The 142,536-nt window shown below is 27.5% G+C and overlaps 4 protein-coding genes across 6 annotated transcripts; 2 read left to right on the top strand and 2 right to left on the bottom strand.

Moving 5' to 3' along the window:
• Window positions 1–7,081: 7,081 nt before the first annotated feature.
• LOC135926957 (CCHC-type zinc finger nucleic acid binding protein-like) lies at window positions 7,082–7,723 on the top strand. The gene has a single exon (XM_065462890.1). It carries the CDS (start codon window positions 7,082–7,084, stop codon window positions 7,721–7,723), a length of 642 nt encoding a protein of 213 aa, XP_065318962.1.
• A 33,872-nt stretch (window positions 7,724–41,595) lies between these two features.
• On the top strand, window positions 41,596–68,123 carry LOC135926555 (neuropeptide Y receptor type 2-like). Of its 3 annotated transcripts, none has more exons than XM_065462473.1 (3): window positions 41,596–41,686; window positions 50,382–52,346; window positions 67,751–68,123. In XM_065462473.1, exons 2-3 carry the CDS (start codon window positions 50,630–50,632, stop codon window positions 67,921–67,923), a joined length of 1,890 nt encoding a protein of 629 aa, XP_065318545.1. In that variant the 5' UTR covers window positions 41,596–41,686; window positions 50,382–50,629; the 3' UTR covers window positions 67,924–68,123. The 3 variants fall into 3 exon arrangements, with proteins under 3 accessions (XP_065318545.1, XP_065318547.1, XP_065318546.1); XM_065462475.1 differs by lacking the exon at window positions 67,751–68,123 and adding an exon at window positions 52,719–52,998; XM_065462474.1 differs by having other exon boundaries at window positions 41,604–41,686; window positions 50,444–52,346.
• An 11,547-nt stretch (window positions 68,124–79,670) lies between these two features.
• LOC135925904 (MYG1 protein-like) lies at window positions 79,671–101,834 on the bottom strand. Its single transcript, XM_065461467.1, has 7 exons — window positions 101,641–101,834; window positions 101,463–101,558; window positions 97,132–97,395; window positions 96,970–97,048; window positions 93,204–93,326; window positions 89,405–89,610; window positions 79,671–80,491 (listed from the first exon to the last, which is right to left on the bottom strand). Exons 1-7 carry the CDS (start codon window positions 101,754–101,756, stop codon window positions 80,320–80,322), a joined length of 1,056 nt encoding a protein of 351 aa, XP_065317539.1. The 5' UTR covers window positions 101,757–101,834; the 3' UTR covers window positions 79,671–80,319.
• Window positions 101,835–120,460: 18,626 nt separating this feature from the next.
• Window positions 120,461–136,278, bottom strand: LOC135927348 (cGMP-dependent protein kinase 1-like). The gene is made up of 16 exons (XM_065463317.1): window positions 136,135–136,278; window positions 132,079–133,161; window positions 131,848–132,014; window positions 131,686–131,799; window positions 131,527–131,632; window positions 131,418–131,481; window positions 131,284–131,361; window positions 126,745–126,908; window positions 126,603–126,680; window positions 126,434–126,554; window positions 125,650–125,789; window positions 125,019–125,108; window positions 124,377–124,518; window positions 123,493–123,656; window positions 123,230–123,415; window positions 120,461–120,748 (listed from the first exon to the last, which is right to left on the bottom strand). Exons 2-16 carry the CDS (start codon window positions 133,050–133,052, stop codon window positions 120,583–120,585), a joined length of 2,754 nt encoding a protein of 917 aa, XP_065319389.1. The 5' UTR covers window positions 133,053–133,161; window positions 136,135–136,278; the 3' UTR covers window positions 120,461–120,582.
• Window positions 136,279–142,536: the final 6,258 nt, after the last annotated feature.

Raw genomic sequence — 142,536 nt, 5'->3', positions numbered from 1 at the left:
TGGAACTCTTTCTATAACTTCATAAAATTAATATGGTCTTATTAAAGAGAATGGCCACAAATTTGACGATCATGTGATAAATTAAAATTACAGAGATTTTCAGAAAATGAATCGTTAATAAATAAATTTTGTATGGTTATATATATAATTTACCTGTTCCTACTGCTCTTTCGATTTTAGAGAGAAAAAAAAATGCATTTGGGAAATCTCAACCACAATAACTATTATAATATTTAAAAAATGGCTTTAAATAATTACATTTTGTAAGCCTCTTATTAAGGCAATTCTGCAAGACTAAGGTAAAAGGAAAGATATACAGTTGAAGTAATGTTCACAATTTATATTTTTATTTTATTTCAATTTTATATATATTATCAGCAATAATTCACCTGCTATTTAAATCAAATTGACCCTCGTAAAGCTAGATGTCAGCTAAGGAAGGAAGCTTGAACTGATCTCTTGTTTGAGAAAAAATTTTAACAAAGAAAAGGCAGACTTGATTCTTATAAAAACAACACACGTATATAAAAAAGAACTGTTAATAAAAATAAAAATGTAATCTTTTTTATTAATTTAATAATCGAAATTATATAAAATAATTAGAATAACATGTAAACTGCTTATATTATAACATATTTTAAAAAAAATAATTAAATTTTGTTATAAATAGTCATCCCCTGAAGAAGGCCATTTAAATATTTTATTATAATGTAATATTTCGAAGAGATTGTTGTTTTACGGCTCTTATGACTAATTAATTTGATTAAGGATTTAGCCTTTTTCTCAAATGAGCAGTTTGATGAAACTACAATGGGTAAAAATATATTGTTGTCGGCAAGATGTAAATATTTTTGGCCTTTTTTTGAACCTAATGGATCGTAATTATTAATTGATGGGGCAAAAAAGGTCTATACTTATGAAGTCCCAATGCATGTGTTTCCCTAAATCCCAGGAGATTAATATATATCCATCAGGCCGCTAGTCATTAATAACAGTATCCTGTGGTTCGAGATGTGAAGGAACATCGGCTTGGAATAATGAATCTTGAATTATATTAGTTCTTTTGTGCCTTACATATTTGTATAGGTTCACGAGACATAAAGTATATTAGATCCATATTATATACAAAATATTTTGAGCACAGTTAAATTTTTTATATTACAAAATAGTAATAAGAACTTTGAGTGGCTAGGAGTTGGTGCTCCTACTATCATATTAAATTTCAGAATAAAGCGGAAAGTTTTAAAAAATATATAATTTTTTACCAACCCTCTTTTGAAACGAATTATTAATTTCTGTTATTAGAAAGGACTTCTAGTAGTGTTGCTAAATGGCCTGATTTGGATCGATTTCAAAAAATGGCCCGATTAAGATTTTAGCCAAAATAATATTATATAAGTATGGGGAGATTTTGCTCAAAGATAGCAAAAAGGTTTGAACTTCTAGTTGTCCAATCTCAAGGTTTACATAATATTATTTTGGCTAAAATTTTAATCGGACAGTTTTTAAAAATCTACTCAAATCTTTGAAAACATTCAGCGCCTTCATGAACGGGGAGGGGGGGGGGATAGGAACAGTTTTCTTCCAATTTTTTTGAAGGGGTAGGAGGTCTGCATTTAAAGGGGGTAAGATAAATTTGTTTGGGCGTTACTATTAAATTTTTAGATAAAATAAAGCAAATGCATTGCTGTATAAATTAATACTTTTATTATAGACGTATTTTTAATTCAATCATATTGCTAATAATCGACCAAATCTATATATTACACATAATGATAGACATTATTTTCCAAAAGAAACTATTTCTGAATAATTTTAAGCTCTCCTCTTAAATTAGGCATTCTATCAGTACTCATATTCATGTCAAACGATATAATAATATATTTATTGTAAATGAGGGGGTTATTAATTAAATTTAAGTTCCAAAAAGTGACACTTTTAGATTCACAATAGTTGGTAGTAGAGCATTAATATTTTAAGTTATTCTTTAAAGATTTATAAAAAAAGCACCATTCCAGTAAAAAACTTTTATATAGACGCTGACAATATTAAATTTTAAATACAAAAGTAAGAAGTCTTATGTTTTAATCCATGTGAAAAAAACTTGTTGACCCTACTCCATAAAGACACCCTTCTTTCAGTTAACAAGTGAGAATTTCCTTATAGTGAGAACCTCCTCATAATCACTAATTCTTCCAAAGAGTTTAAGATCATTAATGTTTTTAAAGTATATTTTCTCTTTTATATTTTAAAATACAATTATCATTTTTATAATGTAGATTACTAAGAAACGCTTAGAATAAATAAAATCGTAATTATTTTTAGCATAAATTTAAAGGTTGCAAATATTCCTGATTATGCTCATATTTATAAACATGATTACCTGTATAAATTGTTGCAAACTATTTACTTACCTTAAGAATGAAGTAGTCAACGTGTCTATAAATATAAATATATTATTAATGGATAGTACATTTTACTCTAGAAATAACATCAAAATAACATTCCTTGAGAAAAGATACTTTTTTTATAAAAATAATTTATTATTACAATAAATTTATAAATTTTACTTAAATTTGGCATAATATTTCAATAAATGTAAAAGTTTTGCCGAAAAAAATTAATTATATTAGAGTGGCTTATTTTATATAGAGAGCAATTGAATTGCAACTTAACTCTATTATTTTTAAAATATTTATTCTAAACTGATACCATAATATTTTTTATTATTATACATAAAAAGTTCATGATTTCTCATGTATTTATGTATTGTATAGTTATTTATACACTTGCGCAGCTAGAATTTTCTAAAACAAAATTTAAGTTAATTTACATAAATGACGTAACAAGAGTCTTTTTAAAAAATGTTATTTAAACCAAAAAGCGAAGATTATCATGTGATAACGCGAATCGCTTCTTATTTACATCATACAATCTAAACCATTTACAAATATTATTTTTCGAAATTTAACAGCAAATATCAGAAAAATCGATTGAATGGATAGCTCTCTTAATATACATAGAGATTATACTGTGCCAGGTATGAGGTAAAATTATTAGATTTTAGTTTGAACAGGTTTGATTGACACAACTTAGAGAGAATTTATTTAACTATATAATCGTTAGCTAAGCGCTTTGGATTCATAGACGATTTTGCTAATGGGAGGAAAAACCTAATAGATGAGGTTTCCCTCCATAAATTTTATTGGAGGTCTTTAGGACCACTTATTCTAGACCTTTGGCTAGGTTAGATATAAAATTTTGGGTTAGTTTAAATAAATTTTTAATGTTCCAAAAAAAATTATTTTTATATTTAAAAATACCCCCCCCCCCCCCCACCCCCCAGTAGAAAATTCTTAGCTATGTGCCTGTTAAACGTCATGTTTAATTAAATAATAGAAAGAAATTATGTTAAAAATTTAAATTTATTATGATGAAAAATCATATAATTTTTTAAAAAAATTTTAAACCATCATGTCAAAAAAAAAATTTAAATAAATATTTTATACATTGCAATTTGAGAGATGAAATTGGGAAATATTATTCAGCTCTTATATGGATTTCTTCCTTATGAATTTACTAATTTCTACAATCGCATGCAACAATATTTGAAATTGGGTTATCGCGGACAACTGATTAATTAAAATTATAAGAAATAATTTAAAAGGTACGAAATAGATAAATAACATTCAAAACCATGCTTTTTTATTTATCTCACCGATTAAATTCAAATTTGTAAAAATATATATTTCTAAACACGACCCAACCGAAATTTCTTTATTTGCGACCAACCCCGAAGATATAGATTAATAATTTCCCAACCTACGGGTCGGTAGATTAAATTTTGAAGATCCTATAATCTTCATGACTTAAAGTACTTATTAGAAATCTTAAAAGCTCGCCAGCCGAGCCTAGCAAATTTCAAAAAAAAAATTATACCAGGCCGGACCTGGTAAAAAATTTAATGGATGGGGCAACTTGTGCCAAAATTCTTAATGGGCCGAAGCCGGTAGGGCTTTGCTTTATATTCTAAAAGCCACTATGATATCGAGGTCGTGGGACACATGGAATGATTTGCTAAATTTTAATTATAATTTTATGTATTTATTACTTTATCGAAATTATTATAAAAGTTTATAGTATTTATCAAAATAAATGGATACATAATAGATTACATTTAAGAAATTCGAAAATTTTTCAAATATTAATAATTAAATAAGAAAAACATATGCAGATTGAAAAAAAATCTTTAAATTTCATCATGCTAAAATGCAAATTAGAGAAGCACCGAATATTTGGATAAAAATGTTTGATTTCATCATGAAAGATTTTTTATGCTTAAAAAACACAGTATACTTACAAAAATAATTGGAATTTTATATAAAATTCATTCAAAAATTATACTTGAGCATTCTCAGAAGATAAAAAAATTGTAATTTCTCATCATAATAAATTAAATTTCTAACATAATTTTATATTATTTAAACTTGACGTTTAAGCTTAATTAATTGTTTTCCCATTTTTGAGTTCATTACAGGGCCGTAACGAGAAATTTCTAGCTGGGGGGAGGGAGGGGAGGGGAGCAGCTGCTTACTTAGGGAGGTCACTATATTTTTTTAAATAAAACAAATAATTAAGCTTTTTTGCTATTTTTATTAAAATTTGTAAATGTAATATGAATACAAAATAATACTATAATATGAATATACAAAATAATACTAACACGACGATTTTTATTTTTAAATTTTAACATAAATGAATTAAAAGATAAATTTTGTGTTATTCCTTTTTCAAAAGCCATTAATACTAAATTTTGTTTACGTTGATCATTCATCGATTCTCTAGTGCTCGATAGCACTCCTTTGGTGTAGAGAATGAGCCTGACAAGAAGCCGTTGATACCCCAATGATGATGGCTGCTGAGTAGTATTTATACAATTTTTTAAATGCAAGATATTTTTTATACATAATATTTAAGATACTTTCAAAATTATGTGCTTCTTTAACTTCTGCAGCTAATAACCCTTTTGCTTCTTTTCATGATGTAATATTTCCACATTTACGTTTAATAATTCTAATGGGGTCTTTTATCTGATATAAAATAATCACGGTCAAGGGGGGGGGGGTCAATGTATTAAAACATGATAGAAGATTATAATCATCTCTAAAAAACGATTAATAAAGTAATCAATAATTTCATAATAATTCTTTTAGAACTCCAATTGGAGCATTTTCACAATCAAATTGTAATTTGGTCTCGACTAAAAATCTTGAAAATCTATAGGCGTTTTACGTACTCTTGATGATTTTTGATGGATGAGATTAAATTTTGCTAAAGGTTTTTCAGCTTAATTCTTATCAATTCAAAAGAATTATCGCTTCTTTCTTTTTTAATATATTGATGGTGGAATTTGTCCTATCGGGGAATGTTGACGCGAGGCATGTAGTGTTTATTTATAAGTAGTATAGTTATCGCTGTTATATCTTAGTGTCTCGCCGTCGTTTATTTATATAAAAATAGTTATTATTTTTTTTATAATATTATTTTGCAATGTTATTTTTTTTTAATATAATATTATTTTGCAATGTTATTTTTTTTTTAGAAAAAAATAATGTTTATTTTTTTTTTAGAAAAAAATAATTTTTTAATATAATATAAATAGTGTAGAAAATAATATAGATTATTATCTTTAATTCATTTGTTTTGAAAAAAAAAATAAATATTATTGAATATTATTGAGGTTTAATATTTTTTTTTATTGAGTTGATTTTTCTTTAAAAAAAAAAGAAAGAAAATTTGTTTAAAAAAAAAAATTAATTAATTACTTAATAAAGTTTGTTTTCCTCCTTGTGAGAAAAGTATATTTAAAAGAGAAAAAAAAATTCGATTAATCTTGGGAGGCACAAAGGAAAAAGAAATTAAAAATTTAAATTGATAAGATAGAGATTGTCGTTTTCGTTCCGAACCCCTATAAATTGTCCGGTTGTCAGTCTTTTTGATAAATTGGTGGCCAAGACGAGCGTATCGTAAAAAAACTTTTAATTTAAGAATATAGAATCCTTTGGTGAGAATTTAGGTTACCCGTGCGGCGGAAGTTTAAGAATATAAAATCCTTTGGTGAGAATTTAGGTTACCCGTGCGGCGGAAGTTTAAGAATATAAAATCCTTTGGTGAGAATTTAGGTTACCCGTGCGGCGGAAGTTTAAGAATATAAAATCCTTTGGTGAGAATTTAGGTTACCCGTGCGGCGGAAGTTTAAGAATATAAAATCCTTTGGTGAGAATTTAGGTTACCCGTGCGGCGGAAGTTTAAGAATATAAAATCCTTTGGTGAGAATTTAGGTTACCCGTGCGGCGGAAGTTTAAGAATATAAAATCCTTTGGTGAGAATTTAGGTTACCCGTGCGGCGGAAGTTTAAGAATATAAAATCCTTTGGTGAGAATTTAGGTTACCCGTGCGGCGGAAGTTTAAGAATAGAAAATCACAAATTATTCGCGAAGTTTAAATACACCGAAGTGCTGCCCAAATTATTCGCGAAGCTTAAACACACGGAAGTGCTGCCCAAATTATTCGCGAAGTTTAAATACACGGAAGTGCTGCCCAAATTATTCGCGAAGCTTGAATACACGGAAGTTCTGCCCAAATTATTCGTGAGGCTTAAATACACGGAAGTTCTGCCCAAATTTTTCGCAAATCATAATTGTACGGAAGTGCTGTCCAAATTTTTGAAGAAATAAATTACACAAAAGTGCTATCAGTTTGGGTTAAAGAAATCAAAATACACGGTAAATTCGCGGAGAGCAATTTACACAACATCCTATCAATAATAGGTATATTGATTATTTTGTTTGAGATTGTTGCATGTATATGTGCATTATTGGATTATTTACGTTAGTAATAATATCTTATCTATTAACTTTACAAATAACCAAGATTTTCATTTTAAAATTAATAATAAATTTTTTATAACGTTAGGATGAAAAGCTTAAAATTTGTTAAGTATTGGGAGGTTCAGTATAATATTTTTGGGGCGTTGGTGATATTAATTATATGGATTTGTAGTTTAATTTGGGGCAGGAGAATGAAGAGAAGTCGCAGTGTAAAAATCAAAGGACAAACTTTAACCATTGAGGGGCATAATGGAGAGGAAGATATGATGGGCAGAGTAACATGGTTGCCGGTTCAGGAGTTAATTAGGGGGTGGACGGATAGCGATATAAGCAGAAGTTTATATATAACTGACAAGCAGGATTGTAATGATAATCAGGCATTGAGACCTTATAGAGAACCAAAAGAGTACTCTAGGGGAAGGAGAATGGAAATAAGACAGGGTTTTGAGCCGCAAAGGAAAGGGGGAATGAATTGTTATAATTGTGGTAAACCAGGTCATATGCTTAGAGATTGTCGTGATACAAAGTGTTTTGGTTGTGGGAAATTTGGTCATATAGCCCCTTACTGTCCTGGCAAACAGGAAAGGTTGAGATGTGCGGGTTGTGGACGCTTTGGACATAATAAAGAGGATTGTAATGTAAGCAGTTACAGTAATAAGAATGGTTTTCCGGAGAGGGGGGTGGGTCCAAATGCTTCAAATGTAAGGACTATTAAGCGAGAGAAAGTGGAAGGGGTTCGTGCGATCAATGTCAAGGAAACGGGGAAGATGGATATGGAGTGTTTTAGGTGTCGAGGGGCGGGACATGTGGCGAGGGACTGTGAGAATGTGTGACTATATGATGGCGAAAAATCGACATTACGGATCGGGGCGTGGCGGTTAGGAAGAACAGAGGAGGGGTTTTTTCGGAAGATAACTAATAGGGAGGGGGTTTTAAATATGTTGCAAGATGGGATAATTAATGATCCTTGCCCGAGAGTAATGATTAATTTAGGGGGGAAAATTATTCCCATGTTATTTGATACGGGGGCAGCTATTTCAGTAATTGGATATAATAGATATCAAAGTATTTGGCCAGGAGAAATGATAGAGAATGAGGGGTTAAGGATAAGACAGTTTGATGGGACACTGATGGCGGTAATGGGTAGGGTGGAGATAATAGTAAAATTGGGGGAAAGAGTTGAAGTATTAGATTTATGGATTATCAATCATAATATAGAAGCTGTGTTGGGGTGGGATTGGATCACTAGGATTGGTCCCTGGTATGGTTTTTGGGGGGTATTTTCATGGTGGGGTGTATTTGTACCAAATACTAGTGAGGAGTATGCAGTTATGACATTTGAGGGTGAAAATGGAAGGTCGGGAGTCGAGACTGTATTGAAGCCTGACACCAGGGGAGACCATTCAAGGAGCGAAACAAAGGGGAACAACCCAAGAAGCGTAACAAGAGAGGATTCAAGGAGCGAAACAAAGGGGAACAACCCAAGAAGCGTAACAAGAGAGGATCCAAGGAGCGAAACAAAGGGGAACAACCCAAGAAGCGTAACAAGAGAGGATCCAAGGAGCGAAACAAAGGGGAACAACCCAAGAAGCGTAACAAGAGAGGATCCAAGGAGCGAAACAAAGGGGAACAACCCAAGAAGCGTAACAAGAGAGGATCCAAGGAGCGAAACAAAGGGGAACAACCCAAGGAGCGTAACAAGAGAGGATCCAAGGAGCGAAACAAAGGGGAACAACCCAAGGAGCGTAACAAGAGAGGATCCAAGGAGCGAAACAAAGGGGAACAACCCAAGGAGCGTAACAAGAGAGGATCCAAGGAGCGAAACAAAGGGGAACAACCCAAGGAGCGTAACAAGAGAGGATCCAAGGAGCGAAACAAAGGGGAACAACCCAAGGAGCGTAGCAAGAGAAGATGCGTGGAACGAAACCAAGGGGGATAGCTCAGGGAGCGTAGCAAGAGAAGATGCGTGGAACGAAACCAAGGGGGATAGCTCAGGGAGCGTAGCAAGAGAAGATGCGTGGAACGAAACCAAGGGGGATAGCTCAGGGAGCGTAATGAGAGAAGCCAATCTAAGGAGCGAAACCAGGGGGAGTAATTCAAGGGGCGCAACAAAGGGAAGTGATGTTAGGGGCAGAGTAGGAGAGTTGAATTATAAGAGAGAAATAAGGGGGAATACTTCTAGGGAAGAAACAAGAGACAACAATTATATAGATAAATCTAGGAAAATTTACCCGGGGCACGTTGGAGCTGTTAAGGAATATGGTGATATAAAGGAAAGGGAGGAGGAAGGAGATACGGGAAAAAGGGACGTAGGGATGCCTAAAGAAAGTGGAGATGTGAATAATGCGCAAACCCAAGAAAATCGAGATGTGAATAATGCTCAACCCCAAGCAAGCCGGGAAGTGATTAATGCTAAGACACAAGAAAATCGGGCTAAGATTCAAGGAAATCGGGAAGTGAGGAATACTCAAACTCAAGGAAATCGGGAGGTTATGAAGGCTAGGACGTTGCACGATGATGAAGCGTTGCTAAATGATGAGGATGGAAAGGCATTGGGAATGGCCAAAGTGCAAGAAGGAGCCCGAAGATTAGTACAAAATTATCAAGTGATTTTTAATGAGGATTTAGGTTGTCTCAAAGATTATGAAGTAGATATTAAGTTAAAGGATGGTTACGTTCCAAAGTATTGTGCGTTGCGAAGGATACCTTTTGAGTGGCGGAGAGAAGTAGAAAGGGAGTTGGAGCAATGGGTAAAGAAGGATATTGTATGTCCCATAGAGTACAGTGAATGGGCGACCCCGTTGGTACCAGTGAAGAAAGCTAATGGAAAACTCCGTCTATGTGCAGATTTCCGGGTTACGCTAAATCCATGGGTCGTGGAGGTCAAATATCCATTGCCGCGTATTGAGGAAATATTGGCCAGTTTAAAGGGAAGTGTATATTTTTCAAAGATTGATTTCTCTAATGCGTACCTACAGTTGCGGGTGAAACCGGAGGTGAGAAGGTTATTAACGATTACGACCCCAAAAGGGTTATTTGCGTTTTGTAGATTGCCCTTTGGACTTAGTGTATCAGCTCCTATTTTTCAGCGGACTATGGCAGCGGTTTTTCAAGGATTGGAAGGAGTTTACTACTATATGGATGATGTGCTAGTGACAGGAAGAACTCCCGAACAACATGAACAGAGATTGGAAGAGGTATTTCGGAGAATAAAAGAAAAAGGATTGCGGGCCAGTGCGGAGAAAAGCGTTTTGGGGGTCATGGAAGTGACGTATCTAGGACACAAAATTACAGGAAAGGAGGTGAGACCTTTGGATAAGAACATGACGGGAATTAGCAATATGAAGAGACCAAATAATAAAGCAGAAGTGCAGGCCTTTTTGGGAATGGTCAATTATTACCATCGTTTTGTGGAAGGATTTGCTCAGGTAGCCGCGCCGTTGTATCAATTGCTAAGGAAAGGAGAAAAGTTTGAATGGACAGAAGAACAAGAGGTGGCCTTTAAAGAGCTAAAAGGCAGAATTGGAAAGGAACCTATATTAGTGTGCTTCAACAGCGAATTGGAGGTATTTGTGGCGGTAGACGCGTCGAATAAAGGGGTAGGAGGGGCTTTATTACATTGTATTGATGGGTTGGAAAGACCGGTGTTATTTTTCTCAAGGATATTTAGAGAGGCAGAGACTAGGTATTCCGTGATTGAGCAAGAAGCACTCGCCGTTATTTTTGGATTGACGAAATGCCGGGAGTATTTAATTGGGCGCAGGTTTGTTATTTACACCGATCATAAGCCGCTTGTGCATCTATTCAAGAAAGATAACAAGGAGCTGATGCTGTCGCCCAGGTTGCAGAGGTGGCTATTGCTCGTGGGTAGCTTTGACGTACAAGTGAGGTATCGCAGAGGGAAAGAGAACTACCTACCGGACATTTTATCTCGATGTGGAGCTGGAGAGGATTGTGAGGGGAAGGAACAAGAGGGACAAGATGAGAAGGAGGAACGAATACTAATCAGAACGATGGCTGGGATATCCAGGGGTGGGCCAGTGACATGGGAGGCAATTAAAAGGGAAACATTAAAGGATCGGGAATTGACACGAGTCAAAGCGTGTCTCAAGGGACGGAAAACGTGGCAAGATGGGGACAAAACGTTCAAATATATAGAGAAGGAATTAGCGATTATAGATGAATGTCTAGTGCGAGGGAGTCGGAGTGTTATACCGTTCAAATTAAGGGAGGCCGTGATGGCAATGATTCATGCGGGACATCAAGGTATGGAGAGAATGAAACAGTGGGGACGGGAGTATGTATGGTGGCCGGGAATGAACAAAGACATTGAAAATATCAGTCGGGCCTGTGTCAGATGTAATTCTTGGGCTCCGATGCCTCGAAAAGATAGGGAAAGTGTATGGCCAAAAGCTACTCAGCCATGGGAGCGTATTCACTTGGACTTTTTCGACTTTGATAACAAGATGTATATGTTGGTAGTGGATGCATTTTCCAAGTGGGTTGAATATGAGGAAGTCAAAGGATTAACGACTCAAGTGGTTATAAGGATATTGAAGAATCTATGGGCTAAGTTTGGAGTGGCCACTATAATAGTATCGGATGGGGGGCCGGCTTTTATCAGTAAGCAGTTCAAAATCTTTTGTGGGGAAACGGGAGCCAAACACATTTTAGCACCGCCGTACCATCCGAGTTCGAATGGACAGGCGGAGAGGATGGTGGCGATAGTCAAGAATTGGTTGAAAAAATCAAAGGATGGCGGAGGGGAAATGTGGGTAGCTGTGGCGTATTATAATAATAGCCGAAAAGGGGAGGAGCCGTCGCCAGCGGAGAAATTTTTAGGGAGGAGGACCAGGATTGGGTTGGATTCGCTAAGACCGACAGAGCAGAGGCAGGAGCCAACCGAAACTGGGAAGGCCTCGGAGTTCATAGTTGGACAGGCAGTATGGGCCAGAATATTCAACAGTAATAGAAAATGGGAGGCGGGAGTAATTTTGGAGAACATGGGAAACAAAGTGACTAGAGTGGGATTCGCGGATGGGAGAGAGGGGGTGCGTCATCGGGATCAGTTGCGTAAAAGAATAGAACCGGAGAGGTTGAGAGGGGCGCTGCGGGTGGTGAGAAGTAAATGAGGGTATTAATTGGACTAGGCTTAAACAGAATTCAGGGTACGGGAATATATGTAGAAAAAAAAAAAATATATATAATTAGTGGGGTAGGTATTGTTTTTCCGAATGTCAGCGATTGTCCCTACGTACGAAAAAGAGAAAAATAATATAGATAATTAGTGGGGTAGGTATTGTCCTTCCGGATGTCAGCCATTACCCCTAAATAAATATAAAAAATTGTACCGTCCGGGGTAGGGATTGTCCTTCCGGATGTCAGCCATTACCCCTAAATAAATATAAAAAATTGTACCGTCCGAATGTGGAGATTATTCTGAAATGTGTGCAGGTAGGGAAAAATGGGACCGAATATCTGGAATGAACCATTCGATGTGTGGGATCTTAACCATGTATGCAAAATGCAATAATTAAATTAATGGGGCCCGGAGTTTATATTTTATCGGGGCGTTTTGGGCACCTTTTTGACCCAAATACCTCGGGTATATTCTTAATAAGAAGCAATTATTGTAATTGATGCCGAGGTGATTTCGTAAAGGTTTAGCTTAATAGGAACCCAAATGAGTGTTTAATAAAGTTAATATTTAATTGGTAATAATTGCCTCTCTCTTTGTTAAAAGGTTTTTACGAAATTAGGTTTAGTTAAATAAGTTGGATATGTGCGCGACAGGTGTAGGGATAGTTAAGTAAAATAAGAATGTTTGAAAAATAAAAAGGTTGACAAGCTAACTTCTCGATTTAAAAAAAAGAATGTCAAAATAAAAAGTTAAAAAAAAGAGAAAAAATAAGAAAGGCAATAAATCATCCTAAATTTTTGAGGAAAGAAAGGGAGAATTAAAGTTAGGGTAACACATAAAATGAGATAAAATTAAATTTAAAAAAAAAATATATATTTAATGATTTGGCAGAAGTTTGAGGTTTGGAAAAGGGAAAAAGTTTAGAAGATAATAAATCAAAATTAGGAATTGGGAGAATATTATGTCAAGATTTAGTTGGTGAGGAAAATCCTTTTAAAAAAAAGGGGAATCATAAATCTGAAAATAAAAAGTTAACAAGTTAAATTTAGATCGTGAGTATAAAAGGGGGAAGAAAAACTAATTTATTTCACACTTCTTAATTGATAGAAATTCTGTTTAAAATTCTTGTGGTTATATTCGTCATTCATTGTGAAGGTAAATAGAAAAATTTTATTATTAAGTTTAAATTAAAAGAGAAAGGAGAAAGAAAAGGTAAAGTTCTTTTTTGGGTTGGGAGTTTCCGTGGATTCGTAAAGGAAATGGAGGTTTACATTTTTTTTATTAAAAGAAAAATTAATTAGATGAGGGAAGAAGGGAATTATTAATTAAAGAAGAAAAATGTATATGTGTTAGTTAAGAAATAAACAGTAGAATAAATTATTTCTGTGAATTAGTAAGTGAAAGAAATTTTGTTTTAATCGTTTGATTTATTAGGAAGGAAAAGGAGAAGTTTGTTTTTTTTTTGAAATTGTTCCACTTGTGTCTGTAAATTAATTTGTAAGAAAAATTTTGGGGGTAGAATCGTTGGTTAAATTGTTGTGGTGAATTATTACGTTGGTAATTGTTTTGATGAATTGTTAAGTAAAAGGGAATTTTTTTTAAAAATTTGTTTTCATAGTGCCGTGGGGATCGTATGATTTATTAAAAGGAAAAGGGGTTTTTTTTAGCATTTGTTTCTGCAAATTGTTTCGTTCAAAATTTGTTTCTATAGCGCCTGGGAATCAAATTATTCTTGTTGATTTATAAAATAAAGGGGATAAAAATTGGGAAAGGTGGATAGGTGTATAAGTTTTAAATGTATACATATATATATTGAGTATATAGATTGTGAGTACCTGTAGATCGCCGGTCCAGAATGAATGTTAGCAGAAGTTGGATTTTTGAAGACGTCGAATTGTATTGGATAATGAGACAGCGACAGGTCCCGGGTTGGTGGGGACAGATGAGAGTTCCGAACTTCACGATGAGGCCAGTTGTGGGAGAGCAAAGACGATGTTTTAGATGTCACCAGATTGGGCATCTGCGCAGTCGATGTCCACAGAGGGGGCTGCGGAGGGAGAGCCGGAGGGAGAGAAGTCAACAGCAAGAGAACGAGGTGGCCCCGTGGCCAGTGGAGGAACCAGGGGACGCAGGAAGCCGTTGGAGGGACAGCGCGGAGGAGGGAGTGCAGGCGCCGGAGTCGGAATATACCATGGAAGAGCTTGAGGCAACTTACCTGACTCCTGAATTTATGGACTGGTTGGAGTATTCAATATCAGACGCCGACCGCGACTGGATTCTGGAGGGTGGGTAAGGTTTTTGAAGGGGATAGCTGTCCTATCGGGGAATGTTGACGCGAGGCATGTAGTGTTTATTTATAAGTAGTATAGTTATCGCTGTTATATCTTAGTGTCTCGCCGTCGTTTATTTATATAAAAATAGTTATTATTTTTTTTATAATATTATTTTGCAATGTTATTTTTTTTTAATATAATATTATTTTGCAATGTTATTTTTTTTTTAGAAAAAAATAATGTTTATTTTTTTTTTAGAAAAAAATAATTTTTTAATATAATATAAATAGTGTAGAAAATAATATAGATTATTATCTTTAATTCATTTGTTTTGAAAAAAAAAATAAATATTATTGAATATTATTGAGGTTTAATATTTTTTTTTATTGAGTTGATTTTTCTTTAAAAAAAAAAGAAAGAAAATTTGTTTAAAAAAAAAAATTAATTAATTACTTAATAAAGTTTGTTTTCCTCCTTGTGAGAAAAGTATATTTAAAAGAGAAAAAAAAATTCGATTAATCTTGGGAGGCACAAAGGAAAAAGAAATTAAAAATTTAAATTGATAAGATAGAGATTGTCGTTTTCGTTCCGAACCCCTATAAATTGTCCGGTTGTCAGTCTTTTTGATAGAATTCATACAAATTTTAGCACTAGATTAGTATCTATTGATTGTAAATACTTGTTTAGTAGATCTATTGTTATTAATAACTTATAAATTATAATGGCTAATATAACGTAATTTATATTAAGCATTGAGATAGAAGACCAGAGGCTTCGACTAAATCATGAGTGGAAACCTCTGAATTAAGAGTTCTATAGTAAAATAATACTTCACCAATGTCCTCAAAATTCGCATAAATGGTGCGAGATATTTCCAAATGATTAATCCACCTCTGGTCTAAAGGTCTCTTAAGAGTATGGACTGTATATTTACAGGATATGTTAAAACGCCTAAAAATATTATACAATGCATTGGATAAATTAAAAAAATTAGAATGATAATAATATTATTATACCATGAACCAGCAACTTGTTGTTGTATCAATTTATAAAAGGAACTTTTTTATTAATTTTTTTTGAAGTAGGGTTTGCACTCCTCCATTTCGGCTAGACATGACGTTTGCATTGCACCATCATATGCCTGGCTTATTATATTAGTTGAATTACTATTAATTCAATAAGTTGCGTTAAAATGCAATCAGTAATGCTTTCAGCAGAAAGACACTGTAAATTAATAATTCCTATCAATTTTCTCGGATTTCTCCAGAGAAAAATATAGCGAATAATTATGCTCAGGTTATCACAACTTGCTGCATCTTTTGTCTATCAACCTTAAGACAAAAAAAGGCATCTCACTTTTGTTATATTTATCTGAGATAGACTTACCTTGTTCAAGATGAGGTTTGTCTTTTTGACGAGGAATAAAAAATTTGGAAATAACTTCCTATTTTTCATAAAACGAGTGAATGGATATTTTATAACCAATTTTAGTGTGTTCTTGTTTATTAATTTGTATAAATTAAATAAATAATATTTTTCTAAAAAATATGTTGTATTTTCATTATGATTTAATTGATGGTAACTAAAAATAAATTACTAATAGTTTTTTTTAAATTTGGGGGGTCGTAAAATATTTTGGGGGCCAAAGATTTTTTATAGGGGGGCAGGTTTGGGGGCCAAAAATTTTTTTACCCCCCCCCTCCCACCTTCTTAGTTAAGGCCCTGGTTCAATAGGTTGTTAAATTATAATAAAATCTTTCTTGGTTTACCCCCTTTTGTTGTATATTTAATAATAATGCACATTTCACTGTACGATTAACCTTTTTTGTGATAATACAATTTCACAAGTTGGAAACAATAAAATTAATAAATACTCATTACCAAACAATGCTCACTTCGTTCCTGTGCTAACACTTGAAAAATTTGGACATGAGGCTCTCGCCTTTTTAAAATTTATAGAAAAGAAACTTCCGCGATCTCCGGTAATCCTTTAGAATACCTATGTACGCCATATATTGGCTTAGAAATTTGCAGAGATCAAATATTTTACCAATCCATGGTTCTATGCAGTTTTCATAGAAACAACCCCCACCCCCAAAATCATTTAGTTTTTGAAAATTATCGTTAATTAAAAAAAATTCTAGATTATCATACTCAAAAGGAATGTTTGAAGATGAAGCTGAATTATTGCTTAAAAATATTACTTACTTATAAAGAGGCAAACGAAATGATCAAAAAAATATAAAAAAACCTAATATTTTAAAAAATAAAGAAATAAATATAATTTAAAATTCTAATATCGACACCTGTAAATAAAGCATATTTCACAAATAAAAATAAAGATAACATCTTATTTGTTTTATAAATTAATTATATATTTTTATTCTTATTTTTCATACATAATTCTTATGATTTTGATGAATAAAAAATTTAAAAAAATTATTTGAGAATGGTTGAACGTAATCCTATTTTTTGCCAAATAAAGAATATAACAGATAGTATAATATATTTATTTTAAAATGTAAAAAGTCTTGATAAATTAACCAACTATCTAATTTGAGCAAAAATCTTGTTCCCAACGGCTCCCAAATTAAATTAGACAGGTTAGACTTTATTACAGTTTAAAATTTAAGCCCTATCCGACCCAAATATTTTTTAAAATATTAAGCCCGACCCAGCATGAACCAAATTTTTTTTTCTAAATATGCCAGGCCCGATGCATATTCGGGCTAAGCCGGATTCATGCTAGGCTTACTTTTTTTAAATCTAGAACCATCTCATTGCTCTTTCCAAGTTTTAATAACGAGCAGCTTTAATTGTTCAGGTTTCACCACATTCATACAATTTTAAATACATACACACCTTTGCTATTCGTTTCTCACATCTACTTTGATACTTAACTCCTACTATATTATTCTGATCACCTTCCCGAAATAAGTTCCAACGTTTACGCTCAATATCAATATCGATGGCTACATTTAGTGTCCAGACATTGTATGCCTCTATACCTTTACTGCTAAATCCTTCTACACTTAATTTTTAGCTTACATTAATTTGTTTTAATAATAAAGTTAAAAAATCAGTTAGACTATGTCCAGGTTCCACTTAATTTTGATACTTAATTGTTGTTTAACCTAGACGAAGCAGCTTTTAAACTAGGGCACGATATTTTGTTTTGTTTTAAGTATTTGGTGACATTGTTGCATTTTTTGATTTTTTTTTGTATATTTAATCTTGATTTTTTCTTTCTTTTCAGTTTTTTTTTGCTTTTTAGGCTATTTAATTGATTAAAAATAGTCGGCTGAGCCAGTTGTTTAATAAAAAGACGAACCAGGACCCACTCTTCAAACTTAATTTTTATAAATTATAAAGAGAAAATCGTCACCTTATGTATAGATACCTGTTTACTACACATTATATTCTTCTAAATGTTCCACATAGTTAATTTATTTTTCCTATTTTTTAAAATTATCAGTTTTCTGCTTTATTTTTAACAATTATATTAGTTAAGAAAATGGATTATAATTATTGTAATGATTTATAATGCCACGAGAAAGTATTAAATTATTAATATTATATTTTATAAAAATCGAAACAATTTTTTTTTTAAATATCCAAATAAAATATTTTATAGAATGCTAATTTTCAAAAAGAAAGGCCATACTTTTAAAATATTGGTTGCCAATACATTTTTAAAACTGTTGTTAATTTTTGAAAGGGTACTACAGACTTCAAAACATCTCTAACAACGTGCATTGTATTACACTTTTAGGATTTGTTGTCATTGGTGGTCATTCAATGGTTCTCCTCTTTCCGCTCAAATCCGAAAAAGGTAAACTATTAATATAATCAATAAGTTGGACACACATTTTTGATCATGTTTACCTGAGATCATTCATGATAAAATTCGTTTAGAAAGTCTCTTTCGTATGTTCATCAGTCTAATGTTCCTATTACATTTAGCTGAATTGCATGAGATATAATGAGTTAGTAAATGGGGTATAATCGTAATGACAAAGAGAATAGGGCCATTACCGACGGTTGAGGTCAAAGGCATGATTGAACTCAGAAGGGCGAGCAATTAGAAGTCAAGGTTGACTAGAGGACGAGCCACCTAGTCATGTAATTTTTTCAAACAGTATTAGATTATGCTCATTATTCAAATATTGACATACCTTCTCGAATATTTCAGATATATTTGGGAGAAGGAATTTTGAGTCAAGAAAGCTTTGTTTAATTGCTAACATAAGTTACCTAATAATTGAAATTAATAAAATAAAATTTAGTTAAATTTTTTAGAGCAATTATATATTTTATTTCAAATTATTACAGATCAAGAATTTTTAAAATATGGAAACTTAATTGAAAGATGAGATTTAATTAAATATAAAAAATTTAATTTTTTTTTAAAACTAAATAAAAAAACTAAAATTTCTTTTGAAGATAAAAGGCCATTTAATTTGAAAAAACAAATCCCTAAACACTTTGTGGAAAAAAGTTTATAGAATTTATAATTACTATAAATAATAGTATTTTAAGCGAAATTTAGAACAATACTGCCCCCCCCTCCCTCCCGAATTCATCTAATTTTTGAATCAGGCTCAATATTCATTTTGAAACAAATATTTACTTTTATCGCGAGTGTCGTTTATAACGAAGGAATTTTATAACGAAAGTAATATCGCAAAACCAACTTGAATTTTTTCCACCAAATAGCGAAGACAATATCGCAAACTCATCACCGGGAATTTATTTCGGCGAAACCTTAACCGTGAATTTATTAAAGCTAGACTTTTATTGCAAACCCGTCAGCGCAAATATTGCGAACCCTTTACGGTAAATTTTTTACCACGAATATGTTTGTGCGAAGTAGCTAGCGCATTCCCGCAAAACAATAAATTTATTGAGAATGCATTTATTTAAAGATATTAATTTACTCACAAAACGCGAAATGTTTTTTGTCTATTAAGTAAGCATGTAACTTTTATCTGATATGATAAAAATAAATTAACCAATATCTTTCTGGGCTCTTCCCAAACATAGTTGTAAGTACGGGGGGGGGGGATATTTGGTTCAGGATTTTACTCCAATAATTCCACCCCCCCCTCTTCCAACTTAAATTTTTACAATGTGCTTTATGCCATTAAAAGTAAATTTGAACAAATATTTTGAAATGCTCAGAAAATTTCCCAATCAAGATAAATAATACTAAAAGCTAAGAATTTTTGCTGATTTTATCAGAATATTTTTAAAAATCATAGAAGATTTGCTAAATAATTTTTTTTTAATTTTCTCAGAATTATTTTATTCCAATTTTCCAAGTTATTAATAAAAAAGACTTGAACCATTCGAACCAAATATATATCAATTTATTATCATTGTGTTGTAAATGTTAGATTTAATTTGCATAAAGATTTCGTTTGGATTTTGTTGTACTTTATATGTAATTTGCATAAAGAATTCTTGGATTTATTATTATAACGCGTGATAAAAATATTATATTTGAATACTTATGAATATTATTTATAAGAAGATTGAAAAGAGTATAAAAGGGGCCAATTTTTATCATACAAAGATCTTTTTTTTATTTTATTAATTTTTGTATTTTATTTTTATTTTATTTTTATTTTTCTTTTTTATGATTTTTAATGTTATAATTTTAAATAAAGGATTAAAGTTGATTTTATAATTTCGTGATTTCTAATTATTATTAATTTCCTTTTTATATATATATATTTGATTTCTATTTTTATATTTAGGTTTTGATTCACAATGACAAACCTGTCGTTGTGACAATGGTGTTGGAGAGCGAGGAGACCGGCCCTTTATAACCTTCAGTCTTATGCAAATCACGCATTGTGACCGGTGGGACAACAAGGAGAGGTGTCAAACTGTATTCTAATACAAAAAAAAAAAATTCCAGAAGAACGTAAGAAAAATATGTAAATAAAGGTGAAAAGGAAAAATTATGTTGTTAAGATTATGTTTATGTAGGAAAGGTGAAAAGGAAAAATTATGTTGTTAAGATTATGTTTATGTAGGAATATAAAATCTAAAATTAAAGACAAAGGTAACATTCATAGTAGATAAGATATAATTGTGTTTAGTTATTTAAAGGTGATATTAGGAATTTTATATTTAGAAGTTACTGGTAAACTAAAACCATTGGAATTTTGAAACTAATAAAGACTATGAGATTTTAGAATTTAACATAAATTGCGAAAGTTATATTAAACTAATAATTTGCTAAGATATAATAATTAAAAAATTCGGTGAATAAGATTAGAATATAACTTTATTGCTAGGAAATAGCTGATTAAATTCTTATTGAAGATTTACGTTTAACTTTTATTTTAAGGGCTGCGAGAGATGAAACAGCCTCAAGGATTAATGCGAATTAGTATATTAGGTTGTAGATTAACCAAAAAATCTTCATAGAGAGAATCGGCTTTTCGTCATTAGAAAATTTATGCCGCAATCGAGCTCAATTAGAGATCGGATTTTTATTTTTTTGAATCATAAATAACATTTGAGATCAATTATGCAACATTATTCTAATAATAACAGAAAGAAAAACATGCTTTAGAAATATACATATCAGTTTTCAACAACGGTTGTGAGAAAAATTATAATGATTAGAGTTCATAAGTTCTTCAAAGACGTGGGGTGAAAACCATAGTGATTAGAGTTAATAGGTTGTTCATAAACGTTAGTATGAAAACTTTTATGATTAGATGTCATGGATTTCTCGACAACGTATGTATGAAAAGAGATTTATATATTTCTGCAGTTTTTTTTTATTTGAGTGTCAAAGAGTACATGAGGAAATAAATACACAATGATAATTTTTTTTAAAAGATAGGTTTTGATATATATTTTAGAATAGGATTTTTAGATATAAATTTAGTATAGACATGGCTGAAAAGAAGATGAATAGCTGAGTACAAGTAAATTTTTCAATGAAAATATGGGTCTAGGCTTCATTAAGGGGAGAGGGGTGACAGAATTTGATATATTTATATAATTTATTATATTTTGCTACGTATTATAAATTTAAGATTTAGTATAATTTACGACATTTATTAAAGGCAGAATTAGTTTAGAGGAGATAAATGTAGACATTAGGATAAAGTTGGTATAATTATATATTTTATTAGTATAGTTGTATTAGGTAGTTTATATTTGAGAAAGTTATAAAATATTTCAGAAGTTATTTAAATAGATTATTTTAGGTAGAAGTAGATTAGATGTGATTACCCGATATCTCAGCAAGGACAAACTGTCGTAGAAGACCCGGAAGTCTAAAAGATAGATACGATTACAAGAATTAGAGGCAACAACCAATCGATTACAAGAGAATGATAGGAAACAAGCTACGATAAATTGTAAGATTAAGACAGACTAGCTAAAAACAAGAGAGGAAAAGAAACTGGATGTCATCGATAATTGTTCATCAATCGTGGATAGTGGAAAACAGGCGTGTATCAAGTTCGTCAGTGGCCTACAGAGATAAATAGCTGATCGTTTCACAGGGTGACAAGCGACAGAAGATAGAATCCAAAAATTTCAAGCGACAATCGGATACAAACGGTCGTGCGAAACTAAGAATACTAGACAAGAGTCAGCCTTCGTTAGAACTTAAGACAGCCAAGATTAAGAAGAATAAGTCTAGATCGAAAGAAGGTAGATCATTCGCAGAATGTTGGGTCTAATTTAAGTAGGGAGGTGTTGTAAATGTTAGATTTAATTTGCATAAAGATTTCGTTTGGATTTTGGTACTTTATATGTAATTTGCATAAAGAATTCTTGGATTTATTATTATAACGCGTGATAAAAATATTATATTTGAATACTTATGAATATTATTTATAAGAAGATTGAAAAGAGTATAAAAGGGGCCAATTTTTATCATACAAAGATCTTTTTTTTATTTTATTAATTTTTGTATTTTATTTTATTTTATTTTTATTTTATTTTTCTTTTTCTTTTTTATGATTTTTAATGTTATAATTTTAAATAAAGGATTAAAGTTGATTTTATGATTTCGTGATTCCTAATTATTATTAATTTCCTTTTTATATATATATTTGTTTTCTATTTTTATATTTAGGTTTTGATTCACAATGACAAACCTGTCGTTGTGACAGTTCATATTTATACAATCATAATTAAAAAAAATGTATAACATATTTACTCATATTTAAGTATTAATATACATATACAATCAACATACAAAAATCCATCAACAAAAGAACATCTGATCTTCTTCATACATTAATCCTCTAAAACCAAACTCCAGATCGAAAGATCCTTTTGATTGGCATTTCATATATATCATTATATATAATATATATAAATATATAACAAAAATACAAAACTACAACAATTAAGACACAGAATTTATTAATTTTGAAACTCAAAAGAAATCATACTTATGTAATGAGCAATATTATTATATTTTAAAGAAATTCAATTCTGAGAAAATTAAAATTTTTATTTATCAATCATTTGGAAATTCAGTAAAAATTACTTCTATGTAGTGTTAATTCTGAGTAATTAAAGGAAAAAAATAAATATGCTGTAGTACTACATGTATTGTAGATAAGCATTACATATTGGATTAAGCTACAGAATTAGTGTTATGAAAAGTTTGGCATACTTCATGCCTAAGAGTAAGACTGTATCTCAAATTAGATTCAAATTCCTATTAAATATTTTAAATTAATATTTTACAGAAAGATAAAAAAATATCTATAAAGATCGTAAAATCATAAGATTCAAAATATTTTGAATTAGAAAAATCCCTTATTACACTTAGATTTAATTTATTTTTGAATCACTATCAAAATTTGAAGAAGACAGTCTAATAGCTTTTAACTCTTGATTAGTGACTGGCAAAACTGATTAATGAATCTTTACACATTAAATACTTCAGACAATTATTGGTGCAACCCAAATATCAATTTCGCCAATAAGGATATAGGTTTATTTAATAAATTCAATGAATATATTAATAAAGCCGGTGTTCTTTTTGCGTGTTTTATGAAATAAGACTTTGAGGAAAAGCTTAGGGCAAGATAGCAAAAAAATATTTTATTCCAATAAATTTTATAAATTTATTAAGGCTAAAAGAAAATTAAAAACTCTATCATTGAATCAATCATGTACCTATTTTTAAAAATATTATTTAATTGAATATAAAAATAAATGTTTCAAAATATAATAGTCATTATTAGCTATTATTGTTGTAGTCGGTTAAAAGACGATTTACTAATAGCCATAGTCGAAAAATTCGAGTAAAAACTTGAGCGACTAAATTAGTCAATTAGTCGACTCACTAAGTTGATCCATAGCCGATCTAATTTTTAAGCTTAAATTGCATAACTGTATAGTCGGTGGAAAATATAAATTTTAAACTTGTTAAATTGGGATTTCAAAGAAGATCACAGAAAATGTGTCATAAAATCTTTATTTTTAAATTTTTTTGACGCAAATGGATAAAAAAATTAAATTGCAAACATGTTAAAGAGATTTTAGGGAAGATTAACCATAGAAAAGTAACAATTATCATGATCGTTATTTTAAACTTTTTTAAAAAATAAATTGTAGGCATGTAAAATTAAGATTTTAGAGAAGTTGAACCATAGAAAAGTGACAATTGTCATATTATCTTTATAAATTGAGATTTTAGGGATGATGAATCATGTAAAAGTGGCAATAATAATCGTTATTATTAAACTTTTTTAAAAAATATAAATTGTAAACATGTTGAATTTAGATTTTTGGGAAAGATGAATCATAGAAAAGTGACACTTGTCATAATTTCTATCTTAAAACTTTTTTGAAGCAAATGGGTAAAAATATATATTATAAACATGTTAATAAGACTTCAGTGAAGATATCATAGAAATGTGACAATTGTCAGAATAGTCATTTTTAAGCTTTTTTGAATTATTTTGCTGTAAAGAGAGGGTTCTTAGCCCCCGACATAAAGGGCGGGAAGAGTAATATAATTTTATAAAACGGACGAGCGGGCGGGTAAAATAATTTTTTAACTCGTCACATATCAAGTAAATTATAAACAGCAAAATAAATTTTCCCTATCTCTTCCTGCCCCTCAATTCCGCGATCTCATTTTTCATAACCTCCAATGACGATCTCTTAACCGTAGCAATCGAAAGATGGAATCTACTAACCCCAGGCGGTCAAACTTTCCCAACCGAAATTTCTAATAAATCAATCTTGGAACCCCTTATAAAGAAACTACAAAATAGTCTTAACCCTTCTGATATCAGCGATATACAACTTCTTCAACTAAACGATAAATACGGCGGGCATGAATGGCTCGAGGCACTTCCAAGCCTAACCCTTGATAATCTCTTAACCAATGACCAACTGAGAGTTACCATAGGATTTAGACTTGGATGCTCGCTTACACATTCACACACTTGCCACCTTTGCAACTTACCCGTTCAACCAAACGCAAGACACGGCCTAAACTGCTCCCGCAGCCAAGGTCGCTACCTCCGGCATAAAGCTATAAATAAAATCACCCATAACGCTCTTAATAAGGCTAAAATACCTAACATCCTAGAACCAACAAACCTCTCTTTACAAGATGGTTTCAGACCTGACGTTTAACCTGCACCCCATGCATGCAATTCTAGGGACTTCTTTTCTTTTCCAATTACCATAAATTTCATACCCCATAGTTTTTAATTTCACAAAATAGCAGAAAAGTATGCAGAGCACAGAAATATATTTTCAAAAATCGATGACTTTTGTGTAATTATTCTATAATATGTAGAGTTAAAATATTATCAATTGTTTCATCAATAATATCAGATTAATCTGAATAAACAAAACTGTCTAAATCCTCAAAATTTGGGCTAATTGAAATAGTTAATATATATTTTATAGAAACTATACTTTATTAATTTAAATTGAATTTTTTTTGTGAACGTTCACACTCTATACGCTGGTTCAACAATAGGTGATGATCCACAAAAGAAAATAAGGGAATAAATATATATTAAAATCTTTTATCTTGATATTGTTAAAATACTAGGAAACGATATTAATTTTTTGATATTATAATAATAAATACCGGTATAAATCCAAATCGATGAAGATAATTTAGTGATGAAGGCAGATTAGCGCTTGATATTCAATTGAAAAAGTTTGTATAAGCAGCGCCAGATGCAGAAAAGCTAAACCAGTCTAATTTCAAATGACTCAAGCTCCTCAAAAATCTTAAGTTATACGGGGTTATGAGGGGAAAAGTCAAGGTAGCCCATGTTTTACCGAAGGAATTATTTGTTCAATCAGAATATTTTATAGAGGCTCATTAATCAGACGAATGCATGGTTTTTGCAAGGGGATTTTGTTTATCAACAAGACAACGCCCTTGTCATAAATAAAAATAAACCAATTTTTTATCATGTAGCATTTTGGCTTTACTGGAACACATGGATTTAGCCCGGAAATAAATCTGATTGAAAATTTATGGGCTTTTTAACAAAAAACACAAGCAAATATTGACCTCAAATGCGATTGGTGAATAACATTTAGCATTTATGGGAAATTTTTATAAAGAAAGGTATGAAACCTTTATTCAAACTCAAAAGAATTAAGACATCCATTAGTCAGGCCATGAACCAAATAATAGAACTGGAATAACGGCTATTTTGATTTCACGAAAGTTAATGTCATTCATATTGATTTGAATACTACTTTTTTAATAATATCTCATATAATTTTTAATCAATATTTTAACATATAATTTTTAATCAATATTTAACTATTTTATAATAGTTAATTATAGCATATAAATATATATTATAAATAATATTAAATCAAAAAATTTGATAGATTTTGTTTTCAAAAATCAATTACGAAATTTTATTTACTCCGGCGTTCTAATATGATTTAGGGTAGTATATTACAGTATGTGTGTCTTTTATTTTAAGGCAAAAAATTTAGAAACAATGGTATTTTATAAAGTAAAATATCAAAAATAAAATAGCCTCTAGCTTCATAAAGATGTTTAATTCATATTTTATCGTTTGTTTGTATAAAAATATAATATATAATATATAATTTTCTCCTTAATACACTATTGGTTAATTATGGTTAAAGATATTAAAGAGGTGCATAGTATCGATAAATTTTTACAATTCTAATTTCTAATACTTAAATTCCAAGGAGTTTAGTATATATCGAATTCATGATATCTCTAAGAAATATTTGTCTGAAATTGTGAAAAAAATCTTCTCGATTTTTAGCTAAGCATTTGTAATTTATATTATTTTTTTAAAATTTTGTTAGATGATGTTATTTGGATAAATATCAATAACCATTCTCAAAATTATGTTAAGAACTTTTAACCTATAAAACTAATTTTATTATATCATCAATTACAAACATAAATATTTAAATTAAAATATAATTAAAAATTTAGAGACTCCGGAGGTATTATAAAATCGATATATTAAAAATATTGATATTACAACTCTGCAATAGTCTGTTCGCAGTTAAAAGTACTAAATCTGTTTCACAAAATATTTTATCAAAGTCATATTTCTGATTCATCCGTTATTTTTTGTGGGATTATTAGTATATATATACATATATAATATTTGCTATTCATATGATAGGGCTTTTTAAATCACTCTCCTTTAGTAAAATAATTATGCGGCATTTCTGTTGGTATAATTAATTTGCTTAGTATATACTTCTTTTTTTATACCTCAAACATTAAGGAAAATTATTAAATTAAATAGTTTCTTCTTTAACAAAAATATCTTAATTAAATTTTAAATGAAAATATAAATTATTTTTTTGAAATGATTAAATATTTATGAAAGGGGAATAGTGATATTAGATTTTATTTAGATGAAAAAAAATTGTAATAACATAATTTTCATTTTTAAAAGACTTTTTTAATTTTCTTCAATCATATAATAATAAACATACTTTTTCAAAAAAATAAATAAAAATAAATATTATATACAAAATTAATTATATTAAATAATATCAAAAAAAATAAACATTATTATAAGGGTCTGAAAATGATTAAGTATATTATGCAGCAGAGTTTATATATTTTAGAATAATATAGCTATAATGTCATATTGGGATAAGGAATCAATGAGGATCTAGAATTTCTCAATTTTAAATCACTTACTGAAGATGATTTTTAATGAAAAATCTGATTTCACGAAATGTATCAGCATGTTAAAGTACTACTTATTTTTTAAATTTATAGCTTTTTAGTCACATAGCGTCCTTTCTCAATATTTTAGATTATGAAAGGACCTTTTCAAAAAAAAGTCCTTATGTGCTTGAAAAAGGACAGGTGACTAAAAAAACTATATATGAAAAAAAATCTAGTTAAACATGAATATAAATTAAAAATATTTTAAAAGTTCATGTTAAAATTATCTGATATTTATAGGGTAGGTGGGGCTCTAAACATATTTAAATAGAGTTTTGGCCATATCAGTTTTTTTTCAAATTTAAAAGCTGCCCTCGATAAATGATTTAAAATTGATGTATGAATACCCATGGAATCTATATCCCAATACGGCATACAAAAAACAATATTTTTTAGTCGAAAGATTCTATAGAATAAAATAGAACCTTTACTTTTTTACACCTCATTTTTTCTCAAATTCTTTGAGCAAAATATTAATAAATAATTGTTTTTCTCAAAACACATTATTAAACCTTCGCGCGTTCAAGGGTTATTTAGGCACTGAAAAAGTGTTAATTTGTTCAATTGTCTTAATGTTGCTACATGAATTATTAAATATTTATTGATCTAGGGGGAGGGGGGGGGAGTATTTATATTAGAAATTAATTTAAATGTATACTAGTTTGCTATTCGTGTAGCAATTTGAATTATTATAATTAATGTGCATGTGTTTCCTTTTGGAATATTAATTATAACATAAAATAAAAGGGTGAAGAAATATTTTGCATTATTTAAAAAAATTAAACGTATATATAGTTTTGAAAATTTTATTTAAATTTTTTTTCCTTATGAAATCGATTATCCATATGAATAATAATATCATATTTTAGATTATTCTTTAAAAAACAAATGAAGTTAGTTAAAATTTAAGTCATTATTTTTTTGTTCAAGCAATAAAATTTGTAAAAAAAATATATATATTTATCGTTGCATAATAATGCAATGGTCATCCTGATAATCAAGGAGTTCTATAGCCTTCTAAGCAAGTGACGATATTACCCCTCCAATTTCAAGATCTTACATCATACCACACCTCCTCCGGAGTAGAAGTTCTAGAGCCAACCAAACGTTTAAAAAACACTTACTATCAGCATTAAGAAATAGTGCAATTGTGTTATTCCAACACCTATATGATATTTTAATTGATCTCCTGTTAAAAAAGTTATTTCATCACTTGAAAAAGTTACTAATGATACACTAGATAATAGTTTGGGATTTAAGGCTCAGATTATACTACACAAAAATATGAAGATATTTTGAAATGGTATTTATTTATTTAATAAAAAATAATTCCTTCTATCGAATATTTAATCTTTATAAAAAAAAATTTTTTCTTTTTTTTAACATTAAATTATATTAAAATATTTAACAACTTTATAAATATATACTACATGTACATTATATTACATTGAAGCTTAATTAGATATATAAAAAATATACTATATTATTAATTTAATTTATTTTAAATTATTAACCGTTCAATGGTTCTATGAAAAGATAAGATTGTTTTCAGGCCTAATTTTATTGAATTTTATTATATCGGCGTATATTTAAGGAGTTTTTAGACTAAGTAAGTTTTCTTATATAAATATCAGCCCTCTCTGAATTAAAGGAGTTTTATATGATTTATCGGCGGCATACCCAGAATATTATTTAGGAATCTAGTCAAAAATAGTTGGGAGCAGCGCCCCTAGACTTAGTGCGGACCGATATCGCATTTGGTTACCAATTATTGTTATAAGGGTGAATACGCGCTTTGTTTTGAGTTCACCTACTTCAGTCTTTTATTCTAACTGACTAGGATAAAAAAAATTGATAGTTTAATAAAATTTAATGCCACTTGCACTTGAAGGTAAAGTTTTAATGTAGCTTCCAATAATGCAATTATTCCTAATCAATAACCAGAGCGAAACTGAATTTTTTATTTTACTTATAATTTTTTTAACCTTTCTTTGAGGATTTTTACGATAAGATCCTAAATGGACAGTCTTATGAGTGAGTGACTTATTAAAATGTAATGTGAACTTACTTTATATATATATCAGATGAATTATACTAAAAAATTTAAGAGTTGGTGAGAGTAGAAAAGAGTTAAAGATGATGTTTAAACACATGAAACTGGAAATCACAAGATTAGTTCATTTTTCAACATTTACTTTATTTTTTGCTTTGGGACCCGTACCTATATAATAAGTTCAATAGGGGAGACTGGGGTTAGTCAAACCAATTTTTGCAAAATCGACTATAACTCTTGTTTTTTTTATAGATATCATAAAGAAAACTACATGAATCGATACCTATAAATATATTCTATAAAGTGCCTTATAAATATTTTTAAGAATATAATCATATTTTCGTAATTTTTGGGTTCGTAAAGTTAAAATTTTGTCCAACAAGCCTCAATAACGGGGTTAACCATTGCGAGGGGCTTCCTATACTATTAGTTTTTTTAGGCTATAATGAATTGAATGCATTTTTATTTATTAATAATATTCTTATACAATAATTTTATTATTTTATTGCTCAAAGTATCATTATACTTTTAAATTAAAGCTAATTATATATAAAATTTGAAACTTATTTTGGTTAATTTAATAAATATTTTGTACATGTAAAAATAAGGAAAGAGAATTATGATTTCTTAGCATAAATCCTAAATACTAATCTTACACACCCATGAAATTTTCTTTACAAGATTTGGAAATATTTTTTTTTCATATTTACTGCCATAATGACGTATGACGTGTATGGTTTAGCAAGCCCCGCTAGCTCTAAATTGACTAAACATGATTGAAGTATTATCTAGACAAATAAATATTCATAAAACTTTCATAAAAGAGGGTTAAAAAACCTTGCTATAAAATTTAATTTATATATAAATGATTATATAATTTAATAAAAATTAAAATTCTGTCATGTAAAAATGTTAGAATTTGACATCAAAATAAATTTTATATCTTAAATAAAATTTTTAATAATTAATTATTTCATTTTTTGCCTATAGACGCGTACTAATAAGAGTCTATTAGAATAAATGTACTTCTAGTCTATTTAATTTTAAAATAAGAATAAGTACATTGACAAGCCCCGAGGGTTTATTTAATCCCAGTTTCCCTTACTGTAATATTAACAGCATAGGGTTCCTTTCCTCGTAGATATTATGCTCCTCATTAGCACCCGTGATAATATGCATGATAAAAGTAATATTATATAATTATTGCTTCAAATAGTATGGGAGCAATTTTAAAATGATAAAATGTAAATTCTCATCATATAATTAATCCATTATAAAAGTAATATATTATATTCATGACTTCAAATAATTTAGGAGACATTTTAAAATTAATATCTGATAAGAATAATACTCTAAATTTAAATAATACCTATGATAAAAATTATAGTAACCACTGCAGGATGAAAAATTCAAGTAAATTTATTTGTCTTTTTTAACCAACTTTTTTTGAAGTATTTTTTTATAAATTTTATATTATATAATCCTCAATAATTAATCGATGCCCGGGGTTTGTAGATTTTCTAAAAAAATTACTCGAACCATTTAAGCCAACTAACTATCCCTGGGGCTATATGGCAAGGGATAAGTTGATGAAGCAAGAATTTCTCGGAACAACGACCACACAAAATATTTTAAATCGAATTTATGCTTATAGAATTTTAACAATAAAACTGATATTTTTTGATTGTATTTAATGATCGTTCAAAAGATGATACCATTTTAAATAACAAATTTATTGAGGTAGATAAAAAAAAAGAAGGGTGAGGGGATAAAAATATTGATATTCAGTAAAAGATGCTATAATTTGATATAATACACTAATTGTAGTGAATGGGAATCTTTTATTTGTATCATCAGGACCGGAATGATCTATTTTAAATGTGTTTATTATAAAAGAATATTTTTTAATTTAATTGTGTATTATTTATAGCAATAATAAAAACAATTAAGTTTAATGTGTTAAGCCTAAATTTGATATTTACCATCATACTCCGAAGGACTTGTCATTTTACCTCATGGCCAGAGTGATTGGTAAATAGTAAAAAGTAAGACTTCATTCTAAGTAACGTCCACGTTACAAAAGGTAGGAAGCATCAGTTTTTTAATTTTATAGTCTAATGATGAGGCTATACAATAATATAGCCTGCCATATAACCCCTCTGATCATGTTAAAAAATATTACTAATAAGAAAAATGCCCCATAAAATGGATAATTTTAGTCAGTTTAATGTTTGTGAAATAATTTATAGAGAGAATATAAAAGATTGATTGGTTTATTGGTTATTTTATAATAATGCCACCTAAGCAACGCTAATATTGGAACTATGTGTTTGTCTCGGTGCAAACCAAGGCTTGCCAATCTCAAAATCATATAACTTGGATATCGCATAACAATTATAGATCTTGTGATATTATTTATTTGGTGAATATTATTTCTTAATCATAATAAAATAATGTCAGAGATTCTCATGGTTTCTGACATATACATCACTTTTTGAAAATACTGCAAAAAGATAATAGATATAATCTTTTTAAAATAGGGATTGGCCATTCATGAGTATATTTCTTCAAAAATATATTATAAATAATTTTCATTTTTTGGTTATTGTCAAGGGGAGGGGGTCTGCCTTCCTATATTCCAGTAAACATTTTTTTTTCACTTATTAATCACGGACCCAATAAAATTGTTTGAATTTAGGTGGTTATTTTTGTATATATGAAAGTGTTTACTCATTGCCATTTATTAATTAGTTATTCTCAATATAGTATTGTCTGATTAAAAGTAAACCAAGGAAAAAATTATAAAGGTAGAAATGAAATATATTCGTATAACGTATGGCTGATTACCATTAAAAAAATATTGTAAATAAGGTCCTCGACGATGAAAGATTTTATTTAAAATAATCTATCTACTTCTACACAATAAATTATATTTGAATATTTATTATATGAAAACATAACGCATAAATAAATAATAATCACTCAATCTCTAACTTTTAGGGCGGCTTTTTAAACGCTACAAAAAATATTTATATGCTAAATTAAAAAATATTTAGATTTGGACTGAAATTTAACTAAACCTTCCTTCCCTCGGTTAAGGACAATGAAATAATTGAAAAAATATTTATATGGAACCGTATAAAATATAATCCGGAATGCGGTATTTATCAGAGACCTGCAGAGATACCATTTGTACAGCCCGGCCCGGATTTTTTTAATATATTTTTTCTGCCCGGCCCGATTTTTTTTTTTCGGCCTTGAATGATTTTTTTTTAAAAAAAAAATTTTCAGGCTTTGCCCGGACTTTTTTAAAATATATTTTATTTATTTTTGATTTTTATAGCTAATAATGGCTATTTCAAATATTTGGTTTTATAATATTGACCCGGCTCGGATATTTTTTTTGAAAAAATTTCAGGTCCACGGATTTTTTTAAAATATATTTTATTTATTTTCGATTTTTATAGCTAATAATGGCGATTTCAAATATTTAGTTTTAAAATATACGGCTCGGAATATTTTTTTAAAAAAAATTTCACGCCCGGCCCAGGTATATTTTAAAAAAAATTAAAATAAGGCCCGGCCCGTGTACAGGTTTTTGGTATTTATTCTTATTTGATATCGGTTGTTTTGAGAATTCACATTAAAAAAACTTTTAGGTAAACGAAATTAAAGCTAGTATATCTCCCCCTAATCCTATTTAAGTCATGCACCTATTCCGAGAGGTGTTCGTGTTGTTGTTATCTATATTATATACATTAATTTAAAGAAAATACCAACAGTATCTTTATTACACTATTATAGCAATCTTTAAACAGAACATTTTTGTTATTTCAAATTTAATGATCACCTTATAAGTTTATAATTTATATCTAAAATTATTATCGATTTTTAAAAAAAATCAGCATGTACACTTTTCTTCTTTTTTTAAACAATTATGATATAAAATACTTAACAACTCAAGTTTCATCAAACTATAAAATAGTCTATTCTTTCTCTTTTCTTATTTATTATCTTATAATTCAATTTTCTAATAAATTTATTTAGTAGATATTATAAAAGAAGTTCTATAGTGTAAAACTAATTAAATTAATTAAAGAAACATATTTTAGTGTTTGTTTGTTTTTTGGTTTATTTTATGGCATAAATTAATATATGACATAACGACAAGTGGCATCTGACAAGGATGCAATTAGCTAATTATACTCAGCCATTATCTAGTGAAATAAGCCATATATTGTATATTTATAACAGTCATTACTATATGCAAGGTTGAAAATTTTTAATAATCTCCTTAGATTTCTGGTTAATTCTAATTGTATGCTCTCTATTAATGAATGTTTGTTTCATTTCTAGATTTAAATGCTTTTTATTTCACTCTAAAAAATTTTAATAGAGAAAGGTAAATACTTTTTTAATGACCCTTTCATAAAAAAATTTTTTATTAATATAAATTTTAGTTAATGTTCATGATTCTCATAAATCATTTAATTTATTGATAACATTACAAAGTTCGTGAGTGTATAATAGATTTAGTTTGGATCAATAAAAGTTAAAATTTTACAAAATTTTGGCAGTTTTCTTTCAATTGTCATATATGTAAATCTAGAATTTAAAGAAATCTTTTATAAGTTATGAATTTTATAATATATATATTACAACTATTTTTAAGGATTTAACAAAATTAATCTAGAATCTTAATGATGTAATAACATAAATTATGATTATATCATAATATTATTATTTGATGTTAACCATTTATTTAAATCACAAAATATGAAAGAATATACATTTAAAACAAATATCATCAAGATACGAATATAATTACATATAATTACAATTTAAATATTATATTTTAATCATACATTATTTAAGAGCTACTTTACTTTACCAACGAGAGTCTAATGAACTTATAGTTGTTTAGAACTTTTTTATATAATAATAATGCAATAGTTATTTAATACTGTAATTATTTTAAAGAAATTTTTAACTTTAATAAATGTATATAATACACTGGCAATTCTAATCTTTTTTAAAAATGAACGTTAATAATGTTGATAATTTATCTTTAAAAAAGATCTATAAAGAACTCCATTTTGGTTAGGTGACATGAGTTGAAGTTAGTTTATATTTAAAAAATGGGTATTAAATTAAATTTGAGCGGTGTTTAGTAAGTTGGTTGTTATATGTTCAAAATTTAAATATTATACTCAATTAGAAAAACAACAAATTAAAACATTCCTGTCCCAGTTCAATCTTTAAAACATATGGAGATGGCATTTTGCAAAATGGACACTAATCAAAAGAAAATATAATTCTAATGTATTGTTAAGATTGGGAGAGGGGTGATTTTTTTGAAAAAGGACCATTCCTCAGTCCACCTATAAGTCAAGCTAATATTTAAATATAAATTTATATTCATTTATCGTGACTATAAATACTAGATACAAAAATATTTAACATTATTTTTTTATTATAACTATTTAAATGAATAAAAAATGAAATAATTCTGATTTTGAATTAATTATGATATTTACAATATTTTTTATCATTTGCTAGAAGAGTTTTCATATTCTTTTTGTATAAAATAACTCGTTTGGAGGTTATATGAGTTTTCATTAATTTATTTTGGTAGATATTTTTGACCATTTTTCATATTTTTATATTGTATACATGAAAGAGTGCGATTATAAATAACAATATTTAAAATAGTGATTGATGCCCTAAATGCATTAAAAGTTTCAATATACCGAGATATCGGCACGCGGAAGATTTTTTTCGGGGATAAGGAGGAGGGGATTTATGTTCTTTTTTAAATTATGGGTAGAGAGAGAAGAGATATTTGAATAAATATTAAAATAATATATTCAAAAACAGTCATATTTGAAAAACTAAGGGTAAACACCCCCATGCTTTCCTCTGGTTATTTTTTAAGATGATTTTTTGCATAAATTAGTAAAAAATTGTCAATTACCATGATGTCTTTAGAAAATTTTTTTATTTGTTATAAGAGTTGAGCAATAACACAAATATTTGTAGGGAAGATCAGACTATTTCGGGCATCTTTGATCTGTGCCATAAAATTGTGAAAATAAAACTATTTGCAAAAATAACTATATAAATGGGAATCCACTTCATCTTTAATTTCATTATGCTAGATAATTTTTGACCCTAGCATATTTTTTTCTACGAAAAAATTTAAGAGAATCATCTTTGTCCGGTACCCCATATTTTAAGCAGAAAAATATTGCCTAAGCCCCGGATTTCGCTAATAGATGTCCAAACCTCAGTTCCTTCTATAAACAAAATCTTCAGGCTTGCGTAATATTATTATGGATGAAATATTGAGTTAGCCGTTTTTAAAAATTGATAAAAACGAGCCGTTTAACAACACTATTTTAAACATCAAAATCTAAAGCAATTTTTTTTTAACTTTTAGTTATTAAGAGGTTTTTTACATTAAAATTTCCAAAGCGTCCGAAGTTGAATATCATTTCACTATATAAACCTGTTTTAGTTATAAATTTTAAGTCCTGAAGTCAAACAGTTTTTAAATACAAAAGCAGCCCGAATTTACCCCATGTGCGAAATAACCCCGGTCTCCCCTATCTAAGATTGAATCTAAAATAATTATTTTTAAAAGAATCTTGTATATTTTATTTTCTTGACATAAGATATAGATATAGATACTTTTTATATTTTTGTTTAAAAGAATTAATAATCATTTACTTTATTTTTTTGTGGGCTTTAGTATTAATTTCATATTTCTTTTTTTCAATTCATCATATTTTATCGGTAAATTTACAGTACCATAAAAATCAACTTGTCTACGATATACTTCAAGATTGATAAATAGCAACACCAAAACTAAGTGAGTAAAACATACATTTTATATGCTAATATTATTGAATAGATGCCATTATATGATATTTATTAATGTGTAGGATGATTAACACTCATGGAAATTATATTAAGCCCTCCTGGATTTGGATGTTTGAAAATTATTAAAGTAGAAGTTTATACGTCTAACTTTTGTTCTGATTGTTTGTTTGTTGCATTTATCTGAATTAATAGATCTATTTTTGGGAGTGATACAATTAGAAATAAGAATTATGTTTGGATCAAATTATATTAAGAAAAAATTTGTCTGTCTCCACTTATTTTAAAAGATTATATGAAAAACCCTTAAAGAAGGATTTAAGTAGTAGGAGAATGCCTCTAACACATCCTTGTGATAAAATAGCAGTTATTGAATAAAATCTTAAGAGAGTTAGGGATTACAGATAACCTAATTGCTACAGTTATAGATAACTCTATCAATTTTGTAAAGTACTGAATATGGTGATAAAATGCAAATTACAGCATTTTTTCAATTTTTAATTTTTACTTAAGATATGATGATCAAAAAAATCTTATCCAGGGAAATCAGTTGTGCCTGCTCACTTATTCTTAGTTGTTATTTAAGATTGTCTTCCTGCGATATCAAACTCAAAGTCTCTGATTAATGTTAATTACTTCCAAATGTAGTATTGAACGAATCGGTATTTTCATTTTTCTTTATTAAATCGTCATTGCCAACGTTTCTAAAATATTAATTTTTTACCGAAACAAATCAAAGACGAACTACTTGTTTATTACCAATCATCAGTAATTAAAATTAACCAAAGAATTTGGTGAATTTACTATATAATGATAATGATGGGAAGATATATATAACTATGGGAAGCATGTAGAAAGCCCAAATCTTCAGTAAAATTATAGGTGCCAGGTTATCAGTTGAAAGTTTCGTGCATAACATGAAATAGTCTATATGATTATATGACTTTAATACTTCTCAAATATAATTCGAATTCAAATTTTTTATTTTAAAAAATTATACTACCCGATAACAATTAGAAAAGACAAATTTCAAGAGTAGAATAATACATCTTATTGAAAATTAGTGCTTACGTTATTTATGGTTAAGAGGAACTTAGATAAACTTAATTATTTAGGTTTGCAACATTATCTATCTTTATCAAAAGCTTTAAACGATGGAATGAGCAAAAGAATTAGATTTTTTTTTCTATGATGATGAATATAATGAGACATTTTTGTCATCTTTATCACACCCATACTTTAAGAATTTATGGATTTAATCGAATGATAAAAAAAACTTCAAAGTATATTATTAAGAGAAACCTGAGGTTTAATTAGTAGTGCGGGGTAGGATGGGACACTTTTCGATCAAATCTGAATAAATTCAATATTAAATAATCTGAATAAATTAAACATCTTCCTAATCCTCAAAGTATGATATATTAAAATAGTTAGTAGATATCTTATACAGACTATACTTTTTTTTAATAGTTTGAAAAATTTTTTTTGGACTAATCTTGCCATACACTGGGAAGGGTCCATAGGCGATAGTTGGCCCCACTAAAGAAATGGGTGTTTAAATATGAAATTAAATTCTTTTTTTGATGTGTAATACTAGCTTAAAGTATAATAATTTATCGATTATAATCATAATACACAAATTAAATAGAATTTAAAGATTTAGGAATTTTAAGAGAAATTTTTATAAAATTAAAATAAGATATTATTTAAAATATATATTATAAAAAAATTAATATTTTTGATTGTTAAATATTCATTTGTTATTTGCATTTATTTTATTCAAAATAAAAAATAAACATGCAATAATTAATAGGGACAACATATCTCTGACCAACCATCCCCATGCCCTCCAATTTTACATGCTATTTAGAATCGTATTAATTCATGCTTAATCATTTTGAAAAATTATCAGATTAAAAAAATAGGGTATCTTTCTTAAAATCTTTTCATTAAGATTTTCGAAGCATTGTTTATAAATCTAAACGATAAAATTCAACTTATTTTTGTTTGGCATGTAAAACCTTTCCTCTGTAAAAATAAAATATTAAATATTATTCAAATAGCTAATAAAAAAATGATAATTATTCTTTTAGTAAAACAAAAATTTCTGAGTTTAATAATAAAAATAACATTGACCTAGAGGTTTTGAGTTATCCTAAAGAAAGATCGTAGAAATACGTTAAAAACAATTATTTTTAAAAAAATAGTCAGCTCCAGTTGGAAAGTTATTAAACGGCAAAGGCTTAATGATAAATTATTTAAAAAAATTAATTATTTAATAAAATATGCTATTAATTCATTCAAAATTTATTTAAATACTCTTTATTGTAAATTCAGTTCCAAAGTCTGTTGCTTTTCCAATGTTATGAATGGGTTAAAATTATTAATAAAATGTTTGATTATGTAATCCACCTCATCATTAAATATGATAATTTGAAATATTTAATTAATTATTGTAAATATTTTTTTTTTATAAAATGAGTTATATTACTAAAAATCTCAAATAAATGAATCTTTTCTCTAATTATATACTTTTGTTATTGTCTTCACATAATTATATTAATGTTATTTTATTCTTATACTTAACTATTCTTATTTAATAGGTAATGATCATTTGTGACAACTTTAGCAAAAGATACAAATATCTTATTCTTAAAATTTTTTTTATATATATACTAGTTCTTATGACTTAGGGATTAAATGGTTAATGAATAGCCAATGAAATAGTCATAGAAGGAACTATCTCCGAGGATTGGCAAAGAAGTTTAATTATCCCAAAGGGGAAAGGTAATCCTTTAGATTGCGGGTCTTACAGAGCTATTAAACTCTTGGAACATGCAATGAAGGTATTTGAGAGGTGTTAGAGAAGCGGATAAGGGAACAAACTAAAATTGATGAAATGCAGTTTGGTTTTACATCGGGGAAAGGCACGACAGATGCAATTTTTGTGAGACAAATACAGGAGTATCTTGCGAAGGAAAAGAAACTATACTATGCGTTTGTTGATTTGGAGAAAGCAGTTGACAGGGTGCCGCGCTAGGTTATTAGATGGGCCTTGAGAAAATTAGGCTTGGAAGAATGGTTGTTTATGGCAGTGATGGCAATGTATGTGGGAGCACAAACTGCGGTATGGCGGATGATGGAGAGAGTGAAAGCTTTGAAGTGAAAGTAGGACTTCATCAAGGATCCGTGCTGAGTCCATTATTATTTATCTTATTAGTGGATGTGGTGGCTAGAGAAATGCGTGAAGGACTTCCCTGAGAGCTATTAAGTGCAGATGACTTTGTATAGCAGTGAGGAAGAATGAGGGATAAAATTAGTAATGGCTATGGAAGCAAAGGGCTTGAAAATAAATGCAGCAAGAACAAAGGTGATGATTGATGGGGAAAATCTAAAGATGGAGGATGGTGTATGTGGAAAAGAAGTATAGACAGAAATTCAAACCAATACACCAGATGCCAGAGATGGGTGTATAAAGATGCCGCGGGGAAAAAAAGGTGTGATGTTAGCAAGAATGACCTTTATTTGTAGAAAGTGCATAAACATAATAATGATAACTAAGAAAATGGTGTTCTGGATATTGTCAATTGGTTAACCCTGGGAAAAGTGAATAAATTTGTTATTTGGGTGATATACTAAACGCAGATGGTAGTGTAGGTTCTTCCGTTGTGCAAGGGTCAGACAAGCATAGAAGAAGTTCAGAGTGATGTCGTCGATTTTAACGAATAAAAACGTCTATCTGAAGTTAAAGCGGAAAACTTAAGCTGTATGAGGAGTTGTATAGCTTATGGCGGTAAAACATGGGCAATGAAAGCGGCCCACGAAGCCAAATTGGAAAAAAGGAGATAAGGATGATTAGATGGATGTGCTAGATATCTCTGAGAGAGAAAGAAAATATCAAGGAATTGCGGGCAAGATTGGGAATAGAAATGATTTGAGTGATAGTGCGACGAAATGTCTAAGATGGTTAGGGCATGAGGAACGTATAACAGAAGATGACTGGGTAAAGAGATGCACCTTAATGGAAGTAGGAGGATCCGTGGACAAATGTGATAGCGGCGGATATGAAACATGAATCTTACAAATATTGATGAAAATCAGAGATAAAATTGACCTACGGGTAAACCTGGAAATAGCCATAAAACGGAGAAGAAGAAAAAGTATCTGCATCTAAGATACTTTTTTGCAAAGAATCTATATCTAGATTCTCTTTTTAAGGACCTGACAAACTTTATGTGCTATTAATTTAATAACTTTATAAGTATTAAAGGAGAGATATAAAGGATGAATTTATATTTATATCAATGGTCCGGATGTAAAATCAAACTTCCTTTAAAAAAAGTTTAAAAACTACAAGAAAGATAAAATTGTAAATACATACACAAGGCCTAAAAAATATTATATTTAATAAACCGGGCATGGACGGCCAAATAAAAATTGGATCGGGTATAAAAAATCGACCTTTCAGATTTCTTATTAAATATCAAAACTTAATAGTGAGATATAAATTTAATTATTTTTTTACAACCGAGTGTGGGGGGTATATCTTTCCTAGATCTCTATAAAATTAGTTTTTAAGGTCTAGGGGAGACTTGTCTTTTTTTAAATGAAATTATCTTTAAAATCATCCATAATCTGAAAATTTAGAAGTTAAAAAATATCATATCCTCAAAATTTTATTTAAAAAAAGATTGATTTTTCAAGAAATTTGATATTTAAATTTAGAATAATATATGTATATTCTAACTTTTTTGTGCTTTATCAATTTATATGAATAAATTATTATACAAAAAATTTCATGTAAAAACTTTACTTTCTAATTATTATTATTATTTTATTCTTAAAAGAATATCCCTCTCTAATATTCTGGCTAATTCCAAAAAAATTATAACTGTTTATTATTATAAATAATCGATTTTATTTGATCACTTATTATATTACCTGAAAATAGAACATTAAATGTATTCAATAATACCCGAGACAATTACAATATAAATATTATATAATTTTTTATATAAGAGATAATTTTTTATAAATTTATAAATATTTTATAATGTACCATCTATTGTAAGTTGTAAAAAATAAAAATTTTTACTATATAAATAACATTTTATTATTATTTATTTGATTTGATCAATAATGTAGTTTATTATAAATTTCTTAAAAAAAAGATATCTTTCCATATTTTTCTTAAAATTTATAAATTTTATAAAGACCTAATTCTGCATGTTTAAGGTAAAAAAAAATATTATATACAGTTCTTTTATTTTATTTTATGAGATATTATGCTTTTAACCAATACTTTAATGAAGAAATTGCTTATCCATTGAGAAGTAATTTATTGGTATAGTTTTAACATTTTTTATTTAGAAGCCTAAAATTTTGTGGAAATAGGCAGCTTTGCACTATTGAATAATCATATTAATAATGGAAAAATGACTTATTCCATAATGTCTAGCTACTCGTAAACAATTTTGCTAAGGCACATGCATGATTTATTTGACAAAAAAAGAGTATTTTCTCTGTTTGGTTTTCAGAGGTATAGCATTTCTTTACCATTTTTATGGGCTCTAGTTTTACACTGATTTAGATATCTTTAAATTATAAATTCCTGCTTGACACGCGCAATGTAGACTTTCACTTATTTTATCATCGTGTACATTGATTAGATACTGATTACTGTAAACTTAAAATATTTATAATGTCAAAAACAATTTCAAAAGAAGTAAAACAGAACATTAACTATGGATGAGAATTTGATGGCATTGTGCTTTCTAATACCCCCCCCCCCCCTCTATCCCAATGGAATGTGTAATAACTTTATAAATTTACCTTTTTAAAATTTTATAGTATTAGAAGTACAATTCTAATTGAAAAATAAGCAATTATGGCATAAGTTGGTTCCTTTTTATTTTTTTATGACAATTCATATATATAAATTTCTATTATGTTTATTTTATATTTATAATATTATTTGCTGAATATTATTGATATGATTTTTATGGGCTTGTCTAAAACATCGACTTACCAATAACTTAAGTTAAAATAATAATATTCGTTTTTTAAAATTAATTTTATTACATTTTTATTCAATTAAATATTTAATAAGTAAATTGGCAAAATATATCTTATATAATTTTAATATTAATACATTTAACATTACTTAGTATTCCAATTTTTTAGATTTTATTGATTCTCAAATATGCCGCATAGCATAGTAGCAAACATAAAATATAAACTCGAAAATAAAATTAGATTTATTATATGACTCATTCTCAAAAATAGCTTGGTTGGTTGTATAAATTTTGCCATATGGGAAAACAATTGCCATTTATATTACAAAAAAGTATTAAATTTATTTCCTTATCTTTTATAAAAAGAATGACAAAAAAAGAATAAATTACTATTGTTTTATTTTACTTAACACGGCGAATTACAGACATCTACTCCCTCTTGCCAAACAGAAAAAGTAGAATAATTTATTTGTGTCAAAACATTTAATAAGGTTAAGTAGGAACATAACATACAATTATAAGATATATAAAGAGATTAGTTATATAGTGTTCAGGATATCGAACAGATAAGCATAATAATTCAGCCCCATTCCGGTTTTCAGTTTAAAAATTTTAAACAGTTTAGTTCTATTCTCGTTATTTTTAAACAAATCATATAGGTTCATTTCGGTTTATAAATCCATCTGTTCTTTCGATTCCTATAAGTTTTTGACTTTTAAAATTAGTTATCATATCATAGGTCAGGATTTTGCTAGGCTTTTGCTATGTTAGATTTTTATTAATATAATTTAGGTTTTTTACTTTTTTTATAAAAAAAAATTTTCCTAAAAATTGAAAGTCGTTATTTTCATTAACTTATACTAATTTTTATTTCAAATTTTTGTTTATATCTAATGATATATTGTATAAATTTTTGTAGGAGAGGGAATGGGGTGGTAAGGAGGGGGGGTTATTAGCCTAAAACGATATTTGCGAGAACAGGCAAATTTTAGAAAGGAATTTCACTTTGCCCTTCCTCTGCTATGTATCATATTATTTATTCGCTTTTAGTAATCTAATAAAAAAATCTTAAAACTGCAACAAACAAAAGTTAAAGAAAATAAATTGAATTTCTTTAGTTTATTATGAAACATCCATAAGTAATAACAAATGTAAAATAACCATATATAAATTTGTCAGGCGCGTAGCCAGCGGGGGATATTATGATTGCTGAGTTCAAAATATAAGAAATTCCTATTAATTTTATATTTGCATACCTTGACTTGCAACCATCTCATCGTTCAGGTATTATAGGAGCAGTAGAAGAATATTATAAAATAATTCTCTTTATCCTATCTCTATTTTTTAGTGTTACTAAAAACTTCTATTTAGCCGATATTAAAAAGCACCTAGATTTAGTCAAAAATATTACTATTCCACGTTTCTAAGGAGAGTCAAAACCTTAGGCTAACTTTTACCGAAACTTTGAGGCTTATAGGTAATATTTTTGACTAAATTATTAAGTTATCAGTTTTTTAAAATCCGCGAAATTAAGATTTTTAACAATAATACCCTTTGGGGTAATTCTTAAAGTAAAATAAATGAAAAGATGTTGGTTCAATCAAAATTATCATATATCTTGACCACTATATGCAATAGCATATGCACAAGTGAAAGAACATTTTTTTCTTTAAGAAGAATCAAAAACTGACATTAAATATTGGTGTTGTTCTAGATTTCATCCAATTTACCTAATTTTCGAGATTCGGCAAAAAGAGGGCCAACTCTTTCTGCCATGATTTGGTGCGATCTTATAAATTTGTAAACATTTTAAATGCTCAAAAAATTTTCATTTTTGTTCAAAATATTTTCAGCAAATATTTATATTCAAGTGATTCATAGTATTATTCTCACTATTTTTAGCCCTTTCAGCAGATTCCAAAAATGGTGGAACCAAATTTTTAGAAAAAATTTCTCAGCGTCTGTGCATAAAATTGAATTTCGAATTAATTTACAGGATATTTAGGTATTAGTAATTGGAAATTATTTAGCCCCTAGCCCTTCATTTGCAAAATTTAAGATGCTCTAAAAATTTTTAAAAAATTTTTAAAAATTACACCCCCCCCCCCTCCTCTTCCCCATCCTACTCCCGATATTAAAAAAATTCCTGGCGATGCCCTTGATTTGTAAAAGAAAATTAATTTTAAAATACGAATCATTTAAAATAAATTTATAAATTTCAAAAATCATTATGAACTGGAACATGTACGAACATAATTGTTCTCTCTTTAAAAAATTTTCTATAATGGCCCATTTACGGGTATAGTTCAAAAAATTATAACGTTATACTTCGGTTTCGCGATTCGGTTCAAAATTCTGATTTATTTCGAATTAAGCCATATGTTCTTAATTTTATAAGCAAAAATCTTATATTTTAAATATAGTAAATATAATGATAAGCCTTATATTTAATTGGTTAATTTTTATTTATAATTTTAAATAATCTATATATTTCCTCCCATTAGCGCGAAGACTGAAGTAACATTTATCCTTCCTCCTCTTCTAATGGGAACATTTTTTTTATTAAAAAAAGGAAGATTATTAACATATAAGAGGCTTAAAAATAAATCGTATCCGCTATTCATTTATGAAATTTAAACGAGGTATGTTCTTTTTATATTAAAAAAATGAAGGTAACACTGGGGTGTCATTTTTTATTTTGTTATAAATTATCACTATAATTATGGATTTTTCTTTTCACAAAATTATTATACCATCATTTTTACAATTTTATATGGGCAGATAATTAATAAGAAGATATAGAAATATGTTACACAAAAATATTTGTTATATTTTATAATATACTCTTATATACAAAATTGTTAAAGCATCGCGATACTATATCTGATATGTGTTTTTTTGCATTCATCAAAGGAATATCGGCAATGTTTTAGAATGTATCGTAGTTTTATCACCATTTTTATATATCGATATTAAAACCAATACATTCCCAATACTTTTTTTTTATCTTGAATTAAACTCTATTCTTTTTTTATACAAATTTAGATATAAAAAATAATGGTTAATTTTGAGTAAATTAAAATTATCAAGATAGTATAAATCACATATATCAATATATAATATTTAGATTAAGTTATACAATAAAAAATATGATATTAAAGCTTTGTACTTATCAGTGTGTCAACCTGGTCTAAACATAAACTTATTTGTCATATTTTCAATGAATGGATATTTAAAATCTTAATTATATAAAAATAAATAAATCTCTTACATTATTAATAAAATTTAATCAATGCGTGGAAGTAAAATATTTTAGCGATTTATATAGTAAACTTTATTTAGCCATGGAATTTTGACATTAATGTTTTATAATCTTTCAATTTGAATCAGTTGAATCAAAGAGAAAAATCTCACAAATATGAAAATATATAGATCTACTAAAAGAAATTTAATGATAAGATATCAAATCAAACAAGTGACCCAAAGAAAAATAAATAAAATATTACAACTGGGTAATAAATCATAGACCTTAATATTTTACAAAATGCCATTTGGAGCGATAATTTAGGATTCGAATTATCTATCAGAAATCTCTCAAGTCTTTTGACTTTAAATAAAAAAGACATGCTTCAGTTAAAAAAAACCTTACTAATCAAGCTTTTAAAATTCACATAAGATTTTAATGCTATCATATTAAATTTTTATTGGCGTAAAATAACGAATCTGATTTAAAACCCAGATTGTATTTTTTATTTGAGTCTTCACTATGTAGATGACCCTCAAAAAGGTTGATTAATAATCTTAAAAAAGCCTCTGATAATTTTATCGATGATCCTGTGTTAACCCCCCCCCCCCCAACCTACTAATGATGGAAGCCTTTGAGAAAGGGTTCACAATGTGATTTTTTGATTTAATAATAATTTTCAGAATAAAAAATTTTTAAATCGAGTATTAAATTATTAATAAGAATTGATTTATGGTTCAAAATAAAAAACATTATAAGCTTGATTACAATCGCAATTAATTTTTTCTGATAAATTGTTATATATTAAATTTTTTCTGAATTGCATACTAACTAAGTAACTATTTTAACATTTTCAAAACATTGCTTAAATATTTAAAATTTAAAAAAAGGATAATTAATATTGTATAAATACAATAAGCGATAGTTTTGTGCACATAATGCTTATTTGAATTTTTCTTCAAAAATAAAATATCCTGATATTTTTTCTCAATTGTATTGATTTTATTCCTGACGTGCAATGAAAATATAAACCCCCTGGATTAAAAAAAGTAGCAGATACTCTCAATGCCATCAATTTTTAATAAAATAGATAATCCTTTTCTTGGTTTGAAGAAAATATGAAGGAATAAGATATATGTGTACTATTAATAAAATTTAATCATAATATTGAAATTAAAATATTTTCCCTAGAATCTTACAGAGTCCGGGACGGGCCGTAATATCATAAATTGAATATTAGCTCTTTGGACTGCCCGAAATTTTTTTTCATATCTATTCTTTCTTTCACCTTAATTGAATATCACAATTAAAAAATGAATTTTAAAAAAAAGCAAGAAAAGATTTTAAAAAGTGATCTGAATGGCAAGGAGTTGTCAAAAAATTAAATGCTATGCAGTGAAGTCTCGCTATAGAGAACTCTATCTAACTTTCGTTATTGTAAACCAAATCTCAAATAATATTCATCTTTCTATTTCATGATGTTTTGTTATAGGAAGCTTCAATTTTTCAAAAAAATACAATATATATAAAGAAAGTATCTTGATATTGCTTACAAATTGGGCAGAAACGTTTAGGCCGTGTCCCTGACTCATCTTATTTCTAAACAAAAATCTATGTAACCGTCTTTATAGATTCTTCTAACCAGAATAAAAAGGAAGAGGCTATTTAGATTCAGTACAGACTTAAAACAAAATAAGAATAGTATGTCCTTGTTCAAAATCTGAATAGGTTAATCTAAACAGAAATAAGTTTCAAAAATAAGAAAACCAGAACACGGCCTGCATTGTGTTAGAAAAAACGCTTGAAGTAATATATTATTTTAAATGTGAATGAAAAGTAATCAATTTTGTAATTTTTATATAAAAATAATAATATGAGTTTGATTATATTTGAATGAATTGAGAATAAAATGTTCATAGAAAATGGAAGTTTAAATATTGGCAATGGTTCAACCTTGGGAAAAGTGGAAAGTTTTGTTGTTAGGGTGACATGCTAAATGAGATGTAGATTTTTTACGTTTTTTATAAATTATGTTAAATATTTATATTTAGTATATATCTTTCAGTAAATATATTTAAATATAACTGCTTTTTAAATAAATATTGTTAATGAAATGTAACTAGAAATTAGTGTTGTTAAACTGCTCAATTTTAATCAATTATTAAAAATGGCTAATTCGATATTTCCCTTAGAAAGATATTAAGCAAGCCTGAAAATTTTGCTCATCGATAGTAGAAAAATTTGGACATTTAATCTCGAGGATTAGCAATATTTTTCGGGCTAAAGTATTGAATTAGACGTATGTTTTTAAAAATTGGCTCAAATCGAGCCGTTATACCAGAAATTGTAATTGTTTATATTTTTTGAAATGTATAATGACAAAAATAAATAGTTATATTTTAAAATTAAATATTTACATACTATTTCTCAATAGATCAGAATTGAATAACCGAAGCTCATTATTATCTTTTCTATATATAAAATTGAGTTTAACTTATCTAAAGCGTTTGTTGAATATCTGCTAGGGGAGCTTATTATAAAGGAATATTCATACTCCTTTTAGTCATAAATTTTGGAAATAGAATATTGTTAGGCTCTAACAAAAATGCAATATAAACAAATTTTTATGAAAAATAATTACGTTATACATTTTTTTCAGTCAAATTATTTCTTTATTTAAATTGTTTTTCATTAAAATTCTTTTGATTAAAATGTATAAATCTTTAAATTATTTTGTATACTAAATATAGTGAAAATGGTAAGTTATAATTCATTTATAAAATAATCTGTAATAAAAAATTTTGGGAAAATGTAACTATTAATTAACTATAATACATTCAAAAATAACAAAAAGTAACTTTTAGCAAATCTAAAATATACAAAATACTAATATTTTTTCAGATAGAATTAAATAATTTATCATTTAATTGGTTTTTTTTACTAACCTCAACCAACAAATACACACAATTAGTTAAAATTAAATTTGAAAAAACAAGAAAAAAATATTTTGTCATACCAAATATAGTTAATAAAACTATATTGGGAATAGTATAAAGTTAAATATATCGGTTATAATTAATTAAATTTACCTCATCGGTTCGGGAATAGTTAACGTTCGCTCATGTTAACTAAAATTTTCTGTTATCTTAAAGATCAACTTTACTCTACCGGCTTATTTAGCAAGCATTTAGCAAAACTGGCAGCCACATTTTTAGATAACGAAGAACGCGACTAAATCCTGATATAAATGGTTTGTTACTCTTTCTTAATTATAACTGGAAATTGGTTTAAATCAATTTAATTTATTAAATGTTTCGTAATTTTTTTCATATGATATTAAATAGAAAAAAATATATCATTAAATAATCAGAATTATTTCACAATATTTAAATTTATTTTAGTTTGAAATATATTTCTTTCCATTGATAAAATCAGGCCACGCCCCGACATGAGGAGAAATATTTTCGCAGGTAAAAAAAATAGTTATTTTCAGTATAAGTTGTTACTGAACTTATAATCCCCCTTCTTCCAACTTCTTGTCATATTTTGAGCTCTCAATAATTTGAGCGCTTTTCTGATTATGAGCATATTTTTGATCATTTTCTCAATAAAGATTATTTTTTTAAAATTAAATTTAAGCTCAGGGGATTACGATAATGCCTCAATTAGATAGAAAATTGATTGCCATGCATCATGTCCTGATTGGTATATTTTTTATTTAAGTCCCTATCTAGGTTGTTTCAAGTATTTATTGATTAGCAAAGTATATATAAAACAATATGTGCTAAAGTCGATAGACATGTTAATGGAGTATTATACTCATATTTAGATATTATAATATATTATAGATCTTATTAACCTATTACAAAGAATAAACAAAAAATTATAGATCTCTCTATTAATATTTCCTTTTTATGTAAAATTGACGTATACCCTACTGTTCCTACCTGCCAATGTTAAAGAGGGGTAAAGTTTAAACAAATATAGGAATCAGTTTTTATAAAAATCATCTAATTATTATTTTAATATTTCCTTTGATGCAAAATTGGCTTAATCGTTTGTTCAAATCATAGGCAACGATTGGGAAGAGGGGGGGGGGCGGTTCAATATGAAAGGATAATGAATCCCCTACCATTTCCAAAAAAAGACAAACAAGCAAAATAAGAAAATGTTTTAGTAATGATAGCAAATTAATGCATTCAGCATATTATGTACAAATGCATAAAATAGTTAAGAATGATAAAAACGAAAACCTTCGCTCCTAATAAATTTCTCTTATCATTATATTATGGATAATAACAACGCTTAGATAAAATATAAAACACTATAATTAATACTCTAATTATGAGCTTAAAAATATTATCCATTTTTTTAAAAAAAAATTGAAGTTTTAATAAAATCAATAATTTCAAAATTTTAATGATTGAATAATATTAGGCATAATTGTAAAGTTTAAAAATTTTTTTTTATAAATACTTGTATATATTTAATATTCAAATAATTTTTTTTAAGAATGAATGAGTTAGTCGATGTATATGCAAGACCTATTATAATAAAGATAATAATTATTTTTTTAAATGGAATGGTTTAAAAGTTATACCGAAATATTCGACTAAAACAAATTTGTATTATTATATAATATTAACAATTCATTTAAAATTAAACAATTTAGAATCAAGAATCTTAATGGAGATATGAAGCTTTATTTCAATTTACTTTTTTTATTGATTATAGAATAAGCGGATGTTGGTTCTGTCGCTCAAAAATTTGGATTTGATATTAAAAAAAATTCCATAATTACATGGAATAGAAAACTATTCGTTTTATCAGCCCACATATTATTCCTTGAACATAATTTCCCACATTCTTGAGAACACATTATATATAATCATTCCATTATCACCAAAGCGGTTCTAATCTATGTTACCTTCGAGTTTTAATTATTCCAGTGTATCAAAAAATATTCATTTTATTAATAAACTAGCATCGATATATTCGAAGAATTTACAAAAATATAACTTTAATGACTCTTATAGAGGATTACAAATATTGAACAATAATTTTACCCGAAATTCGGTAAATTTTGACCCATATTTATCAAATAGTGATAAAGCTATAGATTACCCGTATGCTCTCTCACAGAATCCCTTGATTCAAATTGCATTTTATTTCATATATTTCGCTATATTTATAGTAGCAGTCTCGGGAAACTCTTTGGTATTATATGTTGTTTCTCGGAACACTTTTATGCAAACGCCGACCAACATATTTATAACAAATTTAGCTGCGTCCGATTTAATCATGAATTTTATAGCGGTGCCATTTACACCGTTGTCGGCATTTTTGGATTCATGGATTTTTGGTAAGGCATTATGTCATCTTGTACCTATGGTTCAAGGCTGCGCGGTTTACATATCAACACTAACTTTAACAGCCATAGCTTTAGATAGATATCAAGTCATGTTTCACCCCTTTGCAACACGCAAAAGTAAGACTTTATGTTTTATCATAATTCTTGGTATATGGTGCTTATCTATAACGTTAGTTGCTCCTCTCGCTATATTTATGAAACTCAAACCCAGTGATAATGGCATATATTTACATTGCGAAGAAAATTGGCCATTTGATGGACTGGAAAGAATATACTCTTTTACCACATTGATGTTCCAATACTTTGTGCCATTGTGTGTTATAGCGTATTGTTATATCAAGGTATCGGCAAAAATTGGGGAAAGGGTTGAAACAAAATCGAGAGCACTTACAAGGAATCGAAAACGTGAAAAAGAAGAATTGAAAAGGAAAGATAGAACGAACCGAATGTTGATAGCTATGGTGGCCATATTCGCATTTTGTTGGCTTCCAATTAATTTAATTCACGTGGTCAGTGGATTACGGCTAAAAATAATTGAGTGGAAATATTTTGTGCTAATATTTTTTGTGTGCCATGTAATTGCGATGAGTTCTACCTGTTACAATCCCATGATATACGCATGGATGAATGAGAACTTTAGAAAAGAGTTTAAAGCAGTTTTACCTTGTTTTAACAGAGAAAACGTATTGTCTAAATCGGTTTCATTTTTTAAATCCAATCATGGGCATTCAAAGGTTTCGGGAAATAGAATACCTAAAAGTAAAGATAACCATGAAATAAGACCCTTTATCCATTCGTCTTCTCAAAACTCGGCAGGTATGATTAGTTTCGCTGGATTTCCCATCAAAAATAGATCTAAGCATAAAACTTTTAACAGTAATAGTAGATCTTCTTTCTTTCTAAAATCCTGGAAAAAATGGAAATTAAAACCAACTAAACAAATTTTAAGTAAAAATCTATCAACTCTATCAGCTGAGTCACCTAAAAGTAGGGAAACTAATCAATCCTTAAAATTTAATCCCGTTAAAATGCATGGTTCTAATAAATATCAACACAAGAAGGTGACTCTAAGACTTCTTAATGACCACTCGCAATGTTCCGAAAATTCTAAGATCAACTTCATTTACGATAGTTTGAATTCCAAGAAAAATTCCATTAATATTGTTGACACTAAAAAAAAGAATTGTTTTGAAAATGGCCAAGATACAAAGCAATTATATTTCTCAGATCAATTATATTACATCCAAACCAGCTCAGAATTGTCAAGTAAATGCTTATAAATAATATATAATTACACCTATTAATATAATATTTATGGTATATATTATTAATTTTTTAAAAATGTTTTAAGCAGGCCATCTTATATAAGAAAATCTTTTTTAAAATATTGAGTTGATTCGTTATAGACGTCAATAAAGGGATCATAGTAAAATATATAATATAAAATTTATAATTTAAATTTATGAATGGTTTGGATTGAGTGGTGGAGATTACAGAGGATCACGCGAACCCTAAGAGGCAAATTTCAATTAAATCTAAACTACTTGATAATCCTCATTTTGTTCCCCTTGTACTTGCATACTTTTACTTTGCATCATATAGTAAAGTTATAAAATATTTATTATAATTTTACCACAGAAAAATTTAGAGGAAGTATGAGCCATACCTAAGGAAGATTGTGTCACAATGCATGTGGTGAAGCCTATTATAATTTTTGCAAAGAAAAATTATTTATTAGTTATAAAATAGTTATTTATGTAAAAAAATATTATAAAAAAATTTAAAAATCAAAAATTTTGATCACATCTTAAATATTAAAATTGATTTTATATATTAGGAGGCGCGTACACAGGAATTTCATTGGGGAGATATTAATTCATAGATAAATTAGTTCAGTATTTATTTCTGCTGTTGAATGTGATAAATAAATGTAAATTAGATAAATAAAACTTCTATTATATATTTTTTGAAAAATTGCAGAATTTGGAATAGTTACTTTTAAGAGTTAAATTGTTATTATTATGACATTAAATCTTAATATGCAATGCAATATAAAAAATATTTATAGCCACATATACATATTATAGCTTTACATTTTTGACAAAAAAATTAACAATTAGAGTTTACTAATCTAGAAGATAATCTGAGTGTTTACATAACCCCTGCCCTGCTCATAATATTTTCTGGCTCTTCTATACATATTTATATAAATTTAATTATTTAGAGATGTGATTTTATCTAGATCAAAACCCTGATTGGTCTGAATATAGCCATAATTAAAGATAAAACTTAATAAACCACTAGCATAATATGATGGTCAATTTTATTTGAGTTATATGATATTAAGCCTAAATTTTACCTGTACGTGTGTCTCAGCATAGGTTATAAATTTTATTTCACCTAAGCAGAACTCCATATTTAATATCAACTTTATTTTATTAAAAATTTTTCGTGAATTAATAGCTGCCATCTTAGCCAATACCAATATGGCTTTATAAATATATTATCATAATAAAAAAATAGTAATTGTTTATCGAGTTTTACTTATCGTTATGGCGAAAGCGAATTTTAGACTAGTCAAGAATTGGTCAATTCGCTATAAATAATGCCAGAGAAATAATATAATAATAGAGAGATTTTTTTGCTATTTGCTTAATCTCAGGAAACTATAACGTTATATTTTTTTATAGATGTGATAAAGACCCTTTTGTTTCCAAAACGAAATTTTGTTGAATATTTTTTTTGATTTTTATGCCATATTATATAGTTAAAAGTGAATTGTAATTTAAAAAAGTGTTGTAGTTGTGAATTTAGAGAATACAAATAAATAGCATAAATAAATTAACAACTTATACTTTATTAATTAATATGAATTGTAATTAAATAAATCATAATAAAAAATAAAAAAATAAATTAATATAAGAAAAATTAAAAGATTAAAAATTATGTTCGCAAATTCATAACAAGTAAAATATCCTCGATTATATTTACTTTTCTACACTATTCATTTACATCGTCTGTACTCAAATAATATAATAATTCGTTTCGTTTCTCTGTTTAAAAGTCAATTTGAATATTACTTCCTTTTTCTCGATTTTATTTCAAAGTAAATTTACATATTGCAACAAAAAGTATTTATATAATATAAATTATGCTTAATTTGTGTTTATAACAAATTATTTATATTTCTGCAACCAGCCCTAATTTGCAAAAAAATTGATTTTCATGCCCGGCCCGAACTCCTTTTAGAAAACTGTTTTCCGATCCAGATTTCTTATTCTTGATTACTTATAGCCGTCTCGGAATTTCTGAAATTTGATTGATGTATTTTAAAAATAGTTTTATAGAAAATTAAAGAATTTTCTAAAAAATTTCTGGTCCTTAGGTCTCATATATTGCATAAATATCTGATTCATATTCTAAGCTGTTTATTCACAAATCCCTTAATAATGAAGAACCTAATATTAATATTATATGAGAAAAAGATTTCAGAATAAATAAGATCGAAGTAGGATATTTTAAAAAATGAGGTCCCATAGTGCCCCACCCTCCCTCCTAAATGGTTTAAACTCTCAATATTTATAAACTTTTTCAGGAATAAAAATTTCTTATTTTTACATGCAATCATTTATCTATTTTATAATACTAGTTGATAACTCGTCAAGAATGAAGGGAATAATAAAAATCTTTATGAAATTTTTTTTAAATACAATTTTTTATAAAAAAAAATGACAAGTGATTATTTATTCATTTTATTAAATTTAGCGTAAAATATATGAAATTATAATCAAAAATGTAGGGTAGATATTGATAAATTGGTATTGTATGTCATTTCCAGAGTTCAAATATTGTTGTTGAGATAAAATTTTTATACTGGCATATTTTGGGGTGGTAATATGAGATAAATGTTTATTTTTCAATTGGCTAAATATAATTTAAATTTATTTGTTAAATCTAAATTGTAATAAGTATTTAGGATTAGTGAGGGAGGTTCTGGCATGGGAAGATATTGATAAATAGGTATTTTATACTATTTGCAGAGATCCCATATTGTGGCTGAGATATTTTACTGCCATATGGGTGGTAAATAATTTAAATTTATTTGCTAAATCTAAATTGTAATATAAAAATAATTTTATAAAAATTAATAAATTTTACTTTGAATATAAACACTATAAGATCTAAATTATATAAATTAATTGAAAAAAATGTTAATAGCAAAATAATAACATATATAAGAAGATTATATTACAAAATTTAATATAAAAGGTGGTTGAGTGGAAGAACGTTTGCCGGTAAAACGTTAAGTCATAGGTTCGAATCCCGTGATGTACAAAAGAGATATATAGTCTCCATCGATTTATTTAACATTAAGAAGATAGGAAAGTTGATAGAAAAAATAAAAATTAACATTAAGATTATACGAAAACGTTCATTTCTTGATTACGGTGATTATATATATAGATAACAGAAAAACCCTGAAAATATAAAAGATATTTAAAAAAAACAAAAATATTAAATAAAAGGTTAGATTTCAAATGCAATTTTTACAAATAAAATTAAGGACTAAATTCACAGCAAAATAAATGAATGCTATTTCATCTATCTTGAATATAACTGTAATAATTATTCTCAAAGATAGTCCGACCATAAACCAGCGATTTTTACAATTGGGGGAAAAAAATCAAGACTTCTTATATTTAATCAATTTTTAACCCGTTAATTCAAAAGATATCTTAATCTAATTTAATTTGATTTACAGAATCAAAAAGAAACTTAAAAAATGGTATATTATAGATAAAACATTTTTATTATGAATTGTTTAAATGGGTAAATTAAAAACGAAGTTTTGAAAAAATTTATAGTATAACTGCTCCCCCCATTAAAGTTCTTGATCTATCCACAAAGTGAGCTATTCACTTTTGTATGGATCAAATACTTGTAGCAGGGGAGATTGAGGTTAGGTGATTGACTGGGCAACAATGTAAATGAGAATACCTTTTTAGCCTTCGAGCATAAAGACCTTAAATTTGGTGTAAAGGTGTATTTTTATAAATAATTTCTTTTCTATATTTATCTTTTAGAATCTCCCTGGTTTAATATATATAGTAAGAATATATCTTAATCTATAAATTATTAAATTACATTCTGGTATATTTTGCTTTTAGCAAAATCGATTTATTCGAATGATCTAAAATAATTTATTTTCTACAGATGTTCTATAAAGTCTTCGTTATAAAATAAAAATTATTGGACATTTATAGTTTAATAGATGTCAAGCAATAACTATATAATATATGATTAAAGATATTACATTGTTAATTGTTACAAGTAATTTAATTTTATACAATTAATTTGTCAATTATTGAATAACGATATTTTAATATAAATAATATGTTAGAGCAAAGCTGCAATGTGTAAAACGATTAAAATGTTTCGTCTGATTAAAGGTATTAAAAAAGAATTTTCAAATTAACCTATAATCTATATAAAAAATTCAAGCAAATGATCATTAATAAATAGTTTGTATTATATGTAATAAAAATTTTGGAAATAAAGATGAAGAAATGTGCTTAAAACCCTATCGGTGCTAATTTTAATTTCTTCATTGTATTAAGTTTTTTATAGTTAAAAGGAATAAATAAATACCAATTCTGTTTGATAAAACAATAAAGTTGTGTTCGATTTTATTTTAACCACTTTACTTAAGTACTTAGTCATCTTACCCTGGGTACTGGGTAAAATTGCAAAAATTTTACATTTCACAAAAATATTCATAGCTCCTAAAATATTGTAGGAGAGAGCCATTCTTTTTATTATTTTGTAGATGAGTGAACGAGCTGTGAATAAAGAATAATTTTACAATCAAAAGAAATTTTATATTAATATTCATATTCATATTCGATTTACATTTTTCAAAGCGAATATTTTGTTATTCTTATTCATTTATTTAGAATCAAATCAAATAACAAATCTAATCGAATAATAATTTAATCGAATAACAAATAACCGAATCGAATATTGAATAATTTTTGATTTCTTTCTCATTTAACCATTGTATCTATAAACCGAATAATTTGGTTTTAATTATAAAAAAAAAATTCCATTTGATTAACAAAAATTTGGCATATCAAAGTGGGGTTCACTCCAATAAATTAGCCTGTTTTCATAAATATCATATTAAGCCAACCTTTTTCCATTATAATCCTCCACCCCATGCGTTTCTTCCCAATAAGCCTAAGATTATCCAATAAATTTTATGGGATGAAATTTTTGATTTATGATTCTTAAATAAATTTAGGAGTTATTGATTGGGTTATGTGCGCAAAGATTTTTTTTAATCACAATGAATAGTATTACAACATTTAAAAAACTATTGATTATCGTTATATAGATCTCATAAAAAATGAAAACGTACAGTTAATTCACAACGCAATAGTATTAATTATTTAAAATATTTTAATGGAAGGTTGTATGAAAAATAATATAATATTTTTTTCGGAACTAACTCGTTACAGCTTACAAGGTAATAAAATGTTATTTGTTATCCTGTCTAATTCCTAAACATAAATTATTTAAATTATAGATCTTATGAATAATTTATAAAGTCGTTACTAGCAATTCGGAGTTAATTTATTATATTGATTTTGTCATTTATAGGATGAAAATTCCACACCATTTAGATTTTATTTGTATAATATAAATATTATACTCTAATAAAGTTGGAATTTATTTTGGGACATATTTAATTAATTTACAAACTACTACAAATAGGAAATTTTAGTGAACTCTAATTTCTTTTTAGGAATCGGATGATAAAAATATTTTAAGTATGTTTGTTCAATTGTTATAAATCTAATCATTGTAATTTTTTTTGTTAAATTAAACGTTTAAAAATATGTTCTCCTTTATTCCAATTAAATTTTGCAAATAACATTGGTTATTAGAGATGGGCGCTGGCCGTGAAACTACGCGTGACCCCGTGTCACGGCGTGAGTGTAAATAAATTTTAAATTATTAGGCGTGACTGGGCGTGTCGGGCCTTCCTAATTTTTTCCCGGGCGTTATCGGGCGTGAACATAAATTTTTGAATCACGAAAATTTTAATTTTTAAAATTGTTTTTTTATTTGCTATTTTATAATTATAATATATATTTTCTGATCTATTTGAGTTCTTTTTTAAAAAAGAATAATTTTTGAAAACAAAATATCTTCCGCATTTTATAAACAAATCCGGTATTATGCCTTAGTTCTATTTTTAGGTTTTTTATCGCTAGACTTTTTGCTAAATTTTCCTTAACCCTTTTACAGAAAAGTCAGTTATATTTTATTTTTAAAGATCGAAAGTGAAGGATTTTATAAGTTAGGTCAAGAGTTAATAAATGTTGGTGTTACATATGTACAAAAAAAAATAAAAGATATACTTGTGAGCCGGAAAACTCTCATAAATACTTAGCTCCAGAAATATACGATGAAATTAAAATTAAGATTAAAAGCATGATAAATAATAATTACTTGTCCATAACCACTAATTTTTGGACGGATGACTATAAAATTTTTAACCATTACATTACATATTATCATTAAGGATTTTGAATTAAAAATACTTATTTTGGCCACAAGGGAAATGAAAGCAGACGTCAATATTAAAAGTGTAGTCAATTCAATTTTAGAAGAATACACAGAAGTAGAAAATTATTTAAATAAATATATAGTTGTGTTACTGATAACGGAGCAAATCTTATAAGTGCATTCAAAGATGACGAAACTTAAGCATGTATATGCCATATGCTAAATAACATTATGCATATATTTTTGACAATTGTTTAATTGAAATAGCCTATAAATGGTGTAAAAAAAATAGTTCAATATTTCAAACAATCTACAGCTAATAACAAGCTAAGCCACACTCTTGAACAAGATGTAATAACGAGATTGTGATACATAATTTCTTAAAATTATATTCTAAAATACAGGGGCACATGTTTAGCAAGCAAGAATTTAATAGATTAGCCACAATTGATATTAACATCATAAACGAGTTAGATAAATTTTAATCAATATTTAAAGAATGCTGGGATAATCTGAGCGCAGATTCTCGTCCCACAATAAATGAAGCTTATTATGGAAACAAAAATTTGTAAAATTTTGTTAACCATCTGAACGTGATACAATAATAATCAAAACCTTAGAAAACAGAACTATGCAACCACTACATAAGGTAGGCTTAATTTTAGATCCGAATTTCAAAAGTCTAAAGTTTTTAATAGAAGAAGGATGATATATATAAAACAACCTTAAAAATACGAAATGATATAAAATTAGATGATATGTATAAGTCAATGCTAACTATCTTTAAAGCTTTTCTAATTTATCCTAAACTCATAAAAACCCTTAAATTCTAATTGGTCAATACCAACTATCATTTATAACTTTCCTAATTCATCCTACACTCATAAAAAATGGTATATTTTAAATAAAAAATTTAGAGAATTTTTAGATAATTCTGATGAAGCATCAATATCTACCGATGAAAGCGGTGAGGATAAACTTAAAAGATTCATCGCTCACAAGACAAATAACAAGACAATATTTTGAAGTTTTGGAAGCAGGAAAATTTATTTCCTTTTTGAGAAAATCAGCGAGCAATTTTTTGTTAGCCCCAGCAAGTTGGGCTTCTAGTGAAAAGTTATTTTCTATAGCCAATCGCTAATTAAAGGAAAGGCGTACACAATTGAAATAAAAAAGATGGGCATTCTTCTATAAAAATTTCGATTTCTAGATTGTATTTATTTTTTGTTATTAATATGGATTATGAAATTAGAGAAATAAATAGAATGAATTCAAAAAATTGTAAAATTATAGCAATAGTTTAAAAACGCCGTGAATTTTCGGGCGTGATGGGCGTAAATCAAAATAGCCTTTCGTGAGCGGGTGGGTCGGGTCGAAAATTTTTTAGTGGTAAGCGTGAATGGACGTGAATTTTTTTATTGCCACCGTGAGTGGGTGGGCCGTGAATAAAAATTAAGTCTGCGCCCACCTCTGTTATTATTCTTAATTTTTAAATTAGTGCAGCCAACATTTTTTTGAAAAAATTTCCAGGCCTGTCCGGTTTTTTTTAAGTTATATTATTTCTATTTTTAATTTTTATAGATAATAATGGCGATTTAAAATATTTGGTACTAAAATATTGGGTCCGACCAGGGTATGTTTTTAAAATTTTTTAGGGCCCAGCCCAAGAATATTTAAAATACCCGGGCTTAGGGCCGGGCCTGCATGATTTCAATAACTCATTTAAAAAATATCATACATTTATTATTATTTGAAAATATAATGAAAATAAAAAGCAAATTCTCCATTCGAATCTAATGTGTCATCTCAAATCGATATTAATATATTTTATCTACACCATTTATAGCATTATAAAACGAAACTAAGGTTTATTTTTAAAAGTTGGACATTTACAGTTTTTAGAATATAATAACTTTATTAAAGAAATCCTAAATTGTAAAATAATTTGAACATTGGTTTTTGGCATATAAATGAGAAATCGGTGTAGTATATTTCTAAAATTTTGAAATGAACTTTAAAAATTCATGGCATCTGAATACCCCCACCCTCCTCCATATCCTCTATTTTATATAGAAATTAATCAAAAGTATAAATCTTCATTATATATAATTAAAATAAACCTTTTGTTCTCTAAAATCATCTAATGTGTCAAAGAATATTTAGCAGGGTTGTAACTCAAATTCATATAATTAGATTAATTGCAAAAAAAGAACCATTTAATTAATCGTGGAAATAGTTTGTGTTTATATTTCACACTTCCTATGTATGGTTGATCATATTTTTTATAGTAACTCGATAATTTTCCCCAAATTTTGTAAAATGTTGAGATAATATGGACTATATATAATATGATATTTATCACAGTATTTTAGTATTCCCCTATATCTATCTTCTAGTGTAATATGTTTTGCCAATACCTTAGTGGAAAGCTTATTTCTTAATATTTGAAGGGGACTTATAATTTTATTTTATCTTATATCTATACACCATTCAAAGTTTAATGATGTTTTTAAGGGATGATGTAAGAATTGAGGTTGGCCCTCGTTTAGGATGATATATTATACGGATACATCACTGTGCTAGATGTTTCACACCAGTTGATTAAAGGTAGACATTGTTTATCTTGCTTGAATGCAGCTGATAGTATCCTGTGCCCTATAGCAAACAATCAAAACATTTATAGCTATAACACTGAATAACGCTAGCTTTCCAATTAATATCGAACACACAGGTCTTTCACTTCTTAAAAACTTACGTCCATATGGGACCACTATGACTTCTTGACATCGAAGAAGATTTTTCATGTGGGATTATTCATGCATTACCGAGTTTCTTTTCATATTAAATATAGATCTTGTTGAATTAACCAAGAACCTCAAGAGATATATAAATATTCAGACTTTTTATCAAGATTTATGTTCACACTGCTTATTTTTGATACATTAGGATATTTTTAACTTAAGATATTCCGAGTTAATTTCATATGTTTCGAATTTCTCTCCTTATTTAAAGACTTTTTATAAAAAAAAGATATTATCTTGTCATAAGAAATTATTTGGATAATTTTTGATGAATGATTTATTCTTAGAAATTGTAAAATATTTTATTATTTAAATAAATTGTAATTTAGTTACAATTATAAAATAAAAAAATATTTCATTTTATAAAAATTGAAAATCACATTTGAAACTTGGACTATAAAATTCCTGTTCTAAATATTTGAAATTTCAAATTATGTGTTTTGGTTCTCAAAATTTGACAATTATGTTAAATTTCAAAAAAAAATTAAACAATATGTAAACCCTACAAAATTAATAACACAACATCTATACATATATATTAATTATTTGCCATTTTGTTAGAACCGGTTTATGAAAATTTGAAAATTGGTTTATAAAAATTTTAAAAGTGGGTACTAGATTCTTATTTCGATTACTAAGTATGTCGCGTAGATTTTAACATATTTAATTATTTCCAATTATTAAATAATTATTTATAAAATATACACAAGCCTTTCCAGTTTTCGAACTATAGCCAAGTTCTAACTAATTTAAACTAGATATAGATAAGCCTCTAGTTAATTTTTTAATTAGATATAGATAAGCCTCTAGTTAATTTTTCAACTAGCTATATCCAAATATTTAGCTATTCTAGCTAGTTATTAACAATAAACAAGTCTCCAGATAGTTTTTAAACTAGTTATAACTAATCATTTAGTTAGTTTTAAGCCAGCTATATAACCAAGCTTCTAATAACTTTTAAACTAGTTGTTACAGTCAAGGTTTTTACAAATTTATAAAATAGCTGATTGAAAACAGGGGCGGACTGGCGACACTACGGCCTCGTGGGCATTTTTTATAGCGGCCTCATTTATATGGGGGCTTCGCCCATATGCCCCCTTTTTGCGGGCCTTCGGCCCGCTTTTGCCCAGTCTTCAACCTGGTTCCCTTAAATGGCTTCTTTGATTTACATGATTTTATAACTTCTTATTTTTTGAAAATAAGTTCAAACGTTTTACATTTTTAGTAAAAAAAAAAAAGAATAGTATTATACGATAATCATATATTTTATTTAAAAAAAAAGCATAAAAATCATATTCATTACCTATATAAAATAATATTCATCTAAAATATATATTTTATATTAGATTTACAACGATATTGCACTATAAAATCAAATCATCACATGTTAAATACAAAAAAAAATGCATACTCAATATATTAAATCAATTAATTATAAATATAAAATTATTGCAGTTATACAATATTACAGAGAATAAAATTGCTGCACTTTTATAAAATCAGGCACCGATCAATAATATTAATAAGATTTTAATAAAAGAATTAAGAAAATATATAATTTTACGTTAATAAATCTCTCATTAACTTTGAACCTTTGCGCAAATATACAGAAATATCTTCTAGTTCAATCTACGCTAATTAGTGTTGTTAAACGGCTCGTTTTGAGCCAATTTTTAAAAACGGCTAACTCAATACTTCATCCAGAAAAATATTACCCAAGCTGGAAGATTTTGCTCATAGAAGGAACAAGGGTCATACACATATATTATAGAAATCTTGAGGTTTAGGCAATATTTTTCTGGCTAAAATATTGAGTTAGCCGTTTTTAAAAATCGGCTCAAAACGAGCCGTTTAACAACACTAACGCTAATAGTTCTCGTTCAACTTTCATCATTAAAAACGCTTCTAATTTTTCTTGGTCAATATTAGCTCCCAGCTTATTTTTATAATTTTTAATTTACTAAATGCTTTCTCGCAATTATCCTGCGTAAATGATAAAGTTAAAATGTATTCATATGCCAAAAATAAATTAGTGTCACTTGTATGCATATTGTATATTTTAAGAATTATACACGCATATACATTTATTATTATACTCTGATTTATTTTCATATTGTAACATTCCATCTTCTTCATTTGACTCCTCACTTGTACATGTGATTACACTGGCAAATGAACATAATTAGTTATGAAATTCAACACTCAATATATATGCCAATTGTGCCAGTTTTTCCAAAGTCTTTTCAGAAATATCTTTACTATTGATTTCATCAAAATGTCTTGGACGCAAATATTGCACATTCAAGATAAGCTCTCAATTTGCAGAAAGTGGAATTTGATCAATTATAGGACGAAATAGTTCGAACCTATAAAGGTCAATCGATTCTTGAGGACGTTCATCTTGGCATTTCTCACTATATATTCTCTTCGCTCGTCCTATTTGATCTTTTTACAGAGCATTTTGTACTCAGATACTCTCCAGTAGCTAAAATATGAAAATGTTTCATTTAAATTAGCAGCCATTTTATTGCTTTATTTTGAATCGATGTAATAATCGATGATACAGAAGATTTAGCATCTTCTTTCATTTTCCATGCTGACAAAGTACCTAATTTTTTAGTTTGAAGATATGACAATGGCCTCATTATTTTAAAAATTTCGAAATATATTATAGCTGTACTTAGAGTCTTAAATTTACATACTCTCTATACCATATATCCAAGGACTTTTTCACGTGTCCACCACCTTAACTCACCTATTTTTTGCAGCCTTCTCAACTTATTTTGGCTAGATAAATTATTCTGTTTCATCCAAGCATCCATCCTTTTATCTGATTTATCGACCTGGATTTTATTTGATTTCAATGAATTAAGATCAAGAAATGTTTGCTATATTATTTCTACAATAAATGAATGTATAAGAATATAATATAATAAATTAATCAAAACTTAGCTTTCACTCTACTTAAACGAAAACGTTTACACTTCATTTAAAAAAAACAAAGAAAGAACGTGGTAATGAAGTGTAGTGTCAAGCGACGTTATTGATATATTAAGCATTAAAATATAGTAAACGACATGACAATTCTCAAGGAATGTGATATTCAAATCATAGAGATAATTAAAAATAAATAAATGATAAGAGAAAATAATGTGAACATAATAATAATTTTTTTCTAATCGCCTCTATTTTGATATTTTACTCTGATTGGCCTCAAAAATCGACATTTTCTTATGGCCTTGTGGGCAAAATGCCCACCGGGTCTTATGGCCAGTCCGCTCCTGTGTAAACTAACTTAAATATGCTTCAAACTAGTTTTTAACTTGCTTTAGCTACGCCTCTAGCTAGTTTGTAAACTAGTAGTTATACCTTTAGATAATTTAGCTATAAAGCATTTTCTATAAAACAAAATAAACTTTTATTGAGATGGTATTTTGTTTTTAATTTCAGAAACTTTTAGAATATAATGCATATACATTCATTTTAAAAAAAAAAATCAATAATTAAATTATCAAATGACGAATATGGATTGTACAGAATTTTTAGAAATCTTATGTTATAATTTTATTGCAAATTTATTAAGCTTTGTTACATTAAAAGAATATGTAATCATAATTATAAATCGCGGTTACAATATAAAATTGAGGTGTGAGTTTATGTCATTTATATTATATTCCACGTAAAAAATTAATTTATCAGGGAAAATAAATCAGATTTACGGATTTGTTACTAATAATTCAGCAACTTTGTTTTTAAGAATACACATGTGTAATGAAATATTCCCTATATTTCATACCCAATGTTTGAATAGATGCTTGAAAAAAAAACTATATACAATATATATTAGTAAATTAATATTCGGCAGTGGGTATTATAGTTCATAATAGGGAACAAATCTCAGCCTAGTTTCACAAGTTGCCCGACTCGTGAAAAATTTACCCATCCTGGCCTGTTAAAATTTTAGAAATACAGGACCTGCTCTTTAAAATTTTAGGAAAAATTCTCTCCGGTCTCTTAAATTTTTGTTCCTGCCATCACTATTTTAATATTCATATATATATTTAATTTTTTCGCAATGTCTATTACTTAGATCATATCTCAGAAATAATTTTTTTGATTTTTTGTGAATTTCCCATATTATTTATAGATTTAATATTTTAGTTGGACAGCTCTTAAAATATAAAGGATAAGCATTTTGTAATTTATTATCAAATATTAGTTTAAAATTCAATAAAATATAACAACATTTTAGTGCCCGGGCTGGCCTATTAAAATTTTGCTAAAAATCAGCGATTTGAGATGCCTTGCCTGATTTTTTTTGTACGGCCAGGCCCAAAAACATTTATAAACAAATTGTTTGGGCCGTTACACTTTTTCAAACATTTTCCCAGCCCTCGGGCCGTGCGTTACAGATCTCTAATACGTTACTAGCCTTTACAATCTCAGGGAGCTCAAAAAAAATTATTTAATTTATTTTCAAAATTACCTTTTTTTGCAAACATTATCAAAATTACATTTGGTATATAAAAAAAATCAAAATATTTCAGGGGGCTCGAGCCGCTATACCTCACCTCTAGTGACGCTATTGCTAATAAACACGTATTAAACATAAATGTGAATTAGATTGTGCTTGATTAATGTTAACAGATTTATGCACGTTTTCATTTTTTTGAAAATATTAAACACTACATTATTTCCCATTGATCAATTGATATATAGACCTTTTAGTTACTTAGTGTTTTTTTCAATATTAATTAGGTCCGGAGTAGTGCGATATTGCAAAAGGATATTATATAACAAAAAAATGCTATAATTTAATTTTTTTTAAATTAGCTTGGCCCGGATTTAAAAAAATTTTAAACCCATATATCTAATTATTAAGATCAGGCCATTTTTGGTCCATTTAGGGTCGGACTTGCAGGTCTTTGGGTTTTTTTAAATTTAATAATTTTACATTTAGGTTAAAATTTCGGAAGACCAATTTTATAATTCTCAGATAGGCATTTACCTTTTATATAAAATTACTCCTAGGGTCCCAAAATTATACAAACATATTGATTTAGAACTTTAAAACTTTACACCTTATCCAAATAAGATTCAAAAATTTATCTGAGGTTAAAGTTGTGTACACTTTTCTAATATAATAATCGTAAAATGACAATTATTTCTAATTTTACATTAAATAAATTACAAATTTTTGTTACCATTTATAAAAATATAAGGTAAATTTTTTTATAGAATTATAAAAGTATTAAAAATCGATAGTTCTAAGTTAATAAATTTAAAAAGCGGTTTTAATTTACTAATTATACCCTCATCTTCTAACTTCGTTTCTAACTATGATAAAATTCACCCTTACGCTTATATAGGAAAAACTTATCTCCACTCCCATTTGATTTTAGAAACTTTAATGAGTGGTCATTTTAATAAACTATTTATAAATTATTTTTAGGACTACAAATACGCGCGGTAAGGATTCTAAGTTTGAAAAAGCACCATTATGAGGTTTTTTGCCAATAAATTTTATTGGAGGACCTTAGGTCTATCCATTGCAGACCCTTGACCGAGTTACAAATTTTGAAAAAAATTGGGTTTACACTTTCATTTAATAAAATGTTTTTTTCTGAAAACGTTAAAAAAAACATTTTAAATAAACATCTATTAAATTATTCAAATATTTATTCGATTTAAAAAAATTATTTAGTCATTATTTAAAAGATTATTAACTTAATATATATATTTCATTTAATATTTTGTTTATCGTGAATATTGTATATGCTGTAGGTTTATGTGGAATAGGAACTAATCCTAAATTCATCCGTGGTGATAATTCGAAGTTTCTCAATTTTAAACCAATGGACGCCTTTTAAATTTAAAAATATGATTTTACCGGAATAGAATTCCCATAAAACTTTTGGAAAATTGTTATTTTTATGTTATTATTTTTTTTATAAAATAATAAATATATAGCGAAATCGCTTTAAATTAATAAGGTACATACTCTTTACATGCTGGAATTCAATTCCGATAAAATCACTATTTTCAATTTTAAAAATTGCACTCAGTGAATAGTATAAATCTGGGAGATTCATCTACACAGGATATTTACTTATTTTTCTTTATTCCAGATAAACTTACCCCATCTATTTTGGGAGAGGGGGCAGGGCGAGATTAGGGTGATATATCTTATTAGCATAAAATTCCTTGAAAATATAGATATATAAATACAATTAAACTTTTAGAGATATAGTATTTTAATAAAAAATTTATATTTATATATATTATATAATCATATAGATCCCATTACGCATGTTTCTTGTATAGATGAATCTAGAGACAATAATGATACTTTTAAGACTTCCAAATTATTTTCCTCGATCATCAAAAATATATCTCAACCAAAAAACCCAGAAGAGAATGTCGTTTGTATCCACAACCAAGTCAAATATAGCGACTTCGAAATCGTTTAAACGATATTTTTCAATATATATATTTTACCTTGTTTTTATACCCCTACATATATTTATCGCTATGATTATGATTAAAACAAATTCTTTTATTGTGTGACTATGAAATATATTATATCTATTTAATATCTTGAATATTATTAGACTGTGAAATAAAGCTTTGGATACCAAAATTTATAATAAAAAAAATATATCACATTTTATTAACATGTTCATTAAGGATTGTTAATAAGTGGCTTTCAGGTTGATTGTGATAATTATGAAAATCAAATCATTAAAAGTAGATATTTTGCATATAACATAGGGAAAGTTTAAAAATTTACTATTTTCTAAGGGAATTTGAAGTTATTCTATTTACAATATTTTTTTAGTGGGGTCCATTTCCATTCCTTCCAGGTGCCCTAAACATAAGCTATGGTTGCAAGTAAAAGTGCTAATTTTTAAAAATGTATAAGATAATTGATAAACATTTAAAGGATGATTTTTCATTTTACTTTATAATCTTTAAATTCGGGAAAATATGGAATCTAAATCATAGATTAGCATATATATGCCAGGTCATTCCACTTAAAATAATAATCAAAATCACACAATACAAATTAATTATCTATTTAAAACTCATAATTAAATATCTAGTTATCAAAATAAATATAAGAAATCGTATTCAAATGCTTGGGTGGGGTGGGAAGGGGGGGGGGGTGTTTATATAATATAAATTTCAATTCGATTAAAGAATTCTGATTGTTTATTAGTGAATGCTTGAATTTTGTAGCTTAATAATTTTATAAACTTTGCATGTTTCTAGTGAAGAATATCTATTTGTGAACCAAACGATAGGTTGAAGATGTCGTTATTAAGTTTATTTTATCAATTTTTTTACCAATTTTTGCATTATGAATGGATTGAGGGATATAAGTAATGTCCAAATAAGTAATTTATCTGACGAGATCTCAGACTGTTTTAATGATATTTTTTCTGTTAGAAATTTTTGGTAAAAGTTAGTCTCCTTATACAAGAGTTTCGTATAGGTAAAGTTTTAAAAAATCAGGAGATGGGGAATATTTCATATTCAAATCATATTTTGTAATGAACAGAAAAAAATAAAATAATCATCATTAAATTATCAGTGTTATTGCTAAATATTAATATTTAATAATCAATTAAAATAAATATTTGGAGTTTGAGATTTCTTGTCTATAAGTTTTATCAAGAATTCGGGCTAAGGTCTGGACCGACCTATGTTTGAAAAAGTACCATCGGGCCTAGGACGAGCTCGGGCTAATAAAACTGGTTTTATTGCATATATCTACCCTTTTATGTACGGGTAACTGAAGCCTGTCCAAAAATTGGGAAAGCCTCCTCTCATAAGATGCCCCCAAATTTTTAATTCAATTGAGAGAGTGTAAGCGTAAATCTGTTGTTTCGTACAACGAAAAAAGCGATGCGTATTATGATGTATGATATAACTAATGGAACTGATTTAAAGAAAAACGAATATTTAAATTTTTTTTTGTTATAACAAGAGTTATTAACTCTCCTTTTAAAAGAAGTTATCTCCTGCTTCTACCATTTGATCTCCTGCTCCAAATTTTTTAAAAAAAGGTGGGCCGCTACTTTGATTTTAATCCTTTTTTTGGGTAATAAGTATTCATTCAATCCATTTTATTCAATTTATATTTTGCGATGATAAAGTATCAAAACAATAATATTTTTTTATCTACCTATTTATTTCAAAGAAAATGGGCTTTAAAAAAAATTGTATTATTATTTTTTTACAGTAGCAAATCTAAATTTAAATCTGATAGAGAAAAAACAACGACTCTCCCCTAAAACCTGTTTAACAATGCTAAAGAAGCACTCAACAGAAACACAAAAGGGAAGAGGGTCATATTTTATATAAATATAAATATAATTTAAATCATTATCTTGGATGAAATAAGTTTAAAAATCCATTAACAAATCCCTGATTTATTGCTGGGTGGGATCTGGCAACTTTCTAGGTACCCTGGTCCTGTAACCCTTAATTGGAGATGCAGGTAAAGCAACATTTCATCGAGAGTACCTCTAAATATGTTGAACCACATGTGGCAGCATTTCTGAGAAGAATTTAGAGCTAAAATGGTCCTGGAATGTAGTTGAGAGGATATTAAGCTGCATGTGAATAAAACGATTGGGATTGAGATTTGTGATATTCTTCATTATGAATTTAGTTTCGATTTTATACGACCTCAATAAGTCACTGTAAATAAAATACCGTTGTTCATTTGAGTATGTAGAGGATCTGAAGAAATTCTTAAGAAGGAAAACAAAATGCTTTATGAAGCAGAGAACAGGTGATATAACCTTTAAAAATATCGTCAAAAAATACACCGACACAATATCTAAGATACGCTATTAGCTAAACTTTAGTAATCACTTAACTTTAACAATCATTTAGAGTTTGCAACACTAACACCTAACGAACATTATTATTAAAAATATCTATTAAGAAAGGTTATATTTAAAGATGTAGTTTCATTTTTGGAACCTTCAAATGAGTAGTGTTGTCAAAAATTACGTTAAAGTTACTAGTTACATTCCTAAAAAGATAACTAGTTACATACATTATAAGTTACTTTATTCATTTATATAACATACCTTTTTTTTAATTATAAATATATAAAAATTTACGATTTACAAATTTTAACCAAAGGGTTAAAAGAAAATATATAATTTATTTGTATAAAATAATAATTCCACTGAAAAAAAATACCGTAAATAAAATATGATTTTTCCCGAAATGTATTACGGCATGATGTATAGAGTATCTACCTTATTAATTTCAAACAATTTTACCATGTATTTGTTTGCATATTTTTAATTTATAAGAAAAAAAATACATATATAAATTTTAAATTAACATTCGTTTCAAAGTTCACCGCAAAATTGGATTAAATAGATACATTGCTACATATATGCTGGAATAAAAATCTACAGCGGACAATTTTTTTAATCTATCCATTGGCTGGCGGACAAAAAATATTTTTAAAATAACAGTTAGGCTGATTAAAATATTTCGCCGGAATGAGGTGTTTATGTGTATTAAAAATTAATTTATTTCTTAATATTGCATGTTTTATAAGAATAAGTAAAAATAATATTAAAATAAAAATAAAGAACCAAGCTAAACAGTCAAATAATTTGTAAGCATTGTGCTGGCGGGTGAATTTTAAAAAATAATAGATCTTTCTGAGGGGTTGAAAAATTAATAATTAATAGGCACATGGGTAGGAAAAAGCACACCTATTGCAGACATCTATACTGGGATTTATTTCGATAAAATCCAACTTTCAAATTTGGATAAGTTGTTCTCCAGAAAAACTTATCTGGGATGTATAATGATATTGGTTTCACATCTATATGAAATTAAATGTAATCATTTTAAAGCAAAATGATATAAATTAATAAGATTGATATTTCTTTAAAAACAAAGTAAAAATTGGTTTAAAGAAATTTTAATCTAATAAGAGCGAATTTTTTTAGTGAATTTAAATTGATATTTTCTTCTACATTTTCTATATCTTGATGAGAAAAAATATTTTATAGTTATTTATCTATGTAAATTAATTTTATACATTTTATTACAAATCAAATTGTAAATTCATGAGAAGTATTTTAAATTTTAATTTACATAACACATAAATATTGTATAACATTTAAGATTTTAGTATTCTATGATAATAATTTTAATAATTTTGTCAATATAATTAAAGATTTAAATGTTGAATTGCAACTCAATTTAGGGCCCTCTAGCACGTAAGGGGTACCATACCATGCAATTACGTTATTGCATATTGAAATGGGGAGGAGGTGGGGGTCTTTATTGCTCAATTCGAATTTCAGTATTCATATTGTGATTGAACCATTTTATCTATTATCAATGTTGTTTCAACATTATTAGCATAGGATGATCTAGAGAAAACTGGCTCACAGTTGAAGGATCTCTAAAATAAAGGCAATTTTTTTCAGTACTAATGAGATCTATAGAACTTTAAACATGTTAAAACTAATATTTCATGAAAATGGTTATCAAATCTACAGTACTTCATTAAATTTATTTTAAAATATTATATTTAAATTTTTTTTATTTGGGTACAATAGTTTTCAGATTATGTCATTTTTGAAAGACTTAGGTCTCCTAAACTCCGCAACTTACATAAGTTTTATTTAACCTTTTCATTTAGGGAAAAATTTTATCCTAATGAAAATATTAGTTATAATATCGAATACCATAAAATCTTAGCATAAGTTATAATTATCCACACATGTTTTTATCTAAGCATAATAAATTTAAAAAAATAAATGTTTTATAAAGTTAAAATACAAGAAAATTTAGTTCTAGGCCCAGCCCGGCACTTCTTATTAAGGCTGTGGCACGAATTTTAAAAAGTAGGAAAGAAATCTCAAACCTAGAATTTTTATTTTATTCAATATGTATTGAATTTAAATATTCAGAAATAATTTTGATATTTAATAAGGCTTTTCTATTTATTTCAAAATATGATAAAATGAATAGTCAATATTTTCCAACTCCTAATTTTTTCAAATTTACTTTATAATTGTGATATTCAATCAGGCAAAAAATGGAGAATAGGAAGGAAATATGACATATTGTATTTATTGATGCAGTTCAGCCCAGCCTTTTGGACATACAGGACTACACCATGAATTCCATAGCCTAATACGACATTCATATCTCATTAATTTTTTTTTGTATGATGATGGCCTAAATTTAAAATTTATGTTTATTAAATATAAAATATCATTTACATCAAGCGCACTTGTTAAACTTGTTTAATCTCAAAGCTCATTTTTGGAGAAAAATTAGCGCACCTTTTTGACATCAATGTGAAAGGATCTGCAAAGCTCGGCCCGTCCGAAAATCCCAAAGCCAGATCCCTGGGTCGAGCTGGACCGGTAATTTTTTTTTAAAAAAACTGTAACGAGCCGGGCCATTCACATATGCAAAAATTTTGAACTGGGCCGGATGGAAGAATTTATAGGACCTCACAAATAGGCCAGCCCGGGCAAAATTTTGATATATTTTTTGAATAAGTGAATATTTTGATTAATACTATGAAAATAAATTGCAATATGCTTATTTCTTTGTATTTTAAGCAATTACATATATAAATATCATAATCGATATATAAAACGGTTTTTGTAGAAAGAAATACCCACAGAGGAGAAATATAAGAGTTTTAATTGACATTGGGGAAAAATTAAAGATAAATATTAAAAATGCGATGGCTATAAAATTTAAAAATTTTTAAAGGGCCAGGGCGGACCAAAACCTTAAAGAACCGTGTCTGACATTTTATATAATTTTATAAAATTTTATAGGCCGAGCCCGGAGAATTTTTAAAAAATCATAACGGAGGGCCGGCCAAAGAATTTAACAGATCTGGCAGGGCAACTAGTACAATAACGGGCTGAAGAGAGCAAGGACTTCAGACCTCGAATGTACTGCAAATAAATAACATATTTGTCTTATTTTTCCGGTGCAATTATTTATTTTATTTAAATTGTATTAGTATTTATTTATAGCACATTTCAAGGAATGTTCATCTGAAGGAAATTGTTTAATTAGATTAATCTTAAAATAAATTAATTAAGGAAGAATATTTAGGGTTAAAAAAAATGTGGGTTAGAGTTAATTAGGTATGGGTTGAGGGTATATATTATGGCTTTTAATCAAAATTTGATCATTTTTATTAAATAACTTGTCAAATCTGATAAGTAACATGATAATAAATTAATTAACCAATAGAAATTATAAATCAGTTGTTGTAACAGTAATTTCCGTGAGTTGGATTTAAATCTTTTTATTTATAAATTCCATTAAATTTGAAATTTGTAAATCGCTAAATTATTTTGTATGATAATTTTTTTTTTCAAATGGTAGGTTAACTATATATATAATTTATATAGTAATTTGCAATAAAACTCGTTACATTTAAAACATAGCGGTAGCTGTCTATTTTAAAAAAACTATAATTAGTAACTATAACTAGTTATCTTTTTAAAATGTAGTAAAAACAACTTGTTAATTTTAAAAATATCCATTAACAACAATAGTAATAATAGCAAAGATATGGATGTTATCTAAACTTAAATCGTTCCTAACCAAAGTTCCTGCCTATGATGCTATATGTAAAACATAAATATAAATGCTATTAATTTAAAAAAATTATATTAATGCTAAGTTGTGATAATTTAATTTAAATAAATATTATATTAATGTATTATTAAAATAAAATATTTTTTCACTACGTTCCTAAAACTGGTATGAAACATAAATAACCATTTTTTTGATAGAAAGTAAACTATCGTCTTATCACATTACATCAGTTAATCTATTGCCAATATTTCGATTTTTAGTTTTTTTTTTAAACCTAATAAAAACTATCATTGGGTAAAATCTATAATTTTATGTTTAAAAAATTACAATAATCATGTAGATGTCTAAAACATTAATTACTTTAGTTTTTGTATATTTTGTTTCCTAATAAATTATGTTTGATAATTGGAAGAAACCAATAAATTATATTTGATTATTGGAAGAAATGAAGCAAATGGATGTAAAATGAAATGATTTAGAAAATAATTCATTTTTTTATTTTTTATTTAATACCATGAGTGTTAGTTAAGCAAGAATGACTCAGTTGTATTAATTAACTATGAAAAAAATATATTTGTAAATTAAGAAAATATTGTATATTTTCATGCGTCAGTTACAACTTTTGTTACTAATGATTAAAAAAAAAGTAAATATCCTATGGATATGACTCTAATAGTGAAGGTCACTGTTCGATTTGGAACCGATTACCGAACTGAGGAACCGATTTTAAAAACTAAACCGAACTGTGGATCGCTTATGGAGACCAAATTGAAGCGTAGTACGGGCCGATACTTTGGTTTTGAATATCTATATAACAAAATATAAAAATTTTTATTTAATTGCAAATTTAGGAATAATAAAATGTGAAAACATATAGTAGTAACAATAATATATAATCTTCAATAAGATTTGGCTAAAAAAAATTCTCAATAGATATTCCATTTTTGAGCCATGACCCACAATTAGTGTTGTGTTGTTAAACGGCTCGATTCGAGAAGATTTTTAAAAACTTATTATTTTATTCAAAAAAATATTACATAAACCGAAAGATTTTACTCATAGATGGCACAAATGTTTGGGCATCTATTAACAAAATCTTGGGCTTTGTCTAGCTAAAATATTGAGTAATCCGTTTTTAAAAATCGGCTCAAACTTAGCGGTTTAACGACACTACCCACGATATACATGGCTGATTGTATCATTTTGATTGATAATCTACTTATATTTTTTTGCTCTAAAAAATACATTTAACGGAATAACTGAAGTTGCTTAAATTTCAAATAATCTCTAGCTAGGGTAAAATTAATATGAATAACAAACACCTAATAAAGTAAAGAATTTCCTATTAAAAGACAAAACAGATATTATAAATGTAAACTCATATATATAATATATTAGAGATCTGCAAAGTTAGGCCCGGCCCGAGTCCGGCCCAGCCCGTTAAAATAATCGGGTACGGGCCGGGTCTAATATTTTTAAAAAAAATTTAAGCCGAGTCAGATCGGACACTGGAAATTTTTTTAAATATATCTAAATTTATCAATTTTATATTGAATTTTTTATGTAAAATAAAAATATTTTATTTTATTTATTGAAACTAAACGACATATAACATATGTCTTTTATTTTGAGTAATTATAAAAAAAATTCGGGTTCGGGCCGTGCCGGCAAAACTTTTTTAAAAAAATTTCGAGTTCGAGTCGGGTTAGCAAAACTTTTATAAAAAAAATTTCGGGCCGGGCTGGGCTTGAAAAATTAGGCCTGATGCAGATCACTAATATATATTATATAGTAAGCACATCTTTATTTCCTTTCAAAAATAATAATTTTAGCAAAGGATAAATATATCCGGCACATTTTGCCAGGTAAAATTTCGAAAAGATTTATGAATAAAACATGAATAGATTCTGAAACTTCTGGATATTATTTTAAAAATAAATTATTCAATTTTATTTACCCGTCCGAACCGAAGACCATTGCAATAACCGAACATGGAACCCATTTCAAAGATGAAACTGCCACGGTTTGATCCAAATCGAGAAACCCGAGCCACTATTCCTTATTCACTAATTTCTAATCTATGCTAATCGTTTTAATAAATAATGTGTAATAATTCTAATACATTATGCAAATGCCCTCAGTTAAAAAGCCAAACTTTGTTGATAATAATTTGTTAACAGTAAACTTTATAAAAAAACCTATTTATATTAATAAAGAAGGACACAAATTGCGTAAGTTATAAATTTAAAATCATATTCCTATGAGAAACTCTTTAATTTTTTTTAAAGGAAAGTTTATATGTAATAGGTCAAAAAGTGTCCAAAATTTAAAATAAATAAATATTTTTTAAAAACAATTAAGAAAAAGATTACATAATCTCCCTTGTGGAAACTAACGAAAACCATATTTCGTCTTTGGTAAAGTTTTATACGAGTTTTTGACAAAAAAAAAGAAGTTATTAAAATTTTTTTACAAAAATTATTCATTCGTAAGTTTCTGAATTTATTTTTTATGTCTTGTGTTTCCTGCCACCATGCAAACTTAGTTTATAAACATATATTTAATTTATTTATGTCATAAATTGCAATTTTTATATATTAAGCAGTATATATTTATTAATAAAATGCAGAATTGAGACTAGAATCACATTCAATATAATAATTTTCTAAAATAAGATCTAGGAATCACTACCAGGGCTTAACTAAATTCAGTTATAAAATGGTTTTATATTGTGACAAACTTAAAATATATTTTATATTCAAAGGAAAAAAATAGTAATAAAAAAAAGACAAAATATCGGCTAAATTTGTATTTTTTTTTGTAAAACTGATAAAAATGGATAAATAATTTTATGCATTTAAATTTTTATTTAAAGTCATAAAAATTATTGCTAAATAAGTAATAATTATTCATATTAAATTATAGCATAAGATTCTTTAAAGATAAAGAAAAAATATAAATAAATTTTCGAATCGAATAATTGTATTATTCGTATTCATTTCATTGTAATATAATATGAAGGGTAACCTCTAGAGCCTATGCTACTTCCCCAAAATGAGAAAATGTTATATTTTTATAGACTTTTCAATTCAATGCTTGCTTTTTGAAATTTATTTTCAATATCGGGCTAAGGCCTAATAAAAAAAATCAAGCAGGGCCTGAATTTCTGATTATTTTTAAAAAATAAACATTAAATATCAAAACAAAAATAAATTATTAATTCTATTAACTTGACCTGGAAGGATAAAAATCACGATTTAAATACATTGAAGAATCGCTAGAGCAATTTATATTTGCATACTACTCACTCGATTCTATGATAGAGTAGGGGTAAAATAGTAAAAGATAAGGTTAAATTGCCAATTTTGTTTAAATTTAGGAATCTTATAGATGGAAGCTCCAAATACTCCTAATGATAATTAGACCAAAAAGCCGTTCAAATAAGAAGAGCTGATAACCTAGCTATAATACCCTATGTTGAATAAAAAAAATTTTCGAAATCAGGATGGCGGAAGTATACTAGCTTATTATATTGTGTTTATTTAGTTCATTACCTTTAGTTTTAAGAAGATATATATGTATAAATTTCAGAGAACTCAGTTCGTAAAATAGTATGATTTACAAAGTCTTTGCCTGAGTCAAAGGTTTAAAAAAACTACACCCGTAATATTTTTAATTTCCATTTGAAATCATTTATACATCACAGCCAAAAATATAACCAAGATCTTAAAGAGGTACATCTGCGCAGCATTCACAAGGGAAAAAATAATTTTGTGACGGCGCATCGAAATATTTATTTCTTACCCCCCCCCCCCCCCACCCACTCTCTTCCTATCCCCTTTAGTAGAAATATATCCCCTATTTGATATATGAAGACAAAATGTTCCTAACTCTCCCTCTGTAGGTATCTAATGTAGGAGCCTAAAAAATATCTGTAAATTTAATATTTTTTCCTAATTGAATTTGATAATAAATTCATAATTCTTTATTATCACAGAAAACGATCATATTTAGACCTACATGATTTTTAATTATTAAAATGCATCTCTTATTCGATTTTTCTTGAGGGGTTGATAGGAGATAGGATAAATTTATTGAGGGGGTTATTTATTAAATTTTTAGATGAAATAGGACAAATTATATTGCTGTAAAAATTAATACTTTTATTAAAAACCCACTAAATGCAATGATATTGCTGATCATCGACTAAATTTATATATTGCTAACAATCATAGATATTATTTTCCAAATAAAACTTTTATTCTTTTAAATGTAATTTAAAAGGGTTGGATATTCTCAGCAAACTCATATTCATGCCAAACAATATATAATAATGCATTCTTTGTAAATGAGGTTTTTAATTGAATTCGTGATCTAAAAATAATTATTTTATTTTCACAATATAGTTTTAGTGGATTTAAATAATTTAAGTTATTCTTTTTAAAATTTATGAAAGAAGTACCATTATAATTAAAAAGGTGTAATTTATAATGGAAAAACATCGCCGCCGAAGGTTAGGGAATTTTTTTAGGGGGATAGGTATAGGTTTTTGAGGGAGTTGTACCCAGTGAAAATCTTGTCATGTAGATGCTGTTGACAATCAACAGAACTAAGCTAGATTTTCCTCAGAAAAAAAATCCAAAAGTGGTAAATAATATGAGCATCTCTTCAAACGTCAGTGGGCATGTCATACGTACCTGTTTGAAACAGTCCGAAAAATGTCATTTAAATGCCTAGACTGAGAGAAGAAGATTTATATATCAGAGTAAAAATTATTTTTAGGTTTCTCAAAAAACGTAACTTATGAGGTCATTAGATTAGATTTTTAGTATCGATGTTGTTGAAATAAATATAACAAAAATGTATAAGGTATTTTAAATTAGTTTTTGAATACACTTAACTAAGTTGGAAGGAATGATTATTTATACGATTGTATTTGGCCTATTTATTTCATATAAAAATATGTATATTAAAATAATAAATCTTTTCTCAGTCACCATAATAATTGTTACAATGAAACGATCATATTTTATAAGAATAAATATACGAAATTTACATCTTAAAATAGACATAGCAGTATTAAAAATAAAAATATTTACCATATTTACATTGATTGATTAATGATTTATACTACTACACTATATAAAATATAGTGGTAACTATTCCATTTAACATAGCTTTTATAATAGCCTTTTATACGATGACATTGTAAATTAAATAAATTATACTATGAAATATGACAAAAACATTATCATAAAATATGATTTGTTTATAATATAAAAGGTTATAGTAAAATAAATCACGGACATAAAGACGCTAAACAAAAATAATTACTCTAAATGTCTAAAAAATTTAACACTTTTGGGCTATTTTCATAATTTTTACTTTTAGGATGTAGTACAATATTGCCTAATTAAGATAGAATGAAATATTTTATTTATTGACATCTATAATATTAAATACATATATAAATAATTGCGCATATTTATGCTATTATTTTGAAGTACTATTATATATTACATCTCAATTTTCTATTTATATTAATATATAATTTTAATCTAAACTTTAAATGAGTTTTCCCTATCAACAATTTTATATAGAGCACGACCGACGATATATTAAAACCTATATTAGACCTTTGTAGCTTATTTTTTATTTAAATGAAAGTAAGAAAAAAATAATGATTATTTTAACCATCTCCTCCATCTCATGTATACAACATATATTAGGTCTTTCTAATTTAGGTTTAGTTTCGGTAAAATATATCAACCTAATTACCACATAATAATGCCAATTACTAACCCAAGCTTACATCAGGCTTCTATAGACTATATACAAATTCTAGGTAGCAAAATAATTATATTTCCATTAGTCCTCTCATATTGAATAACCCTAATATAAAGCTTTTGTGGTTTTAAAAATTGGGGTATTTTTATGTCGTGTCTATTTTCCCGGAGGTTTTTTTGTTCAGTGTCATCTAGACTGGGACATCTAATTCTGATTACCATAAAAATAAAATTCTTCATATTCTAAAAAAAATGTTGTAAAAAGAGATTATAATATTTTTTAGAAAAGTAACAGAAAAAAAAATTAGATTACAATCAAACATTCACATCATCCTATCCTTGTTTTATTAATTTTACAAAATATAAAAAGTATTTATTAGTATAAAAATATGTGTGCGTAATATAATTTTTAATTAATTTTCATATTGTATATTTAGCCACGGTCATGAATATTTATGGAGAGTGATCTTCGATTAAAGTTGTAATGGCCATATCAATAGCACCTTCTTTCGTTTTGTTTCCCCCTATAAATCCACTCATATGAACGAAAACGCAATTTTCTATTCCACTTATTTTTGATAATTCTATGCCCCTCAAACCACGCCATGTTTGAGGCAAGGATAGCCTTCATTTCATATTTTAAAGAAAATTATATTTAAGCAAATAAAATATAGAGTATAAGAGGAATATGAACCTAGAAATTTTCACAATATTTCTCTTTGAATCCGAAACTGAACCCATAAAAAATAAAATGAGAAGTTCGGGTTCAAAAAAATAATAATACATTCCCAACAGGGCAAATAGGGAAATTTATACCGTTATATTTTTGTGGATTTGATTTTATTCTCTTAAGGTTTTACATTCAAAAAATATAAATTTGAACAGAGAAATTTAAATTTTCATTTTTCGTGGATTTCTTTTGAAGTAATTATACATTTTCAACTCTAAACTCCGACTCCATTTCCTTAAAAACCTTTATTAAAAAGTACACTTAAACACTGAGTTGAGCTTAAATTCGGCAAAAATAAATTGGGTTTCCAAACCTCTTGTTCAAAATCACAAATCTATTTTATTCGACTAAATATTTGAATCAACCTTATGGGGTTGACTTTTATTAAAAAAATTAAGCCAAAATAAGATTTATGAATAACATAATTTTAGCGCCATATGCGTACCCAGGATTTTCCCAAGGGAAGAGGATTTTGGAGAGGCTTCGCCCTCGATACCTCTATGCTAATGGTTTTTTCTCAGTCATGATAGTTCCATTTATTTTATTCGATAAATGAGTACAATTTTTTAAAAAAAAATTAAGTTCATGATAATTAATTTGAACAATGTAAGGATTTTTTTTAGCTTTGAGCATACTAACACAAATAAATCATAATTTAAAAACAATGCCTTAAATATTGAAATCGTGACATTCTAAAGGAAAGTTAAATTTATCATCGAATTTTTTATATAACATTTGTTTGTATAAATTATAATATAATTACAATTATAAGTAATTCATATTTCCATTTGACAGAAATGGTAGGTCCCTCTTTTGAAATTATATTATGCATAGTAGGCTATTGAGATAAACCCTGTTAATTGCTATTAAGATAAATTTAAAATAAATGTTCTCACTTTTTTAGTGAGGATTTGTAGAATAGTTCTATATTTTCCAGCTTTCTTTTCCAAAATCTTAGTCCCAAAATATTTTAGCATAAATTTTAAAAAATGGGGCTTAGACATAACATTTATAAAAAATATATTTTATAGCATAAGAACAATAAAATATACAATATTTCCCAGTATTTTTCAAAAATATTAGTTAAAGGATCCGTTTCTATAAAACTTAATATTTAATCCAATATATTTTATTAAAAATATTAATGTAGTTCATTTTGTAATATCCGTGGCTACCCCGCACCATAATGTCTCGTGATATAATATGCTCTTTAGATATTATCTGTGTTTTCAATTAATCATGCAAAAAACACCATAAAAGAATTACGCCAATAGGGATACGAACCGACCTTTGTATTAACAGCCAGTCAATATTACTGAACTAGATATATGCTATTTTAAAAAGTGGCTTAATTTTGTATATATTATAAATTAATAGGAGAATGGTGATGTATAGCCACCTCCTAAATTATTTTAAAATCAGAGATAAATCGACCACCATTTTAGCCAATACCAAAAAATATTAATTTAACTGATTACACTTAAGTAACATATCTACCCTCTCGAGGATAAGATGGAAAGGGAGTAGAGAAGATGATTTTGATGAAGGATTTATTCATTTCAGCAGGAGAAAGGAGGGAAGAAATAAGAACAAATTTTAGTATTGGTAGATAGAGAAAATACTTGAATAATAGACGGGCTTGCTAATGTGATCTACGGGTATAAAGGAGGTGATGTTTTTTGATAGAATAAATCATATGAAGGCAAGATGTATTTTCAAGCGTTAGTAAAAAAAAAAGAGAAGTATGTTACTGTTCAATAAATATTTTTTTAATTTGTATCTATCGTTTTATAACGTTTCGTGGTTAATATTTCAATAAAATGTGTTCTAAAGGTTAGAATCTTTAACTACCAAAACAGCACTGTATAATTTCATTAAGAGATCAATAAATTTTAGATTATATATATCATATTCTCCATGAAGGAATAAGGTCGTTTATTTTTAAGCGTAAGAAATTTTTATTTAACATCTATCTATTCTTCGTTTAGGGGTTAAAATCCCTTATAAATAATTTATCAAGTATCAAATACGAAATAAGCACGTACTTTGTATTAAATCAGTTAACACCTTAACTAAACACGAATCCGCGAGGGATTAACCTTGATAAATTTATTTCTCGTTATTTACATGAATATATAATTTATATTAGTATACAATTTGTAAAATAGTCGAATATTAATAGTAAATTTTAACATTTTGATTATTATCGCTGGGGAAATTTATATTCAATCAATATGTTTAATGAAATTGAAAGACACTAAATCGTTCATATTTTAATAATCTGTCAAATAATCTATTAACAGAGAAAAACTAAAAAAAACTAAGAGTTATTTTGCGTCACACTAAATTTTAAGCTTTCCTAAATTAAAAACAATATTAAAGTTGTTTAATATTAGGGGGGATAAAATGGTATATGCGGATGGAATAGAATGTTGGGCTAAGCTAATAAGAGCAAGGCATTGTTTAGTGAGAGTCACAAATGAGGATGTTAAAATGATTGCGGGGAAAATCAAAAAAATACTTATGGCAATAATTATCACTTGGTGTATGCACCGTGATTATTTGGAATCATGCATCCAAACCAAACCTGAACCGTTATTAACCGCTATTATTGATAGAATCTAAATCGAGCCGTTAAAAAAATTTGATATCCGATCCCTCTAAAAAAGGCTTGTAAACCGGTTTAAATCTTTTAATAGATGAGTAATAATCAGTTTTGATGAATAAGTATCAGAAATTATTTGAAGATGTCAGCAACTCAAATTAGCCTAAAAAACTGTTCTCAACCATATCATTTATTATTCCCATTTATAGTTATAATCTGAAAGAGAAGAATTTCAAAAATATTTTAATACGGCTCAATATTTTTATTATATCCCATATTAAACACGAGTGACATGTCTTCCAGGTTAATCATATGGACATTAATTTTAGCTAATTTTAATTACTCGTTATAAGAGGAACAAAGAAACACGGAAATTGCTACACGCTATAGAGATTACCATTATACGACGAACAAGTAAGTGAATGGGAACAATTTCCAGGCATCAACAATGTGGCAATTAAAAGCTATATCATATTACAAGTTTAAAAAGAAACCGCAAGTGATCCAACTTTGTCAAAAGTAGCCAGATATATGCAACCGATGGTTGGCCTAAGAGAATAGATGAAAATATATAAAAATTTATTTAAAAAAGATGAAATTATCAATGAGAAAGTGTGTCTTGAGGTTTACGAGTGATCATGCCATAATTATTACAAAAATCAGTATTTCACTTTTTACACTTGCTTTAAAAAATATTTGGTGGCAAACAGTAAACAATGATATTTAAATATTTGTTGAAAAATTTAGCATATGTTAAAATTATAAATTTTCAAAACTGATAGTCTAATTAAGGAAGATAATGGGCACGACTACATTTAGATTTTGCAGGACAGTTTCAATGATAATTATTTTTAATAATTATTATAGCAAATGGCCAGAAATAAAGTTAGTCAGTTCAATCAATAGTACCGAAAACATATAATACATAAACAAATTATTTGGAAGATTATGAGACTCAAGATATATTGTGACCAATAACGGACCACCATTTCAGGAAAAAATATTTAAAGAATTTTACAAAAACTTACTTATCAAACATATTTTAATATTGTCATATCACCGAATAGAATGGGGAGGCCAAGAGATTTGTACAAACGTTTAAAAAATTTCTTAAAAAAATCCATAACTCGAAGGAATAAATTGATAAATTTTTATTCGACTACAGAAATACTTCGTATACTATTCACCAAATTTCCACCTGCATCACATATGCTAAAATTTGTACCATAAGGCCCGTTAAATAAACTTAAACCACAATACAGAGAAAAGGAAGGAGATTATGTGGAAAATATATAAAGATTTGAGAATCAAGAAAGTATGGGCCCGAGATTTTCAGGGAAAATTATGGTGGATTCCAGTCCAAGAAAATAAACAGATCGGTCCGATGTCATATCTAGTAAAAGGAGAAAAGGGATTATGGGGAAAACTTTCAGATCCCTTAACACCAGAGTCGATAACAACATGGATACTATATTTGAAATAACAAAACCTGCAGATTCGGTAAAGAAGGAATTAATTTAAAAAACCTATTATAGAAAGCACAACTCAAAAGGAAGCGAACCATAATGAACCCCTCACCCGATAGCCGCAACGCTCACGACCGCAGAACCTTGGCCCGACATAACACCGAAGGTGGAGATAGAACCGCTGGAAAACTATATCCCTCTCGAATAAGAACCCCCCAGGGTTATCAAAGTTAAAGTGTAGAAATGTGTTGTGTTTAAAAATATACATTTAGTTTTGCTTTTTAAATATAAATTGTTTATTTATAAGTTTAGTTTTAGCCTTGCATAAGATTAATTGTTTTTACTATTATTTTACTTTTTACCGTTTTATTAAAATAAATTTTTTATTATAAAATATATATCAATTGAGTATTGAATGAATAAAAATTAATTGCTGTTCAATTTATATTATTTGGGAATTAGATACAAGATTTTATGGTTTTTTATTAGATTTTAGTGGTATATAAACTTATATCCAACATTACAGTATGAGTCTCTTCCGTTTATATATAGAATTAGATGTAAAAATATTAGCTAAAAAGTTATTATTATAGCATATTTAAGAATTCTACAGCCAAATAATATCAAACTTTGATAAATTTCACCAATGAATGCCTTAGATAAAATATGGATCATAATTATTATCAATATATCTAGCACCATCTATTTAAGTTTATTAAAAAATTATTTAAGATAATAACATAATACATGAAAATATAAAATTGTATAATAAATTCTTGAGATAAGTTCCCATGAAATAAAAAAGAATTTTAAATAAATATAAATTATAAATTAAGAAGTATTTATATTTTAGACATAAAAAAATTTGCAAAATTTATTATATTTATTGGCTAAAAAAAATCTCGGGTTTTAATATTCCTGTCCTAATTGGCTCAGAAAATTAATTTTAACATATAGATACAATCTATATCCTGGAATTCTTAATAGATGTGTGAGGAAAACTCCAATGAGGTAGGGCGCAATTTGACAAATTTTTTGGGACTCAGACCAAAACGGACCTTAAATTATTGTTTCCCCTTCTTTTACAAATACAGTAAAACAAAACCTTGTTATAGTATAGTAAACTTCCAAGGGAACCTATTTAGTTAATTATCATTAACGATACCTATATCCAAAACTATGTTGGGAATTCGATTATTTTTCATTTATCCAATTTAAAATAATTTTTTGTTAAATTCTATTGCAAATTATATCGGCCAGAAAAATTTTTTTAATTATTGAAAATTGAAAAAAAGCTCTCCTGTAAAGTGGGAAAAATTGGATTTAAAACATCAATGCATAGCGGACGATATCATAACTATGGCATAATATTTATAAGAAATTTGAAAGAGATTGAACTCTAAATAAATATTTATAGACAACCCTTATTTGCACATCAATGTCCATTTACTTGTATACATATTTATACCCTACCTTCAGCCTCATCGTGGCGGGTAATGGCAACCTTTTCTGTTAATGGAGGTTTAAAAGGTTCCCTGTGCTAGATCTAGAATAGGATCACCCCCTCCTAGACCTAATGTAAAAACCACCTAAAGGGGTTGATGTCATAAAGGGCATCCGATTGTAAAAATCCTGCTCCAAAATTCCTAATAATTATAACAAAGCCTTGGCGGGGTACAACCCAAGGTACCCCGTGAAACTCCTTATCCGACTACGATAAAAAGAGGGGAAACCTGGTGGAACCACATTCGTGAAAATGAAACATATGACGGCCATAGACGACCCGATAAGTGGAGAAACCAGTTTACGGGGGATAGGGTAAGAATTATGACATGGAATGTTGGGAGCATGATGGGAAGAACGGGAAAAGTAGTCGATGCACTGCATAGAAGGCATATAGATGTGTGTTGCCACAAGAGACCAGATGGAAAGGTAATGGCACAAGAATAATTGGCAGGACAAGTGCTGGCAAGGAAGTAATGATGACAAGGCAGACATTGGCGTATTTGTGGCAGAGAATGGGGAAGGGGGGGGGGTAGTCGAAGTGAGAAGACTAGATAACCAGATGATCATCAACATTATTTTTGGTAGAAAGCTATGCAATATTATTTTGGCATATGTTCATCAGGTTGGAAGAAGTGAAGAAGAGAAAGATGCATCTTAGGAAATTCTATTGGAGGGTGACATCAAGACTTATGTGGGAGCACAAACTTAGGTACGGACGGATGATAGATAGTGAAAGCTTTGAAGTGAAGGTAGGACTCGGGGATTCGTCCTGAGATTTATCTTGTGGTATCTAAAGAGATGCGTGAAGAACTTTCATGGGAGCTATTATATGCAGATGACATTGTATTAATGTCAAACAGTGAGGTAGTAGATGGAAGATGGCTATGGGAACAAAGGGTCTGAAAATGAATGCATTAAAGACAAAGGTGATGATTGGTTGGGATAATATGAAGATGAAGGAATCCGGCAACAGGCCTTGTGGTGTATGTGGGAAGGATTTACTAGAAATTCAATCCAATGCGCCAATGATGCCAGAAATCGCTACAATGACGAATGTGGATAAAAGAATAAAGTAGAACGGTGGTTTGGATATTGACAATGACCCTGGGAAAAGTAGAAAAGTTTTGCTATTTGGGTAATATGCTAAACACAGAGTAGTGTAAATTCTGCTGTTGTTGCAAGGATCAGACAAATATGGAAGAAATTCAGAGAGATGTCGTCTATTCTAACCAATAAAAAGGTCTCTCCGTAGCTAAAGGGGAAAACGTAAGCTGTGTGAGGAGTTGTTTAGTTTATGGCGGCGAAACATGGGGAATGAAAGCGGCCCACGAAGCTAAATTGAAAAGAATGGAGATATGGATGATTAAATGGATGTGAGGAGTATCTCTGTGAAAAAGAAAAACTAGCAAGGAATTGCGAGCAAGAATGGGAATAGAAGTGATTGGAGTGGTGGTAATGCGAAAAAATATAAGATGGTTTGGGCATGTGGAACTTTAGACAAAAGATGCCTGGGTAAAGAGATGCATCTTGGTGGAAGTAGGAGAATAAAGACCTAGAGAAAGACCCAAGTTGATGTGGATAAAGGTGATAGCGACGGAAATGAGAAAAATGAATCTTACAAATATTGATGCTCAGCAGGAGAGTCAAAAATTGAAAAGAAAAACAGAGTGGAAACTGGACAAATAGAAATCGCCATTAAACGGAGAAGAAGATATATTCATAATGGTAGATTTTAAAAATAAAACTCTATCTTTCGAATAAACGTTATAGAAAAAATAATAATAACTACTTTATAACGTTGGTAGATTTTAAAAATAAAACTCTATCTTTCGATTAAACGTTATAGAAAAAATAATAATAACTACTTTATAACGTAACAGGGCACATATCTAAAATATAAATTTTTTACTATTTTAACAGATTACTCTACCATGATTCCATTTAAAGATTGCTGTTGAATTTTATAATTAGAACAAGTAACGAGATAATCTTCAAACTTACGCCAGTAGCCAATAAGGCCTCGAAAGATCAACATACCCATCGTTGATTACCTGTCATCGAGAGCTTCGGTGGAACAATTTCGCCTGACCAAATTTTACCAAATTAAAATCCTGCTATAAATGATCAGCAACTGGGCTTTAGTAAGCGAGAATTATATATTACTACACTTATATTTTCGATGAGATATGTTACTACTTTTAATTTGTATTGCTATTCTTCAAATTCTAAGCTATACTATAATTTATCTTTATAAACGGGTTACATTCCAAGGCATATAAATTGACAGGGCCGGTTTACAGCCCGAAAAAAATTAAATATCCTTCCTATTCTTCCTTTTTGTTTGATTAAATATCACACTTACAGAATGAATTTTACAAAATAGGAAATTTTTTTTTAGAAATATTTTAAATTCATATCATATCATATTTTGTAACAAATAAAATAAATAAACATCATTTAATTTTTAAAGTTATTGCTTAATATTTTTAAATGTAATACATAAAATTGATAGCGAAAAAAATATATTTTGAGTTTGAGATATATACAGTATGTTTACTAATTCAATTTAAAAATGCCGCGAACCAGGGTTATACCTTAAAAATTACGAACGCCTGGGCCCCAGGCCAAAAATATAAACCCTATTTCAAAAACGGTAAAAAAGAGGTATATATTCCAAATACTCTTAGAGCCAAATCATTTATGTTGAAGCAACAAAAAAGGACCCGATGAAACCAGTCTAATATCTAAGTTTTCTGGCCTCCTATTTGTTTGGGATTACATGTATATCTCTAGTTGAGCTTTAATAGAAATGTCTCCTCAGTTCAGCTTAATTTTGAAAAAAAAAAAAGGAAGCTGTTTTTACCATTTATGAGAAATTAATTATAATGTTAATAGCATTAGGCTGTTGTAGCAAGGCCATTTACCTAAAATTAGCTTTTACAATTGATGTAATTCCATTGGCATTATATTTTGAACAATTGAAAAAATATTATTTACTTGTTCATTGAAACCGACTATAATATTAATACCATAAATGAATAAACATAGTAAATAGTAAAGCGTAACCCAAACTATTTGTAAGAATAGCATAAAAATTGTGCATAATTACCTAGTAATCATTCGTTATTTTTCATTTAATTCAAAATAAATATGTTAAACTTTAATTAGATTTTATCTGAATAAAACAATTAAAATTCCGGATTTTAATTATTTATATCATAAAAATTAGACCTGTTATGAAACGAGCCTGGTTGAGTAGAAACACACTGAACTCTCCAGTCTTCTCCCCTATCTCCGGTAATATTAGGGCTGGTTCGAGTTCCAAATACTACAAATTTTATGAGAGGGTATATTTTTTGTTCCTTTTCGATTTCATACAATGTGTCTTGCCATGGAACCGAAATGTCCAAAACTAATATTTCGCCGCTTTCGTAGACCTATAAATTGACAAAAAATAATATCTCACACTGTATTTTTTTGTTTAAGCTTTAAATAAAACATTGTCGTTTAATTATTATAGTATTGTAAATCCATTTCTTTTACTGAAAACTATAAAATTGATTACAGGGTATAATAAAATTCTATAATTATAGGTTAAACGCCAGTCCCAGGAGGGGGGGGGCTTAGACCTTTCTTCAAAGGCGTATGTTTCTGTTACTTTTGTTTTCTCGTTATATAACAAGTTTAATTTAAAAAATTCGAATTTTGTTAAAGTATTAAATTGTTTGAATTATCAATAAATTGTCTAAAAAATTGAAATATAAGATAATTGATTTATCGTCAAACTTACCTGATAAGACAACCATTATGGGTGCACTGAATGATTTATATTCATCTATAAAGGCAAATGTTTTAAATCTGATTGATTCTAGCCTAAAATAGTGTTCAATCACTTTTTATTTATGCACAGATTATTTCAAGCATCGAAATTATGTCACATTTAGTCTTCATCATTTAAATGAAAATTTTGATTTAAAATATTTTACCCTGACAACTAGAAACGTGACGTAAAAACATGCTGATGAAACCATATTATCTGAGATCGATCGTATGAAAGAGGAACTTCATTTAAAAAAACATAATAATACAGATGATAACTTATTCTGGGTCAAATATCAAAAGAAGCGTCAGATTTAGGGATTATGAGCATCATTTATGTTTAGGGCATGGACTTCATAATTTAGTTAGAGTTGATGACATAAAAAAGTTGCCAGAATTAATATTCTAATTAAAAAATTAGAGAAATAATTTCAGCCTTAGATATCGAGTTATTGATTTGGAATATGAAATTGAGTTTGAGCATTGTAAATGCCTGCAATCAATTTATGAGGCAGGCCAGGATATTGAAGAATCTGATCTATACCTTGATGAACATTTTGGTATATCTGGTGCCGCTGATAATTTAAATTGCATTGCACCAACAGATCTAATTGATATGAAAACTTTAAAAATTAAATTGCCCTACCAGTTGTCACCGCATATTAATTATTCTAGAAAGTATCTGTAGTGTTACCTATATGTTCTAAATAAAATAAGAAAACGATCCTTAAAACTTTTTAATAACGAGTGGGGTATAATTGATAAACTTTACACATTATTAGATCAATTCAGAGAGTCGGTGGAATTTCTTTCCAACTAAAAGGGATTAAGAATAAATTTTGGGTTATTATTTTGCAATGAAATACACATATACAAATCAATATATTTGATGCTCAGATATCTTTTGCTTAAAAGAAAATATGAAAAAAGCTTGACCATTCTAATTATCGAACTTCAAGTAATTTATTTTATATTTTTATAAATAAAATTATATTTTAAACATTAGATATATTGGCAATTTTAAAATCTTAAAATTATTTCAGAATATTTAAATTTGAATTCTACAAGATCATTACAATTTTAATTAGACATTTAAAACTTTTAGAGCATGATAGAAATGCACCGAGTGAGATTCAAGTTGAAGATAATGAGCAAAAGTTCCTATATAGCTTAAATAGCTCGTAAACATTCCCTTCCAGACAACGATTATAACAACATTAGCAAGCTATAACAAGAATGGCATCCTTTGCTCAGCCAACATAGTATACCAGAAGAGGTTGAACTAACTTTTTGGAAAAAAGCGACTGGTTGCTAATTTAGCTAGGAAGGTTATTTGTATGCCTGCAACCAGTACATCCAGTGAAAAAAATTCTCCCATAGCTGGATTAATACTCGATGAAAAAATGGGCTTCTTTATGTCCATAAATCTTGTTAAAATACTATTTATTACTGACAATTATATTTTTACTAAATCAGATTTCTAATTTTTGCTATTATCATTTGTTTTAATAAAAATCAATAGAACATGTGACTCTGATCTGAGAAAATTGCAATTCCTTACTCTTTTTCTGAGAATGAGAAAATGCATAAATTTAAATAGGAGTGGGACAGGAAATAATTTAAGAAATGAATTATACTTTAACAATGTGTTAGAATAATAAAAAAATGTAATACTAATTCATTTAAAAAATTTCTAAATAAATAGCGCACCGCGACCGCCGACAATTTAATTAAGCGGAGGCGAAATCGGCGCGCCGCTGAACGACGATAAAAAAATTAAAAGACCGCCACGGTTAATTAAGGATTTGACGCAGAAGTCTTATGTAAATACTCATACATATTTTAACGAGGTATCTGTATCAATTTTAGAAAATTTATCTGTATCTAGATCCATTTTTAAAAGATGTGTCTGTATTTAGATTTATTTGAAAAGTGTTTTATGATACAATTTACATTATGTATTTAAAGTGGTGTTTTCAATTACATTTACGTTTAATATTACTTTTTGACAAATGTTTCACTTATGGCGAAAAGAAGATATATTTAGATTGTAATAATATATTAAAGGTTGTTAATTGCATAACGTGATTGGAAAAAATTGATTTACTATGTATAAAAAGAGTCATATTTTTTGATGTAATACACAGATAAATTTATTCATTTTGATTCATTCTTGATAAATACGCTAAATAAAGATGATATTTTCTCTTATTTTTAAATTACTACTAATTCCAATCAATCTCTGACTTACCAGACAAATTGAACGTTTCCCCTTGTTCAATAAAAAGTATCTTATATAACAACTCTGTCCACAAGCTACCTCTGTGGCATGAGGGAAAAGTTTTCCAAGGCACCCTGACTAGATTACTGAAGGTGTAATGGCTTCTAAAATAAAATGGTCCAAGTTATTATGACTTTTGGTGATTTAAAGAATAAATTAAAGATTGATGAACCTTTAGAGAATAAATCTTCCGATTCTTTGAAAATGGATGACGTCTTATATAAGAATAGGAAACAAAATAATAAAAATAGAAATTAGAATAGATTGATCAATAGAATGAAAAATGGGGGGGGGGGGGTGTAGTAGCCCATTAGACTAGTGAGGATTATCAGTGATGCAAGATAGGGTAGTGGCTACCCGTAGAATGGGAGGGGAATTGAAGTATTGTTTGTGATAATTAATTTTTATATATTTTAATATTGAGTTGTAAGTTTTTTTGCATATTTGGTCTAAATGAATTATAAATTGTATGTAAATGATAGATTCTATTATTTTTAATTACAATTTTCATATTTTTATTAAGATTCTACAAATATTCAGCGATTATAAGCAAGATAGTTCCTATTTATTTGATTTCTTTTTTATACATTGGAAAACAATATTTTTAAATGAAAAATAATTGCTGGATATTATTTTCTTTAAAATTAATTAATAAATTTAAATATATAGTATCATATACACAAAAATCAATAAAAATGTTTAATATAAATAAGATGAGTCTTAAAAAAAATAGATAATATAGGAATCGGAAAGTATCCGATTTACAAAAGAACGGAACGGACGGTGGGCGTCTTATATAGGGTCTCGTCCTAAAAAAAGAAAGAACGGGACAGACGTTTGATCTTATCTCCCTAATAATAATCAAGTAACAATGTGTTAATTATTATTTTTTATTAAACAAAAAAAAATATGTTCATTATGGAAGTCTACTTTAAATCGATCCTCTATAGCTTTTTTGACAATTTCTCTGGCTGGCCACATAACATTTGCGTAAAAATGAATCCTTTCATCAAACTCCGGACCAACCAAATTTATTGCTTTTTGAAATTGTGCCTATTCATTTATTTTTGGTTGTAAATTAGAATTATAAGTCACAAATTTATAAGATTACAATTATTTTTTTATACTTTTAAATATAATTGTAATAACCCTAAATAGCAGAAACGTAACAAACAATCCAGTGATTCACGTGGCGAGAGAGGGCCCGAGCCAAATTTTCAGAGATATACGAGTCTCAGGCCTCAAATTATGGGAAGGCCCATTAAAAATTGATTTGCGAAGGACACAGGATTTTGCGTTACGCCTCTGATAAATAGATCAAAATATTTTATTTTAATATCAATTTTAAATAGCATTCAGCCACTTATTATATTTGTTATGTATTTTAAGATTATTAACCTTATTTTATTGTATTTTCGTTAAATATATTAGATAATCATAATTTGAATACCTTAATGAAATAGATTTTTATATAAAATATATTTTTATATCTACCCAAAGTTCTGAATTATAATTGTTTGTAAAATTACCAATAATATTAACTTATTCTTTTCCGTAGGAATGGCATGGATTTGCTTTTTATAGAATTTATCATTTGTATTAATTACTGTTACAGTTTCTATATTATTTTAGTTTATTATTATTATTATCTTTAACCTTTTTTATCAGATTTATATTATCATATTCATTATTGATTGATTATTTTTTTTATTAATTGTATATTTTTGGTAACTGTTTCTAAGGCGGTAGATGTTTGAATCACTTTATTATTGTCAAAATTTTCTCTGGATAATGTAAAAAAAAACAAATCCATGTCATTCCTATGGGGGATATCATAGAAGAGAAAATAGGGTGTTCAAGAATGCAACATGTTACAATACAACTTTATTGATAATACAGAAAACTATTGTCAGAATTTTAGGTAGATATAAAAATAAATGACAATTAGACACTGGAGCTGGAGTAAGCATAATAAATAGATCGGAAATACAAACTTAATCGGCCTGGACTAACAACTTGCATGCAAAAACTTAAAAACGATACAGATACCAATATATTAATACTAGGTCATACTAGAGTAAAAATACTGAAGGACGAACGTTACATATCCTTGAAATTGGTTAGTGAAATTAACAAAGATGGCAGAAATACCAAAAAGGGCAATAAAAATATTTTATATTAAACACAAAATGAATTGTCTCGACTATTTACAAAAGAATTGGGGTGTTTAAAATAAGGCATAATTATATATGAAAAACGAGAACAGATTGTTACAAATACGAATAATATGAAAAATTAATCATTAACTTCATGCCTCACCCATAGTGATTTTATAAAAGAAAGACAAGAAATTACAATTTCGTGGTGATTTTAAATAAACTATAAATCAAAATATCAATATTGATTCGTATCCAATACCATGAATCCAAGTTTTAATAGCCAATTTGCGAAAAGGAGAGGAATTTTCAATATTGGACCTCTCCGATGCATATTTTCAAATTAAAATGGTGAAAGATTCACAAAAATATCTAGTAATTAATACACATAGAGGAATTTTTAAGTATATCAGTCTACCATTTGACAATCGTCCTCTCCTGCAATATTTCAACAGGCAATCGATACTTTATTAAAGAGCTCGAGAGTATTCCATTTAGATGAGTTATAATAAGAGGGAAAAATAGATAGAAACATCAAATTAAATTTAAAAAGTACTAAAATGTTTGGATAAAAATGATATCAAATTTTTATAACAAAATATAGAATATTGGGACATAATATATCAAAAAATGGTATTACAACATCAAAAAATATTGATACGATTAAAAAGCTCCAAAACCAACAAGCATAAAACATAGAGCCTTTTTTAAGTTCGGCGACATACCATTCAAAATTCATAGCAAATTTTGCAGATATGGCCAAGCCATCGTGCAAACTATTAGAAAAACAAGTATATTGGAGATGGACAAAAGAATTCGACACATATGAAGAAATAAAGCAAGTAATGCGCTAAAACATTATGATTCTAATTTACCAATTATATTAGCAATAGATGCTTCAGTCATAAGAATCTGATCGGTAATTTCGCATATAGAAGGAAGGAAGGAGAAACCAATTTTATTCGCATTAAGAACGTTAAAATCTGCAGGAAAGAATTAAGGCCAAATAGAAAGAGAAGCTCTCGCCATTATATTTGGGGTTACAAAATTTAATGGATTTATATATCTAAAAAACTCCATAAACAGACCACAAGCTCTTAATGAGTTTATTTCATCCAAGGAAAGATATAGGGACAATATCCACTGCCAAAATAAATGGGCTTTATTGTTGACAGGTTATTAATACGAATTTAATTTTAAAGTAGCAGAAAAATAGCGAATACAAATATGTTATCTCGATTATTAATACAAGGGAAATACAATTACAAAATACCAAAATTTAGACTTAATACAAATGGGGGAACGAACACATTGGGTACCAATGAAATTGAAAGACAATTCAGGATAAGTTACGCACTAAAGTATACAAGTATATCATAGACGGATAGCCAAAAAACAATGAGCCCAGGAACAGCACGATATGCCGTCAAGGATGTCAATTTGGTCAAAACCACCGATGGCATGACACCGATTGCATATTGATTATGCTAGACCATTTCAATATCATTATTGGTTAGTAGTGATAGTTGCTAGCAATCGCTGGTAATAAATATTCCCAAAGAATAATACAAGCATCGAAAGCACGATTAAAGTATTAATAAATATCTTGCCAGTTTATAAATTCCAAAGATAATAGCTTCCGATAATGGGCCACAATTCAGTAGTAAAGAATTCAATTTGGAAATGAATTGAATTCAATTAGTTCATGTAAGTCCATATCATCTACAAACCAAAGGTATGCGGGAACAAATAGAACATATAAGCATAGCATGAACCAAGGTACACTAAAAACCATCGAAATACACCTCGAGCAGAAAATAAACAAATTCCACCAAAAATATTATTAATGATTAAATCAATTATTATGAGAGTATTAGGACCTTTATAATATGAAGTAAAAGGGAAAACGGTAATACGACATATGGTTCAATTATGGAAAAGAACCGACGATATATTAAACGAAGACTTAGATGAGTGAACTAAGATATCTTAAATGAAGAGAACAGAGATGAGCACAAAGGAGAGTGAGAAAAAGGAAAACGTCAACAACCTGTCAAAAATAGCGGAGTCAGGAACTGAAGTAGAGATGAGTAGCAATACCCCTTGAGAGTAAGGACCAAACCATTCAGGTTAAGGATAGATGTTATGTATTAACATAAAATATTTTAAAGATTATCAACCTTATAGTTTTATTATATTTTCGTTAAATATAACTGAGGTTTATAATTGAATAATTACTGAAAACAGAGAATTTTTATGAATAGTTTTATTTTTTTAATAATAAAATGCTTTTTTAGTTATTACAAATTTGAGTTCAGATTTACAAAAAATTACATTCTTAAAAAATACATCTATTATATGGTTTGGTTCTAACTCCACCTTTGTTGAAAATTGAGCTGAAATTTAGATTCCAAATATATCTTTTATGTAATAAGATATAGTTCTGGCTCTTTTAAAAATCTCGTTTACAATATAAATTTTATTTTAGTGGAGTTAGATCCCTGCAATAATAAAAATACAATTTGTTAAATTGGAATTACGTCTGCAGGAGTGGTTAAATCGTTCCAAGCTGGATTTAAATGAGAAACTCGTGAACTAAGATTTGTCGATATCTTGTACCTTGTTATTAAAAAAAATTATAGATTTTAATAAATTTTCTTCTTTTTTTCAACTATTTTATATAATAATAATAAACATTCTACTTTTTAATTTCGTTAGTTTCGGTAACATCGATCCCATTATCGATGGCATCGATTTCTTGAATGAAATTTTCGTAAACCTTCAGGTAAATATAACTAATAAGACTCTCGTTCAAATTGGTCGTCGAATGGCTACTCGAGCAACGTTTTAAGGATTCACGAATCACTTTTTCGCCAAAATGAGCGTACACTAGCCCGGCGCTACTTAACTTTATCTTATCAAAAAGTGCATTATCTTTGATGGATTGTAACGTTTTGTCAAAAGATCTTTTTTTCATTAAATATAACAATATTACTAGTTATTATAAATTCATGAACTTTTTTAAAACGTTATTTTAGATATGACCCGAATAAACAATTTAAGTCAAAAAACTTAGAATGCCCATAATCAGTAAAAAAAAATTATTGGACCAGATATTAAAATTGAATTTTAAGTCTTGTAACATCTTATAGTGTAACGAATAATATATTTATTTAAATGCAATAAAACCCGTTAATATATATTAATCCTAACACACTTCACTGTTACAATCAATTATAACCTTATCCTTTTCTAGGAGAATAATAATATCCTCCTTTCACGAGAAGTAAATTTACTAGTTATGTCCATTTTTAGCTTTGAGCGTATTTAAGATTAAACGTTTAGCATTCTAAGTGCCAAATCAAATAATTAAGATTCCAAATTTTCGAGTTTCGCCATTTATCTTAAATGATTTTATTTCCCCTTAAAGATTTAATAAAACTCTACACATATCTTTCCAATCCCCCTTACTTAGATCGGGAGAATAGATGGATTAGGTTGGCCAGAGCTTCGCAATTAAATTATATTTCTTTCCTAATTTTCTTTTTTAATTTTTAAAATGATTTTACAATTTTATTTGTTTAATTTATAATAAATAAACAAAATTTCCCCATAATATTTTTTTGTAAAATATTTCGGATCAGGTTTGGACTTTCTAAGTCTGCTTGGATTAATCTCTAAAAAAATAATCACTGGGATAGGATAGACTCAAATTAGAAGAGGAAAAAATTTTTGGGATAAGGATCAACGATCTAACTATGGATTGTTAGAAAAAGGCTATCTTATTAAACGACATTTCCCAGGTTTTTGCAGTTTTGGTATGTGTAAATTTTTTGCTTTCTTCCATATGTACAGCACACACTTATCATGAATGCGTGATTTTGAGATCATGGGACTATATGAAAATATAGTAAAAAAGATATGCTAATGTTCTCATTCATTCTGATATGATATAATTGAACTGAGTTCAAATCACTCTTTTATATATTCCGATAAACTATTTCTAGATAATGATTGACTTTCCTTTCTTAGATAAATAAACCTTTTTGTTATTTGTTGAAAAAGTTAAAATTCAATTTGCAAATTTTTTAAATTTAATTTCGTCAAAAGGGCTACGAAATTTTTTTAAACTTCTTTTGAGTCGCAGGGTAAATCTCAATTTGGAAGCATCATAATCTATTTTAGTGAATCCGTTTATAGAAGTTCTTATATTCTTGATTCCATATAACTCTTGTTGGTAGAAATATATAAAATTGCAAATAATCAGCCCAAGATGGTCTAAAAATTTTATCTAAACAAAAATTGCTTACTTTAATGTAGAAATTATTATTCATTTGGTTATTTTTAATATTAGAAAGAATGAAAATTATTCAAAAATAACTCAAACTTATTTGTAATACTAATGTGTAATTTAATTAAGCCTATCGAAAATTATTCGATAATGTTATTCGATTCAAAAATTGGAATCGAATACGAATAATAACTTTAAAAAATTTTGCGAATTATAAATCTAAATTATGTATTATTCGTAAATTTTTGAAAATTATTAATATTCCAATTATTCGCTTTAGAATTATTTGCAAATATTCGTTTTAAAAAAGAGTAAAATTAAAGCCCCTCTAATCAAATATTTTATTTTTTTCTGGCACATGCGGTAATATATTTTTTAAGATTGTTATAGCGACTTCTTGTTTATTCCTAAAACTAAATTGAAACTCATGTAAATTGTAAAATCATGCAATTAGTTTGAGAAAAGATAATATAATAGCGTTCTTTTACATCCTGTGAGCGTCTATTTTTATAGGCATTGATTACGAATAGCATATCTATAAAAGAAGAAACAATTAGGAAAACCTTGTCTTTTTTTTATAAATTCATTTTGAAACAAATTACAATTGATTATTCTTAGGGTGGTGCAGTCAAAAAAATGATTCTCACATTTATATATTATGTGTCCCAATATGATTTCTAAAATTTCATTATATAAATTTTTTTTTTAAATAAAATTTTGATTTTAAACGCGCCCTTATTATTTCAATTTTGCAATATAATGTAACTTTTTTTAAAAAAATAAATTATATTATTCGATTTGTACAAAAATAAATACTAAATATTCGATTAGAGTTCTTAGAGGCCCATTTTTAACGCTACAAATCGCGTCAATTTGAACAATATCCTTTGAATGCCTTATTTGTGTTTCAATGCAATGTGAAGATAGTTATAATTTGGAACAGTAATTATGCTAAACTAGAGATGCATCGATACCAATACTTTGTATCAAATGACGATATCGAAAGAATACTTCAATTCTTATCGATACCAGGATACTCGAATAAATTGTGTAACCTACAAAAACTATTATAAGAAAATTTTCGACTAAATAAGCCATAAATTAATAAAAAATTATAAAATTACCAAAGCAATAAGAAAGAAAGAAGGTGGTTTTAATTTTTCTTTAATTTTAATAAAAAAATTAAAAAAGACTACATATAATAAAAAAAATTTTTTGGTATTGTTGGTATCGGTGGTGTTGGCCAATATCCTGCTGGTATCGATAATCTGCCAAAAAGTGATAACAGTGCAACTTTGCTCTAATTTTAGATATATTATTTTATAACAATTATTTTATTTTATACAAACCTGGTTTACTATTTTATCAAATAATTATTTTCCTCTCTTTATTTTTTAAGCCATGTGAAAGAGAGGGAATAAATATTTTGAATCACTCTTCGATTTTGATAAATAACCTAATAATCTCCTAATGTTATATATATTAGAATTTTGAACATCCCAACCAAAACTGTGAAGATCTATAAAAAAAAGTTTTTCAACCCAGTTCATATATTTTTCAGATACCATAGGCCCAGCCTAAATTTTTTTAAATATACCAGGGCTATATTTTAAATCGTCAATATTAGCCATAAAAATTAAAAAAATATTTTTTAAAAAAATTAGCAGGGCTAGAGAATTTTTTTTAAAAAAATCAGGGCCAGCCAGGCCTGAAAATATAACTCGGCCTAGGCTGATAAAAATTGGGTTGTGCAAATGGTACCTCTGCATGTCTCTGATATTTTTAGCCTATCCTGTAAAAGTATTTTCATAGATTGATGAGGCAAATTTTTTTAACCTGGTTTTAGGTATAATTCAGAGACCTGCAGGCCCGGATAAGCCTGGGTTTAGGGTCGGACCATATTTTATTTTTCCTTAAATTTTTTTAAAAAAAATCAGGGCTGGGTTGTATATTTAAAAACTAAATATTTTAAATCGCCATTTTTAGCTATAAAATTCAAAAATAAGTATAATATATTTTTTTTAAAAGCCGGGCCTAAAAATTTTTTTTTTATAAAAAGCTGGGCCAGGCCTTAAAAAATAAAACCCTGGCTGGGCCGTAAAAAATTTTTGAAAAAAATCCAGGCCAGGCTGTGCAAATGCTACATCTGCAGGTCTTTAATATAATTATTTTTTTGAATGAAAAATCATAAATTAGCATTATGGTTTTAAACAATTTTAAAAATTTAATTGCTAAACATAGACCGCAAGTTGCCTATTGGAAAATTTATTATAAATTATAAAAAGTATAAATATATAATTGATAAAACAAAACTTCCAATGTGTAAATGATCTTACAAGTTAGATATCATTTTAAGCTACTTCCTTGCATTTAATATTAGAGTTCTGCCAATATTTTAAGGGTTATGCTGATCTCTGATTTAGGATTAATTTTAAATATCTATAAAGCATAATTAATTATATTAAATAAAAGTTGTAAACTGATTTATATTGTTTTATCTGTGCTCGTTTTCATATTATTCTTATAGTGAACTCATTAATTGTAAAAAATATTATTTGAATAAAACTTCTTGTAATAAGCAATATTAAATATTGATAAATATTCAGTAAAAATATATTGAATATTAAGTGTAATTTAGATTGAGACGCCTATTTAGTGTTTTAACTTTCATTTACTAGTTATTATATATCTGGTATGTAAAAATATTATATATAACTGATGTATTTTTTGAGCATATTATACTTTTGGTGATGGTCAAATCTTAATTTGTCATAGTCATAAACCCCACCAACATCAACCACAACATCACATTTTTCTAAAAGTTGGGTGTCTCTTGACCTGATTAAGAAAATATGATATAATTATAAAAATAAACTAACCTTATTACATAGACCAATTTAAATTATAAAAATAAACTAACCTTATTATATAGGCCGATTTAAATTCAGGAAGACATTTTAGTAAATAACAAGCCAAAACTTCATCGCAATGAAATTTACCATCATGTGTGCCTATTTTTTCATACAATTTAACCATAAAGTTAATTTTTTGCTTATATTGTTTATTATATTATAACGATATTTGGGTTTCATCAATTAATCTTACCAATCGTGAAAGCATGTTTTAGAAATAATGTAAAGGATAACGTACACCTATCATTTATTATTAACTTGTCATATTTAAAAATTAGATCACCAGACAGATTACAGCTACAATGACGTGTAGGTACGGCCATCAGTTCTCAATTTTCTAAATTGAAATATAATAAAATCATCATATATAATAAAGTTTATCAATATTTTTCAATTATATAGATTCGTTTTGCAGCATACATATTGATATGGATATGCAGATGCCGGATTATATTTTTCAAAATATTATTATTAATATTAATTTATATTTGTTAATATTTATTCTTATCTCATTCCTTGGCGTAATATTTACCTATTATTTCCAAATATTAAATGTTTATCTAAATTTCTAATCATAAAATAATTATCTCTTAAACTCCTTGTCTAACAGGGAGAAAGAAATTGCAAGCTTGTCCAACGAGATCGAGTCTCCGCCATCAAGCAGTAATAGCTTTTATGGAGTTAGAAGAGCCGATTACTAATGCTATTACTGAAATATCATAATGGTTTGAAAGAAATATTTCCTCAGAAGCAAGAAAATTATTGGATTCAATACTTATTTTAAATTTTTTTCTCATTAGAATGTATTATTTAATTATACAACTATTTTATGTAATACTTTTCAAAAACATGACATTTACTTGATTAAGAAGATGAGAATAGCGGAGAGCATTTTATTAGAACTCAAGGAAATTAGAGCTAATGTTGATGAAGAATTTCATATTTTATATATTATTATGAGTCAAAGGCAGAGCTATACGTGTTTAATATTTGTCTCCCTCGACTTGTAGCAAGGCAAGCTCATCGTTAAAACATTAATATAGGAATAGTAGACGAGTATATCCGAGATACAGATACATTTATAACCCAAATAAATGAATGGTTTTTAATTCATCATGCAGCACTTACCAATCTGCAAATATTACTTTCACAAAAGCCTTCCCAACCTTTTTCAGATTGTGATAGAAAAAAAAATAATTGTTAGATTTTTATCATTAAGATGTTAAAGTATCTTATGTTGCCTTATTAGCTGAATAACTTTTATAAGATTAACTATGGTTGATATAGTCCCAAAAAATGTTATGGATGCTCTGCATTATTTTAAACACATTTTTGATTATATTCCCAATGTATTAAAAGGGTTTATATATATTAGCAACTCTTCCCATTAGTAAACTAATGAGAGAACACTCTCTTTTTTAAGAAGAATAACAGAGCCCTGCAGAAGTACCTTTTGCAGGGCACGGCCCGGATTTTTTTTTCAAAATTTTTTTCCGCCCTGCCCGGGTTTTAATATTTTCAGGCCCGGTCCGGCTTTTTTGAATTCAGGCCCGACCCGAATTTTTCTAAAATGCATTATATTTATTTTTAATTTTTATAGCAAATAATGGCAATTTCAAATATTTGGTTAAAATATATAGCCCGGCCCGGATATTTTTTTTAAAAAAAAATCAGGCCGAGTCCGTGTGTTTTTTTTAAAAAAAATTTGGGCTCGGCCCGGGTCGGACCTGTAAGTCTCTGAAAAACATACCTATGAAGTAAAACTTCTGAAAGTAGATTGAATGGTTTGGATCTTTTGAATATTCATAGGAATATAACGCCAAGCTAGGATGAGATAATTGAAAAATTAGCTCAAAACATACAAAATACAATTATTCCTAAGAAACTTTTTGTGTATTAATTTATATTTCCAACATTTAAATTTTTTATACTTTATATATAAATTTTAAAGGCTCAAGAAATTCAAATTTCTATTTTGGTTCATTTAAGTGATTCATATGGTGGATATTTTCACTTTATATTTTATAATTCACATTTATTTTATAGTTTTTCAATGCCGCCATTTATATCCGTTTAATATTTTTTAATTCACATTTATTTTATAGTTTATTATATGCTGGTTTATATATATAATTTTTTTATAATTCACATTAATTTAAAATTGTGTATTAGAAAAGTTATTAGTCCTAATAAATTTATGCGCAATAATATTTCTTAAAAAAATTTATTATCCCCCCCCCCAGACCAAATTCCTGCGTACGCGCCTGTGTCAGATTGAAAATCCTTATAAATTTTCTTGGTAGAGATAATATTTCCCATTTTGGATGTATTCATTAATTATAAATTAGATAATTACATTCCGGAGATAGTTGTGAATCCGGAGATATAATTTGTGTTCCGAAAAGTGTAGGGAAGTTAGTTTTATCCACAATTATGTAAAATAAAACTAACACAACTCCCTTTCACGAAAACCTTTTTTTTTACTTTACGCCAATTTTATTTTAATTTATAATTGCGCTTCTTATTTTCACTATAAAAGGGACTATTTTGTATGTTTATGATCATTTTATATTTTTGGTTTATAAATTTGATTAATTATTTAATTTGTTTGTACTTGATATAATTTAAATAAAGTTTTTTTTATAAAATACGTGTCGTTTAATATTAAATAATTTTGCGTTTTATTCCTAAGTTTTTCCTAATTAACCGGCTCATACATACTCACGTGGAATGGGTGGCGAGTGTCTCCTACTACCCGTAAATGAAGCCCCGTCACCTTATTTTTATAACCATATCCATATATTTTATATAAGCATCGCAACATATGTTTTTCAAATTTATTATAGAGTTATCATCATAACGCTTCATATTTATAAATTTATACCATTGACTTATTTTTGTAATAAGGCCACGCTTAAATATAACGCATTACTATAAATGAGGCCTAAACTTAGTATTATTTATTAACTTATATCTTTTTATTTATCAGTATACAACTTACATTAATATAACATCGAAGATTATGAAGATAATTATTTTATTTATAGGTTATTACGTTTTAAGTGAATAGCATTTTGTTTTACAATAAAGAAATATTTTATATATTTTCATAAAAAAAATAAAACTAATTTGGAAGCATGTTATAAGCATTACAAATTTTAAGTTTAATATAACTATTATTTTGAATTACCTTTATAGAATTTCGAAAAGGTTAAAATTTATTAATCAAAACATTTTATTACTTAATTTTTTTTATACAAACCTATTTTTCTTATAACCAACCTAAAAAAATTGCAATTTTAATCTCTGATACGTAATTAAAACGTTTTGCCCTATAGTTGTGGATACAACAGAGCTAAGCTCGGTTTTCCTCAAATCTATCAAACTTGGTATTTGATTTAAGGGGGAAAAAATGAGGAGCCCTTCACACGTTTGTGGGCAACCGCTCGTACTTGTATGCGCAATAGTCCTAGAACTATTGCTTAAACGTCTGTGGGCTGATTAAAAGGAAAGGGGCAGAGAAACACTGCCCACACTCATGAATTGATGTATTCAATTACTTTATAGGCGAGGGAAGGGCCTATTTTAATTTTAAAATACTTTATATCTATGATAAGTTTAGTACCTGTTGAATGTAAACATAAAGCATAGAATGAAGAAAAATCAGTGAAATAAGGGCTAGTATCAATGAAATAAGAGTCGGAGTTCAGAAAGAAGAAAGATTAAAACCTGTATAATGGAAGAGTTAAAGGGTTGATTTTTAGAGATCTTTTGTTTTTATTTAATTTCAGGAACTGTTTCATAATTAAGTTTAGGTCCATTATATCTTTCATAACTTTTTAGAACCAAAATGTCTTATACATTTGATATGTTTTCCCTTCAAAGGAGTATAATCAGCTAATGGCGTCGATAACCAGGCTATTGTTACTGTGATCTCTCAAAGTGTGGGCAAAGAAAGTAAGGGGCTTCCATTTTAATGTCACATGTAAAAGGTTTGATCTCTTCTAAAGATTTTCATTTTAAATAATATTAGGGTAAAAAAGATGCCGTTTATTGTTCTTAGACATTTATTTACGAACGTTTGCAATTTTCTGGTCTCTGTTTTGGTAATCTACTAGATGTCTCCACCAGAGGAGAATTTGAATGATGGTTGAATTGAAAACGGAGTCTTATAAACACAAATATTTCTTTAATTTTCCACAGTTTGAAAAATATAAAAAGATGCCCTGGCATTATGTTTACGGATTTTATCCTCTTATCAACCACCTCTGTTGCCAATGGTTACACCAGGATATTTAAAGGATTTCATCACCTTAACCATTTTGAGTAACACAAAAGCATTATAATACTGTTTTGTTAAAATTAATATTCAGGCCAGGCTTAAGGAATTTAGTATATCAAATTTTGGGCTTCATCCAAACTTTTCGTAATCATCGCTATGTCATCCGTATAGGATATCACCCTAGTCTCTAAATGATACGAATGATTAGACCTTAGTTCTAACAGATTTGCAGTCACCAGTGTGTCTTTTATAATTTTGTTCATGTCAATATTAAACAGCAATGGAGATATAGTTTTGCAAATTAAACGATTTATTATTGTTCCTATAAAAATATTTATTTTTATCTTACTTTAAATTTGAATATTTGATTTTTGTATATATATATATATATATATTAAAACAATTTTATAATATGAGATATATATTAAGATTTTGAAACAAAATAGAAAAATACCACTTATTGCAAAAATTTTTTATGATAGAATATATAATTAAATCTTGTCTTCCATATTATTTTAATAATATAATCATTTATAATTTATAATAAATATATTTATGTAACATAAAATTACTTTAAAGGCTGACATTGTCACTTCAAATCTATAAGCCAGCGGATTAATATATACTTATTGTTTTAATGTTTTCGGTTCCAATCCGGAAACATATTTTTTTATATTTTATCTTATATAAAAATTATATATATATTATAACATCAATTGTAAATATCGACTATTTGCATTCCCAAAATGGAGACGTAGTTGTGTCGGAATATTTCAAGTTTTTTTTATCGGATAAAAAGGATAGCATCGTTAGTTGAACGTCTCATTTTGAGGCCTATGGTTTAAAAAATTTTAAAATTTAGGGCGGTAAGTGGGCGTTTGTGGAGATGACTATTGAGATAAATATAAAAGTGTTGAAATCTTTGTATTTATTAATCTCTTATGTTTCGGCTTGGGTACGTGATTTATGTTCTTATTAGAAGGAAATGATGAGACACATGTAAAATCCCATATTTAAGATTTACTAAAGGTGCCAAAACATTTCTATATTACCTATAGCTCACGAATGGTTATTCAGCCGATCTCCGGGTTGAAGATTTTGGAGGATCAATTAACACGTTACACAATTGAATAAGTTTCATTTATTTATCCTGACTTTATTTAAGTCATTCCACCTAATTCAAACTTTTAAAATGGCTCTCATTCAGTTCAGTAACGGTGGTACTGATTTCTATTTTAGAGAATATATACTGGCACAAGTTTTAGAATATGTCCTATTTTTCTCATTACTCAGTTAAGGTTAATTCCGTCTGTAACTTAGAAGATCACAATTTCTATATATATTATATATTAAATAAACACTTTAAATTTAAATAAATAGGATAATATTACCGAGTGGTATTCTTAATGCTTACAAATCGTTAAAATTTTGTCAGTACATTACTCTGACATGCTTAGAGCATTGCATATCTTTTAACACCTTTGAAATACTTGTGAATCTCGTCTAAGATCCTTAATATATTTCTTATTTCTTCCAAAGATTGGTTTAATTGAACAATGATTAAATTCTTTACAAAAAAAGTTACCTAGAGGACCTCAGCTCATCAAATCCTGTAATACATTGATCCTTTTAATAATGTTTAAAGCACTAAGCTTTGCCCAACTAAGAATTCAAGTTAGATTCACCCAAGTTTGCATATTATAAAACGACGCGGGTGATGCAACTACTTTTTAAAATTTGAAAGGGGGTACTTTTTTAAAATAATTCTCTCTTTTGAAAAACAAAACAGGGATTAGATGCCAAATTATATTCTAAATCTAATCCATTATAGTACAATAATATAAATATTCTTTTAGAAACCAATAAAAATATGGTTATAAAAAAATCTAACAGATGCTTTATTATGATATTTTGAAATCAATATAGCTTTGTTAGTAAGATATATTAAAAATGGTGAAGCCTAAGCTGGATGAAAGATTAATAGATATACATATAGAACGGGTAACACCCAGGGTTGTCAGTCTCCCTCCCCATCAGCGTGAGACTCCCGCAATTTTTTAGTCATGCAGACATCCCACTCCAGCAAAACTACCTCAATTGGAAATCTACCGCAATTTTTAAATTTCTTCCGCACACTTTTTTTTACATTTTAACGTTTTTAATAAATAAATAATAATTTTGAGAAACAGTAATTGATTATTTTTATATTTTTTAAATAAATTTTGAATAATTATTCAAAAAACATGTCTAGTTTGTAAACTTCCTTCTTCTATCCTTACCTTAATCATGTTTTATTTTTATCCAATAATAAATCAACATCATTCATTCATATATGTCTTTGTGTATATCATTAAATAAAGTAACTAGAAGACAAAGAAGTAGAAATTAAAACTAAATATAAAATATAACCTATTTTGAAATTATAAAACGTTACCGTTGTTAATATTTATATAAAGTAAGAATTAATAGGATAACTAAGGTTTTGGTAATTTTTATATTAACCTGCAAAGTACCATCTCCAGCAATTTGAAAATTTTGACCTGGTAATCCTGAACACGACTAGTCCTACACTTTTCTTATTTTGATTATAAACAACTAACCTTTCATTTTGTCGGTATCTGACTTGAAGATCGTGCAGTCAAATTAAGGCAGTAAATATTGGCATAAGTTCTGGAATTTGATCAAGTCGTATCGCCAACTTCACATACTTGTCAAAACTATTAGGTTATATCGAAATTTGATTTTTTATTCTTTACCCAAAATGCATTAAGATACATCTGTTATAACATGATTACCATATAAACTAATTTTTTATCAGTAAAACTTTAGATAAAAATAGTCATTAAAAGCTTTTAGTACTCATATTTTTTTAAATTTGATCGATTGTTTAGGTAATTTATATTTATACTGGACTGAATATAGCTTAACCAAACCTGCCTGGACCGTATATTCAAAAATTTTTTAGAACCCGAATTCAAGAAAAAAATTATAATCTGAACCCGAAGAAAATTTTTTTGAGTTCAAATATCTGATTTAAAGATTGATATCCTCAAATTTAAAACTTTGCTAATTTTGATATCATTTAGTTTATTTGATAAATTAATATTTTGTCACCTGTCTGTACATAGTTTAAAGAAGGATATTTTTCTGACGAGCAGATATCGAAATAACCATTAAATCAAAAATTTCGAACCCGATTTGGTTCAAATATAATGTTAATGCACTTTACTGATAACATATTGCAATTCACTAGGCTATATATAATAAAATCTTTTAACCCACTTTTTAAATATAAAATATTAATCCTACTCCAATATCTGAAGACCTATTAACATAGTGTAAAAGGGTTCGTTTCAGAAAAAAATGAACAAGAATCGAGACATTGATCATCCGCGTCACACTATATCTCTACCCTCTAAACTTCAGCAAACATTTCAAAATTGGTCATTTTTTCAGATACCTGCCTAGCTATTTTAGACCCAGGTTGAATTAATAAAATAAAAATATTTTTCAAGCTCAGCCTGGATTGAAAAATTAACGATAGGTTTTTATTTTAAAAACTCATTTAAAAACACCTTATCAGACACCCATTCTCAGTATTCGAGTAAAATGGGTACAGAAATGCCAATCAAATTCTTATATCACTTGGTTTTTAAAGCACGCACTATTTTCTAAAATATTTTAAATAAACGGATGAATTTTAAATATTTTTTGGGCGAAATGAGATACCATGGGTGGGCGGGAGGGTCAAAATAATTTACAAATGGTGGGCAAGCTGGCTAGTTAAAACCTAAACATTACAGACGTGTCTAGTCCACAAATTCGAAGCATCTAAAAACTTACCACTAAACATTTTATTTATAGATTTTAATAAAGTATTCGACAACTTTGATAGGGGGTCAATAATATAGGAAATAAATAAGGTAATTTATAATCAGTTATATTTCTTCATAAAAGATTAATAATTATCCACTTTTCGAAAAATTTCTGATAAAGGAATTTCAAAATTTCACTGCAAATGAGAGGCAAAATAAAAATATAAGCTACCTAGCGAATCAAATTATAAGTTTTCATGATAAAATTAATTATTTATATAAAGCATAGAAGATTTAAAAATTTTATTCGAATATAAATAAATTAGAAATGTTATGGTATTATTATATGGTAAAAAAAAATTAATCATAATATTCATAGCTCATGGTAAGGTGGGAAAAATATATTAGCTTGAAATTAACATAAATTCATTGTGTCAAGATAAAATCGTATGTGACGAAAAATGACATCAAATTGAGAATAAAAATATATGATGTATAAAATTATAATAAAAACGATGATAAATGGAATTTTCATATAAACATGTAAAATATTGAGGCAAATGCAAAAAAACAAACCCAAGTTTGTTTAATAATATGTATAAATAAACAATTGTGCATGATTATGTAAAATAAATTTTAAAAAAGTGAATTTTATATAGGATATCTGGTGAAAGTTAAATAAAATATAGTAAAAAGGAAGCTTTATCAATTAGGATCAAAATATCAAAAATGCGATATATATATTTCAACCAGTTTTGGTTTTTAAGCGATTATAAATTGTTGTTCCACCCATTCCATCCAATCTAAAAATAAGTTTTAAATAGAATATAAAATAAGATAATCATATTTAAATAAATCGCAAAGCTTACCAATTTAGGATTAAAATTTAAAGCATTTGAAGTAAAGTTGCCGAGCGGTATAAGTCCGGGAGGGATAGGTGCCAGGCTAGGTAACCCATAATCGTTGTTATTGGTATTGTTCGAGGCCAATGCATCGACGACTGCTGCCATCATAAATTGATTGAAAATGTTGTTCATATAGATGTTAGGAAAATTATTAGATACATTGGAAAGGGATGATAATGGATTATTGGATGAGAGAAAGGAGTTCAACAAATTAAAACAGTTATTAGTGTTGCCGCCTAGAAAAAGTGGGTTATTCATAAAATTGTTCAATGAATCTTCGATATTTCTGGATTGACTTTTATTATTCAAGTTCTTTCCTTGATTATCTTCTTCAAAACGCCCTTCGTTATTGTTGATGTTTTGATCGGAGGTGGCATTCAGATTATTTAGATAGGTTATATTTGAAAGATCTCCTTGATTACTATACAAATTCGCGTCATTGTGATTGTTTCCAACCATGTCAAGATTCATGGATACGATGGGGAAACGAAAACCTTCATTGAGAAAAGCATTTCCGATAGGAAAATTGGCATTATTATAAAGGGCTGTGTTTTCGATATCTGTTATTAATTTGTGTGGTGATCATGTTAGGATTAATGAGATTCGTTATAGGATGAAAGCAATAAGGATGATAAAGAGGTCAAGTTACTAAGATGGTGATCAAAGTTAAGCTGACCAGCCTTTGGTTGTGTCGAAAACTCTAAAGGAGGCATGGAAAACAGGTTGGTGCTGGATTGTTTCTTATTTTTAATCTTAGATAAAAGTGAATTGTTTGCACCTGTGTCCAGAAGATTGGCAAAAACGTTGTTATTGGAGGGATCGAGCAATAACTTGTTTGGATTGACATTATTATACGCGGAATTATAAAAATAAGTTGTGGCAGCTACTGGCAGCATCATTGAAAAATGGCATGGGGAGAGGAAAAGGTGGGGGAAATCCATTGGCCAGGGTGTTTGTTAGGAAAGAGTTGGGATGATTAGGTGGGGGGTGTGGTGGATAAGTAGGTGACGAATTAAAAAATTGCTGGTAGTTGGAGGAGGTCGCTATTTGATTTAACTGGATATTACTATTAATGGAAGAGATAATCTGGGGAGAAGAATTGTTGTCTGTTAAATCAAATAGCAGCATGATTTATGTTCATTTTCGCAAAATTATTTGGGTTTGTGTTGACCACCATAGAAGTGGTGGCAAAATTATTAAAATTGGATTTTAAGATATCTTTCTTTCTCTTATTATCGTTATTAAATGAAGGATTGTCCACAGGGAAAGAAGATGGTTGGGAAAATAAGTTGCGCGAGTTATCATCCGATATTTCGTTTGCTAATTTAGGGTCCATAGATGAAGAGGGTTGGCTGTAGGCTTGCCAGGACTGATCATACCAGTCATTAAAAGAATAGACATCAGCTAAATAAAATAAAATAACAAAAACTATTATGTTAAATTAACTTGTCCCCAATGTAGCTGAGGTATAATCAGGGTTGCCAGGTCAAAATTTTCAAATTGAGGGAAAAATTTGGTATTATGCGGGAGAAATATGAAAATTGCGGTAGAAATATAAAAATTGCTAAAAAAAAATTTTTTGCGGGCCGGCCAGGATTTGGAATTGACTTAATTATCCCCCTATTATCTTTTAAAATTAGTTAATATAAATACAAAGTCGGTAAATATTTTTCAAAATAAAATAACATCTTGATTTATTGAAATATATTAATTTATAAAAAAAACCAACGATCTTTTTTAAATATAAAAGAATGTAAACAAGATAAAGTTTATAAAAAAAAACGATTTTAATTTTACAATTAAAAATATATTTTAGGCAAATGTCCCGCAAAACGACTGCATTGGAAACCTACCGTGTTGTGTATAACAAGGGATATGCGCTTAAATCACGTTTAAATATATAATATGGTACTCCAAAAATAAGAAATAATACAGATGCAACTACAGTTGCGGCAATTGTACTCACTTATCTTGTAGTACAACATTCACAAAGATATTATCATCATAATGTTGGTATAATCTTTTTCCCATAATATTTAACGACTCTAATATAAATGAAAACTATACTTGTAGAACAAAAATGAGCAAGGCTTTCATCAATGTTTTAGGACCTAAATCCAGGAGGTCAATTCTTGACGATTTGAAAGATGGCATACGTATGCAATTCTTACAGATGCATCTAATAAGATAAATATTCCTCCGCTATTTCAACAAAATTAAGGTCGTTTCAATAAAACTATTTAAATTTTTTTTTCCTCTCAAATAGTAAAAAATCCAAAGACATAGCTAACCATATAATGGTAAGTATAGCAGATTCAAAATTATCAATAAATTGCATGTCAGCTTTCTGATCTGATAATGTCTCAGTGAATTTTGTAAAAACAGAGTGTATTTACAGAATTGAGTCAGCACAATGTTGGTTGAAATATGTTCCTAATACCCGCCATCGATAGAATTTTAAAATTTTATAAACCTTAAAAAAAATATTTCGTAAATAAAGTTTATAAAAGCTGGCCTAACATTTTGAAATTTTTTTTTAATAATGAATGGCAGAGGTATATTTAGGAATGATTTCACATGTAGGAAATCTACTACATGCTGTTAATGTGTAGTTATAATCAAAAGAATCTTAACAAAGATTCACAAAATTATGCTGCAGATGTGTTCATCTTTACAGTTAAAAATTGACAATAAATTTTATGGCGCTATTGCTAAAACTTAATTATATATTTGAGAAATTAAATATCCTGGCATGACATATTATATATTTATTTTAACCATTAGCTCGGTCTCTAATGTTGTTAAAGCAATCCGATTTCTCTCCTTTTTTCAGGCAGTCCTCATCAGGCTAAAAATGCGCTCGGATGAGGCATTAGAATGAGGTAAGGAGAAGACATACTAGCATATTTTTTTTCCAAGCATGGGGATTTATCGTTATTACGAAAAAATTCTACCTATTTCTCCTCTGCTTTTAGACCATCTAACTTTAAGTATTTTGGCGAATCATAAAAAATAGAGAGAATTACTATCTCCTCAAACAGGATAAAATGTCTTTCGGTATTTGAACATATTTATTAAATTATAGAAACCATCAATTGATGGTTTCTGTTCCAAGGTCATAATATTTATACATTTGTAAATAGAGTTATTAAAATCAAATTTTGATTGTAAATATTCAAAAATTGTCTTAAAAAAATATCTGCTTCATTTAAAAATGTATTAATTAGAGTATTATTTGAACATTTTAATATTCTATTTTTAGCAATAGCGCCATAAAATTTATTATCAATTTTTAACTGTAGAGATGAACAGAGCTGTAGCATGATTTTGTGAATCCTCTTTAATAAAGAATATTCTGATTGCAACTGAATATTAACAGCATGAAGTAGATTTCCTACATGTGAAACGAATCCCAAATATGCTTCTTCCATTTCATACTCGAAAAAATTTTTCAAAATTTTAGGACAGCTTTTAAAATTTCTATTTAAGAAGTATTTTTTTAATGGTTTGTAAAATTTTAAAATTCTATCGATGGCAGGTATTAATGACAACCACCTGATAGGTATATATCGCAACAACTCACACTATTCCAAGTCAGACCACTTCACCAACTCTTTTAATTCATTAACTCTTTTAGTTGATGAACTAAATTCGTTAAAACATTTCATCACAATTATTTCGACATCCACAGATATTTCTTGCAAAAATTATGTAGTATATGGCATATACAGCCAATTGGTATTAATTCATTATTGTGCTGCCTCAGTTCGGTAACTTTGGTTTATGCCAAAATTTACAGAGGCATTATCAGCGCAGAAAGCTGACATGCAAATATTTGATAACCCTGAATCAGCTATATATACCATTATGTGGCTAGCTACATTGTTGGATTTTCACTATCCGAGGAAAAAATCTTAACAGTTTTATTGAAATGCTCCCATTCTTGTTGAAATAGCGAAGGATTGAAGGAAATGTTTTAAAATTTCCCTTATTAGATGCTTCTGTTAGAATTGCATATGGATGCCCATCTTTCAAATCGTCTAGAAAATACCTCTAGGATTCTACTAAAACACTTGTGATAGCTTGCTCCCTTTTGTTCTGCCACAAGTAAGGTTTGCACTTATATTGGAGTCGTTAAATATCATGAGAAAAAGATTCGACCCACATTGTGATGATATAGCTCTGTGAATGTTGAACTACATGATAGATATATACGATTTCCGCAAATGTAGTTGCATCTGTATTATTTATTATTTTTGAGAATATTTTTATATTGCAATCGATGTTGATATACTCCTCTGTACTGACTTATATGAATGAAATGATGTTTTTTTATTATTGGATAAAAATAAAACAGGATAGAAAGAAATTTACAAACTAGACATGTTTTTCGAATAAATATTTAAAATTTATTTTAAATATATAAAAATAATCAATTAATATCTCTCAAAATTATTATTTATATATTAAAAACGTTAAAATACTATAAAAAACATTGCGGGAGAAATTAAAAAATTGCGGTAGATTTTTGCGGGAGATTTCCAATTGCGGTAGTTTAGCAAGAGAGTGATGTCTGCGTGTAAACTAAAAAATTGCGGGAGTCTCCCGCTGATGGGGGGGGCATGGCAACCCTGGGTATAATACGAACTTTGAAAGGTCGATATTATTTAACGCGAGAGTCAATTGACACAAGTTTTAACAAGTATCGATTGGGGAAGCATAGCCTCTACTGGGAGATCTCCTGCCAATTTTATGTTTGGAAGACCATTGGAAACTAGTTTGGATTGGATGAAACTATATGTAGAAGTGATTAAAAAGGTAAATGAAAGACAAAGTAAAAATCATGATTTACATTCGAAAGGGGGAGAATTCGAGATTTCACAGTCTGTTGGGTTAAACAATGAGAATACCAAAGGTTGGAGAAAGGGAGTGAATAAAGAAAAGGGCAGGGTTATATTTAAATATAGTTGAAGCTCCCGAGAGAATATTGCGGAAATATGCAGATCAGCTAGGAGATCATTCAATTGTTCCGACTTATGAAAATCCATAGTAAGTTACAGAAATAGTTTTACCAGTAAATGAAGCAGATACAGATACTACATTACGTTGTTCATCAAGAAACCATATATTAACAAGGAGATTTATTGTGAAAATCTAACTTAAGATGTCTGGAGGAAATATAATTAATAAATATTTGTTATATTATTTATAAAAAATATAACAAATTAGTAATTAATTGTAAAAAATATATTATTATAAACGATTATAATTTTATGTGACAACTATGAATAAATATATGGTGTTCTTATCGTTTTCTAATGTATTTGCATAGTATTTATTGTGTATAATAATTAATAAATAAAAACATTTAAAATCTATGAGAGTGTAGTGTGTTATTAACTATTGGCAGTGGCGTCGCTAGGGGGGGCGCGGGGGCTCGAGCCCCTTGAAAAATTTGAATAGTTCCCTGAAGCAAAAAAATTTTTTTTTAATGGCTCCTTAATATCCCCTTGAACTAAAATAAATTTTTTGATTGCCCACTGAATGATTTCTTTTATAATTTTATTGAGTAATATATAGATTTAATTTTATAAATTAAAAATTAATAAGTCTATCTAAATTATTCTTAAATGAATATTTTAATTATTAGATTAGATTAATACTTATAAATTATATTTTCACTATGTCAGCTTTCAATCAAATTCTGTGTTAAAATAGAATATTAATATCACTCACTAAATATTAATTCAGTGTTAACAGTTGAAGCTTTATTGACTTTTATTATTTAAATTATTATATAGCCCTAATTAAATAAATATTACTTGAAAATTAATAAATTTAATATTGCAATTAGCCGAGTTCAAAATCATTAATCAATTATATTATTGATATTTAATTTAATTATCATACCTCTTCTTAAAATTATTAGGTCCAAATCCAAATAAGTATAAGAGATTTATTTATAAAAAGTAAGTAAACATATAGTTTATAATCCTCTATTAGATATAATTGATTATAAAAGATTAGGTTAAATACCACTTTTACAGATGTATTTGACAGTTATATAATATATTACAGTTAATATTTTAAAAAATTTTAGTAATAAATTTATTTGATAATAAATATAAATAATAAATTGCTTTCATATTTAACGCCATCTATTTATTTAGAAATATTTTTATAAATTTAACATCTTATTATTTATCCCAGAATTTTGTAATAATTATATAATTTTTCTTCTCTTTTTTACGTGTTTTTAGGAAAGCTATTTTTTTCTTATTTGAAAAACAGTTTTGAGTTAAATTTTTAATACTAATATATTTTTGATATTAATACAAACTACTACTATTTTAAGATATAATATACCAACTAGAGGTGGTGCGATAATAATATATAAAATCTTAATTAATTTCTTTTATCATATCATATCACTCTGGTTCTTATTTTATAGTTATAAAATGTTTTATTTCTAATATGGCATCCCTGACTTGTAAATAACTTAAGGCAAATTTGCATAATTTCTTCTAAAGATTTTCAGTGTTTTTGTTTTATCATTTATCTAGCATAATAAATTCTGATATAAGATAATATAGATTACAAATGGTGATGGATTAAAAATAATGGTGAATAAAAAAATAAATATTAATAATATAGGAATGGAGCTGAGGAGATAAATATAAAAAAATATTATCAATATCAGTGGGGTTGTAGCTAGGAATTTTCCTTAGAGGGGGTCCATACATATAAAAGCCTGGGGGGGGGGCTTCGCCCACAGACCCTCTTTTAACGAGCTTTCGGCCCTTTTGCCCGGCCTTCGGCCAAATTTATCTTAAAAATCATATCTGTTTTTCTTATAATAAATATATTTTTTAAATGCATCAATAATATGTTATTATAATTTAGTAGATTATTCTCAATGACTTTATAATAATACTATACAGAATAATATCAATAGTAATATAATATCCTTCCACAAACATCAAAACCAGATAAATATAAATATGCATAATATTTATTTGATATAAAGTCACTTTTGGGTCTTTTGAACGAATAATCTAAAAAAAAATTTGCTCTGGGAGGGGGTCCAAACCCAACCCTCTCCCCCCTTATAGCTACGCCACTGATCAATATATTATCGCCGTAGTATGATTGTATTATAGTGCTAATCTTATTTAGAAGAAATAAAGCAGGAAAAATGAAAAATAGGAAATCCAATAATTTACAAGTATTATATGAAAAGTATATCATGAATATTGTTATGGCATCAATAAAGATTTATGTAAGGTTAGATCCTTAAAAATAGATATAAAATCTTAAATAATAAAAATAGGTATTAATAAGAAATGAAGCGCGAACAGGGGAAATATTGTTTGGGGAGACCAATTAATAAGCTTTTAAAAGATATGATCTATAGTTATTTTGTGAGTTTCAAAATAACAAGCAAAAGTAGAGGAGAATATTGTTGGCGAAGACAAATTGGCAAGCTTAAAAAGGAGGATTCTTAAGAATAGATATAGAAACTTTTTTAAATAAAGAAAATTGTTCATTATACATCATCTATTCGTGAGGTATTCAAAATAATTAGAAGTGAAGGAGAATCGAAGGGAATAATGCTTGGGGAAAGAAAAATTCAAAAAAGGAAGGATTGTTAAGATAGAATCTTATTTAAAGAACAGTGCACTATGTATTTACCTTTCAGTTATGAAAATAATCAGAACTGAATACTAGAAGAGGCTAATATTATCCGGGGAACCCAGTTGGTGAGCTACAAAAAGTACGATCCTTACGATTCAATATTAAATCTTATTTAAAATCATACATTTAAATTAATTTTTACCATAAAGTAACCTATTACTTTGTCGACTGATTTTTTATTATTTCTTTTATTTTACATTATTATCTTTTAACTTAATAGTTTCTTTTATTATTTTGTTAATTTGAACGATTAACTTAAAATTGATAACGTTGATAAATGATTGTTTTTATTATTTTATATTAACATATTAAATAAATATCATATATATAGGGTTGTAAAAAGAAATAAAGGCAGCATAAATATAAAGCTCAATATGAAATATAACTTTCATAATTTTCTTTGTTTAGATTTATTTTAGTTGTTCGATATTATCATACTTGAATCATTATCAAATAATACATTTATATATCCCAGTCTATTTTCACTTATATTTCACATAAAAATATATTACTATTAAATTTAGGTTTAATATCATCATATTTATGGTTGCAAGTTAAAATGATGAATAATGAAGGCTTACTAAAGTAGCGTACAAGAGATAGACGGCGTGTATGACTGATTATTGCATATAAAATTTAACCTAAAATATTTTATTTGGGAATATAGTCCACCATAAATGGGAACGAAAGACGTATGGATCTCACAATACTGCTTGACCATAATAGGTATAGTACTCTCTGAAGGTAAGATAACGTATATAGATACTGAGTGGATTTTAGATTATATAGGAATTCTATCTGTGAGTATATTTTTGTCCTATTAAATTATATTTATTAGAGTTAATATTAATGTTAATAAACATTGATTTCACGTGTCTTTTTTTAGGTATGGAGATTTGTGGGTTAATATTATTAGAGGAAATAAAAACTATATATGAAGGAAAAGAATATATGATGATTAGGGAAATCGTTTTATTTCAGGGGGAGAAGAATTTTTGATTTCAGAGGAAACGATATCGCTTTATGTCAAAGGGAGAAATATCTTTTTATTAGGGGTTAGGGAAGCACATCTCCAACCAAAACTGATTCTTTTAAATAGTTAAAGATTTATAAATGCTAAAAATAAAATTTGATTAGTGACAGATCATTTACAAATAGGAAACAGAGCGTTTACATTTACAATTACGAAAAAATCTCAAAACAATAATTTCAAGTAAAATATTTGACATAGGTAAATGTCTCTAACTAAACTGATTAAAAGATCAGTTAATTTTAAATGATAATATTGATTAAACATTGATATATTTAAAAAGTATGGACAATTAACGAAGAACAAATATCTTTAACTATCGGCTATAATTCAACTAAGGTTGGATAAAAAAGATTTTTAAACACATTTCATCTCAAAGTATCATTTTTTATTTAAGGGATAATTTTCATGTGGAAATTGGATTGGTCGTTCGACACATTTTGCTTATTTATCAACAAATATGCCATAAACGAAAACTTCCATTAAATGACATTAATATTTTATGGTTAATATATTTTGGCATCATTCATCTTATCGTAAAAATAATGTAGATAACAATATATAAGTTTGTTTTTCTGAAAAACAAATGATATTGATTCGATAAGAAAAAACATTTTTATAAAATTAAATACTTTCTCAAACGCCATGAACAGGACACATGTGTTTATTATGCTCGAGGCTTAAAAATAGAGAGTGTCCAAAGTCCAAAGGAAGCGTCCCGCTCCCTTATAAAAAAAAGGAAGGAATAATTAATTGATAACAAAGAATTGTCAAAATCTTGAAAAAAGTTAATTTTGAGAAGAAAAAAAAATAATTTAATATTTTTTTTTCTTCAATCTTCAATAATATTTTAGTCACTTTTTAATGGATATGTAAAGTTTCTAAGAAGGAAGTTTTATCAATTTAGAAAATTAAAAAGGCAGTGTAAAAACAAATCATCCCTATTTTTTTCATGGAAGAGGAAGGGAGTGGGGCGGAAGATTTTACCATATACGCTCTATGATGTGTGATGGGGGGGGGGGGTCATCCTCAAACATTTTCTTGAGTATACATTACAATGTAATAATTAACAACTATTTAAAAAAATCTTAATACATTTATTTTTCTTTTTTATTCAACTGATTCTTTGAAAACATGTCTGCCCATGCCAAAAATAAATAAATTCTCATTTTTTTAACTAATATATATATATATAATAAGGAGCATAAACATAAATAATAAAATTAAAAATCGTCATCCCACCCCGAGGTTTCATTGGGAGGTTCATAGTCAAGTGGATTTGAAAATATATCAAAGTTTGCATGATCCATTGGTCCTGTGACGATTGGTTTAATCGGTGGAGTTAATTGTTTTTTAACTAAGCCTTCCCAGTCAAATCCATGAAACCATCTTATAATAATAATAAAAATAGAGAATAGAAAAATATAATTTATTTTCAAAAATATACTATTTTATAATCTATACAAAGGTTTTAATAACTAATATAAAAATCCATGTGAATCAAAACCTAATATAAAATTTCCCTTATAAATTATATAAAATATTAAACCTAACTTAGTAAAAAAAAAATTTATATTCTTGGTTTTTCAACACCAATTTTCTATATACTAGAGCTAGACTATATTATTATTTTAATAAATTTAAAGCCTGGCCTAATATTTAAAGAATGCTTAAAAATACAATTCAAATGAGAACGAAACACACAGACGAATTCTTCTGCTTCTGTTTTTCTATATTAATATTTAAGTTGAATATTTAACCTACTTTCATTTGGTGTTCAGATATTGGAATATCTTCTTTTATTTGATCTGAAATATTTCCTATTTAATATTTTTATTTTTGTCCAGATATTAGAATATCTTCATTTATTTGATTTGGAACATCTCCTATTTAATATTTTAATTTAACTTTTTTTAAAAATTTTGTATTTTATCATATTTTCTAAAAATATTTACAATTTTTTTTTATATTTAGACATTATTTAATTTATTGTTTATAGCAGTTTTCGTTTACATATTCATTTATATTAAACAATAAATTTAATTATTCATGTTCCGATATTGGAAGATAGAAAATTCAAACGAGTTAATTATTTTTAAAATTTCGTTCAATATTGTATAATTTTTAAATTTTAGAATATTTTTAGATTTATAAAATAAAAATCAGATAAATAATTAAAGAATATACTAGAATTATTTGTATAAAACATTCATTTAGTCACTACAGTATTGAAGAATAGTTAGTAATATTAGAAAATAAAAACTGTCAAACATAATCAGCTTAGCTTGATCCACCTGGTAATTGACATCATAATGAAGAAAATAGTAGAGTGTATATAAAGGTAGTATAATATATAATCCTAGATTAGGCAATTATAATCGCATTACACGAATAAAGATAATATATCATCCAAAACAAAAAAAAACTAAGCCCCCACTTATAACCCGTAATACAAATAATTTGATTCCATAATTTCCTCAATTCTCTCTTTCTTTAGAAACAATTACAAATCTATCTTATCATGTAGAATATATTTATTTTAACTATAAAAAGAGGCCTTGAGAAGGGGATGACCAAGATCTTCAAATTGGGGAGGGAAATCGCAAATTTGCTTGTTCTCCGTTAATATCAAATTAAGCTAATAAAAATTTCCCCCCTATAAACCCTCCCCCTCTCTCCCGATAATGTATACAATATATCACTATAAGGAATTCGAAAGAAAAATTAAAGTTGAAAATAATGACTATAAAATTTTTAGGAAAAAAACCTTTTTTTTTAAAAAAAGTGAACACTCAAAGTTTAGGGAAAAAAAGCATTTTTATAAAAAAATTGAAAACTCAAAGTTATTTTTATAAAAATCTATGACCAAAGGCCTAAAATGGACTTAAAGATCTCCAATAAAATTTGTAGGGAAACCCTCACCTTTCCCACCCCCCGCAAAATTTTGGATACGCCTATACTTCAAATGAATCAGAATATATGGTGCACATAGAATGTAAGATATAATAGAATGGATCATTAGAGTATTATATCAGAAATTTTAAATCAATGTGTATTATCTTAAAAGAAAACATATATGCAAAAAATATGGTATGATCTCAATGAAATTTGTTCTAAAATATGCATTAAACATAGTTATCATATAATTTACATTTTTAGTTCATGTTATTTGAATATTAATTCAAATTTATAAGATAAAAAAAAATATTTACCCTTTGCTACCATTTAAGTTTTCGGTGTTCCGATTAAGGAACAATAATTTTATAGGGAAAAAAGACTTTCATAAAAAATAAAATTCACTTTTCTTATTTACACAAAATTATTTTAAAAAATTAACCTGGGCAAAAACAGGTTAAGGTTGTATTTTTATTTATAAAAGTCTACTTGACAAATGAATATCATGTTTCTTTTCTCTTGGCTTTTAAAAATTCTCAATCGAATACAAGGTCAATGAATTGTAACTTTTCATTAAAAATTATTGATTCATCTTAATAGATTTTTTGTTTGTTTATTAACTATCGAGAGGTGTGAAAAAACCTAAGTTATAAAGTGGGTATACTTTTAATTTTTTTTATTAATTTATAATTAAATATCAAATGAAATTGTTTTTAGACAATATTTTTTTTTATGTATGTATAATATATAATATTAATTTCCCCCAAAAATGATCATATTCCATAAAATGCATGAAACTTTTTAGAAATACAATAGAAGGCTATGGAAGAATTTAGGTCAAAATATTTACAGTTTCCTTTGCAACAACAATTTTAAATCTCTGGGTGGCGCATATATACCCATAAACCCTATCGATGGTTAAATGGCACACTCAAAATATCTTTATATCTTCTATTAAAAGATTATATTATATACTTATGTTTTCGAATATCACTAATTCCATTTTTTTGATATCCCAAACGCTCGGCTGGATTATCACGACAAAGTTTTTTGATTAAAGATTGAGCAGTTTTACTAATTTGTCTAGGAAATGTGAGCATATCAATACCTTTTAATATGAGATTGTATGTTTTCATTGGTTCTGAAGCTGTAAAAGGGGGCCTAAAAAATGAAGTGGGTATTAAAAATGTGATAAAATACTGTTATAACTACAAATGTAAAGTAAAAAAAAAATTTACATTCCTGTCAGGAGTTCAAACATGAGTATGCCTATAGCCCAATAATCAACAGATTGATCGTGGCCCTTATTTAAAATAATTTCTGGGGCTACATATTCTGGAGTTCCGCAAAATGTCCAGGTTTTCCTCCCAATGCCAATTTTTTTAGCAAACCCAAAATCAACCTTAAAAATAATAATAATTTATAGTCGATATAATGGATTAAATAATCAAAAAAAATCTAAAAAACATGCTTCAAATTTAGATCGATAGTTTTGTTGTCCAAATAGAACCAAATTTTTTTTAAAGCGTATTGCTATATAGTCTTTGGACGATTTAATTAATTAGCCATACCAGACACTTTCAATAATTTAACATGAATTATTTTCATTTGTAAATCTAATTTTTACAATTTTTTTTTAGCTAATTCTAACTTACTCAAGACTAAAATCGATTCTTCTGGTTCCCTATGAGATATTTAGTTTTGTATAGAAGTAAATTCGTAAAATTTTTATTTAAAAAGTTTAAAATTACTTTAAGCCTTTTTTTATACTAAAAAAATAATATTTTCGTTATATTTTTTTAAAATTTATAAACGTTTTTATAGGATTTCAACTATATTCATTTAATTTACAAATACATTCGATTATGAATTCATGGTATTGAATTTAAAAAATATTGGACGATTTTTTTCTAATTTTTAAATATAATTGATGTGGGAAAGTTATACGCTGGGTCAAAAGATTCTTAAAATTTTCTAAAAAATTAAATTTACTGGTCAGTAATATAATAAATAATAGTTCCCAATATTTATTAAAATTGATTAAAAAATTATCTACCATGATGAATATTTCTGAGTAATACAATAAGCGCAAAGATATAATATAAATGGTTAATGTACTTACCAATTTGCAGTATCCATTAGTGTCTAAAAGCATATTTTCTGGTTTTAAATCTCTGTATATAATACCTCTATCGTGTAAATATCCAAGAGACTCTATAATGCAGGCGGTATAAAATCTGGCAGTTATATCATCAAAATGATTTCTAAGCAAAATTTAAATATAATATAGCAAAATTAAATTTCATCTTTATTTTTATCAGAGACCCAGGCCCTGCCCGGGTACGTGAGCCGAACCGTATTTTAATTTTTTTATAATACCTGAACCGTACCTAAAAATATAAAATCCGGACCAGGCCACGCCGTGGTACCTCTGCAGGTCTCCGAATTTTATTATGACTCCGAAAAAGCTGAAACATGCAATAATTTTTTATAGGCAATATTTTTAAAAAAAATTCTCATTTTCCAAAAGTTTCTAAAACAAGAAGCACATTTTTAAAAAGTCTTTATAACTGCTACGAGAGGACTTTATGCAAAAATATTCGCTGACTTTATTAGAAAATTTATTTAGTTTATTTAAGTTCAATTTCAACACTGATTTAACATAGAAAGGACAAACATAGAATCCTATCTAACCTTCAAAAAAATAAAATATATTAACCTTGTTCTAGTGAATTTTAATGAATACGAATACATTATTAATTACCTATCGCGCAATATAGTCCAAACTTCACCACCTAAACAAGCTTCAAGTAATAAATATACGTATTTACTATCTTTAAATGTACGAAAGCACCTATTAAATTTTTTTTTTTTTTAAATAGTATACATTGCATTATAATTTAAAAATATAATTATAAAAATTGAATAAAGATATTTGTGTAAATGATCAAATAAAATCAGCTTTATATTATCCTTCTGTCGCTTCTGAGTCATGGGTTAAATATCAGAGTTATTATAAGCATTTATAAGCTTGTCAAAAATATATAACGCAATAATTGTTAAGATTAATAATTTTACTAACTATTACCCCTTTCAAGTTTTATTTCCAAGCCATGCTCGTTTCGGGTCGCTTAAATGAGCCAACCCGGACCTGACCTGCAGGTCTCTGATAATGATATTAAGGCGTTAATAATTAATGAACTGAAATTTTATGTGTATTTATATACTTAACTTTATCAATAATAAAATGTCAAATTTCGTTTTAAGAAAATATATATTTCAGTTCTTTTTGTTTTGAAATAATTGCTTAATTATAGATTTGAAAAGTTGAGCATGTAAGTGTGTTACACCAGAAATGGGAAAAGGATAATATTTTGTGATTTATAAAAATAAACTTGCAAATAAAAGGATGAGAAATTTCCATCATAATTTTTTTCTCGTTAAATATATGTTCTTGTTGTCTCGATTCAACGACATATTGTTTTGTTATACATTTCAGAGCATAACTCTTATTCGGATCTGAATATACGTGAACCTTATTATTATTTAATTATTAATAATTTTAATGTTTATATTAAATATCACGGTCGTAAACTAAATTCATATTTTATGGTTAATAAATTTGATTCTCCTCTAAAATTTTCAAAATGATAATAATCTGAGACAAAAGTTTTCTAAATGTCATTTTATTAAATAATTAACAAAACGTTATTTAGAAATTCACTTATATATTTAAATTGGCTAAAATGAGTGAAATGATGATGTTGATTGTAATATTTATGGCTGCCAATACAGTAAAAATGAAAGATAAGATGTCAAAATCAGGAAAAAATTTTTTTTGAAATTGTTTTTAATAATCGATAATCAGAGATTTGCTTGCTAGACAGGTCCAAAACCATGCCCTGAGTGAACCGTAAAATAAATTTATATATTATCGATTAATTAATAAGGAAATACTGAAAAGAGATAATATAATTCATTAACATCCATTTATTACTCCATTCCCCTTTGAAATTTTTTATAGAATTTATTGATTTAAAATGTCGTAATTTTTAAAATCCAAAACCCAGCTTGGCCCAAAATAATTCTTTAAAAAATTCGAGCAGGGTTGGAATTTTTTCAAAATTTAAATCTCTGCAGGTCTCTGATAGTAATATTTATTTTTATATGCTTTTTTACTAAGTCAACTCTTCCGAAGCCTCCTTGTCCTAAACAAGTTATGGTTTCGATGTCTTTTAGTGTCAAATTTTGATATTCCGGATCAACTTTAACCAATTTATCGCTACTTTCGAGAGATATTCTATATTATTTAACAAATGTAATGTTAAATATAATTATTTTAAAAAACCTTTGTGCTCCTCTAGCTTCATCGCCATAATCTTTATTTTGAAATTCTTGGAGATCTCCTATCAGTTGAACAAATGAACTATAATTTGAGAATTAGTGAAACATTGGAAAGTTATTTAAATTATTTTTTAAAATTAACAAACTCTCGATCTATCGTTAAACATTCAACACCAGGTATAAGTGCAATTACGTTAGCAGTACGACGATCCTCTTTCAAAAGAGCTCTTTCCCCAAAATATTCACCTCGATTCAATTTCCTAACCTCTTGTGGCTGTTCTCGTCCTTGAATTTTTTGAGTCACCAAAACCTGCCATATGGTTTGATAATTGAATATATTTAAAAAAATTTTTTTAGATAGAATTCATTTCTATGATATTATGGAGATCGAAAAGTTGCTAATTTTTAAAAAAAATTTTAAAGTGGGAACACCTAAAGCAAAATATTTGTCAGTAATTTTATTTAGTTTTATTTCTTTTTTTTAAATCTTATCAATTAATCAGTGGCCTGGAAAATCTTAAAATAAGACGTTTCATATTCATTCATATTTTCAATTTTGCTTTGAAACAATTTGCTAAATATAGACAATATAATAACAAAATTTTAAAAATTTCGGGCCGGGCTTAGAATAAACAAAAATCTGGATTGGGGCCCAAAAAAAATCCCGGACCTGGTTTATTTAAGTCAACTGGATAATTGATATAATTATCATTTATTTTTTTCAAAATTGCTATTGCCGGGGTTTATAATTTTCTCTAAACCCCATCAGGGTTAATTTTTTTAGGCCCTGTAGGTCAATGATTACTACCCAATAATGAAAAATGTGTATTGGATGTCTATTTGAAAGAATATAAATGTCCAGAATAATTTCATAAGATTCGGACAAACAGAAATAATGTGCTTGCAAAAATCTTATTTTTTTAAGGATATTTAAAAAAATTATAATCTTATATCATTAACCTCTGTTTACAATTTATTCATGAAAATTTTTATAACAACTTAATCATCTTTTATATACGGTAGCAGACAAGAATACAATAGAATCTAGAAAAAGCCAAATATTTCTCTACTGTATCTAATATGAGTTAAAAATTTTATATTCTCAACAGAAGAGAACGTTTATCCATAGCCTTATTATAAATCGTTTTAATCGTTATATTATGTTTGAAATATAATTTATATTTTTTTCTTCTTAATTTATACATCAATAAACAGACATCGATCGTAACTAACCAATGCCAAATTAAAATTTGTAGTAAATAAATTATAATTATATAATACCTTTTTTGGGGAAATATTATATATATATATATATATATACCTTTTTTAGCTTAGCTATCTACATTTTAATGAGCTAAGTTATTGTAGTTTGATATTTTTTACAAACACTTTTAGTTGTAGTTAACTACAATCTATTTCTAGCTATATAATAATTCATTAAATTAAAAGGTAATTTTAGCATAAGCTATATTGTGGTAAGTTAATCTGGAATAAGGACTAATTCGAAATTTCTCCCTTGGAGATTCGAAATCTTTAAATCATAAACTATTAACCGAGGGCCATTTTTAATTTCTAAAAATCTTATATTGTAAATATGCAACAATCATTATTGAATTATCGTTTCACATCGAACTACTAATATCTAATAATATTCAAAAATTGTTATAATATGTTATAAATTTAAATAATTATTTGATAATAAAATTCTTGATAATATTTAAGTGATTTTTATATTTATCGAATTTATAAGGAATAATGGAAATAATAAATTTTCTAGAATAAAAAATTTATCGAATAAGAGATGAAATAATAGTTTATACTCATTAAAAATATTTAAAAATTATAATAGGTAAAAATATATGCCAATATTATTTTATCTATAGAAATTCTTACATTGGTATTTGGTCAACTTTGCATATATGGTACCGTAAAAATTATTTGATTATGAATTCGGGAATAGACATAATGATGGACCAAAATCAAATATAATAGTTAAAGACATCTATAAGAAATAATATATTGATTGCATTCAAAATAAATAAATACTTTGACAATGAGGGAGTTTAGAACATGTAACATTTTTAAGCCTAAAAATTGACTAAATTTGATCATCTAGCACATTAAAAATAAATAATTTCCATTTTTTTGTTCCGTTATAATATAATTTTAATTAAAAAAATTTTTTTTTAATCACATGGTCCCCAGTAGGCGGATTCACGATAATCAGGGCTTTCCACCACTCTACTCTTGATATCCTTTTTAACCTTAGACCTCCTTTACTTGCTACCCTCGCATAAATCATTCGTCCTCCTTAAAATCTTTATTCCACGCATACTTTATGATCTGCGCTCAACGCCCATTTTTAAATGCCCAACCCTCTCAGTATTTATGAAAAAGAATAAATGATCTAACCGAATATATTTTGAATCCAAAATTCAGTGAAACATGGGTTAAAGCTTCATTACCCACCAAAAGCGGTGGTTTAGGGATTAGATCTCCCACCAATCTTGCTCACATTGCCTTTATTTCGAGCATATTTCGAAACCCACAATCACGCCCCAAACCACACAAAATAACTTTTCCTTAGATGATATTATCCTGCTATGGAGGACACCCGTGGATGATGTCCCATCGCCCGAATTCAATAGACAAAAGAAATGGGATAGGTCAGTTTTAGCATGCTGCGTTGAATCCCTATTATCTAGCATGCTCCCAACAGACCGTTCTCTCTTCACTTCTTTACTTAATAGATCCGGGCATGAATTTTTGGAAGTCATTCTTCCGAAAATCTTCAACTCCAACTAACTAACAATGAGTTAACCCACGTAATAAGAACCCACCTAAATTGTACAATAATCCTCACTTCTGCTCTAGCTGCAATAGACTGTAAAGGAAGACACAGCTTACATTGAAGATCGGTCAAAGGAGGAATCCTCAGGGAAACCTGATTCAATTCCTTGATCCAGCTAGCATTCAAATCCGCTAAAATACCTACTATATTTGAACAAACAGGACTTTTTAGATCCGATGAAAAGAATCACCCTGATCCCATAAATGGGGCCAATTTCTGGTTTGGGACTATTCATGCATATATCCATTAGCTTTATCTAACCAAACTCCAAACCTTGAGCAAAAAGAACAACATAAAATTTCCATATATTCAAAAATATCAGATAATCACATCTTTATCCCAATAATATCCACTACTTAATTTCTTTGGTAAACTTGTATTATCATTCTTCGAGTAGGATCTCAGATTCGCAAGCATACTGGCGATCCGCGAGAAGGCTTCTTCCTCAGTCAGAGATTGGCTCTAGCTATCCTTAAAGCGAATTATAGAAGTTTCGATGGCAGTCTTCTCTCCACAAGCTTTAGCTAGATTCACTTTTTCTTCCTTATTCTTATCATTTTACATATATTTCACCTTTATATGTTATTTAATTTGGAATTTATTTATATTTCATATATAAATTTTGTGTTGACACATATATTAATTTATAAATAAAATATATCAGATATCAGATATGAATAAAAACGATTATTTCATCATATATTCGATAAATTTTCATGGTTATATAGATTTTTCATATAAATTAAAAAAAATACAGAAAAATATATAACAAATTGTGTGAAATTAACAGGGTAGGTACTCTACAATACATAGTGTAATACATTTCTGATTAAATTAAATTTTTCTTTTTAAAAAAAACTTAAAAATCGCTCTCTCAATAAATGATTTAAATAGATTTTGTCAAATATTTTTTAATTATTTTTCTTTTTTCTTTTTTAATTTTTAAATATATATAATTTTTATTAGATTCTAAAAAATACAGGCCATTAATATTTTTATAAAAATCCAATTATTGCAGCAATAACTTAACATTAAATTTTAAAATAGAATCCTTAAGGGATTGGTCATAATCTTGCAGGTAACATATATCTATAATATAGGAACAGCCAGTGGCCTTAAACCTAATCCTTCCTATTCTTACTTTTCGTCTGATTGATTATCACATTCACAATTAAAAAATGAATTTAAAAAAATTTTGGAGGTGGTTAATATTAAATATTCATTTTATCATATTGTAATAAATATAATAAAATAGATAAACATCATTAAATTATCAAAGTTATTGTTTAAATTTAATCTGCAGCTTGTTAAAAAATTGCCACAGACATATTTTGTATATTTCACTGGAAATCCGCGTTAACAAGGAATGAGGGGTAAAGATGTTTATCATGCGTAAGCCATTTCCAGACTGAATATTTTTTTCAAAACCTAGGCATTTTTCCAGCAATTTTTCTTTTATTTCAAAACAAGGGATAGTAATTTGTCTAATTAATATTATTTTATAATATAATATCTTAAAAAATTCGGGCTGTTCATGTATCACAGGCGCCATTTAATTGTTTATGATCAAAATTATCATCCGTTCTTTTAAAATTAAAAAAAATTGGTGAAAAAAATGCTTAGAAATATATCTGTCTGGAAATGGCCTTAAGCATTTATAATTCTTCCGATTTCCCTAAAATATCGCGAATTTTCAAAAGTACAATAATAAAAAATTGGATTGGATCGGAAGACCTATTTCTAAATTAAAATATTGAATCGGTCGGGGCATTTTCTCGGATCCGGTCGGGTCTGAAAAAATAGGTCCTTAACTGTAACATAAATAATCGTATACTTGTCCCGAAATAATTATGAAGAAGTCATCACCAAAAGTACCCTCTCTTATTATGTATTCTCCCCCGTGAAAGAATTCCTGTATTTTAAAATTTTTATTATAATTAATATAATATTTCATAAATATATTTTTACCAATTCCAATATTCCTGCCAACTTAGCCAACTTATCATCGGGCAAATTTTGTAATAACGGAACGCTAAAATTATTTATAAATATACATATAAAAAAGTATTGAATTAACCTTCTAAGTAATTTTATATTCTCATCTTGACGCTGTAATCCAGTTTTCATCATAATCGTTTGAAATATTTTACGGTCTAAAACCCAAATTTTAGAATCACTCACGGCTAAAATGTTTATAAAAATGATGATAATTGAAATGAAATAAATTAAAAATAACCTTTCACGGATGCAGTTCTGGGACAATTATATAAAAGAGCCAATTCTCCAAAGGCATTTCCTGGGCCAAATAATCCAATACTTTTATCGTTTTTCATTACTTCTAGTTCCCCTTCTACAATAAAAAAGTAATATATAATTTTGTATTATTTTTTTATTTTACCAGCTAGAACGAATAAATGCTGCCCGAGATCACCCTCTCTAATGACCCATTGCTCAGCTTTAATATATTTTTCGTACATGCATTCGATAATTTCTTTAATTTGTAATTGATCCAAATTTTTGAGAAAATCATTTTTCAAAATTGCATCTTTTATCATTTGTTTGGATCTTTATATCCGTATTTTATATGTGATAATAAGTCAAATTATATTTTTAAAATATTAAAATTAACCTAATGCCCTTATTGTGTTTTTCTAAGAAAACGATTTCGTTTTTTGACGCACTCTCCCCAGATACGCCTTTTTTTCTTTCATCTACTAGTGTTATGTTAGAGGTAATCGGCGTAGGTTTCATTGTTGAGTTGTTAGAGGAGGTTTTTATGTCTAAAGCTTTTGAAGTGTTACCCCCGGACACCTGTGATTCTTCTTTAATGACTGACATTTTGGAATTATCAATTTTATTATCTTTATCAATAGGTTTGGAATAAGATGAAGCAGCGAGAACATTGGATGTAGTTCGATCTAATACTGATCTTAATTTGTCTATTTCTTGTTTCAGTTGATTAATCTCGATATTCTTATCGTTTATAGATTTGTTGGATGTTCTTAATAAATTTTCCAATTTGTTCATTTGCTCATCACGAGAATTAAGTTCAGATTGCATATTAACGATTATATTGTGAAATTGTGCCGAATCAACCTTTTCCCCATTAAAAATTATGTATTCCGATGAGCCTTTTGTATTATTTTTGTAGTTGTTTATTGAGTTTTTCGACAACTTCGGTTTAAAGCCACCATCTTTTCCTACTCTGGAAGTGGTAATGGGGTGGTTACTATGACTAGAAGAAACACCGTTACCCATTTTTTCGTAAATTTTTAACGAAGTGATATTTTTAATATAAACTATACTTTTTATAAAATTTGAATCGAATTTATTAATTTTTGAATTTAAGAAATAAACTAACAACCCCAAAATGTGATCTAACAAGTTTGTAAGTATAATTTTACTTCTATATATTCTTCTATAATGATTATATTTATGATGTATAAATTTCAGCTGATAAATTCTGATCAAATATGAATGGGAGACTTTAATGATAAGGTTGTATATGTAGTATTGATCAAATATATTTAGACTGGAATTAATATATAAAATTTTATATAGATCCGTGATAATGTAAGTTTGAGCAGATAAAAAAGATTGCATTACTATTTTTCCAAGTTTCAAATTTCAAACTTGTATATTCATTCAATATGACATTTTTAATATTTGGATTTTTAGATTTTTGAAATTTCATAAAGCGGATGCTTTTAGGCTTTGTAAATAAAATGAATAAAATTTAAGGTAGATTAATAAGAGTGAACGTTGCGATTATTTAGATATATGTATTTTAAAATAAAACATGTTTTTTTTAAAGTTGAAATGAAAATAAAAGAGTAAGAAATAAGAAGCATTGATAAAATCCATAAAAATTTAAGATTCTGGACTAAAGAAGTTATAGAAAACCCAATTAAGGTAAAAAATATGGCTAGAGGATTTAAATAGGCAAACCATTAAAAATATTAGCGGGAGATTAAAATTGGTTAGCACCATTTAGTGTAGGAAAACGATGATGAGATATGAGCCCATTTCTTTTTTGGGAGGGATAGGTCACGATCCTGAAAATATGAAACTAATTTCGAGATTCTCATCAATTTTCTTTTACAAATAACCAAGAGAACAGTGCCCCGCCAATTTTTTGTGATATAGGAGCATATTATTAAACCTTTTATCGTAACACAAAAACTATCTAAAACTATAGCAATAGCTATCTGTCATATGTCATAGAAACATGGTCAAAATTATTTCTTCCTGATTCGTAGAAAATGCCTCTAAATATCTTATATAAAGTTGTGGGGAAGAATAAAACGTATTGTGACAATCCTATCAACGTACATTTTATTAATAGATCATGAATTCATTATCATTAGCAAGGCTAATTACATATTTAGTCGTTCCCAAGATCCCTCCTATGTTTTTAGTGAAAAAACAATAGCATCAGAGGAAGGCCTTTAAGGGAAGGCCCTTCCCGTGACACATTTTAGAATAAAAATTATCCACCTACCCTCTATTTTCCCAAAAATGAATACAATATTTTTTAAATAAGCATATATTCATAATTTTTTAAAAATAATATTCATAATTATTTTAAAAAAAAACGTTAACCAAAGATAATTTAATAAAAATATAACTCGACCGTAGAAGGGCCCAAAGCTCTCCAATCAAATTATTGAAAAAAATTCCACCCAATAACGCCCTCCTGGGAAAATCTTGGCTAAGCCTATGCCCTGACTCTCGAATAAACTGTCTTCCATTAGCATAATAATTAAAGCCTATAGTAAGTTGGTCTCCACCAAATTTGTTAAAGTAGGGCTAGATTTTCCTATAGCTAAAACTAATAGCGCTTTGAAATAGATAATGGCAATAGTACATTACTTTTTTGAGAATAGCGTAGAGCGCTAATTAAATATAATAAATATTTAATATAAATACCTAAATTAATTTTTAATTTTATAATTAAAGTATAAAATTAATTTTTATATAAATTTAATTTAAAAATTTTAAATATAATTTCTAAATCGATATTATAAATATAAATTTTATTTTTTATAAATAATTTGACTTTTTTCACGTTTATTAAGTAAAAATTTTATTATGAAAAGAAAATAGATACATACCAATACCAACATTCATACAGATGTTAACATATAAGTATTTTTCAAAATAATTAATTATCATGGAAATAGAATTCACATTAAATAATTTTTTACTTAACTTAAATTCAGAAAATCGCTTAAATTTAATAAATATAGCCAAGTAGGCTAAGATTCCTCCCACCATTAAATTTAATTAAAGGGAGCAGATCTAAAAGGCACCAACAGAACCCTATCAGAAGGTCGGGTTGCATCACCAGATCTTTCCTGGTAGGAAGGCATAACACGGGGTTTCACTTGTATCAAATCAAACTCCCCTTAATTTTAATAAGAACATTGAGGTAAATATGGTATTCCAAGGGGAGATATCTTTTCATTTATTACTTTGAACTGAAGATCTAAGAAGTTTTTACAGCAATATCTGGTCATCCGATTGAATTTCTCTTGTCTCATAAACTATAACACTGACTAAGAATATTTTTACTCCTCTATAAAATGACTAGTCCCAACAAACCCAATACTGGTCGACAATAGAAATAGAGAAATCTGTAAATTTAACCTTATTATTTATGACCATCCATCATCACGCACAAATATTTCTTTTCATTTTTAATACGAAACGTTCAAGTAGTTATCTCAGCCAATCCGCCTGAAATTAATTTAACTCTTCCAGTCTGATTTTAGAATAGTGGGACATAAATGGTTAGAAGCATTACCTAATTATGATCTCTTATCAGATTTACAAGTGAAATATGCAAGATGTGACATCTTAAATCCGCATGTCTCTAACTGTAAGCCACAGGTAGATTCAAAAGGTAGACATTATCTTAACTGTTTATACGCTCGTTATCAAGTACGCTATAAATATAACCTTAAATTCTGATCAAAGCCTGGCTGCCACGCGTATATACCAATCTTCCTTAAGTATGCCAACAAACAAACGTTCAGAGAACGACTTAAAACATAATGATTCCTGAAAACTTTACCTTTGGTTTTCAAAATATCTAATCTACGCGACTATTACGTGAATAACATCATTAGCCAATTATATTCCTGGAATTAACATTTAAAAAAAATTTTTTTGTTGGCACCTCAAATTTTTTAAAAATCTTATGTTCCGAAAGAAATTTCCCCAATGAACCTAAAGAATTGCCACAAAAATATTGGTAATAAATTTAATTTAGGTATATTTTTGTTAATTCAATTAGAATTTTATAATTATTTTTTACATTCCTTTTCTATATTTTATTTTTATATTGTAAAATAAGTATTGTAAATATATATTTCAGAGTTTGAAAAAATCTTCACCTTTAATCAAATTTTACATTAAAAATGGCAAAGATATTTTTATAAAAAATCTATTATAAGTAAATAAAAAATCCTTTAAGATGAAATTACAAACTTTTTTTTTGAAAAATTTTGAAAAAAAAAAATTAAAACCTTCATTTTTGTTTTCATCATAAATATAAATAATGAAGAAATGACATAAAATAACGAAAAATAAATTATTTAATATTGCTTGGGCTAATAAGATACATTTAATTATTGATATAAATTCATAAAATAGGGTGCAATTATTACTATATAAAATTTACCTTTATTCTCAAAAGTATTGGCTTCATAGTAAATTTGATAAAATATTAAAAATGTTTGATGCAAGATTTCAGATATAATTCATCAATAAGTCTAAACAAATAATTATATTACATTATTACGCTTAACTAATTAGATTTAAAATAAATCTAGTAATATAAAATTGTAATAAATTAAGAAGGTAAATATCAAGGTAAATAAAGCTTAAAATAATCATCTAATATTTATTATTAATAATAAATTCTTCAAAATCATTTTGTGATATTTTAATATTAATATGTTTACTTTTTATCTATATTACACGTAATATTATTCATTATTTGAATATTTTTAATTCTTCTTTAATTTATACAATAAATAAATTATATATCTTTAAGGCTAAATTTTTTTTATTACTAAAATATTAATTGGTTGTGCATATTATAACAAGAGTAACAATATTGCTTAAAGGTATTTATACAATCATATTTTATTATAAATTAATTAAAATAAAGGTTTTTATTTTTAATAAAAATCCATTACCAAGAAAATCCAAAATTATTTTGTTTGGAGCACAATTACAAACAAAATGAGTTTATAATTTAAGTTTGAGGTATAATAATTTTCAATCTCTTTATTTTTAAAGAAAGCTATAATAAATTTATCCTATTTAATTTAAAATAAAATTATTTATTCCCAACAAATAATAGATATAAATTTAATTTTTTATGGCTTAAGGTTAATGGATATTAGAGATCTGCAAAGACCGGCCCATCTGAAGGCCAGGAAAATTTTTTAAAAAAGTTATAACGGAAGGGCCGGGCAAATGGTTCAGAGACCGTGTCAGGCAATTCGTGCATGAAAAATTTTCGGGCCTTGCATCTAATATTTGGGAATATTTTAATAGGCGCCATGCATTATAATTTTGATATATTTTTCTTAATCTCAAGCTATATTTTCATGAATACTAATTGAAATTACAATATACTTATTTTTTTGTATTTTATAAGCTGTCTAACTAAAATACTAAATCCATAAATAATATAGTAAATCATAAAAATGAAAAAATTTATTTATGATATGACTCAATTACAAATGCTCAATACAGATATCAAATACAATTTTGTAGAAATAGATAGCCATAGAAGAAAGAGCCATAATTGACATTAGGGAAAAATTAGATATATATAGATATTTAATATGTAATGGCATGAAAATTCGTATAAAAAAATTTAAAGGGCCGGTACGATTTTTTTTTATAAAATTTAAGGATAGGGGTCTGACTTTTCGTAAAAATTTTTATGGATTAGGAATATTAAAAAGGGCCTGGTGGTAAAAAGTTAAAGGACAACTTGTGCAAAAATTCCTAAAGGGCCGAGCCAGGTTTTACAGTCTATAATAGAGAAGGTTATATGTCCTTTCCGCGAAACTTTTTCTGCCCCGCTAAACTTTTCTCATGAAACAATTTTTAAATGCCTAAAACATTATTATATGCAACTTAATTTTGATTGATTAATTTAAAAAAAATGGATAATATAAAAGGCTGACGATATTACATATATTTTTTTTAAATATAAACCTCTAGCCCATACTTATGTTTTTAATGAAATTAGATGCTTTAATAGGAAACTTCACATCGAATTATTTTCAGCAAAAAAATATATTTAACAATTAATATTAATATAATCATAGCCTTCATCAGTTTGATTTCAGGATTGGAAAAACCCGTGTCATTATAAAATCTTTCAATATTAAGAAAATCATCGAGGAAAGTTCTCATTTGTGGTGTTTTTTTTATATGTAATTCTATTATTTTAGCATCCCATTTTAGAAATTCTTTAAATAATCTTCATGACATGACAATATCTATCCCCCATTATCGATTTATCTGGCTATATAATCTGGATTTGCATGTCCACAGATATTGATTTAAGAATATGGACAAACATTTAGTAAATAATACGGAATTGATTTTCATTATGAATGCTTATTAAATTTTTTAATTATTTTTAAATTTGTAAAACTTAAATAAATTATTATTTTTAGCTAGTAAATTTGTAAATAAATTTAGAATATAATTATTAAAGAACTAAAGAACCTTGGGCAGTATCGCGAATACTTGTCTTAGATGCAAGATTCTTTTGTATCTGTTTGTTCTTTAAGATTTTTAATATACTTGATACTTTATTTGGAAAAGAATCTAGTTCTTTTTCATATCCTTAAAAAACATTAAAAATACTTCTTTATATTTCGTTTCAAACTATTTTACAAACTTGAAGTTGAAGCAGCTCCATATAACTTTCAGAGGCGGATATGGGGTAGGGAGATAGGAATTTAAAAATGCGGAGGGGGGGGGGGTACCTTAGTTGCATATTAGTAGGATTGTTAAAAATCCCGATTTTTAAAAACAGGCCGATTAAGATTTTAGCCAAAATAATATTATGTAAGCCTTGAGATTTTGCAAATAGAAATCCAAACCTTTCTGCCATCTATTAAAAAAAATGGCTTGCATAATATTATTTAGGCTAAAATCTTAATCGGGCCATTTTTAAAAATTGACCTAAATCGGGCTTTTTAACCACACTACATATTATATCCAATTTTCATTTTCTTATATAGCCGCTAGGGGCCCAGTTATCCTTTTAGAAAATAATATTTGCAATCCTCTATTCAGAAACGATAACAAATCGAATAGTGCATAATTAACGAGTCATATAATTTATTATCCGTATTCGCATGAATAATAATTCTTACTATTCATTGGAGTTGAATTATTCGAATAATTAGTTTTTTTGAAAATTATTTAAAAATAATTTATATGAAAATATATTGACAGAATTTTATTTATAATTTTTTGAATTATTATTCTTATTTAGTTAAACTCACTAATAAAATTGGCTGTTAGCCGTGGTGTAGCCAGGATTTGTAGAGGGAATCTTACTCTTAGAAAGCCACTGAAGGCATTTTATTCCAAAAATTTTATTAATGTTTAGGTTGTGTCCTGATTCGTCTTATTTCTAAACAGTCTTCTCTATATAGCTTCCATTAAACAGCTTATAGAGAGAGAGAGCGAGATTATTTAAATTTACGTATCAAAAAAATATATAAATAACAATTAAACTTAAAACAAACCAAAATTGGGTGTCCAGTTCAAAATCTATTTAATCTGGGCTGAACAAAAATACCTTTCAAAAATAAGCTGAAACGACATGGTTTTATGGCTTTATTGCTCAATTGTATAATATTTTAATCCGTTTATTAGATAGTATAAAAGAAAAAATTTTTTTTTAGCAAAATAAGAAAAAATTTCCAAAATAGGGATCACCAAAATGAATAATATGGAAGAGCTAAATATTTGGTTTGAGCTAATATTTAGTTTCACTAGAATTTATTAATTCATCATCAGTTTTGCGAAACAAAAAAAACCAAGTTGTAAACAAAATGACAACCATGACAATATGATTTAAGTGTAAAGTGAGCCCAAGCTTAAGCACTAATTCTAAAACGTATATCAGTCCATCAAGTAATTTTTATATATACTTTATTGCTCAAATCTGTTTGGTAGATGGCTTAAAGGGCAAAAAAGTTAAAAATAGTTAAAAAAATTTCAAAATTGACATCATACAGAATAGAGAATTTAGAATTTCTAAATATCTGGGTTGCATAATTCTTCGACAATTTTAACCATAAATAAGTAACCGAATTATAAATATAATAAAAACTATGCTATTAATCCTTAAGCATGAAGTCCAGACTTTTGAAAGTATGATATATTAGCCTCTTTAGTATTTAATATTTCAACTCGTTTGATGGATAACTTACAAAATGAAATATCGGCAAAATAAGAAAAAAATGCCAAGATTGACATCATATAAGAAAGAAAATTATAGAAACAATAAACATCTGGGTGCACTAATGTAATGTTTATTAATACGTACTAATCTATCAATCAGTTTTTCCAGTCAATTAACAGAAACAAGTTATAAGCTAAACAAAACTATAACGCTTATGCTGAGTGGTAAATTGCATTTTAAATAGCGAATGAAAAATCAATTAGGTTTAAATAAATTGGTTTCGTTTTCTTCGATTCAAAATATTTTTGAATTCATGATTTAACGATCTTTATAGATATTGATTTTTATTTTTTTTTCAATTTATTTAATAGTTATAGTAAAATAGTTAAAATCTCATTATATTTTGAATCGATTAATATTTTTAAAAATTTTTATTCTCATATTAATATATAACTCTAAGCTTAAAGTTTACCAAATTTTTGAAAGCACTTCTTATAGAGCTTAGGCTAAATATATAGTATATCTACCAATTATACATTTTTGTTTAATGTTTCAATCCTTTTGGTAGGCAGAATAAATAGGGTAATGATGGTGCACAGCTTTCCTTATAGTAAACTCAATTTAGTATATAATGTCCTGACACGTTAATGTTAATAACCATTAAATTGTATTTTTAATTTTTATAAATATGAAAAACGTTTATTAAGATTAGGCTCGAATTATAATAATTTATTGATCAGGCCTGGATTTTTTATTTTTGATGATTTGTCGGAATTAATAAAAATTTCTTTATTTTGCTAATTTTTTCAAATGGAAAAATGATTTTAAATTCTAGATCATTTTTTAATCATTTTCAACTGATTAGTTATAATTTAAATTCATCTTTTAGAAATTGACCCAGTTTAATAATTTTTAAAAAAATTTTAAAAACGGTATTATTTTTTGCCCAATTTAGATCGGGTATAGGACTCGGAATTTTATATATTAGTTATTTTTTTAATGACATAAGCCAAATATGAAGTGAATACTATATAGTCATAATTAAAATGAAGTTATTTTTTTAATGTTAACATAAGCCAAATACGGTGAACACTATATAGTCAATTATTTATCAGTAGAAAAAAAATCAAGCTTTTAAAAATACTAAACTATCTATTATAACATTTCCTGGTAAGTACACTTATTCAAGGTCATATCAAATGTCAAATCGCCTATGAATTGATATAAAAAAATCCATATTATTTTGTTTCATTTTTCGAAAAAAAACTTAGATGAAATTTTAGCATAAACTAACTGGCCATTCAATATTTTTTAATATTTGCTCAATTAAAATATATTCTAATAAATAATTCGATATTTGACTATTTCTAAAAACAAAAAAATGAACAGTTTTTGCATTCCATAAAAATTAAATTAATATGTAGGATTAAATAAAGATTTTAAAAATACTTAAATACCAGGGGAGGGGATAACGTTAATAAATTTTGAATTATCAATAACCATGGGTGGGGAGGGGGAGGGTGGACTCAACCTTGGTCTGCAAATATTTTTCTAATAGCTTACAAAAATAACCCCCCAAAATATTGACCCTCAAATAACATAGCCTTCCCCAACTGATGTTTCCTAGCTATGGCCCTGTTAAAGTGAGATAAAAACTTAGCTATAAGAATAAACTACTTACTACTAGTTATGATCTTGTAATAAGCACTATTTTTTAAATCACTAAAAACTAATTCTTGATCCCGTTAGCGCTTATTTTGGCCCTGTGTTATCGTTCATACACTTTTATAATATAAAATAAGTAAGGCCATTTTTAAACCCGCACGAAAAGAACCATTCATAAAGGTTGATAAAAATATGATAAATCGTCAAACAAAATTAATTTTCTACCCTAATTAATTATCGAAATAATAAAAAATATACAATTATACCTGCCGGATATTTCGAATATTATTAGATAAGTCGTGGCAACCATAATAAAATTAAAAATAAAAGATAAAAAAAAATATATGGAATAAAATAAAGTGAATAATCATGTCTATCAAAAAAGAATATTGATTATTTTATTTTTTTAAAATTTAAACCTAACTACGTTATACAGTAAAGAATGAAATCGAATTAGCCATTTTGGAAGATTTATATAAAGAGGAGTTTTTTTTATTGATATTTTTTTTTACCTGTTTATTACATTTATAATTATATTATTATATGTTTTATAACGTTAAGCTGTTAAGATCATTAAAATATTGAAAAATCAATAAATGTGTTTTTATAGATTATCTATTTTAATTTTATTTTGTTAATTAGTTAAATATTACCTTTGCCATGGTTTATAAAAATTAAATAATTAATGTTAATTTTTGTAGAAGAATATGAATAATCGATTTAAATATGTATTTTTCAAATTGGGTATACTATATATTCATTCAATCCATCCATTCCTAATAATTCATGGTTTCCTATATTTTAATTCTTTTTATTCCAAAATTCAAATCTACGGAATTCTACCCTTTACTTTTAAAGGTGGAGAGAATTATAATTTTAAGGCTAAAATAAGATAAGGATGTAAAAATGAGGGATAAATACTATAAACGCAATGATAAAATCAAAAACTAATATGCTAATCCCAGG

This window comes from Gordionus sp. m RMFG-2023, chromosome 3 (assembly GCF_954871325.1).
Source record: "Gordionus sp. m RMFG-2023 chromosome 3, tfGorSpeb1-WG-v2, whole genome shotgun sequence".
Taxonomy (NCBI): domain Eukaryota; kingdom Metazoa; phylum Nematomorpha; class Gordioida; order Chordodea; family Parachordodidae; genus Gordionus; species Gordionus sp. m RMFG-2023.
This window is presented reverse-complemented; position numbering and strand designations above follow the sequence as displayed.

Excerpts from the sequence above, each read along its gene's own strand:
- LOC135926957 (XM_065462890.1), top strand. The coding sequence starts at position 7,082 with ATGAAGAGAAGTCGCAGTGTAAAAATCAAAGGACAAACTTTAACCATT.
- LOC135926555 (XM_065462473.1), top strand. The coding sequence starts at position 50,630 with ATGTTACCTTCGAGTTTTAATTATTCCAGTGTATCAAAAAATATTCAT. Across the intron at positions 52,347-67,750 it reads AACCAGCTCAGAATTGTCAA|ATCCCATTACGCATGTTTCT; the intron begins GTAAATGCTTAT and ends ATAATCATATAG.
- LOC135925904 (XM_065461467.1), bottom strand. The coding sequence starts at position 101,756 with ATGGTTAAATTGTATGAAAAAATAGGCACACATGATGGTAAATTTCAT. Across the intron at positions 97,396-101,462 it reads AGATTTGACCATCACCAAAA|ATCTTTTGACAAAACGTTAC; the intron begins GTATAATATGCT and ends AATGAAAAAAAG. Across the intron at positions 89,611-93,203 it reads CTATAGAGGATCGATTTAAA|GTCTACGAAAGCGGCGAAAT; the intron begins GTAGACTTCCAT and ends GTCAATTTATAG.
- LOC135927348 (XM_065463317.1), bottom strand. The coding sequence starts at position 133,052 with ATGCAATCTTTTTTATCTGCTCAAACTTACATTATCACGGATCTATAT. Across the intron at positions 123,657-124,376 it reads CTAATGGATACTGCAAATTG|GTTGATTTTGGGTTTGCTAA; the intron begins GTAAGTACATTA and ends ATTATTTTTAAG. Across the intron at positions 120,749-123,229 it reads AGTGATATTCGAAAACATAA|ATGGTTTCATGGATTTGACT; the intron begins GTATATAATATA and ends TATTATTATAAG.